This window comes from Hylobates moloch, unplaced genomic scaffold (assembly GCF_009828535.3).
Source record: "Hylobates moloch isolate HMO894 unplaced genomic scaffold, HMol_V3 SCAFFOLD_12, whole genome shotgun sequence".
NCBI classification, from domain to species: domain Eukaryota; kingdom Metazoa; phylum Chordata; class Mammalia; order Primates; family Hylobatidae; genus Hylobates; species Hylobates moloch.
This window is the reverse complement of record NW_026652287.1, coordinates 34,891,635-35,030,290: the sequence shown is the minus strand read 5'-3', so window position 1 is coordinate 35,030,290 and position 138,656 is coordinate 34,891,635. Positions and strand designations below refer to the sequence as shown.

The 138,656-nt window shown below is 52.9% G+C and overlaps 4 protein-coding genes and 1 long non-coding RNA gene across 10 annotated transcripts in view; 2 read left to right on the top strand and 3 right to left on the bottom strand.

The window, feature by feature from the left end:
- Positions 1-6,877, top strand: part of EMC10 (ER membrane protein complex subunit 10) — a 9,954-nt gene extending 3,077 nt beyond the window's left edge. The window contains exons 4-8 of one of the 3 annotated variants that reach the window (XM_032169044.2): positions 585-689; positions 1,053-1,234; positions 1,360-1,453; positions 2,367-2,453; positions 2,665-2,754. In XM_032169044.2, the coding sequence (XP_032024935.2) occupies positions 585-689; positions 1,053-1,234; positions 1,360-1,453; positions 2,367-2,453 (468 nt within the window). In that variant the 3' untranslated portion in view covers positions 2,665-2,754. Of the gene's footprint in view, positions 1-584; positions 690-1,052; positions 1,235-1,359; positions 1,454-2,366; positions 2,454-2,664; positions 4,422-5,776 lie in introns of those variants that run through there. The other 2 variants (XM_032169042.2, XM_032169043.2) reach the window with 2 other exon arrangements.
- Positions 6,878-25,128: 18,251 nt separating this feature from the next.
- On the bottom strand, positions 25,129-29,953 carry JOSD2 (Josephin domain containing 2). Of its 3 annotated transcripts, none has more exons than XM_032169098.2 (5): positions 29,725-29,952; positions 28,898-29,057; positions 26,682-26,807; positions 25,509-25,703; positions 25,129-25,403 (listed from the first exon to the last, which is right to left on the bottom strand). In XM_032169098.2, exons 2-5 carry the CDS (start codon positions 29,041-29,043, stop codon positions 25,304-25,306), a joined length of 567 nt encoding a protein of 188 aa, XP_032024989.1. In that variant the 5' UTR covers positions 29,044-29,057; positions 29,725-29,952; the 3' UTR covers positions 25,129-25,303. The 3 variants fall into 3 exon arrangements, with proteins under 3 accessions (XP_032024989.1, XP_032024988.1, XP_058282017.1); XM_032169097.2 differs by having other exon boundaries at positions 28,898-29,060; positions 29,725-29,951; XM_058426034.1 differs by having other exon boundaries at positions 25,132-25,403; positions 28,898-29,060; positions 29,677-29,953.
- Positions 29,954-30,213: 260 nt separating this feature from the next.
- On the bottom strand, positions 30,214-32,669 carry ASPDH (aspartate dehydrogenase domain containing). The gene is made up of 7 exons (XM_032169048.2): positions 32,528-32,669; positions 31,899-32,043; positions 31,554-31,638; positions 31,288-31,437; positions 30,986-31,206; positions 30,762-30,916; positions 30,214-30,383 (listed from the first exon to the last, which is right to left on the bottom strand). The coding sequence occupies exons 1-7, from the start codon at positions 32,577-32,579 to the stop codon at positions 30,340-30,342; spliced, it is 852 nt and encodes a 283-aa protein (XP_032024939.1). The 5' UTR covers positions 32,580-32,669; the 3' UTR covers positions 30,214-30,339.
- A 2,945-nt stretch (positions 32,670-35,614) lies between these two features.
- LRRC4B (leucine rich repeat containing 4B) lies at positions 35,615-86,367 on the bottom strand. 2 transcript variants are annotated; one of them, XM_032169021.2, is made up of 3 exons: positions 85,876-86,367; positions 66,367-66,698; positions 35,615-38,139 (listed from the first exon to the last, which is right to left on the bottom strand). In XM_032169021.2, exons 2-3 carry the CDS (start codon positions 66,661-66,663, stop codon positions 36,295-36,297), a joined length of 2,142 nt encoding a protein of 713 aa, XP_032024912.1. In that variant the 5' UTR covers positions 66,664-66,698; positions 85,876-86,367; the 3' UTR covers positions 35,615-36,294. The 2 variants fall into 2 exon arrangements, with proteins under 2 accessions (XP_032024912.1, XP_058281995.1); XM_058426012.1 differs by lacking the exon at positions 85,876-86,367 and adding an exon at positions 69,001-69,625.
- Positions 86,368-124,852: 38,485 nt separating this feature from the next.
- LOC131380882 (uncharacterized) lies at positions 124,853-125,561 on the top strand. The gene is made up of 2 exons (XR_009209151.1): positions 124,853-125,220; positions 125,314-125,561. It is a non-coding gene; the product is annotated as an uncharacterized LOC131380882 (long non-coding RNA).
- Positions 125,562-138,656: the final 13,095 nt, after the last annotated feature.

The following is a 138,656-nucleotide window of genomic DNA, read 5'->3' as shown; positions in this document are numbered from 1 at the left end:
GGCTCCAGGCAGCAGGATAGAGAGGGAGAAAGAGGGGCAGAAGGAGCAGCAGCATTTAGAGAAAGCTTGCAAAAGCTGGCACAACCCATTTTACCCATCGGCCAGATGTAGCTGTGAGGGAGGCTGGGGAGTGCAGGCTTGATTCTGGTGGCCACGTGGTGAGGTCTGCCTGAGCAGCCTTCCTGCATGGTGTCCACATGATTATCTTGTCACAGCTGCCCCCAAACAGAATTTATTGTGCGTGTAACTGGTACGTCCAGGCGTAGGGTGGATGCCAGGTGCGGCTGGATCCAGGCACAGGGGAGGCTTCCTCAGGACCCACTCCATCGCTGGGCTGGGCTTTGCCCTCCTTGTGGTGGCTTCTCCCCTAGGTGGGGCGGTCCCAGCTGCTCCTGGCCTCACCCACCAGCCAGGCCACCCCAACAGGAAGAGTCCTGGGCAGACTCAGGTTGGCCAGCCTGGGGAGTGTAGGCCGTGAGGTGGGTGGGGCTGGAGAGGGGCCTTCGCGGAGGCCTGGTAGGCATCACAGCCTGTCCAGGGCTGGCACCATCCTTTTGACCAGCACCCTTTTCTCCCATCCCCAGGATGTGGCAGCCCTGAATGGCCTGTACCGGGTCCGGGTCCCAAGACGACCTGGGGCCCTGGATGGCCTGGAAGCTGGTGGCTATGTCTCCTCCTTTGTCCCTGCGGTGAGTTGGTGTTGAGGACAAGCCCCCTTCTCCCTTGTCCTCCTTACCCCCTACCCTGGTCCTGCTTCCACCATTCGAACCCTTGTGTTTCTGGAGCCCGCAGAGGCCTGGGAGACTCAGATCTGGCCTTGCCCTCCAAGGCCTCCTGGTCTGGAGGGGTCGGTCCAGGTAGCGGGTGCTTTCATGGGGATAGCATTGTGAGGACTCCGGGGTGGGGGGTGGTTGAGCTTGGGCCTGAGGGTGACGGGGAACCATGGGAAGGTTTTGAAAAATGCTCCGGGGGTCCTGTGGTGTGGGGGGGGAGGTTAGGGTGGAGCCCAGGCAGCAGGCTCCCCACCTCCATTGACCCCACTCCCCCTACAGTGCTCCCTGGTGGAGTCGCACCTGTCGGACCAGCTGACCCTGCATGTGGATGTGGCCGGCAACGTGGTGGGCGTGTCGGTGGTGACGCACCCCGGGGGCTGCCGGGGCCATGAGGTGGAGGACGTGGACCTGGAACTGTTCAACACATCGGTGCAGCTGCAGCCGCCCGCCACAGCCCCGGGGTGAGCCTGCTTCTGCTGCCTTCGCGGTGCCCTTGCCACCTGCCCCGGCCCTTCCTGCTGCCCTCAGGGTCTCCAGGTCCCTGGACTCCGGACCTCACCCTTCTCCTTCTCTCCTCTTGCCCCAGCCCTGAGACGGCAGCCTTCATCGAGCGCCTGGAGATGGAACAGGCCCAGAAGGCCAAGAACCCCCAGGAGCAGAAGTCCTTCTTCGCCAAATACGTGAGTGGGGCTCCCCCGCCTCCCCTATTCCCTTCCCGACAGTCCCGGCGCCTGGCCAGGCCCTCCGTGCTCCCACCCAGACTCCCCTATGGTGCTTGGGCCTGCTCCTCGTCCTCCGGGCCTCCTGCATGGGGGCCCCTTGTCCTCTGGGCCTCCTGTGTGTCCTGGTACCTGGGCTGAGGCTTGTTTGCAGGAAGAGGGTACGGAGGTGTGGTCAGGGGAAGTTGGGCCAGCTCTAGGGCGCAGGGTCCTGGGGGAGGTCTCGGCCTGAGCTAGGCTGGAGCCGTGAAGCTGGAGAGGAAGGGAACAGTGGAGGTTTCAAAGGAACCAGGGAGGCTTGGAAAGGAGGGGCGAACAGTTTCTCCAGGGGGTTGTACAGGAAGGAGAGAGGAGTGGGTCCGGGAGGGATGTGGCACAGGGAGGGGCATTGGGGGCAGCAGGGTGCCCGGGAGGCCTCCTGGAGCTGAGGAGGGAGGGGCCTGTGCTGCCAGCAGCAGGTCTGAGTCCCGGGGGCTTGGAGGCTGAGGCGTGGGGTGGGGAGGCTGGGGATGGCCAGGGGAGGTGGCTTCCGCCTAGGCCTCTGGTCCCTTGAGTGTGGAGACTGGTGTTAGGTTGTGGCACAGGAGCCCAGGCAGGCCAAGGCCAGCGAGAGGTCTGTGTGGCCCAAGGCAGGCTAGGAGGATGCTGAGGCTGGGATGGCTGAGCCCTGCCGTGCTGAGCGCCCTGCCTGAGGGCCTCACCCGCCCCGCCTGGATAGTCCAACAGCTGTGCTGCAGGGAACTGAGGCCCAGAGGCTGAGCCCTTGCCTGCTGGGCCCTGCCCTGCTGCCCACTCGAGCGCCCTCCTGCTCCCTGCTGGCCCTAGGGCCCCACGGCTGCCCGCTGGCCCTGACCTGCGCTCCCTCCCTCCCCAGTGGCACATCATCCTGGGGGGGGCCGTGTTGCTCACAGCCCTGCGTCCTGCTGCGCCAGGGCCCGCGCCACCGCCACAGGAGGCCTGAGTGAGGACCGAGACCCCTGCCCCTCCCTGTGCCCCACCGGCCCTCCCTGACCTGTAGTGATGTAGGGGACCTGGGCGCCCTCCCCTTACGCGGCCTCCCCTCATGCCGGACCCCACCTTCCCCACCCTGGGCGGGTGATGCCCACACTCAACCTCCTTCCCCTCTCTCTCTCTTTCTGTGTCTGTCTGTCCATCCTTCTGTCCGGCTGCAGTGGATGTACATCATTCCCGTCGTCCTGTTCCTCATGATGTCAGGAGCGCCGGACACCGGGGGCCAGGGTGGGGGTGGGGGTGGGGGTGGTGGTGGGGGTAGTGGCCGGTGAGGGCCCAGGCTGGTCAGCGTCCCGTCTTGCACACCCAGGGGCCTCCCTTTCTGCTGGAGTCCCCTGTGTCCTCTGCCATCCCAAGAAAGGTTTGCTGGTCCTTCCTTTCCCCCCGTCCCACGAGGCCACCTGGGCCAGCCCCTTGTCTTCCGCCTTCCTGCTGGCAGAGGAGCGGCTGGATTGGGGCCTTTGGCACAGGAGCCAGTATCTCCTGTGCCCGCCTCCCCCATGGCCCCATGCAGCCCCAGGGGCTTCCCCCTTGCCCATGGAATAGAGCCCAAGATCCTGGCCACTATGCCAGTTCTGACCTTGCATCCCCCTACCCCGAGCCCATGCAGTCTGGGAACATGCCGCCTTCTCTCCAGCCTCTGTGCCTTTGTTCCAGGTGGTCTCACCCTCCTGGCCCTGGCTGGGCTAGGTGGTCCTGTCCAGGCTCCTGCAGTGCCTCCCTCACTTTGACACTGGACTAGGATGCAGCCTCCCTTCTGTGTCCCCTTGAGGGTACCCTGGGTCCCCTCATCAGGGGCAGAGGCACGAAAGAGTCAGGGCTGGATGGCCAGGGGCTTCTGGGCCTGACGCCTAGCGCAGCCTCTGGGGTTGTGGTTTGACATTTGTCTGCCTGGTGCAAACAAGGAATCCTTGCCTTCAGGGTGACAGGCCCTCCACAGGCCTCCAGACTTGAAGGAAAAGGTTTAAGATAAAAAAGAAAAGAAAACCAACAGTTAGTGGAGTCAAAGCCCAGACACTGTAAATAGAACCCCCTCCAGCGCCCCCCGCCGCCCAGCATCCTGCTTGGACCGCGGTGCTTCGAGGGCCTGCGGGCCTTTGCTGTGTGCCGCCCTCCCTGTAAGTCTATTTAAAAACATCGACGATACATGGAAATGTGTGAAGGTTTTGAAAAGCTACAGCTTCCAGCAACCAAAAGCAAGTGTTGTTTTGGCAAGACGGTCCTGATGTACAGGCTTGATTGAAATGCACTGCTCACTTGATACGTTATTCAGAAACCCAAGGAGTGGCTGTGTCCATCCTCATGGCTGTGTGAAGCTCAGCTGTGTCGTGTGGCAGTTTATTAAACTGTCCTGCAAATCGACACGCAGCTAGCCTCCTGCATTGTGTGGTTATAAATAGCACCCTAGTGAATGCTCTCGTCCAGTGTCTCCTGGGTGTGGTTTGAATGACCTCGGGATGCATGACTAAAATGGAATTACGATGGCAGGTCGGAAACGCACTTACGAACAAGTGATGGTTCACGTGAGTCGACTGTCAAGACCAGGAGGTGGTGCACCGTGAGGTGTTGTCTTCCCTCCCGTCACTTCTTTTTGTTTTTGAGACAGGGTCTCGCTCTGTCACCCAAGCTGGAGTGCAGTGGCGGTACCTTGACTCACTGCGACCTCCACCTCTCAGGCTCAGCAATTCTCCCACCTCAGCCTCCTGAGTAGCTGGGATTGCAGGCATGCGCCGCCACGCCCGGCTAGTTTTTGTATTCTTTGTAGAGACGGGGTTTCACCATATTGCCCAGGCTGGTCTTGAACTGCTAGACTCGAGTGACCCACCTGCCTCGGCCTCCCAAAGTGCTGGGATTACAGGCGTGAGCCACCGCGCCTGGCCTATTTTTGGTAACTTTAATAAAGAAGATAGTCTTAACATTGCTGACTTCTGTTTCTTTCTTCACTTGCAGGAGGTAGCTTATGCTTTTTCTGTCTTCATTCCATGTGAATCCTGCTTCACTCTTTTCCTAGATGATTCCCGAAATATTTACTAATGCTTTTTTTTTTTTTTTTGAGGCCGAGTCTCGCTCTGTCACCCAGGCTGGAGTGCAATGGCACGATCTCAGCTCACTGCAACCTCCGCTTCCTGGGTTTAAGCGATTCTCCTGCCTCAGCCTCCCAAATAGTGGGGATTGCAGGCGCCCGCCAACACACCTGGCTAATTTTTGTATTTTTAGTAGAGACAGGGTTTCACCATGTCGGCCGGGCTGGTCTTGAACTCCTGACCTCAGGTGATCTACCTGCCTCAGCTTCCCAAAGTGCTGGGATTACAGGCATGAGCCACTGCGCCAGGCCTCCTGATGCTTTTTGGGAAGTGTTCACAACTCGGAGTCCTGGTCCCTGTGTCTGATCTGCAGATGCCTTCTACCCCGGCACTGGGGGCACATCTTAGTTTTCCTGAGTTGAACATTGGGATCTTTATAAGCCTGATTATATCCTTTTCCCTCTAAGACTCGGTTGCTTTCAGGCTGGCAGAGTTACTCTGTGGGGTATTCCAGGAAATGCCTGAGCTCCTTCAGGCTCCCCTAGGGTCCTGTTCTTATTAAACTTTTCTTCCCGGTCTTGCTGGTCCCTGGGGAACCCACTCACTATTTTATTTTATTGACCGGGGTATCCAGGGATGAAGTATGAAACTCAAAAGATAGAGTAGGTTGGCCAGGCATAGTGATTCATGCCTGTAGTCCCAGCTGTTTGGGAGGCTGAGACAGGAGGATCGCTTGAGCCCTGGAGTTCGATGCTTCCTGAGCTGTGATTGAACCACCGCACTCCAGCCTGGGTGGCAGAGGGAGACCCTGTCTCCAGAATAGACAAAAGATGCAGTGGGATCCACGTTGAGAAACCGTATGCTCACCCCGGGCTCCAGCACCCACTTCCCCTCCCTGGAGGCAGCCTGAGTTTTCTGTCCCCTGGTATGCTGCAGATACTCTGCACAGAAACAAGCAGATGCACATGTCAGCAGTTTTGCAAGTGTTGCTCTTTTCCCTCACCACCTTTTGACATAGCTGGGGCAGTTTCCATCTCTGGTGTAAGGTGCCATCTTATTCCATCTCTGGTGTAAGAGTGTTTTGCTGGATTTGAGTTGTTCTAAGCAGCACTGCAGGAATTCCCCTGTTCTGCTGGATCGTTTTGCACGCGTGTGCGTCTGTGGAAGACATGGCCCGGTGGGGCCCCACCTTGCTGGGGGACAGGGATGTGTGTGTAATGGTGATGCATGCTTCCCCTTGTTACTCCAGGTGTCTGCTGCATCCCTTCACCCTGGAGGTTCCAGACAGCCCCTCTTCACCAGCGATTCCCCCCAACTCATCTCCAGCTCAGATCCCACCCCTGATCTCCAGACTCATGGCCCCATCTGCCTCCTGGGCTCCTTCCCCAGGATGTGCCTCAGGGGCCACTAAAGGAGCCAGTGCCTCCCACCTGCCCGGATCGGGTGCTCCTCCAGGGATCTTTGTTCCAGAGAGTGGTGCCACCACCTGCCCAACCTCATGGACGAGAGCACTGCCCTGTCCCAATCACGTTCCCCTATGCACCACCATACCTACCCCTAAAGTTCTTCCTGGCCTCATCCCTTCACCTCTGTCTCCATGGCCTTGGTCCCAGCTCAAGCCTCGTCCTCTGCCACCTGGACCATCAGCCCAGCCTCCTCTTTGGCCTCCTAGCCCCCAGCATCCCCCCTCCGTCCATCCCCCTAATGGAGGGCTTTCTGACACTAGAGCTGACCTCACTACTCCCCTGCTCACAGCCCTCCCCGTGGCCACTCACCTCCCCCAGGATAAAGTCCCAACCCATCCTTCTGTGTCTCTTCCTCTCTGTCTCCACTGTCCTGACCCTAACTCAACCCTCATTCTCTGCCTCCTGGACCCTCATCCCAGCCTTGTGACTTCTGGTCTAAGAAGTGAGAGCACCTGGCAAGGTAAATGCTCTAGGAGGGGTTGCTCCCTCCCATTTCCTGCCACCAGAAAATGTTATCTGCTCCGTGGCATTGAGAAAGTTTCCCTCTTCCCAGCCTAGGGTTTCATGTGGGCATTTAGGTGCTCCCAGTACATAGTTGCATGGCAAGCAATCCTAAAATATACAAGACTACGTTTAGTATTTTGTAAAATTCTTTACTAACCCCAAATTGTCTACTGGCAACTATAGGCTCCTTTTTTTGGTGGATGGGGGGCAGGTGTGTTTGTGGGATGGAGTTTCACTTGTCACCCAGGCTGGAGTGCAGTGGCTCAATTTTGGCTCACTGCAACCTCCACCTCCCAGGTTCAAGCAATTCTCTTGCCTCAGCCTCTTGAGTAGCTGGGATTACAGCCGTGTGCCACCACACCCAGCCAATTTTTGTATTTTTATTATTTTTTTATTTTTTTATTTTTTATTTTTTTTTTCTCTTTTTTTTTTTTTTGAGACGGAGTCTCGCTCTGTCACCCAGGCTGGAGTGCAGTGGCGCAATCTCGGCTCACTGCAAGCTCCGCCTCCCGAGTTCACGCCATTCTCCTGCCTCAGCCTCTCCGAGTAGCTGGGACTACAGGCGCCCGCCACCACGCCCGGCTAATTTTTTGTATTTTTAGTAGAGACGGGGTTTCACCGTGGTCTCGATCTCCTGACCTCGTGATCCGCCCGCCTCGGCCTCCCAAAGTGCTGGGATTACAAGCGTGAGCCACCGCGCCCGGCCCAATTTTTGTATTTTTAGTAGAGACCGGGTTTCACCATGTTGGCCAGGCTGGTCTTGAACTCCTGACCTCAAGTGATCCACCTGCCTCAGTCTCCTAAAGTGTTGGGATTACAGGTGTGAGCCACCACCCCTGGCCTCTGTAGGCTTCTTTAACCCATCAGAGAGACTCGCTGGTAAGGATTAGGGGCTCATTACTGGTGCCTCTTCAGCTGTCAGTCCATCCTCCTTTGTTTGTACCCACCTTCCAGTCAGCAAGGCACAACAATGTTGTTACAAAGGAAACAATTTGGCCCATTTCCTGGAAATGCAATCTCCCAAACAGGTTTGTGTGAACCAAATTCCATTGTCCTTTGTTTCCCATGTGTAGTCCCAGTTGCATTCCCATGGGAGCCAATCCACCCACCCATAGAATGACTTGAAAATGTGTGAAGTTCAGAAGTTTCATACCAAGAAGTTTGCTGAGCATGATGTTTATATATTGATTAGGAGTAAAAATGTTCATTTTACAAAATATTACAACTTCTCCCTCTCCCCTCCTTCCACCCAGTATCCCCTGTTCCTCCCCTAGGCATTCTGGTCACTGTTCCTTTTTGTTGGGATCATTCTCGGTGTCTCATACAGCTGGGTTGCAGCTCCGTTCTTTGCCAGGAGGTGGTGATAGAGGATTCCACGCACTCAGAATGCCTCAGGCTGGCGCCTGTGGCTTCTCTCAGTAGAGGGAAATGTCCTGCAGGGGGCGCTGTTGGTCTTTCAGGCAAGGTCGGGTTCCCTCGAAGTCTCTGTCTTAGCAGTTGCTGGTCTTCAGAAACATTGGGCACCGATTTTCTCATCTCTGAAATGGAATTCAGGTGAGGTCCCCTCAGTGCTGAGGTGCTTCATGTTGTCAGAGGAAGAGTGGGGGAGGGAGCGGAATGGAGCAGAAAGGCATCATCCCCTGCTCACTGAGCTCAGATAGGAGGCCAGGGATCAGATTCAGGAGCCCATTCCTGGCCAACCCCAGGGGCCCCACCCAGTCCTGTCCCTGCTTCTTACGTGCTGTGTGTCTTTAGGCAAGTTGCTTCCTGTCTCTGAGCATCTTCTTTGTTTCCGCCTTCCTGGGCCTAGGGCAGGCCTGATTCCTCCAGGCAGTGTCCAGAGTTCCGGACAGATGGAAAAGAAAGAGAGAATGGGTGTCACAAAGGTCCGTCCACTCCTGGGCCCCAGGCTTGGGGGCCCTGCTCAGGGCTAGCCTGTTTGGGCCTCGGTATGGACTCCTGCCTCCTGGTCAGGACCTGGAAACCTGGGAGCAGGCAAGGCAGGAACAGGAGAGGGAGGCAAAGGCCCACCAGGCAGGGATGCAGAGGCCACCTGGAGACAGAGGAGACGGGGCTCCCGGGAGGGAGGCCAGTGGGAGTGAGAGCTCGGAGGAGAGAGAGGGAGAGAGAGCCAGGAGAGGAGACAGGTCCAGGGAGGAGGGAAAGGAAAGGACAGGGCAGAGACAGAGAAACCAGAGAGAGGGAAGGAAGAGAGACCCAAGGGGGAGAGACAGGGAAGGACGAGGGAGGTGAGAAGAGGAAGAGGCAGATTCAGAGGAGAGATGAGAGAAAAGAGGTGGAAATCAAACAGGAGAAAGGGGGAGGAAAAGGAGGAGAGAGTGCAGGAAAAAAGGAGGAGGAAAGAGCGGTGGCCCACGCCTGTGATCCCAGCACTTTGGGAGGCCGAGGCAGGCAGATCACGAGGTCAGGAGATCGAGACTGTCCTGGCTAACACGGTGAAACCCCGTCTCTACTAAAAATACAAAAGAAAAAAAATTAGCCGGGCGTGGTGGCGGGCGCCTGTAGTCCCAGCTACTCGGGAGGCTGAGGCAGGAGAATGGCGTGAACCCTGGAGGCAGAGCTTGCAGTGAGCCGAGATCACGCCACTGCCCTCTAGCCTGGGCGACAGAGCAAGACTCCGTCTTAAAAAAAAAAAAAAGGATGGCCAGAGCAGGAGGGGAGAGAGGAAGAGGGAGAAAGAAGGAAACAGTGTAGGGGATCAGAAGTGGAAAGAGAAGAAAAAACAGAAGGGGAAAGAAAGATGAGGGGGTGAAAAAAGGGACAGGAAGGAAGAGAGGGAGAGGGTGGGTGCCATGGCTGGTGAGCTCGGAGAAGAGGGAAGCAGAGAAACAGGTGAAGGAGGGAGCGTCTTAGGGAGAAGGGGGTGGGGGAGAAGGGGGTAGGGGAGAGGGGGCCGACTGCCCAGGGAGAGGGAGGGATGGAGGAGCGGGGAGCTCCAGCCAGAGAAGAGGAAAGAGAGAAAGGAGAGAGCCAGGAACTGGGAAGGAAAAGAGAGCTAGGAGGAGACCATGAGATGGAAAGAGAAGAGGGTGTAGAGAGAGGAGAGTGGCTGGGAGGAGAGAAAGGGGATGGAGAGAGGAGGAGGGAGGAGCACAGAGGGAGAGGAGAGGAATCTGCTAGAAGGGAGAGAGAGGAGCCGGACGGACGGGGAGTGCAGAAGTGAGAAAAAGGAGGGTGGCAGCAGAGAGGACAGCGAGAAAAAGAGAACAGGAAGAGGGGAAAAGAGAAGAAATGGGAGAGGGAAGGAGGGTGGGAGAGAAAACGGAACAGAGAGGGGGCAGAGACAGGACCGGACCGAGAGGGAGATGGAGCGGTGCGGAGGGGGAGAGAGAAGGAGGGAGGGAAGGAGGATAGGAGAGGGCTGGAGATAGCGGAAAAGAGAAAAGGAGGGTAGGAGAGGGCTGGAGAGAGGAGGGAAGTTAAGGGAAGGAGAGACATTAGGGAAGAAGGAAAGGAGAAAGGAAAAAATACAAAAAAGGGCAGAGAGAAAAGAACAGGCCGGGCATGGTGCCTTGCACCTGTGGTCCCAGCACTTTGAGAGGCTGAGGCAGGAGGATCACTGGAGCCTGGGAGGTGGAGGCTGCACTGCTGCACTCCAGCGGGTGAGTGAGCGAGAAAAAAAGGAAAGAAGAGGTGCATGAGTGTGGAAGAGCAATATGGAGAGAAAGAAGGGAGAGAGGATTGGAAGTAGTGGGGGACAGAGGACCGTGCCCCTCCAGCTGAGGAGGGGGCGCCCCTAAGACAGCGTCAGCCCAGAGACTGGGGCAGGAAGCAGGAACGTGAAGCAGGTTAGGAGCCAGTGCGAGGCAGGGAGAGGGCCGGGTAGCTGGGCGGCGGGGGTGTCGTGGGCACATCCCAGGCTACTGTGGGGACAGGCTGCCAGACCCGGCGGGTCCAGGTTGGGAACTCGGCCATGCAGCAGAAACGTTCCCCAGCCTCACAGAGACGTTCCCTGCCTCAACGGGGTGCGGCCACCCCGGGGCCATCTCTGTGACCCAGGGAGAGAAAGGACAACGAATGGGACTAGACAAGGATGGGGAGGAATGGAGCAGCTGTGGACGGTGCGGCAGAGAAGGGCCCAGGAGAAAGGAGCGGGGCGGGGCGGGGGGGGGGGGCGGGAGAACAGGAGACAGAACAGGACAGAGACAGCTAGCTGCCCAGGAGGATGGGAGAACAGAAAGAGGGAGGAAACGCTGAACACTGACCTGGGGGAGGGGAGTAAAGAGAAGTGAAGGGGGATTGGAAGGGAACTGGAGAATGAGGGAAGCAACAGGCGGGGTGCGTGTAGGAGGGCGGGAGAGCCAATGACAAGACAGAAAAGGCACAGAAAGCAAAGCAAGACCGGACTCCCCATCCCGTTACACTGTGTCAGATCATCACCCTCCCACCCCGCCCCCAACCCTATAACTGAAAACAAGTAGGAACCTGGATAAAATGTTCTTAATTTTTTTTTGAGACGGGATCTTGCTGTGTTGCCCAGGCTAGAGTGCAGTGGCGCGATCTCGGCTCACTGCAAACTCCGCTTCCCAGGTTTAAGTGATTAGGAGCCTCAGCCTCCCGAGTAGCTGGGATTACAGGGGCCCGCCATCGCGCCTGCTAATTTTTGTATTTTTTAGTAGAGATGGGGTTTCACCATTTTGGCTAGGCTGGTCTCGAACTCTTGACCTCATGATCCGCCCACCTCGGCCTCCCAAAGTGCTGGGATTACAGGCGTTGAGCCACCGTGGCCGGCCCTTAAAAGCATCAAACTACGTACAAGACCGTAAGGAAGCTGTGGGTCAACGCGGAGGTAGTGGGAACCCATCCCGGTGAAGTGGCAGCCTCACGTCCTTTCTCCCAGGGATCTGTTGGTCGGAGACATCTGGACTTCCATGTGGACAGCCTGGGTGACAGGGGGACCCAGGGCCCTCACCTGGGCTACCTGGGGTGGGTGGACCCTCCACTGTGCCAAGGTGCAGCCTGGGCTCAGAGGAAGATGCCCTCCGCCCAGTCCCTGACATCCTTTTCACATCCAACACGCAGAGCAGGGGCGAGAGGCAGCAGGCAAGCAGGGAAGGGAAAAACAATGAGCAAGAGCCAGCGGGACGGTGGGGCGGGTGGCAGAGGCTTCACTGCTGGAAAGTCAGACACAGACTACGAAATGCCTGCGCTCACTGTGTTAATAATAATAATAAAAGGCAAAAAACCAGGCTCATCGATACACTGATATTAACAAGAACAGAGTACTGAGAGAGAGAGAGGTGAGGAGGAAGGCAGAAGAGGGACGGCTGGGTTTCCTGCCGTCCACTTTGTGACCTCCTGCATGATGGCGTGTCCTTCCAAGTCATGGGGTAACGTCCTTGTGGCCCAGATTATGACCTGCAGACAGACAGGAATGTGCAACTGTGGAGAAACGCGAGCTTATGGTCCCAGGACCTGGCAGGACATGAAACGAGTTTCTTAAAGGGTGAAACAGATTGCAGGACCAATCGTCCAAGGCAGGATAAAAATATCCCAGCACGCGGAGGAGCCCTCCCTGCCCAGTGTCTTCCGAGGGGCCTCAGGGCCTCTGCAGCTGCAGCTGTTGGAGTCATCAAGAAGACGGGGATGCGGGAGGGGGACAGGGACCGGGAGGCGAGGGGACGGCGGGAGTCAGGGGTGGGATGGGGAGGGGTGGGGAGAAGGCTGTCAGCGCCAGGCTCAGACAAGCCAGTGGGAGCAGAGACGAGGAGGGGGAAGGGTCAAGGACAGTGACTGGCAGAGAAACTGGAAGGAAGGAGCGGGCATGGAGAGGCGGAGCTGGGAAGGACTTGGGGGACTACAGGCGAGGGGAGAGAGCTTGTGGGGTGAGGGAGAAAACGGAGAGAAAAGAGCAAGGAGAACAAAATACCAAGAAGGTCAGGAAAGAGCGAGTGAAGGTGAGGATGGAAAGGAAACAGGAGAGCCCCATGGAGGGGAGGATGGGAGAAATAGTGTGTGTCAGGGACAGACAGAGGGAGAGAGAGATGGCGAGAGACAGGGAGAGAGAAAGAGACAGCGAGAGAGACAGAGACATTGAGAGAAACAGAGATAGCAAGAAAGAGTGAGAGAGACAGGGAGACAGCAAGAGAGACAGAGAGACAGCAAGAGGGAGACCAAGAGAGAGAAAGAGTGAGCGAGAGAGAGCGAAAGAGAGACAGCCAGAGAGAGACAATGAGACAGAAAGACAGCGAGAGAGACAGTAACAGAAACAGACAAAATGATGGCAAGAGAGAGCGAGAAAGAAGAGACAGCGGGAGAAACAGAGACGATGGCAAGAGAGAGAGAGAGACGGACTGAGAAAATGAGACAGCGAGAGATGGGAGAGACGGAGAGAGAGAGAGAGAGAGAGAGACGCCAAAGAGAAGCCACCAGGAGCGTCTCGAGGGGAAGCCAGGTGGAACTCACTGAAGGCGCAGGGAGAGGAAGGGGAGGCAGGAGGGAGAGGAAAGAGGAGAGGCAAATCCAAGGGACAGAAACTGGAGGCGAAGGAGGTGGAGGAGGGAGGGAGACCAAGGGCACAGGCCCCACCCGCAGTGCTGCCCCTTGTCCTCGGCCCCCTTGTCTCCTTCTGACGCAGTCCAGCGCTGTGGACGGGCACAGTGAGCCTGAGGCCCCATCAGCGCCTCCTCTGGGGGTTGGGTACAGATGATGAGGAAATGACAGGGCGGGGATGAGGGGGAGGACCCAGCGCAGGGGAAGGAGAGAGGGCAGAGGACAGTGAGGGGTGGCAGTCTAGAGGACAAGGGAGAGGATTCCAGAAATGCCGAGAGCCACAAGGTGGACAATCAGGAAAAGGTGGGGCCGGGTGGAAGCGTGTGGAGGACTGGAATATCTCCCAAGGGAGGAGCATTGTGTGCGAAACCTAGAGAGGAGGAGACACTGAGGATCCAGCCAAAGAGAGGACACACAGGGACAGGGACAGCCTGTGTGTATGTGTGTTATGGAGAGAGGGGAGGAGGAGGGGGAAGAGGAGGAGGGAGAGGAAAGAGGAGGAAGAGGGAGGAGGGGTGAGGAGGAGGGAGGAATAGGAAAGAGGAGGAGGAAAGAGGAGGAAGAGGAAAGAGGAGGAAAGAAAGGAGCGAGGAGGAAGAGGAAAGAGGGAGAGGAGGAGGAAGCAGGAGGGAGTAAGAGGAAGGAGGAAGGAGAAGGAAAGATAAGGAAGGAGGAGGAAAGAGGAGGAGGTGAAGGGAGTAAGAGGGAGGAGGAGGAAGAGGAGAAAGGAGGAGAGGGAGGGAGGAGGAGGAAAGAGGGAGAAGGGAGGAGGAGGAAGAGGAGAAAGGGAGGAAGGAGGAGGGGGAGGGGAGATGGAAGAGGAGGAGGAGAAGGAGGGGGAAGATGGGAGGAGGAGAAGAGGAAAGAGGGGGAAGATGGGAGGAGGAGAGGAAAGAGGGGGAAGATGGGAGGAGGAGAGGAAAGGGGGAAGAGGAGGAGGAGGAGAGGGGAGGGGAAGAGGAAAGGGGGAGGAGGAGAGGAGAGAGGAGGAAGGAGAGAAGAGGAAGGAGGTGGAGGGAGGAGGAGGAAAGGGGGAGGAGGAAGGAGATGGAGGGAGGAGGAAGGAGGAGGAGAAAGGAGGAAGAGGAAGGAGAAGGAAAGAGGAGGAGGAAGGAGGTGGAGGAAGGAGGAAGAAGGAAAGAAGAGGAGGGAGAGGAGGAAGGAGGTGGAGGAAGGAGGAGGAGGAAAGAGGAGGGGTAGTTGCAGGAAGAATAATGAGAAGAAGAGATGATCAAGAAGGTGGGAGTGAAGGATGCTTGCTGGCATGTAGTGGGAGGGAAATTAGTGTGTGGAGGAAAGTGTGTGGCAAAGAGAAGTTGGGGCCGGCGCAGTAATCACGCCTGCAATCTCAGCATTTTGGGAGGCCGAGGCAGGTGGATCATTTGAGGTCAGGAGTTCGAGACCAGCCTGGCCAACATAGCAAGACCCCGTTTCTACTAAAAATACAAAAATTAGCGAGGCGTGGTGGCAGGTGCCTGTAATCCCAGTACTTTGGGAGGCTGAGGCAGGAGAATCACTTGCACCGGGGAGGCAGAGGTTGCGGTGAGCCAAGGTCGCTCCATTGCACTCCAGCCTGGGCAACACAGCAAGTCCCCATCTCAAAAAAAAAAAAAAAGGAATTTGGGGGCATGCAGAGACAGGAACAGAGTGGGAGCAGGGGTGGGGAGAGAGATTCAGAGAATGGGAGAGAGGAGAGGGCGAGAAAGACAGAGGAAGGGGGTCACAGAGGAGAGGTAAAAGGAGAAACGGGGAGGGGCAAATCCTCTTTCCTGCCTGAGCCTCAGTTTCCTCATCTGCTCCCTCAGGTGGTGACACCCGCCAAGTGTCTGCAGGGCAGGGAGGCCTGTGGAGGGGAGAGGGAGGTGGAGGAAGGAGGCTCGGGCTTGAATCCGGTGTGGTGACTGGTGGCAGAAGCGTCCCCTCCATGGGCATGGGCTGCCTCAGGCTCAGATTCTAGAGTGTTCCTTCCTAGAGTCCCTCCAGGCCTCCTTCAGCCTCCCCCACCCGACCCCAACCTGGGAAGGAGCGGCCATTGTCGCCCACATATTTTTCCAAGGGAGAAATCAGGCTGCAGCCCACATCCTCCTTCCTCTTCCTCTTTCCTGCAGCCCCGCGCGGTGTAGCTGGCCGCCCCTTCTAGGGCTGTGGCGGCTGAGACTCCTGGGGGAAACCTAAACCCCTTCCATCTGGAAGGTTTGGAGCTTCCACCTCTGAGAAGGAAGAAAAAGGGAGTCGGTGGAGTGGAAGGGGCAGAGGGAAAGGAGGGTCTAAAGAGAGTCGGCACTCAATTGGTGCCCTTCCCCTTTCCTAGGGGAGGGCACAGAGAGCAGGAAGGCAGAGAGGAAGGGAAAGGGGGACTCGAGGGTGAGAAGGGGAGGCCGTGTCTATAAAAAGCCTGGCACACAGTTGGTGCTCAATAACTGCCCATTCCCTTCAGGACCACATGAAAAAGAAGAAGAAACTCCCGCAGAGGAAAAGCAGGAGAGGCAGCCTAAAGAGAGGGACGTGGGGCCAGGCGCGGTGGCTCATGCCTGTAATCCCAGCACTTTGGGAGGCCTAGGCGGGCGGATTGCCTGAGCTCAGGAGTTTGAGACCAGCCTGGGCAACACGGTGAAACCCCGTCTCTACTAAAATACAAAAAATTAGCCAAGCATGTTGGTGGGTACCTGTAATCCCAGCTACTCGGGAGGCTGAGACAGGAGAATCGCTTGAACCCGGGAGGCAGAGGTTGCAGTGAACTCAGATTGCCCCACTGCGCTCCAGCCTGGGTGACAGAGCAAGACTCCATCTCAAAAAAAAAAAAAAAGAGAGAGGCACAGGTGGAAAGTGTGAAGCAGACCAGTAGGTGTTTGTTATTTCTTTCCCCAAGAGACAGGAGAAAGTAAAGGAGGAGTGAGGAGAGGAGGAGGAGGAGGAAGAGGAGGAGGAGGAGGAGGAAGAGGAAGAGGAGGAGGAGGAAGAGGAAGAGAGGAGGAGGAGGAGGAGGAGGAGGAAACTCCAGCAGAGAGAATAGAAGAGACTGTTGTGTGGGAAGGAGACAATATATGTAAAGTGACTAATACACAGTGGGTGCCTAATAAATGCCCATTCTCCTCCCTAGCAGCAAGCACAGAGAAGGCAGCCAGGAGGAAGGGAGCAAGCAGAGAGAAGGAGAAAACGAGAGAAGGGAGAACAGAGCCTGTGAGGCAAGCAGACAGTGTAGATGAAGGGGCAGCATACAACAGGCACTCAACACATGTCTATTTCCTCCCCCAGGAAAGAGCTGGCAGGGCAGAGAGGAGGGGGAAAAGCTGGAGAAGAGAAGGAGGCAGGGAGAAGAGAGGAAATGAGAACAAGTGTGCTGGTGAGGTGGTGGGCACACAGGAGGCACTCAATAAATGCACATTGTCTTCCATGGAGGAGCAAGAGAACAAAACAGAAATGAAGGCACAGACAGGAACGAGAGGAAAAGGTGTTGGCCCAGGAGGCCTCCATGGGGGTGGAGGAGCAGAGGGAGGAGGGATCAGTCTCACTGGCAGAGGAGAGGATACACAGGGAGGGGGCATTGCAGGTAAACCATGGGGCACACAGGAGGCGCTCAATAAACACCTGTACCCTTCCCCAGAAAAGGACCCGGAGAACAGCAAGGGGATAAGCTGGCAGAGCAAGAGGGGCAGCAAGAAAGAAGTAAGAGGAGATGAGGAAGGATGGTAATTGCCTGGCATACAGGAGGTGCCCCATAATTGCTTGTTTTTGTCCCCGAGAAAGAGCCGATGGAACAGAAAGAAATTAGAGATAAGGGAAGAAGGCGAAGTGAAGGGTTAGGGGAGAATAAGAAAACTGTCTGGCACACAATAGGTGCCCAGTAAATGCCCATTTTCTTCCCTGGCAGAGAGCAGAAAGAAGCAGAGACTGGTGGAGTCAGTGGAGACTGAAGGGCAAGAGGAGAGTAGAGAAAGGACATAATTGCTTGCATACCAGAAGTGCTCAATAAATGTAATCCTTGCCTTGGAAGAGGGCAGAGAACTCAGAAACACAAGGAGAGGACAGAAGAGGGACTGGGGAGGAAGAGAGTGAGGAGAGAGGTAGGTAAGGTGTTTAGTACACAGTAAGTGCTCAAAATGTGTCCACTCCCTCTGCCAGGAGAGAGCAGAAAGTCAGAAAGGAGAGGAAACCAATAGAGAGGAAAGGAAGGGGCCAGGCGCTGTGGCTCATGTCTGCAATCCTGGCACTTTGAGAGGCAGAGGTGGGAGGATCGCTTGAACCCAAGAGTTTGAGACCAGCCTGACCAACGTAGAGAGACCCTGTCTCTACAAAAAATACAAAAATGAGGCTGGGTGCGGTGGCTCACTCCTGTAATTCCAGCACTTTGGGAGCCAAGGTGGGTGGATCACCAGAGGTCAGGAGTTGAAGACCACCAGCCTGACCAACATGGTGAAACCCCGTCTCTACTAAAAATACTAAAAAATTATCCGGGTGTGGTGGGGGGTGCCTGTAATCCCAGCTACTTGGGAGGCTGAGGCAGGAAAATCACTTGAACCCAGGAGATGGAGGTTGCAGTGAGCCAAGATCACGCCATTGCACTCCAGCCTGGGCGGCAAGAGCAAAACTCCATCTCAAATAATAATAATAATAATAATAATAATAATAATAATAATAATAATACAAAAATTAGCCAGGCATGGTGGTGCGTGGAGTTCCAGCTACTTGGGAGGCTGGGGTGGGAGGATCGCTTGAGCCCAGGAAGTCGAGGCTGCAGTGAGCCGCGATTGTGTGAGCTGCAACCTGGGTAATGGAGTGAGACCCTGTCCCAGAAAGAAAAAAAGAAAGAAAGGAATGGGGGTGGGGGGAGGAAAGAATGTAGTAAGAGACGGAGCCATGTTCCTCAACTCCTCAGCGCATAGTAGATGCTCAGTAGATGCCCACCTCCTTCCCAGGAGAGACCAAGCAAATTAGAAAGAGGAAGGAACTGGGGCAGAAGGGACAGGAAAGCAAGAAGGATGGAAAGTGCAGACGCGGTTAGGGGAACTGCCTGCCAAGCATCAGGTGCATAATAATTGCCCATTTCTTCCATGTAAGGAGCCAGAGGCACAGGAGGAACAAGTAGAGGGCGCTGAGGACGGCACACCCGAGGTGGGAGGCGGGGTGTGTGAGGAGAGGCGAGGAGGCATTTTGGGTGCATACAGCAGGTACTCCATAAATGCCTGTCCCCTTCCCCAGACAGAGCAGAGAAAGCAGGCTGGGAGTCGGTGGAGACCCCAGGAAGGGAGGCCAGGGGAGAAGGAGAGTCTGAGGGTGGGGGCTGTGGGCCAGGCCCCCAGGAGGTGCACCTTCCCCACCCCAGCAGCCGCTGTGGCCGCCCCTCCTCCCTGGCCCAGCCCACAGGCCTCCCCAGCTGGCCAGCCCCTCCGGAGCCCTGACAAGGGCCCATTGTCCTGGGCCTGGCACCGCCTGGCCTGGCCTGGCCTGGAGGAGGAGGGGAGGCTGCCCAGCCCTGCCTGGCTCTTGTCCCCTGTGTCTGTGTGTATTCGAGTGGGGGCACTGTCTGGTCTCTCTCGCTCACTGTCTCTGAGTCTCTCTCTGTGTCTCCCTGTCTCTCACGTGCTGTGTCTCTGTGACCTGCCGTCTCTCTCATTTCTGAGCTTATGGCCCCCATCTTGTCTCTGTCTCGCTCTGTCTCTTTCTCTCTCTCTCCGTGCCTGGCTCTGGTTCTCTCTCTGCATCCATCTCTGTCTCTGGGAGGGAGGAGCCCCCACCCCCAGCTCCAGAATTCCCGCCCCCTACACCCAGGATCAGGGCTGAGGGCCAAGCTGAGAGGCAGAGGAGTGAGGAAGGAAAGAAGGAGGCGCAGAAGGGAGAGAGGTGAGGACAGAAACAGCTTTATTCAGCAGGGACCGCAGAGGCCCCAGAGGGCTTCGTCCAGGGAGCTGGGGAGAGAGGAGGAGTCAGAGAGAGACAGGAGAGACAGACAGAGACAGAGAGAAATGGGGGGAGAGACAGAGACAGAAATAGGGGGAGAGACAGAGATAGAAGTGGGGGAGAAACAGACAGACAGAAGTGGGGGAGAGAGAGACAGAGAAGTGGGGGAGAGAGAGACAGAGAAGTGGGGGAGAGTCAGAGATAGAAATGGGATGAGAGATAAGAGACAGAGAAGTGGGGGAGAAGCAGAGAAAGAAATGGGGGAGAGGCAGAGATAGAGAGAAGGAGACAGAGAGAAGGAGACACAGAGATACAAAGCCAGGGAGAGACAGAGAGAGATGGGGAGAAAAGGGAGAGTAAGAAAAAGAAACAGGGGGTGCTGAGGGAGACTGAGAAAGTTGGGGGGAGGAGACAGAGACACAGAGAAGAGGTAGGAGGAAGAGGCAGATGAGACAGATGGAGAGACAGAAACAGACAGAGAAGGAGGAGAGAGATGGAGAGAATGATAGGGAGAATGAGAGACAGAGAGTGAGGAGAGGAAGGGAGATGAGGCAGGAGAGAAGGAGATAAAGAGAGCTGGGGAGAGGGACACAGAGAAAGACGGACGGAGAGAGAGACAGAGACAGGGAGAAGGAGAAGGAGAGAGACGGAGAGAGACAGAGGGAGAGAGGGAGATGGAGAGAGAGAGAGGGAGAGAGCGAGGGAGAGAGACGGAGAGAGAGACGGAGAGAGAGAGAGGGAAGACAGAGGGAGAGAGGGAGAGAGAGACAGAGACAGAGGGAGAGAGATGGAGAGAGACAGAGGGAGAGAGAGACAGAAGGAGAGCGAGAGACAGAGGGAGAGACAGAGGGAGACAGGGAGAGAGAAGAAAGGAAGGGGAAGGGGAAAGGGAAAAGGAACGAAGCAAGGAGGAAAGGAGAAGGAAGGAACCAGGAGGAAGAGGGAAGGAGGAAGAACAAGGAGAAGGGGGAAGGAAGAAAGAGACAGGAGGGAACGAAGAGGCAGGAGAAGAGAGAGACAGAGGGAGAGAGAGACGGAGAGAGAGACAGAGACAGAGAGAGAGACAGAGAGAGAGACAGGGAGAGAGAGACAGAGGGAGAGAGAGACAGAGGGAAAGAGACAGAGGGAGAGAGAGACAGAGGGAGACAGAGAGGGAGAGAGAGACAGAGGGAGAAAGAGAGACAGGGAGAGAGAGAGACAGAGGGAGAGAGAGGCAGGGAGAGAGGGAGAGGGAGAGAGAGGGAGAGAGAGAGAGGGATAGAGAGAGACGGAGAGAGACAGAGGGAGAAAGACAGAGAGAGAGAGACAGAGGGAGACAGAGAAAGAGAGACAGAGGGAGAGAGAGACAGAGAGAGAGGGAGACGGAGAGAGAGGGAGAGAGAGACAGAGGGATAGAGACAGAGGGAGAGAGACAGAGGGAGAAAGAGAGAGAGAGACAGAGGGAGACGGAGAAAGAGAGACGGAGAGAGAGAGAGAGGGAGAGAGAGACAGAGAGGGAGAGAGAGACAGAGGGAGACAGCGGGAGAAGACGCGCGGAGCCTTTCGGCAGGAGGTCGAGGAAGGAACAGCCCCTCTCACCTGGCGTCGGTGGCAGCTGAACCCTGGGCCCGACCGTGCGATTTAAGGGGTGCCCTGGGGGTGAGACCGCCCCTCCACCCAACTGCCTTATCTGGCCAGACCCGGCTGTGTGAGCTAAATCGGGCAGCAGCTGTCACCACCAGGGGGTGCGGGACAGCTGTCCCCCTCCCCCCGCACCTGCCCTGCACCTGCCTCGTGACCGCAGCCACTCCCTCTCCCCTTCTGCAGCCTGGGGGTGTGGAGAGGCCACTGGCATCTGCATGGGGCACCCCAGCCCCCTCAGCTCTGGGACGGGCCTGGCTGGGCGCCCTGGGGCAAGTGGCAGCCCTCTGAGTCCTGAGGCGCTCCCCTGGGAAGAGCGGTCCCAGCGGGTGGGGGCACAGGCGCTCTGCACTGTGAGGGGCAGACAGTAAGTGCTTAGTTGATGCGATGACCTGGTCTGCCCTGCCCGCTCTCACCTGCCAGAATGTGGGGGTTGGGGCAGGAGGGAGTGGGAGCAGGAAGACGTCAGCTGGCCCCTCTCCCCCCACCCCCGGCACCCCCAGCTCCTCCTCCCTGGGCTCCTCACTCCGGACCTTATTTGGCCATAGCCCAGGACGCACCTGGGGGCCACAACCCCACCTGCCACTCAGGCCCAAGAATAGCAACACTCAGGCCCTCGCCAGTCTGTCTGGGACCTGTGATGGGACAGGCGACAGGAACAGGGTGGCAGGGAGGGGCCCAGGGGCACCGAGAGAAGGGGAGAGACACAGATAAACAGAGGGGAGAGAGAGCAAGTTGAGGAGAGACTGAGAGAGACCGTGGGAGAGACAGAGAGACAGGGTCAAAGAGACAGAGAGGGGCGGAGAGAAAGGCCCAGCGAGAGAGAGAGAGAGAAGGGAGGCTGAGACAGGCGAAGCGAGAGACAGAGGGAGACAGAGGGAGACAGAGGGAGACACAGAGACAGAGGGGGCTTAGCCAGGGGCCCGGGCCACACACCCAGATGGGGCAGAGAGCGAGACCCACGCCAGCAGAGGCACGGGGAGCCCGGCTGGCGGGCAGGAGGTGCAGGGGTCTGGGTGAGATGGGGCCAGAGCCCGTCCGGGAGTTGGGGTGTCTGCAACCCCCAGCGGCTTCCCCTCCGGTGCTGTCTGGCTTTTAACTTTACGACCTGCCCTTTGACCTTGGGAAAACTTGCAAACCAGAACCTGCCGCACCCTGGTCCATTCGCAGCCAGGGCTTCTGTGAGCGTGTCCTGCGGGGCATCCGCTCCACCTTGCCAGGGGCATCATGGGCAGCTCGTGGGCTGCCTGGATGAACTGCCTGCCTGGGCGCACGGGCCTGTGGCTCCTGGAGGGGACACACCCCAAGCTGGGGACCCCTTGCCTCCCTGTGCCTGAGTCCCCCACTTCTGCAGGTGGCTAACGGGGATCCCCAGGTTCAGCCGGGCCCCTGGGCACTTCCACTCATTCCTGCCTCCTCACCTCCCAGGGCCCACCAGCCTCAGACCCTCCTCTCTGTCACCCTCAGGGGCCTGGCTCAAGCCCTGCCTCGCCCCTCCCAGCCTCCTCCCGGGCCTCCTGACCTCAGGTTCCCCCTCCATTCTGTGCGTGCAGCCCCAGAGGGGTCTCTGCACCCAGAGCTGACCTGCCCTTCCTTTCTTGCAGCTCCCAGGCTGCCCTCGGAGGTCCCGCCTGGTTGGGTTCCTGGCCGAGACCCACCCTCCTCCTTCATCACCTCCTCAGATAACTCCGGCGATAGACAGCCGTAGCGTTCCAGGTCTCATCCGGGATGACTTCCAATTCTGGAGTGCCCTCCCCTGCCCCGCCAGCCTCTGCAGAGCCCTCCTCAGCCTTCCATGGCCAGCTTTGTCTCTGGGCCATTTATGTGACTTGCTTGTCCCGGGGTCCCTTCTCTGTCCTCTGGTCCCTGCAGTGCTCTGTGGGAATCCTGTAAAAGCCCCCACTGCTGGGACAGGAACTCCTGATGTCCCCTTGGGTCTCCCCACAGGGTGGGAGCTGGGAAGGTGGGCCAATTCTTCCCGTCAGCACAGGCGGCCCTCCTCCCCTGTGGGGACCCTCGTGATGACCTGGGGCCCACCAGGGGATCCAGGACACTCTCCCTGTCTCAATCCCACTCGCAGCCTCACTCCCCCTTGGCCAAGTAACACAACATATTCACAGGCTCCAGGGATTAGGACAGGGCATCTTTTAATTTTATTTATTTTAATTAATTAATTAATTAATTTTTGAGATGGAGTTTCACTCTTGTTGCTGAGGCTGGAGTTCAATGGCGCGATCTCAGTTCACTGCAACCTCTGCCTCCGGGTTTAAGCGATTCTCCTGTCTCAGCCTCCCAAGTAGCTGGGATTATAGGTACCTGCCACCATGCCCGGCTAATTTTTTTTTTTTTTTTTTTGAGACGGTGTCTCACTCTGTCACCCCGGCTGGAGTGCAGTGGTGCGATCTCGGCTCACTGCACCTCCACCTCCCAGGTTCAAGCAGTTCTCCTGCCTCAGCCTTCCAAGTAGCTGGGATTACAGGCATGTGCCACCACGGCCAGCTCATTTTTGTTAATTTTAGTAGAGATGAGGTTTTCACCATGTTGGCCAGGATGGTCTCGATCTCTTTACCTCGTGATCCACCCACCTCAGCCTCCCAAAGTGCTGGGATTATAAGTGTGAGTCACTGCACCTGGCCTAATTTTTTTTTTTTTCTTTTTTTTTTTTTTTTTTTTTTTGAGATGGAGCCTCACTCTGTCGCCCAGGCTGGAGTACAGTGGCACGATCTCCACTCATTGCAAGCTCCGCCTTCTGGATTCACGCCATTCTGCCTCAGCCTCCCCAGTAGCTGAGACTACAGGCACCTGCCACCAGCCTGGCTAATTTTTTTGTATTTTTAGTAGAGACGGGGTTTCACCGTGTTAGCCAGGATGGTCTCAATCTCCTGACCTTGTGATCCGTCTACCTCGGCCTCCCAAAGTGCTGGGATTACAGGCGTGAGCCACCGTGCCTGGCTATTATATTTATTTTTATTTATTTTTTTGAGACAGGGTCTCACTCTGTCACCCAGGGTGGAGTACAGTGATTCGATCATGGCTCACTACAGCCTCGACCTCCTGGGCTCAAGTGATCCTCCTGCTTTTGCCTCCCAAAGTGCTGGGATTACAGGCGTGAGCCACCATGCCTGGGCTATTATATTTTGACACAAAGTCTCTCTTACTCACGATCATGGCTAACTGCAGCCTTAATCTCCTGGGCTCAAGCAATCCATCTGCCTCAGCTTCCCAAGTAGCTGTGATTACAGGCACTGGCCACCACGTCCCGCTTATTTATTTATTTATGAGACAGAGTCTTCCTCTGTTGCCAAGGCTGGAGTGCAGTGGTGCAATCTCGGCTCACCAAAACCTCCACCTCCTGGGTTCAAGTGATTCTCCTGCCTCAGCCTCCCGAGTAGCTGGAATTACAGGCATGCGCCACCATGCCCGGCTAATTTTTGTAATTTTAGTAGAGAGGGGGTTTTCACCATGTTGGCCAGGCTGGTCTCGATCTCTTTACCTTGTGATCCACCCACCTCGGCCTCCCAAAGTACTGGGAATATAGACATGAGCCACTGCACCCGGCCTAATTTTTTTTTTTTTTTTGAGACGGAGTCTCACTCTGTCACCCAGGCTGGAGTGCAGTGGCACCATCTCCACTCATTGCAAGCTCTGCCTTCTGGATTCACACCATTCTCCTGCCTCAGCCTCCCCAGTAGCTGAGACTACAGGTGCCCACCACCACGCCCAGCAAATTTTTTGGTATTTTTAGTAGAGACGGGGTTTCACCGTGTTAGCCAGGTTGGTCTCAATCTCCTGACCTCAGGATCCGCCTACCTCGGCCTCCCAAAGTGCTGGGATTACAGGTGTGAGCCACCGTGCCTGGTCTATTATATTTATTTTTATTTATTTTTTTGAGACAGGGTCTCGCTCTGCCAGGGTGTGGACATCTTTGGGGCCACTGTTCTGCCCACCTACCGATCAACGGAATAGAATCGGGAGTCAAGAAGTAAACTCAGACATGGTGGCTCACACCTATAATCCCAGCACTTTGGGAAGCCGAGGCAGGCAGATTGCTTGAGGTCAGGAGTTCAAGACCAGCCTGGACAACAAAGCGAGATCCCATCTCTACAAAAAAATTTAAAAGTAGCCAGGTATGGTGGCACGCACCCGTGGTCCCAGCTACTTGGGAGGCTGAGGTGGGAGGATCGCTTGAGCCCAGGAGTTCAAGGCTACAGTGAGCTGTGATTGACCCACTGCACTCCAGCCTGGGTGACAGAGTGAGACCCTGTCTCAATCAATCAAATAAAGAAGTAAACACCTGCTTTCTCCTTAGCAGTTACCCCCGTGGAACCCAGGAGATCAAACTCTTTTGTTTGCCACTGGTCTCTCTCCAGCACCGGAGGAGCATGAGCCCCAGGGGGCACGGACTTGTGTTTTTTTCTGCTGTGTCTCTGATGAGGAAACTGAGGCCCAGCGGTGAGAAACTGGCATGAGGTGGCAGGGAACCAGGAGGCCTCCTGGACTCTCGGCCCCACCCACCAGGGTGTCTGGCCTGTCAGGTAAGTGGGAGTCACTGAGTGGAAGGGGCCCCAGAAGGGCGGGGCAGTCAGACACAGACCAGGCGGGCAGCAAATCAGCAGATTTATTGAGGCAGCAGCGGCAGTGGGGAGCAGGGGTGTGGGGAGGGGGCCGGGCCTCCCCAGGGTCCATGAAGTGCTGGCCTTTCCCAGGCACGCAGTGTGCACAGCCGGAGGGGGACGCGCAGGGACTGCGCTGTGGGCGCCGATGGTCAGCCATGGTCAGTCTGTCCGTAGCCAGCAGCCCTTCTCCTCCACCTCCTTGGTCACTACCAGCAGCACCTCACACAGGCCCTGGGCCAGCGCAGCCGCCAGGAAGGCCCTGGGTGGGAGAAATCGGGAGACTGAGGCTCGGCCAGCCTGGGCGTTCCCTCTGGGGAGTGGGGTTTCAAGCCCCTGGTCTTGGAATCACCTCTGCGGGGCTCACCTGACTCCGTCCTCATCCCCCAGGGCCTCGGGCGCCCGCAGCTTGGAGTCCAGGTTGTAGTAGACGCCGTCCACCTGGCGCAGGGCCACCCAGTGCCGCCGGCGCAGCGGCAGTGACAGCAGCCCCAGTGACACGGGCGAGGGCAGGTTCAGGATCAGCCCCAGCACCTGGGGCAGGGCCAGCTGGGACAGGGGCCTGTGTGGGCAGGGAGGGGACACTGCCATCAGGGCCTGCTCCGCCCGCCGGTGAAATGTTGCTGAGCATGTGAGGCCCAGGCTGGTGGTGGTGGGGCCTCCTGAGCCCACCCAGAGGTGTTCCTTCATCAGCCACCCTGGCTCCCGACACTCACCCGTTCACCTGCCCACTCAAACCTCCCACCCATGCGGCCACCCAACCAGACCTCCCCCCCACCCACCGTCCACCCAACTCACATCGGCCCTTCACCAACCACCACCACCCTGTCTGTCCAGCCACCCACCCACCAACTTACCCACTCCACACAGCCACCCAGGATCCATGCATGATCCACCCACCCCACTGAGCCTCCCAGCCACCAGCCAACTTCCCAACGACGATTCACACACTCACCTCCCGTCTATGCATTCACTTCCATCCCTCATACACACCCGCCCCACCTCCCCGTCAACCACCATCACCATCCAACTAGCCATCTACTGTTCACCACCCACCACCCACCCACATAACCGGCCACCACCCAGCCAGCCATTCACCCAACAGTGGACTCACCATGCCCCCAATCCTCACTCACTCTTGACCCACTTGCCATTGGTCTACCCCTCATCTACCAGCCACACACCCAGCCACTGGCCAGCCGGCCATCAAAACCTCCCATTCATGCACCCAACTCCCCAGCCTCCTGCCTGCTGCCCATTGCCCAGGAACACCCATCCCTTCACTCCCCCTTACCCAACACATCCAACCGCCTACTCAGCATTCACCCAGTAACCATCATCCACCCAGTAACCATCATCCACCCAGCATCTCAGCCCATCGACCACCTGATCTCCCCCTACCAACCCATCAGCGCCAGGCTTCCCGCATTCATGCCAACCTCCCCCAGCCACATTCCCCTCCCTGCCCCCACAACAGGCTCACACTACAGGGTGCCCTCTGTGCCCGGTCCAGCACATGCTGTGCTGCTCTGGGGCCTACCTCCTCCTGTCCCACCACACGGCGGCCAGGCCCAGCCCCTGCAGAGCGGCCATGATCACATTGACATCATAGTTGCCGGTGCCCAGGAGGCTGCGATGAGGGTTCAGCCGGGAGTCTGGGGACAACCTGGTAGTGGGGGTGGCCAGAGCTGAGTTGGGGACCCCTGGAAAGGCCTCTCCACAAAATGGGGGTCCCAGGGGCCACAAGTTGCCTCAGCCTTTGACTCTCCCCGCTTCAGACCCCACAAGTCATCCACCCCCAAGTCCTGCCTCTCCTGCCCCAACTCTGCCCTGTCCCCAAGTCCTGTCTCTGCTGCCCTGACTCTGCCCTGTCCCCAAGGCCCCAGATGGGCTCTGTCTTCTCCCGAAGCCTCCAGCCTCCCTCCAGTCCATTCCCACACGGCCCTGGCCCTCTCCTGCTCACAGCTCTCCCATGGCTCCCCAACGCCCTGGACAAAGTCCCTGTCCCTCCACCAGTCCCTTCCTCTGACCTTCAAGACCCACCTCAGATGTCACATCCTCTGAGAGGAGCCTCCTGACCTCCAGGCTGGGCCGGGGCCCTGTCTGGGCTCCCCCAGTGAACTGAGCCACCTCAACGATGACAGCTGCCCGCATCGCCCTGATTTAACACTGCTTGCTTCTCCCACGGGGTTGCCTTCACCCCTCCCCTGCTCACAGCCCATTCTGCTGCCTCATTTCCCCCAGGACAGAGTCCCACAGGGCCCTGCGTGGTCTGGCTCTGGTGGCCTCACCTCAGAGCCTCAGCACCCTCCTTCCTGGTCCCCTGTCCCCGGTGCCCACCGCCTCCCACCCCACCCCCACCAACCTTTCCTCCAGCTCTTCCCCTGCCCAGGAAGGCTCTTCCACCTGTCACCACTTGTCTCTGGGCCCTGCCTCTGAACAGCTGCACCTCTGTTCCCTATCTGGACCCTGGGCAGGCAGGGCATGGGAGGAAAAGGCTCGTGTGTGTGTGTGTGTGTGTGTTTCCCTCGCCACCCTCACCTCAGGCTGGCACTTGTGTCTGAGTCATCTCAGGGTCTCCAGCATGGCTTTGGTATGAAAGAGCTGATGGGTCCTTGTTGTGAATGACAGAGGAGATGAATAAATACCATAATAATCAGTCTGAGGGGCTGGGACTCTTAAGATGTCCGAGAGCCGGAGGAGGCTTGGAGCAAGAGGCAGGGGAAGCAGGGCCATCTCCAGGTGTAGAAAGACTCTAGGATTAAGTGGGGACTGAAGGCAGGGACAGACTGGAGGCCATGGGAAGGCTGGGCAGGAGAGGGTCAGGCCTGAGCTGAGGCCAGGGATGTGGGGACAGAGAGGAGGGAGTGAGAGATGATAAAGGAGGGATTTTTTTTTTTTTTTTTTTGAGACAGTCTTGCTCTGTTGCCCGGCTCACTGAAACCTCTGTCTCCCAGCTTCAGGCAATTCTCCCACCTCAGCCTCCAGAGGAGCTGGGACCAACAGACGTGTGCCACCATGCCCAGCTAATTTTTTTTATTTTTTATCTTTTAGTAGAGACGGGGTTTCACCCTGTTGGCCAGGCTGGTCTGGAATTCCTGACCTCAAAGTGATCCACCCGCCTCAGCCTCCCGAAGTGTTGGGATTACAGGTGTGAGCCACTGCGCCCAGCCAAGGAGTGATGTTGGACCTTGTGAATAGTGAAGAGGAATATTCCATGCTGGCAGGGAAGGAAGCCATGCCAGGCAGAAAGAAGTACCTGGAAGCCCAGAGGCCGCACAGAAGGGCGCACGGGAGTGGAGAGTCTGGTTTGAGGGGGGCCGTGAGGGCTGAAGGTGCAGAGGCAGGCTTGGCCTCCGCTATGAGGAGGGCCCTGAGTAGGGCGAGGGCGTGTTTAAGATGGACTGGAGAGCTGTGACAGGGCTCAGATAAGAGACGCCTGAAGCTGGGTGAGCCTGTAATCCCAGCTACTGGAGAGGCTGAGGTGGGAGGATCACTTAAGCTCAGGAGTTCAAGACCAGCCAAACCTTGTCTCTAAAGAAAGAAAGAACCACTGGATTGAGGCCTGGCTGGGGCTGAGGCCACAGGGACAGGCACAGGAGGCAACATCTCCCCAGAGTCCCAGCGTCTATCTTAGGCAAGTGAGCGTGGGGCAGAAGAAAGCCCCAAGGCTCAGCGCCTGCCTGGTGGCGACACCCAGGTGGGTCACTCCGCCGAAGCCCTGCTGCTCCAGGGGCTGGGGTGGGTGACAGTCACCTCTTGCAGATCTCATCGGCAGCCTCCTGGCTAAAGAGCTGCTGCTGCAGAACGTTGTTGAGGGCGTGCACGGCACACAGCTCCAGGCGCTGCCGTTCGTGGTACACAGAGGGTGGGCTCGGCTGTGCTCCCGGGGCCTGGGACATGCCGTCCTCGGCTCCTGCTGGGGGTTGGGAGGGGGAGAAGGTCCTTAGGGGCCCGGGATCTAGAGGTCCAACCTCCCAGCAGGCCTTTGGGGCACCGCCATTGATTGAGCTGGGGCTCGGGGCAGCCCAGGAGGACACTGGGACCCTGACCCCGCTCACTGGCAGTCGCCTGGCAGTACACGTTCCTCCATCCCCTATTCCTATTCCTACGAAAAAGGCTGTCTCTTCTGCTCCCCTAGCAACAGAAAACCACCCCCACCAGGTCTCTAAGTAAAAGGGTCCCTATCATGGTCACCTAGCAACAGAGGAACCCTCCTCCCCGTCCCTAGGTAACCAGGGCGCTCTGTGGTTACCTAGCAACAGAGCCCCCTCTTCACCGCACTAGGTAAAGTCTGTCCTCCGAGCACCTAGCAATAGAGAGTCCTCCTCCCCTGTCTCTAGGTGATAGGGACCCCTCTGGTCTCCTAGCAACAGAAGACTCCCCTTCCCCGGTCATGAAGCAGCGAGGCTCTCTGCTCTTGTCACCTGGCAACGGGGCCCCCTCCCCAGTCACTAAGCAACAGGAGTTCCTTTTCCTATCACCAGGAACCAGGCCCCCTCCCCGGACACCAAGGAATGGAGCCCTTCACCGACCCGCACCCCAACCACGGCGCTCGCCCTTTGCCTGGCAACGCCCCTCACCCCGCCTGCCTCTCCGCTCCACCGAGCCAGGGGCTTCCGCATCCCCTTCCTGGGCGGCGGCTCTGGGCTCCGAGTGCGGGGCGGGCAGCACCGCGCTGACTGGGCAGGCGGGACGGACTACAGCTCCCGGTGATCCCCGCGTGCCGGACTACGACTCCCGTGGGGCCCCGCGGGACTCCTGCACCACACGGAACGCCCGGGCCGCGCGGCCCTGAAGACGGCCGTCGGGCCTAGGAAATGCCGCACTACAACTTCCGTCGGGCCTCGCGGCAAGTCCCGGAAGTGCGCCTCAGAGGCCCTTCTTTCGGGTACGGCCGCGCCCACTACCGCTCAGAGATTCCAGGAAACGTAGTGGGTAGGCTCTCGCGATAGCTTCCCGGCGCCGCGCTCTCGTGGGTGCTCGCCCCCGGCGATGGCGTCATGCGCGGTGCGCAGACGCAGCGTGACGTCACACAAGGGAAACAGGGACCAGAGAAGCCAGGCGGTGCAGGGGGAGGCAGTGGTGATCTTTACTGAGTCAGAAGGGAGACCCTGGGGAAGTGGGACAGGGCAGGGGTGGGATGGTGGTGGTGAGAAGCCAGGCAGATGATCTTGTCTCGGGAAGGAGGAGGCTTCTCAGCAGAGATGGATCCCCGGCCTGGAGGGGAGCTGGCAGCAGGCTGCGGGGAGAGAGGGGAATGAGCGAGTGAGACAAAGGAGAGATAAGACAGACGCCTGGGGGAGGCAGTGGTGGGAGGAGGGGACAGGCCAGGGGGGCGGTAGAGGAAGACCCGGAGAGCGGGACAGAGCCCTGGGAGTGGACAGAGACAGAGTCCGGATCAGAGGCGGGCACAGAGACTCAGAGAGGGGACGCGGACGGAAATGGAGACATCTACAGTGCCAGGACTCAAAGTCGTGGAGAGAGGTTAAGGAAATAAAGGTCAGAAGTAAAGGTCAACAAATACAGAACCAGAACTGCAGAACTAGCGAGAGCCCGGGACCCCCAAGCTCTGCAGAACACAGGAGCCCAGGGCCGGGGGAGAGGGGCCTGGCCGCACCCAGGAGGCTCCGCCAGAAGGCCGTGACGGTGGCGGAGCCGGTGACCGCGCCTGGCTCCGCAGGGTTCTCTCTGTGGGTGTGCACAGCAAAGCTTCGGCCCGTGGGGCCCCGGGGTCCGCTCAGCTCTACATCCACCACGTGCATGTCCGTGAGGCTGAGACAAGCGGGGCAGTCAGTCTGGTGCGCCTGGACTCAGCCCAACACCCTGCTTAGCTCTGCTCACCTGAGATCAGCCACAAGCACCCCAATCACCCCATCGAAGCCCAGGCTGGGGGCAGCCAGGGCAGCTGCCGCCATGGTGTTGGAATTTCGGGGGGCAAAGGGGCAGAGCCCACGGACAGGACCTTCGTAGAGCACAGTGCAAGGCCCAGTGCTGTGGGCTGCAGCCAGGGGTCCCTCGAGCCGGAAGCCATCGGGGTGTGTGGCTATGGTGACACGAAGGCTCTGGAAGCAAGAGCCCGGGTTAGGGGGAGTGGGGTCTTTGCAGGCCTCCCCTGGTTCCTGCAGAGCCCAGCAGGCCCTCACCTGGAGGCCCCCAGCTGCATCCAATCTCCTGATGTCCTCAGTGCCCCACAGGGCCCCTCGGGCCACAAACACGGCGTGGTCCCAGTGCTGTGAGGCCTCCAAGAGCTGCCGCTCTGTGGTCTGGTCACTTAGAGCTGAGGGGGACCCCACCTGGAGTGGATGAAGGAGGGGAGGGTTGAGGTCAGGGAAGGAGATCCACTTCAGGGCGGGGTGAGACCAAGACAGAAGGGGTAGGGCTCTGCGTGAATGGTTGGGGTGGGGCTTACCAGGAGATTGGCATGGCGCAGGATTTGTGCCCCAGATTCATGGATTATTTTGGGATGGGCCACTTCCACAACCAGATCAGGGTGCCTGGGAGAGGGAAAAGAGGGCGGAGGGTCTTGGAGAGGTATTAGGCCTCTTCTCCCCAAGGTTCCCTCTGAGTCTACTGAGGGCTGCCCCTCTTCTCCCTGACTTGGGAGGCGAAATGAGATGAATGGGTTCGTCCCGTTTCACATTTGCTTGAACCAAGGCCCAGAGAGGGTCAGGGAACCCCTGAGATCACACAGTGGCTAAGACGGCGAGGACAGGAGCTTCAGGGAGCTGCACTCTCCCATGGCAATGTCACTGACCTTTCCCCAAGGGCAGCAAGGTTCCGGAGCTGCAGGGAAGGGGGCACGCTCCCTGCCATTCGTCCTGGGTCACGATTCCAGACAAAAACAAGTTCTAGGCCAAGTTCTGGTCCCTGAGCCAAGAGGCGGGAGACAAGGGACTGTCCTGGGGAGAGGGAAAGGAGAGGGTTAGAGATCCAGAGAGAGGGGGACAGAGACTCAGAGAGAGGGGAACAGAGACCCAGAGAGAGAGAGGAGGTGAGGACAGAGACTTGGGGAGACAGAGATGGAGCCGGGGGCAGAGATTCAGAGGGACAGGAGGACACAGGCTTAGAGAGAGAGGAGGTGGGGACACAGACCCAGAGAGACAGGAGGTGGGGACAGACTCAGATTGCGGGGGAGGGAGACAGAGATGGGGGCAGGGGCAGAGACGCAGTGGGGGGGGGCAGAGACGCAGTGGGGTGGACAGAGGCCCAGAGAGAAGGGAGACAGAGATGGAGAGGACAGAGACCTGGGGTGTGGGGGCGGTGGGCAGACCCAGAGACACAGCCAGGGGCAGATAGAGACAGAAAAAATTGTGGAGGGCAGAGAGTCTTGGGGGCTTTAGGAAGGGGCTTGGGGAAGGAGGCCCAGGATGGTCAGGGACTCACCCAGGCGGCCATAGCCCACCACGCCCACCCTCCACGGGCCCCTGTCGGCCATGGCCCTGAGTGCGGTGTCTGCGGCCCGGCTCCCTGGGCTGCTCGCTGCCCCCTGCACAAGTCGTGGGCAGCCGCCGCTCTTTGGACATCTGACCCTTGAGCCTCTGGGCTCAGTCTTCCCCCTTCCCCGCAGGCCCAGCGTGGGGGCGTGGCCTGCGGGAGTGGAGGCAGGAGAACCCTTCCCTGTGCTCTGTCCACTTTCCCGGGTCCAGCACAGTGAGCATGGTGACCGGGGGTTCTGGGGGCCCTGCGTGCCCCCCTTTCCCCTGCAGCACACCCTCTCTCTCCCTGCGGATGTGGCATGTTTCCTCTGCAGTGCCCTGCCCCCTCTCTGGCCGGCCAGGTTGTCATGGAAACTGCATCTTGCTTTGGGTGGGGAGAAGAGATGGTGACAGGGACTCTGGACTCTGTCCCCTCGCGCTCACCTCTCCTCCTTGTCCTCAGGCGGCCAAGGTCTGAGGGAGGCTTCAGCCTGGCAGTGCCCCCAGCCCTCCCAGAGGCAGCGGGAGCCCTGGCTGCGGCTTCTCCTCGATGTGCCCTTGCCTCAGCGGGTCCAACCTCCCCGCAGCCTCCGCTCCCTCCCTCCGCTCTGATTATCCTTCAGTTCACCTTGACTTGCCACCTTTCACTCTGTCCCCCATCGTGCCACCAGCTGCCTCCCATGTGACGTTCTCACTCCCACGTCTGTCCCTCCCGTTCCCCAGCTCGCATCAGCCCAGGAGAAGCCTTCGAGGCCTGGAGAGGCCAAGTGCCCCCAACATGAGCCCCAGCCACTGTGCCTTGAGGGTGCCTGGCATCGGAAATGGCGCAGGCTGCGGTAGCGCGAGCTCCGTGCCCCCAGCCACCACCTGGTACCCGCTGCAGTGTTTCCATGGCAATCAGGATTGGCGCTGGAAGGAGGCTGGAGAGAAAGCGTGAACGGGAGCATGGGGTGGGGGGGGCGGGCACTGGGTGGCGAGAGCCCCAAGTTGACAGGAGGAGAGAGGAGACAGACGCAGGCAGATAGAGAGGGGCCAAGACCCTGATGCGGCACCCAGAGGCTGCCGCTGCTGATAAGGGAGGAATTGGCTTCCAGAGCCAGGAGCCCCGGGTGTGGGAGAGATAAGATGCCTGGGTGTAGACAGAGCCAGGAAGGGGGCAGGGGCCAGGCACCTCATGGAAGTGGGGGTCCTCCCGCCATCTCCACCTTCTGACTCCCCTTGGGGCCTGAATGTCCCCATAGTGCCCATAGCTGCCGTGTACGGGGTACAGGCTGGGCCACTATGAGGGGAGAAGGGGGCTGGGTGCAGGCCTGTGTGTCCTCAGGGCTGTGTCCCTGAAGCCACCTCAGAGTGGGAAAGCACTGGATGGCCCTGCATGGCTCTGTCACTCCCTCTGCCTCCCCCAGCAGCGTGAGATGGCAGCCCTGGCCAGCCCCAGCCCTCCAGGGGCTGCAACTCAGGCGCCTTGACCCCCAAAGAGACATCATCACCCCCTCCCCCAACCCACCCAACAGCTGCCCACTGTGCCGGCAACCCCCCAACCAGGCCCGCTCGGGGTTTGCTCCCTGCCCTCCCAGGGCTCTGTTCCTGCCCTTCTGGGCGGCACTGTGGTGCCCCTGCCGCCCCAGGCCCACCTGATGCGGACCTCCAGCCTCCCACTGAACCGGCCAGAAATACAGATCCTGTGCCCCAGAGGCCGCAGCCCCAGCCTCCCACTTGGCCTCCCTCCCCTTCAGCGCGCCCTCCTCCGGAGCAGCCTTGGGGGGTCTGCAGTGGAGACACGCACTCTGGATTGGGCCCTGTTGTGGGTTGAACTGTCACCCAGAAAGGGAAGCGCAGAAGTCCTGACCTCCAGGGCCTCAGAATGGGACCTTATTTGGGAATTGGGTTTTTGCCAAGGATGGAGCTGAGGTTATACTGGAGGCGGAGGCTCCTGGTCCAGTCTGACCTCTGTCCTTGTAAGAGGGGAGGTTACGCAGGCTGCAGTGGCTCACGCCTATAATCCTAGCACTCTGGGAGGCTGAGGCAGGTGGATCACTTGAGGTCAGAAGTTCGAGACCAGCCTGGCCAACATGGTGAAACCCCGTCTCTACTAAAAATACAAAAATTAGCTGGCTGTGGTGGTAGGCATGTGTAATCTCAGCTACTCAGGGGGCTGAGGGAGGAGATTCGCTTGAACCTGGGAGGCAGAGGCTTCAGTGAGCTGAAATTGTGCCACTGCACTCCAGCCTGGACAACAGAGCAAGACTCTGTCTCAAAAACAAACAAACAAACAAACAAACAAACAAACGGTCAGTCGTGGTGGCTCATGCCTGTAATCCGAGCACTTTGAGAGGCCGAGGTGAGTGGATCACCTGAGGTTAGGAGTTCGAAACCAGCCTGGCTAACGTGGTAAAACCGCATCTCTACTAAAAATACAAAAATTAGCCAGGCGTGGTGGCACATGCCTGTAATCCCAGTTACTCGGGAGGCTGAGGCAGGAGAATCACTTGAAGTTGGGAAGCAGAGGCTGCAGTGAGCCGAGATCACACCATTGCACTCCAGCCTGGGCGATAAGAATGAAACTACATCTCAATTAAAAAATAAATAAAAGAGGGGGAGTTGGACACAGACAGACGCACACAGAGGGAAGAGATGAGAGGCTACAGGGGCAGGCGCTGGAAGACTGGGGTGATGTGATACAGCCACCAGCCAGGACAGCCTGGGGTCACCAGAAGCTGGCGAGGCAGGAAGCTCCCCTGAGGTTCCCCCAGGTTTCAGAGAGAGCGTGGCCCTCCTGGCACCTTGATCACTTCCAGCCTCCAGAACTGTGGGACAATAGATTTCCTTTGCTCTAAGTCTCTGCCTGGGTTTGGGTGCGGTGTGGCGGTGCTAGGGGAGGAGTTTAGGAAGAGAGGGAATCAGACCTTCTCTGGGGTCTCCAAGGTGAAGGCTGAGGGGCCTAAGACCACCCGGAGGTGCCCTGCACCCGCCCTCCCGACCGGGCTGCCAGGCTGGCTCTCCAGCCTCTCCTTCCGCCCCCACCCACATTCACTTTGTTTTCTCTCCTCCGTGTTTTCATGACCAAAAAAAATATTTTTTTACTTTTTCCATGTTTTTTTTTTAAAGTAATTACAGAGCAGGTAGTCGTTGACGCAAACCTCCCTTCAGTATCAAAAGTGTCTGTGGGGCAGGTGGGGCTGGGGCGGGTGGAGGCTGCCACCCCCTGCCGACGACAGGGACCGCCGGCCGGGAGCAGAGCCGGGCGCTGGGAGGGGAGCTCTGGCGACGTGTCCATCTCTTCAGTTTTGAGGGCGGAGGAGTGGGAGGGAGGGACGGGCGTCAAACTGCAAAAACTGAACCGTAAAAGGAGGGTGTTTGGGGCCGAGGGGAAAGGACACCCCTGGAAAAAGCTCCTCTCTCCCCTGGAAGGCGGCGGGCCGGGAACGCTTGGTGGGAGAGCGAGGAGGAAACGCGGAGAACTCAGGCCACTTCTCCTGGGTCCCACGTCCCCTCCCGTCACCGGGGAGTGGCGGGGGTGAGGCGAGGACCCCAGAGACTCCGCTCCTGGAGCCCCACCCTGTCCTTACTGGGGGTCCGAGCCCCAGATGGGGCTGGAAGCCGCCTCTCCCCAATTCCCTGCGTGGTCCCAGAAGGTGGGCTGGGCTGTGGGAGGGAGGGGTCCCGGTCAGGCTGCGCCCGGGCTGGGACCGGGGTGGGGGGCTCCACGCCTCTTGCCCGCCCGGCCCCGCCGCCTCAGATCTGCGTCTCTTGCACGTTCTCCTTGGAGCCGCTCTTGAAGAGCAGAGGTTCGTGGATGGAGTTGAGGCCAGGAGGGCCTTTGCCCCCGCAGCCCCCGCCGCTGGGGTTGCTGCTGTAGTGCGCCTTGAAGGCGGCAGCCACGTAGTGGTGGTGGTTGAGGTGGTCTCGCTCCAGGGCGGGCAGCGCCAGGTGGCTGTCCCCGCCCACACCACCCCCACTGGCCACGGCGGCCGCGGCGGCCACGGACACGGCCGAGGCGGCGGGCAGCTCGTCCTCCACGTTGATGATCTCCACGGTGCGCGTGGGCCCGTGGTGCTTGTGGAGCTGGTGCTGCTTGCGCAGCTTGTAGAAGGCCACGAGCATCACCGCGGCCATGAATGTGATGGCCACGAAGCAGCCGATGATGATTTTGGTGGTCTTCATGACGTCGTCCAGGTCCTTGAGGGCGTTCTCCGTCACATCCGTGATGGGCACCGTGAACGCCTTCTCCGTGGGCCGCGAGGAGCGCGGGGCGGGTGCCGTGGTAGAAGACGAGGCAGGGCCGGCCGCGTCCCCGGGCCGGCCGCCGCCCCAGACACCGTCAGTCGTGGGCCCTGGCGGTTCCTTCTCCGTCCCCCGCGGCTGCAGGGCCTCCTCTCCGGGCTGCGTCTCCAGGGTCTCCACGGTCACCGTGGTGAAGTAGGTGTAGCCGCCACTGCCCCCTCCAACACCACCACTGCCCCCAGGGCCGCCCCCGCCGCCGCCGGTGCCCCCGGCCGCCACGGGGTCCACGGCCGAGACGTTGAGTGTGGCCGAGGCGGTGGTGTTGCCGGCTGAGTTCGTCACCATGCACGTGTACTGGCCCGTGTCCTGCACGGTGACGTTGGTGAAGTTAAGCGTGCCGTCATGCAGGACGGAGATGCGCACGCGGTAGGAGCCGTGGGTCATGAGGGTGCCGTTGGGCGTCAGCCAGTTGACGGAGGTCATGGAGGTGCCCGTGCGGCATTTGAGCTCGGCGGCCATGCCCTCGGTGACGTTGAGGTCCGTGGGCGGCTCCACGATGACGGGCGCGTAGCAGGTGAAATGCGACTGGTCCAGCTCCCCAATGTAGCGCCCCTTGAGGCCGGCGGGCGCATGACAGCGGGCGCAGCACGTCGTGTTGCTGGGCACCGTCTCCTTGAGCCACCAGCTCAGCCAGAGCACGTCGCAGTTGCAATGCCAGGGGTTGTGGTTGAGGTGCACGCGCTCGAGGCGGTGCAGGGGCGTGAAGAGATCGTGGGGCAGCGACATCAGGTTGTTGTGGGACAGGTTGAGCTCCTCCAGCGACTTGAGGTCGTCGAAGGCGTTGCGCTCGATGGTGGCTACCTGGGCGTGCATAAGCCACAGCTTGCGCAGGCTGGTGAGACCCTGGAAGGAGCCAGGGCGGATCAGGTCCAGCCGGTTGCCCGACAGCTCCAGCTCCTCCAGGCGCACCAGGGCAGTCAGGTTGGGGATGTCCTTGAGGTTGCACATGCCCAGGTTGAGGTAGCGCAGGTTGACCAGCCCCTCGAAGGCCGCCTCGGAGATGTACTCCAGCCGCTTGAGCTCGCCCAGGTCCAGGCGCCGCAGCGAGGGCACGCGGTTGAAGGCGTAGGAGGGGATGCTCTCGATGGGGTTGTTGCGCAGCCAGAGCTCTCGCAGCTTGGACAGGTACTCGAAGGCCTGCGTGGGCACCGTGGTCAGCCGGTTGTCAAAAAGCTCCAGCGTGTTGAGGCTGGGCAGCCCGTTGAAGGCGCCCACCTCGATCTTGCGCACCAGGTTCTTGCTCAGCTGCAGAATCTCCAGGTGCCGCAGGTGCTTGAACGTGTCCGTCCGGATCACCTGGTGAGAGGGAGACAGGGATCAGTCACGGAGATACTGACGGGGACCGTGGGGGGATCATCAAGGTCCCAGGCGCAGGTGGGGCCGGGTGGCTGGATCTCCCGTGCTGTGCTGTGACAGTAGGACCATATTGCAACATGGTTTGATGAGTTTCTTATAAAGTTAAAACTGGAGTCAAGGCTGGGTGCGGTGGCTCACGCCTGTAATCTCAGCACTTTGGGAGGCTGAGGCGGGTGGATCACCTGAGGTCAGGAGTTTGAGACCAGCTTGGCCAACATGGTGAAACCCTGTCTCTACTAAAAATACAAAGTTAGCCAGGTGTGGTGGTGCGTGTAATCCCAGTTACTCAGGAGGCTGAAGCACGAGAATCACTTGAACCCAGGAGGTGGAGTTTGCAGTGAGTCGAGATAGTGCCACTGCACTCCTGCCTGGGCAATAGAGCAAGACTCCTTGTAGAAACAAAAAAACTGGATTCAAGAATTTTGGGGGACCAGGCACGGGGGTGGCTCATGCCTGTAATTCCAGCACTTTGGGAGGCTGAGGTGGGCAGATCACTTGAACCCAGGAGATCAAGATCAGACTGGGCATCAGAGCATAGACCCCATCTCTACAAAAATTAAAATAAAATAAAATAAAATAAATTAGCCAGGTGTGGTGGCATGTGCCTGTTGCTGGGAGGCTGAGGTGGGAGGATTGTGTGAGCCTGGAAAGTGATGGCTGCAGTGAGCCCTGATCACGCCACTGCACTCCAGCCTGGGCAATGAAGTAATACGCTGTCAAAAAAAAAAAAAAAAAGAAAAGAAAAGAAAAGAAAAACGAACAAACAAGAAAATGAAAAAAAGGGAAAAAAGATAGTTACTTATAAAGTTAAAACTGGATTCAAGAATTTTGGGGACAGCCAGGCATGGTGGCTCACGCCTGTAATGCCAGCACTTTGGGAAGCCGTAGTGGGTGGATCACCTGAGGTCAGGAGTTCGAGACCAGCCTGGCCTACATGGTGAAACCCCGTCTCTACTAAAAATACAAAAATTAGCCGGGCGTGGCGGCACATGCCTGTAATCCCAGCTACTTGGGAGGCTGAGGCAGGAGAATCGCTTGAACCTGGGAGACAGAGGTTGCAGTGAGCTGAGATCGTGTCACCACACTCCAGCCTGGGTAACAGAGCGAGACTCCATCTCGAAAAAAAAAAAAAAAGAATTTTGGGGGACAGGCACAGTGGCTCATGCCTGTAATCCCAGCACTTTGGGAGGCCAAGGTGAGAGGATCACCTGAGCCCAGAAGCTTGAGGCCAGTCTGGGCAACATTGGGAGACCTTGTCTCTACAAAAAAGAATTTAAAAAGAAATATAAAAACAAGAATTTTGGGATTGAGGAGGAAAAAACTTTTGAAAAAAAAGGTAAAACTGGAGTGGCCATCCAACCCGGCTGTTCCATTCCTGGGTATTTCCTCAACAGAAAAGAAGGCAGATGTCCACGCAACGGCTTCTACGTGGGTGTGCACAGCATTTTTTTCTCAGGACTGCCTAAGCTGGAGACGTCCCAAATGTTCATCAGCAGGTGAATGGACAAACACTGCGAGGTGTGGCCATGTGAAGGATGCTGCAGCTCAGCCACGAAAGGGACCTGGCTACTGTGACCCCCTGGATGAATCTCTCAGCTCAGCCACGAAAGGCACCTGGCTACTGATGACACTCTGGATGAATCTCTCGGGGGTTACGCTGAGCAAAAGACGCCGAACACAAAGGAACTGGCGCGGTGGAGCCGTCCACACCATGCTCTGGGTGTTCTAAGTGGGCGTCTCTGCATATGTGGGTGGGTGAGGTATCTGGGGCAGACAGGGAAGGGCATGAGAGAGCTTTCTGGGGTGACTGAAACGTGCTACATTGGCGTGGTGGTTACATGATGGAAAGCGACTGTTAGGACTCCCCAAACTACACTTAAAATGAGGATATTTTATTCCATGCCAGTGATACATTCTTTTATTTTATTTTCGAGACAGAGTCTTGCTCTGTCACCCAGGCTGGAGTGCAGTTGCACAGTCTCAGCTCACTGTAACCTCCGCCTCTCAGGTTCTAGCGATTCTCCTGCCTCGGTCTCCCAAGTAGCTGGGATTACAAGGGCGTGCCACCACACCTGGCTAATTTTTGTATTTTTAGTAGAGATGGGGTTTCACCATGTTGGCCAGGCTGGTCTTGAACTCCTGACCTCATGATCTACCCGCCTCGGCCCCCCAAAGTGCTGGGATTACAGGCGTGAGCCACCGTGCCCAGCCAATTTTGTATTTTTAGTAGAGACGGGGTTTCACCATGTTGGCCAGACTGTTCTTGAACTCCCAATCTGAAGTGATCTGCCTGCCTTGGCCTCCCAAAGCGCTGGGATGTTACAGGTGTGAACCACCGCGCCCGGCCACTATACATAGTTTTAAAAATGAAAAAAATAAGGCTGGGCATGGCGGCTCACACCAGTAATCCCAGCACTTTGGGAGGCGGAGGTGGGAGGATCACTTGAGCCCAGGAGTTGAAGACAAGCCTGGTCAACAAAGCAAGACCCCCATCTCTACAAACAAATACAAAAATTAGCCCTGTGTGGTGGCATGCACCTGTGGTCCCAGCTACTCAGAAGGCCAAGATGGGAGGATCGCTTGAGCCCAGGAGGCCAAGGCTGCAGTGAACTGTGATCGTGCCACTGCACTCCAGCCTGCGTGACAGAGGGAGATCCTGTCCCCAAAATAAATAAATAAATAATAAAAAATGAAAATACTAATACCAGCAACTAAGACACATTGAACACGTCTTTGGTGCCAGACACTGTTCTAAATGCTTTGTGGGTAATAACTCTTTTAATCCTCCAAACTGCCCTGTGAGATGGGCACTATTACCAGTCCTTATTCAATACCTACAATTCCAAAATTCATAAGGCCCTAACAACCAGATATTTCCAAACTTTGACACCAAATCCCACTTGGCAGCAAAATCCGATCAGAACTCACATGAAGCTATTCATTTATTTATTGTATTTATTTATTTATTTTGAGATAGAGTCTCTCTCTGTCACCCAGGCTGGAGTGCAGAGGCGTGATCTCGGCTCACCGCAACCTCCGCCTCCCAGGTTCAAGTGATTCTCCTGCCTCAGCCTCCCAAGTAGCTGGGATTACAGGCACGCATCACCATGCTTGGCTAATTTTTTGTATTTTTAGTAGAGACAGGGTTTTGCCATGTTGGCCAGGCTGGTCTCGAACTCCTGGCCTCAGGTGATCCACCCGCCTTGGCCTTCCAAAGTGCTGGGATTACCGGTGTGAGCCATCGCGCCCAGCCACATGAAAGTAAAGCTTTTATTGATCCCACTCATGACTATCCAAACATTTCATTCTAGAAATTCCCATGTTTCAAGACCACTAAGATATTATAAAACCTATGCTATCTATTACTACGTTTCTAATATCAGAATGTCAAAACGCATCAGACCTCAAGAGTTTCACACGAAGGATGATGAATTAGGCCCAGGGAGGTGCAGTGACTTGCCCAAGGTCACACAGAAGTGGACAGCTGAGTTGGGATTGGATCCAGGCCCTCTGGTTCCAGAGTCCTGGCTCTTGACCTCTGACCCTGGCTGCCGCCTCTCAGGGCTGAGGCTGGGGTCCACAGGAGGGGCAGTGCTGGGTCAGAGCATGGGAGACAGGATCTCACAGGGTCCTCACTACTGATGACCATGCCGGGTGCACTGAGGCCCAGAAGGCCACACAGCCATTGGATCATATGTGCAAAGCTCAGACAGTGGTGGCGTGTGCCAGGGAGAAGGGGACAGACACTGGGGGAATGTGGTGTTACAGTATTAATGGAGGAAACTGAGGACCTCAGATGCATCCTGTGTCACCACAAAGAAGCTGAAGAATTAGGTATCAGAGTATATGCACCAAAAGAAAAAAGAGAAAAAGAGGCCGGGCATGGTGGCTCACACCTGTAATCCCAGCACTTAGGTAGGCCGAGGCGGGCAGATCAGTTGAGATTGGGAGTTCGAGACCAGCCTGGCCAACATGATAAAACTCCGTCTCTACTAAAAATACAAAAATTAGCTGGGGGTGGTGGTGGGTGCCTGTAATCCCAGTTACTCGGGAGACTGAGGCAAGAGGGAGGCGGAGGTTGCAGTGAGCCGAGATCGCGCCACTACGCTCCGGCCTGGGCGACACAGCGAGATTCCACCTTAAAAAGAAAAAAGAGGCCGGGCATGGTGGCTCATGCCTGTAATCCTAGCACTCTGAGAGGCCAAGGCAGGTGGATCACCTGAGGTCAGGAGTTCGAGACCAGCTTGGCCAACATGGCGAAACCCCATCTCTACTAAAAATACAAAAAATTGGTCAGGCATGGTGGCAGGTGCCTGTAATCCCAGCTACTTGGGAGGCTGAGGCAGGAGAATCTCTTGAACCCGGGAGGCGGAGGTTGCAGTGAGCCAAGATGGCCCAGTTGCACTCCAGCCTGGGTGACAGAGTGAGACTCTTAAAAAAAAAAACATAAAAAAAACTGGAAGGACATACTCCAAGCTTTTCTTAGTAGTGAAGTTTATCTGTTGGGAATTATGGACAATTTTTATTCTTTTGTGATTTTTTTTCCTCAATGAGCAAAAATTACTTCTATAGTAAGCAGGAATAAAAACAAAACCAAACCCAGATATACCTGAGAGGCACCCAGCATTAAGAAATGGTAATATTCGTGGCATAGGCACAGTCATCAAATAATAATAATTTATGTCGGTGCTGTCCAATAGAAATAGAATGTGAACCACATGTATAATGTTTGGTTGTTTTATTTTAAGACAGAGTCTCACTGTGTCACCCAGGCTGGAGTGCAGCGGTGCAGTCTCTGCTCACTGCAGCCTTGACCATCTGGGCTCAAGTGATCTGCTCACCTCAGCCTCCTGAGTAGCTGGGACTACAGGCACGTGCCAGCACACCTGGCTAATTTTATTTTATTTTAATTTTTTGTAGAGATGGGGTCTCCCTATGTTGTCCAAGGTGGTCTCAAACTCTTGGCCTCAAGCGATTCTCCCGTCCCAGCCTCCCAAAGTGCTGGCATTACAGGCGTGAGCCACCACACCCAGCCCACATGTGTAATTTTAAATTTCCTAGAAGCCACATTGAAAAAAAAAAAAAAACCAAACAGGTGAAATCAACTTTACTAATATATTTATTTAGCTCATCACGTCCAAAATACTCTCATTTGAACCTGTCATTAGCTGAAAACTTGCGATTGAGCCATTTTACACTCTTTATGGTGGAGCTTCGAAATCCAAGGAAACTCAACACGTGTTTCACACCCAGGGCGTCCAGGGCGCCTCTCAGTAGCAACGCACGCAGTCCCCGAGCCCAGCCAGCAGCCCCGATGCTGGCGGCTGCCCTGTGAGATGCTGCAGGTTTACTCGGCGCTCAGGGACGCTCTGCGGACACAGTCGCCTTTTGTCCATCCAGCAGCCCTATGAACAAGGACTGTGACGGCCCCGTTTTAGAAGGGAGGAAACAGGAGCCTAAAGAAGTGGCTTGCTCCATGGCAGAGCTGGGCAGGGCTGGCCAGAGCCTGCGCCCCTCCCCGTCTTGCTCGGCCACCTCACACCCACCCATCGCCGTTCCCCGTGGACAGACACGGAAACAGAGGTCACAGATGTGGCGTGAAGAGCTGGGCCCTGTTCAAATCCCGCCCACCCCGTCCTGGTTGTAGGGCCTGTCACTTGAGCTCTCTGTACCTCCTGGCCCACTCTTACCATGAGGAGGATGATGAGAAGCACTTCGGAGGGTGAGGGAGAGGAAATGAAGTCCCAGTGTTCAGGGGCGCTCAGCACATCGTTATTCTCGTTGTTACTGTTATCGTTGGCCTTGAGAAACTTGTGCCATGCCCTTGGGATTACAACCCTGAGCCATCCACTGAAAGGCGGCTCTTAGGGCCAAGAACTGCCCTTTTTTTTTTTTTTTTTTTTTTTGAGAGAGAGTTTTGCTCTTGTTGCCCAGGCTGGAGTGCAATGGTGCAATCTTGGCTCACTGCAACCTCCACCTCCCGGGTTCAAGTGATTCTCCTGCCTCAGCCTCCCAAGTAGCTAGGATTACAGGCATGCACCACCATGCCTGGCTAATTTTTGTACTTTTTTTTTTTTAGTAGAGACGGGGTTTTACCATGTTGGCCAGGCTGGTCTTGAACTCCTGACCTCAGGTGATCTGCCCAACTCGGCCTCCCAAAGTGCTGGGATTACAGGTGTGAGCCACCCTGCCTGGCAAGAACTGTCTTACTGCATCCATTCCCGCAGAAAATCAGGGCTGCCCCCATCCTGGCCCCCTGTCCTCTGATTCCCTGTTCCAGCCTCTCCTCTCCATGCCAACGGCCCCAGCTGCACCTCAGCCCTCTGCCTCTCCCACCAGGCCCTAGAAAGGTCTGTTTAGGCAGGGCGCATGCCTGTAATCCCAGCTATTCAGGAGGCTGAGGCAGGAGAATCGTTTCAACCCAGGAGGCGGAGGTTGTGGTGAGCTGAGATCGCGCCACTGCACTCCAGCCTGGGCAACAAGAGAGAAGCTCAGTCTCAAAAATAAAATAACAGCATAGAATAGAATGAATAGAATAGAATAGAATAGAACAGAACAGAATAGAATAAAGGTCTGTTTATACCCACAGATCCCCTGTCCCTCCCCTGGGCCCTTCACAATCCTCCCGGGACTGCCCGTCAGTCCCAGCACAAGACTCTCCTGTGCCATGCTGTGCTGCCCACCAAGGCGACAATGACAGTGAGAGCCCATAAGACACAGTCTCTGCCCTGGAGCCGCTCATCCGCCTGGCACCACCTTCTCCTTCCCCCACTACTTGTTTCCCCCACCTCCTGTTCTGGCAAGTCCCTGAGCCCAGCAGACACACCCCTGCCTCTGGCCTTTGCACCTGTGTTTCCCTCTGCCAGGAACACCTCTCCTGCTTTTTTCCTGGATACCTCCCCCCATCTGTCTTTCAACACCTAGTTCCAGGATCACTTACACGGGAGGATGTCCTGGTCCCGTCTACCCACCCCAGTCCGGTCAGGGATCCCCGGGGCTGGGTTCCCTGGAGCCCAGAGTCCAGGTGCCTCCAGGGAGGGCAGGGACTGGGTCCCAACCACAGGGCGTCTTGCCCAGTGAAGGACTCCATGGCCTCAGAGTGAAAAGGATAGATGAAGGCTGGGCGCAGTGGCTTACGCCTGTAATCCCAGCACTTTGGGAGGCCGAGGCAGGCAGATTACTTGAGGTCAGGAGTTCCAGACTAGCCTAGGCAATAAGGCGAAACTGTGTCTCTAAAATAAAAAAAATTTTTAAAAAGTAATATATACTCATTTAGGAAAAATGTATGAGAAGAAAATAAAAATTGGCCAAAATACATCTACCTAGAGTTAATTTATGTTAATCATTTGGCACATTCTTCCAATTTTTTCTATGCATATTATGCAGGGATATATTTTTTCATTATCTTTTACTTTTTTTTTTTGAGATAGAGTCTCACTCTGTTGCCCAGGATGGAGTGCAGTGGCACAATCTTGGCTTACTACAACCTCTGCCTCCCGGGTTCATGCAATTCTCCTGCCTCAGCCTCCTGAGTAGCTGGGATTACAGGCACACGCCACTACGCCCGGCTAATTTTTTTTTTTTTTTTTGAGGCAGAGTCTTGCTCTGTTGCCCAGGCTGGAGTGCAGTGGCGCGATCTCGGCTTACTGCAAGCTGAGCTGCCTCCTGGGTTCACGCCATTCTCCTGCCTCAGCTTCCCGAGTAGCTGGGACTACAGGCACCCGCCACCACTCCCGGCTAATTTTTTGCATTTTCAGTAGAGACGCGGTTTCACTGTGTTCGCCAGGATGGTCTCGATTTCCTGACCTCGTGATCTGCCCGCCTCAGCCTCCCAAAGTGCTGGGATTACAGGCGTGAGCCACCGCACCCGGCCGTATTTTTTTTTTTTTTAAGTAGAGATGGGGTTTCATCATGTTGGCCAGGTGGTCTCGAATTCCTGACCTCAAATGATCCACCTGCCTCAGCCTCCCAAAGTGCCGGGATTACAGGTGTGAGTCACTATGTCTGTGCTTGATTTCTTCTTTTCTTCTTTTCTTTTTTTCAGACAGAATTTCACTCTGTCGCCCAGGCTGGAGTGCAGTGGTGTGATCTCAGCTCACTGCAACCTCTGCCTTCTGGGTTCAAGCAATTCTCCTACCTCAGCCTCCCGAGAAGCTGGGATTACAGGTGTGCACCACCACGCCCAGCTAATTTTTGTATTTTTAGTAGAGACAGCATTTCGCCATGTTGGCCAGGTTGGTCTCGAACTCCTGACCTCAAGTGATCCACTCGCCTCGGCCTCCCAAAGTGCTCGGCATCCCAAAGGGATGACGGGCATGAGCCACCGCACCCGGCCGATTTTTTTCTTAATAGGCTTCTGCCTTGTCTAACTTCCCAGAGTGAACATGGCTAGCTTTCAGAACTGAATGAGACCTCTGTGAATGCTGTTTCACAGGCAGGAGGGTGTGAATGTGTTTGCAGGGAGCTGGTGGGTGCTCAGCCTGCAGGACGCAGCCCGAGGATGGGCTGGGGCAGGCCTTGTGGGGCAGGGAGAACGGCGGAGTACAACAGGAATGCCTCTGCAGGCATGGGTCCTGAAGGTCATTTGGGTCCCAAGCCAGCCTGGGGTCTCTGCACCCAGCCGGAGATGCGACTGTGCCTGTGCATGAGGCTGGGGGCTGTGGGCATCTCCTGTCCAGGGCAGGAGAAGCAGGGGCTTGAGAATGTCTCTGGCCTGACTGGGCTGGAGCTCTAAAACTGGCCCCTCTGCCAGGGGACCCCCCAGAGCTTGCATTTCTTCCTCGGAGAGAATATCTGGGGAAGAACCCAACCTGGAGCTTCTCAGAGCCAGTTCTCAGAGCTCGTTCCCTGGGACGCTAAACACCAACAGCAAAAAAACACTCTCTCATATCAATGCATCAGGAGCCTGCACACTCCCTCCCTGAGACTCCAGTGCACCTGGCATGTTGGAGCTCTGTGAAGCCCAGTGGGAGACAGTGGCTTTGTTTTGCTCAACTCCAGTTTTCCCAGACATAATACACGTGGGACCCTTCTCACCAAACGCCGCTTATCACCTCCCTGGGAAATGCTGGTGATCGACAAAGCAGGCGCTCGGTTGCTATTTCTATTAATAATAATAACATCAATAATAATAACAGGAGGAGGAGGCCCCGGTCATCACTGATCGCTAGGCAGAGAATGAGGTGGACTTTAAAAGAAAGCCTGGACCAAGAGGCCGGGTGCAGTGGCTCACGCCTGTAATCCCAGCACTTTGGGAGGCCGAGGCAGGCGGATCACTTGAGGTCAGGAGTTCAAGACCAGCCTGGCCAATGTGGTGACACCCCATCTCTACTAAAAACACAAAACTTAGCTGGGCATGGTGATGCACGCCTGTAATCCCAGCTACTCAGGAGCCTGAGGCAGAATTGCATGAACTTGGGAGGAGGAGGTTGCAGTGAGCTGAGATTGTGCCACTGCACTCCAGCCTGGGCGACAGAGAATTGTCTCAATAATAATCATAAATACAGAAAGAACAAAGGTATTGCTGCTGCATGTGCTGTCAAGAGGCCCCTGGAACTTTCCCCCTCTTTGGGTTACACTGAGATGGCCTGGGGCCCCCTTTATTCCCAGCAAACACTCCATGCCCCACCCTCCCCTCCCTCCCTTCAGGGTCCCTGTTCTCAGTGGGCCCCCCTAGCTCACCTTCCCCGTCCAAAGCGGGGCTGCAGCCTTGCCCATGGGTCGGCCAGCAGGGCCAGGTGGCTTCATGCCTTTTAATGCCTTGCAGCGAACTCCCCCATTTCCCCTCCATCCCCACAGCCCAGCCCCGCCTCATCCTCTCTCCCTGGGCCCGCCGCAGCCTCCTGCCTGGCCTTCAGTCTTTCCCCTCCAGTCCATCTCTGGGGTCCTGCTATGCCAGAGCTGACCCTGCCTCTGCCCTCCTCTAGATGCCTCCGGGGCTCCCCAGTGCCCTCGGGAAGTTCAGCCTGCATTGGAAGCCCTGCCTGGCATCTGCCTTTCTCCCTGCTCCCCTCTGCATGGCCCCTCACTCGCAGCCCTCACTCAGATACAAGTTAGCCAGGATCAGCCCTTGGACCGTCTCGCCGGGCACTCCACCTTTGCACATGCTGTTCCCTCTGCTCAGGACGCCCTTCCCTTTCATCCACCTGGAAGGCTCCTGCTCACCCTCTTGAACCCAGCCCAAAGGTCTCCACTCATCCCCCATAGCTTATTGATTGAATGGAGTTAAGCAGGCCTGCAGCTGCAGAGGTGGAGAGGGGCCGTGGTCTGTGAAAGCGCCTCACAACGTCAGCCTTGCAGAGCTGCTCTGAAGGCTTGAGGTGAGACTCACTCCGCTCAGGGCTTGGCACCTGGAGGCGTGTGCTGGGCACAGGCGATGATGCCCTGCAGGGCACGTGTTGCTAGGCTTTTTTTTTTTTTTTTTTTTTTTTTTAGACAGAGTTTCGCTGTTTTCACCCAGGCTGGAGGGCAGTGGAGCCATCTTGGCTCACTGCAACCTCCATCTCCCGGGTTCAAGCGATTCTCTTGCCTCAGCCTCCCGAGTAGCTGGGATTACAGGCATGTGCCACCATGCATGGCTAATGTTTTGTATTTTTAGTAGAAACGGGTGGGGTCTCTCTATGTTGGTCAGGCTGGTCTTGAACTCCCGACCTCAGGTGATCCACCCGCCTTTGCCTCTCAAAGTGCTGGGATTACAGGCGTAAGCCACTGCATCCAGCCTAGGCTCACTTTTCAGAGAAGGAAGATGGCTCAGCGAGGCCACAGGACCAGGAAGTGGCAGAGCCAGGGTTTGAGCCCTGGGCCTCAGCCCCCTCCGTGCCCGCCTCCTGCCTGCAGCTCCCGGAGCCTCTGCAGCACCCCAGGCTCCTGCTGACTCCCCCGGCAGCTCCAGCTCCGGAGGTGAGCATCACACGCCATTTCAGAGACAGGAGACCAAGGCTCAGTGAAGTCAAGTGACTCAGCAGGGTTGCCGGTCCCGGGGAGTGTGCACCTGGGGCTCCAGCCCACAGTGTCTGTTTTCCAAGTCTCCTTGGTGCCTCTGGACAGAGGACCGTGACAACAGCATGGCCATAGGCGGACAGCCTGAGGCTGCTTGGCGCTCAGCCCGCCGTGACCCAGCTGCAGAGGGAAGGGGGTGTGAAGGGAGATGAAGGGGCACTCCCAAAGGGAGGGGGTGGGGTCCCCCCGCCAATCACTTTAATAATGCAGTTGAGAACTAAGTGGGATGGGGGTGTTGCTGCAAAGGGAAGCCTGGTTTTGTTGAAACATGTGGCATAGGGCTGCTTTAAATAGGGAGTCTCTTTATTTTGAACAGAATTCCAGTCTATTCTTTCTCCTCTTCTCTGCAGAATGCCTGCTGAGCAGCCTCGTGGGGGATGGTTGAGGCTGGGTTTGAATCCTGGCTTTGCTGCTCACCAGCTCGAACTCTCTGGTGGCCTCGGGCAAGTGTCCTAACCTCTCTGAGCCCGCTTTCCTCACAGGTACCATGGGATTATTGTGATGCGTGGACAAGACAGTGAGTGTTGGGATGAGATAATGAGTGTGTGGGGCATGGCAAGCATGCAGTAATATATAGTTTTTCATTGTTAATTCAGTTGATAATGGTCATTAGCACTGGTTCTGGCCAGGCACAGTGGCGACACCTGTAATCCCAGGACTTTGGGGGGCCAAGGCGGGAGGATTGCTTGAGCTCAGGAGTTCGAGACCAGCCTGTCCAACATGGTGAAACCTCGTCTCTACAACAACAACAACAACAACACCCACCAAAATTTACCCTGGCGTGGTGGCACACTCCTGTAGTCCCAGCTACTCGGGAGGCTGAGGCAGGAGAATCACTTGAACCTGGGAGGCGGAGGTTGCAGTGAGGTGAAATTGCACCACTGCACTCCAGCCTGGGTGACAGTGAGACTCTGTCTCAAAAAAATAAAAAAACAAAAAACACTGGTCCTGTCTCTGGGCTTCCAGTTTCTCCCTCAGCATCTTTCCTCTACACTGGCTGTCAAATGACCGGAAATGCAGTTCAGACCTTGCCACAACCCCGCTCCCAGCCTCCCATGGCTATCACCCTCGACAAAGTGTCAGAGGCCCTTCAGAACCTGCCCTGCTGCCCTCTCCTTGACTCTAGCCATAGTAGGGAGAAGAGAGATGCATGGGGTTCCCTCTGCTTGCCACACTCTGTCCAGCCTCTCTGCCTTTGCACAGGCTCTGCCCCTTTTCTATACTGTCCTCCTCCTTGTTCTCTGGAAAATTCCAATTGCCTTCCTTGGAAAAGCCCTTTTTGACCCCTGGTCCCTCATCAGTCACACACACACACTCTCTTATTAGATCCCTATCGCAGTGACTATAATTTGGTTTCACACGTCTGTCTCCTTGTCTAGGCTGTGAATGAGTTTGAGTAGAGACTGTGTTGGGATGACTTCTGCATTCCCAGAGTGCTATGCAAGGCCAAGTTCATGACAGACTTCGGCCAAGATCTGCTGAATAAACAGACTAGAGTGTTTAAGGCTCTTACTGGGGAACACCCTGGTTGTGCTAGTCCCTGTTTCCCTCACGCTTTTGGGCCTGGGTGATAATGCCAACATGTCAAAATCATGTTGCTATCAATATGACAGAACCTGGGAACGGAAAAGCATTGGTGTTCTGCTTCCAATCTATTCTGCTTTTTACCTTCCTGTGCACATCTGAGATCATTAAAGCTACATCACCTTTCTTGTGTTTGTCATCATTTTTACTTTCATGATTTCTGTCCTCATGTTTTAGGTATGTCTTTGGATTTTAAGTCAGTCTGAAGTCCTTGTCTTTTAACTGGAAGTTTAGCTCATTTACATTTACTATAATTACTAATATATTTGGAATTCTTCCTATAATGTTATTTTGTGCCTTTTAATTGTCCTGATTTTTTGTAGCTTATTCTTTCCCCTTTCCTGTCTTCTTTGTATTGATTGAATTTCTTATGATTCCATTTCTTCTCTCTACTGTTTTAGAATTTATATATTTTCTCCTTATTTAGTGGTTACCCTTAAAATTTAACAGGCATATCTAACGACCAAAGTCAGTTAATTCTTCTCTCCTCCTCCCAAATAATACAAAGCTGATCTCATCTCTGACTCTAAAACAGAGACATCCTGGTCAGCTTCCCAATAAGGTAAAAGCCGGGGGGGGGGGGGATCATAATTTGTTAAGTGCCAATTATTGCCAGAGCTGTGCTAAATCCTCTGAGGTATGATCTCATTTAATCTTTGTGAAAATTCTGTCACATGCGGGTTATCAAGCACATACCCCTGCTCCCTTCATATCTGGTGGTTCATAGCTGAGAAAACGAAGGTTCAGAGAAGTAAAGTCACTTGTCCCCAGTCTCACAGGCTCCAAAGTTGCAGAACCAAGACTCAACATCTCCTTCTCCTGAACATAGACGTGGAAGTCTCCACCACACCTACCCACCCTCAACTGAAACAGTTGGGCTGTCTGTGGGCTTCACAATGCTTTTTGAGCTGTGGGGCCCACTCCTTCTTACATTACCGTGTATTGTTTTGCTCATTTGACATAGAGCTGCTATGTGTCAAGTGTCATACTGGGCTCTGGGGATCCAGCTGTGGACAAGACAGACAAAGCCCTGTCTTCCTAGATCCTGGCCTCAGAGAAGAAGAGAGACACTAAACAAAACTATTATGCAAACAATCATTTAACCAGCAAAGGTGCACACAGATCCTGGAGGTTGCCCTGGTTGCAGGGGGAGGCAGGCCTGGGGCCCCTCCAAGGCCTGATTTGAAACACCGTAGACCAGATCACCTCTGAAGTTGTGTCATCACCCTCATGGCCCCCACACAGAGTAGGATGGGCAAGGTGGGGATTGGTTCTGGAAGCAGGGAAATCCCCCTGCCCCCTCACCCTAACATCTTTGGCCTGACGAAGATGTTGACATTTTGTCCTACAGTAGAGGACCTAGGCCTGGGGCCACCTCTGACAGCCACGTAGCTGCCCCCACTTCCAAGTTTCCTGGATCTTCAGCCCCCATCTGCTGAGCCCACCTCCACCTACGCCGGGCTCTGGGCCAGATCTCAACGACGCAGATGTGAATCTGGCAAAGGACGTGGCCCCATCAATGACTGCCTTCTAACCCGATGGGGACTTTCCTTTTATCCTGCAACTTGGCCTGTGTAGGATGTAGGGGACTTTCCACTTTGGTTGCGGTAGGTAAATATTACTAAAGCTGAAAAAAATCCCACTGAGATCTGTTGGGGTTTTTAAGAAAACAAATTGTCAAGAAATTCCTTATTAAAAATGTAACTGTGGTAAGAAAACAATTAAGTGAACTGTTCATCTTAACATTATCAATTGTATTTATTTATATTTATTTATTTATTTGAGACGGAGTCTTGCTCTGTCACCAGGCTGGAGTGCAGCAATCTCGGCTCACTGCAACCTCTGCCTCCCAGGTTCAAGTGATTCTCCTGCCTTAGCCTCCCAAGTAGCTAGGATTACAGGCACACACCACCACACCCAGCTAATTGTTTGTATTTTTGGTAGAGACAGGGTTTCACTGTGTTAGCCAGGATGGTCTCGATCTCCTGACCTCATGATCTGTCCGCCTTGGCCTCCCAAAGTGCTGGGATTACAGGCGTGACCCACCACGCCCGGGCTATTTATTTATTTATTTTAAAGACAGGATCTTGCTCTATTGCTCAGGCTGGAGTGCAGTGGCGTGATCTCGGCTCACTGCAGCCTCCACCTTCTGGGTTCAAGTGATTCTCCCACCTTAGCCTCCTGAGTAGCTGGGATTACAGGTGCAAACAACCACACCAGGCTAATTTTTGTATTTTAGTAGAGACAGAGTTTCACCAAGTTGGCCAGGCTGGTCTCCAACTCCTGACCTCAGGTGATCTGCCTGCCTCTGCCTCCCAAAGGGCTGGGATTACAGACGTGAACCACTGCACTCGGCCTGTTTTTATGTTTTGAATATAATGAGTCAATCACAAAGGTTTAGCAAGCTTACTGTTGTCTCTGTGTGTGTGTGTGTGTGTGTTAATTTTTTTTACATTCAGATTTTAAAAACCGTTATTTGTCACATCAACTGTCTTTTTTTTTTTTTTTTTTTGTATTTTTAGTAGAGATGGGGTTTCACCGTGGTCTCGATCTCCTGACCTCGTGATCCGCCCTCCTCGGCCTCCCAGAGTGCTGGGATTACAAGCGTGAGCCACCGCGCCCGGCCCACACATCAACTGTCTTTATGATGACTTCTCATATTTCTTCCTGGTCCCTGAGACAAGGAACTTGTGCCTCCCTCTCCAACAGGGACTTCCCTGACTGCCATGCCTGGCAGCACTGCAGGGGCCATTGTGGGCCCTTGATGCTCACACTGACTTGGCTCAGGCCTAGACGTCCCTGTCTCCCTCCTCCCATTCATCCTCCTGGGAATGGCCTCCTGAGCCTTTCTGGGGCGAGGGCCTGGCCTGGGTGGAAAGTCTGGCTGGATGGCTACCCGCCCCCCACCCTCCCCACCACCAGGAACCCAGAGAGGCATCTGAACCTGGGTGTGAACAAGGGGATGAGATCTATATCAGAGGCATGTGCAAGGCCAAGCAAGGCAGCAGGACTTTGCCTAAGGCCCCTGCGGGTGGAGTGGGAGAGCGGGGTTAAGCTGAGGCACAGGCCATGGTTCTACACCTCTTCCTGGGCAGCCTTCCCTGGCCTCCCCTCACTCCCAGCCTCTCCTGCCCTATGCTCAGCTCAGCAGCCCCCCGCCAGCTCATGCACGCTGCCACTGGACTTGTTCACCTTCTACTTTTTTTTTTTTTTTTTTTGAGATGGAGTCTCGCTCTGTCACCCAGGCTGGAGTGCAGTGGCATGATCTCGGCTCACTGCAACCTCCGCCTCCCAGGTTCAAGCGATTCTCCTGCCTCATCCTCCCGAGTATCTGGGATTACAGTAACATGTCACCACACCTGGCTAATTTTTGTATTTTTAGTAGAGATGGGGTTTCACTATGTTGGTCAGGCTGGTCTCAAGCTCCTGATCTCAAGTGATCCACCCGCCTCAGTCTCCCAAAGTGCTGGGATTACAGGCGTGAGCCACTGTGCCTGGATGAGACTTGCTCACTTTCTGAACCACCTCTTTCTGCACGCAATGTCGAGAGGGCAGGGATCTCTGTATATCCTGCTCTCTGGGCCTTGGGTGGTGCCTGGCATACACTAGGTGCTTAATAAATGAATCAGGGCTGCACTGAATGCTGCAGATGGATTAGCCGGGGCTGTTCAGACACAGGAGGAACAGTCCATGCAGGGAGAAGGATGCATGGGTCTCAGCTCCTAGTCTTGCCTCAGGGTGGTGATGAGACCATGACGTCTTTGTGAGGATTAAACTGTCTTGATATCTGTAAGCCATGGGGAAGAGCACCTGGCACAGGGCAAGCATATCTGTGTCTGTGACTATTTATTTATTTATTTATTTATTTATTTATTTATTTTTGAGACGGAGTCTTGCTCTGTCCCCCAGGCTGGAGTGCAGCGGCGTGATCTCAGCTCACTGCAAGCTCCGCCTCCCGGGTTCACGCCATTCTCCTGCCTCAGCCTCCCGAGTAGCTGGGACTACAGGCGCCCGCCTACACGCCCGGCTAATTTTTTGTATTTTTAGTAGAGATGGGGTTTCACCGTGTTAGCCAGGATGGTCTCGATCTCCTGACCTTGTGATCCGCCCGCCTGGGCCTCCCAAAGTGCTGGGATTACAGGCTTGAGCCACCGCGCCCGGCTGTCTGTGACTATTTAAAGGCAGGGCAAGTTTCTGGAAGGGTGGGAAAGAAGGGGCTGGGGTAGCTTCTGGTGCCCAGTAGAGGGTGCCCCTGAGCTTGGTGTAGCTGAGAGCGCCAGGAATACTCATCCTGATCTGAGATGGGGACAGGGTGGCTTGCAGAAAGGCGTCCCCTAGGAGGAGTTGGTGTGGCGACTCCAGCTGGGTGTGGTGGCAGGGGTGTGCGGGTACAGGCTACAGCTGGAAGGCTAGGAAGAAGCTGGGGCTTCTGGATAAGCAAGGACAAGGCCGGAGCCAGGCTGGGCTGTGGGGATGCAGACTGGGACTCAGTGGCCGTTCTGAAACTGAGTCACCAGGGCGCAGCGCCAGGGATAGCTACGAATTAGGAAGTGTTAGGAATCGCATTGAAAAAACCAACTTCTGCAGCCAGCCTGCCTGTCTGAGTCCCAGCTCCGTTACTAACCATGGGACCAGGACTGTGTGCAAGTGTCTTACTCTCCTATGCCTCAGTTTCCTCATCTGTAACATGAGAAGAATAGGACCTACTCAGGGGGCTGTCGTGAGGCTGAAATTCACTGACCCTGAAAAGGGCTTGGAGCAACGCTGGAGGCCCAGCTGACATTCTCCCGCCCACCCTCGCTGAGCTGTAGAAATAATTGGTCTATTTTCTAGACGAGAAGGCAGGTTCAGAGAGGTGACTCAAGGCCTTAGCGTCATTCGTGGAGGGGAGAACGCGGGTCTTGTGCCTCTCAGGCGTCTCAGGCTGCTCAACAGAGATGTGGGACTGATACTCCCACCCGGCCCGGCCCGGGCCTGTCCCGAGGCTCAGGGGCCGTGTGGCTTTGCAGGACGCCAAGCAATTCTACGCGTTTGTCAATTTAACTTTAACAGGTGTGAGCCACCGCGCCCGGCTGACTGTTCTTTTCTGTAAGTGTGCTGTGAGTCATCATGAGAAAAAGTTAAGAAGAAACTGACAAAGTATGGGAAACCCTATTTGAAAAGGGTATAAACTGAGGCTCGGAGTGGTGACAAGGATTATGTGGGCCCCGAGATGGCGCTGCCGAGGGAATGAAGAGGATGACAGCTGGAATGAGAGCCAGAGAGGCCGCAGTTAGACACGAAGTCTCAGCAGCCTGGGAACGGACGGCAGAGGGCGCACTGCTCCCTCCTATCCAGAGCACCTCCTGGCTGCTGCTGGTCGCAGGCCCGCGGCTGGGGAATGTCCCAGTTGACCTCAAGAGAGGTCAGCTCCTAGATTCCCCCCTACAGATCCTTCCTTCCGCCATTTTCTTTCTTTCTTTCTTTTTTTCTTTTTCTTTTTTTTTTTTTTTGAGATGGAGTCTCTCTCTGTTGCCCAGGCTGGAGTGCAGTGGCACAATCTCAGCTCACTGCAACCTCTGCCTCCCAGGTTCAAGTGATTCTCCTGCCTCAGCCTCCTGAGTAGCTAGTACTACAGGCATGCACTACCACTCCCAGATAATTTCTGTATTTTTGGTAGAGATGGGATTTCGCCATGTTGGCCAGGCTGGTCTCCAATTTCTGACCTCAGGTGATCCAACCGCCTCGGCCTCCCGAAGTGGTGGGATTACAGGCGTGAGCCACCGCGCCTGGCCCTCCCACCATTTTCTTCCTTAAAGGGCTCTAACTGGGAAAAGTCTGTCCAATCGAAAGCTCCATGTTGCATGCCCCTGGAGGGATCAGCCGCCTGGAAAATGCGAACTAGTGGGTAATTTAAAAGCCATTCTTGGTATTTGCCTTGATAATGCACTATGGCCGGGGTTTTTATTTGGTTAGTTTGGGTTTTTTTTTTTTTGAGACAGAGTCTCGCTCTGCCACCTAAGCTGGAGTGCAGGAGTGCAGTGGCACAATCACGGCTCACTGCAGCCTCTGCCTCCTGGCCTCATGCAGTCTTCCCACCTCAGCCTCCCAAGTATCTGGGACTACAGGTGCGTGCCACCACACCTGGCTAATTTTTGTATTTTTAGTAGAGATGGGGTCTGGCTATGTTGCCCAGGCTGGTTTCAAACTCCTGAGCTCAAGTGATCCACCTGCCTTGGCCTCCCAAAGTGTTGGGATTATAGGCATGAACCACCGCGCCCGGCCTTTCTCTTTGCTTTGTTGCCAGGCTGGAGTGCAGTGACACTATCTTGGCTAACTGCCACCTCTGCCTCCCAGGTTCAAGCTGTTCTCCTGCCTCAGCCTCCCAAGTAGCTGGAATTACAGGTGCCCACCACCACGCCTGGCTAATTTTTGTATTTTTAGTAGAGATGGAGTTTCACCATGTTGGCCAGGCTGGTCTCGAACTCCTGACCTTGTGATCCACCTGACTCGGCCTCCCAAAGTGCTGGGATTACAGGCGTGAGCCACCGCGCCCGGCCAGGTTTTGTTTTTTGTTTTTGCAACAGAATTACCATCCTGTAACTGTCCCACTTTGGCTGTCTGGGCCTGGCTTCTGCACGCTGATTCTCAGGGTGGGACAGACATATATACCTTCTGAGGCACAGGGCAAGCCCATGGGGGCTACAGCTTGCTGGGCAACCTTGGATAAGTCACTCAGAGCCTGTGCCTCCATTTCCATGTCCATAAGATGGGAGAAGTCATGCTGCCCTCACAGGAATAAATGAGGTTGGATGAGCACTCCCTGACCCCTGCTCCAGGTAAATGCTTTGAAATTTTCGTTTCTTTTTTGTCATTTAGGAAAAGATGAGCAAATTCCAGTATAGCCTTCTTTTTTTTCTTTCCAGCTTGCATAGGATTTTATACTTGGTATTTTTAAAGCTTAATTTGTTCTGATTATAAAAGTTATTGGCTGGGTGCAGTGGCTCACATGTGTAATCCCAGCACTTTGGGAGGCCGAGGCGGGTGGATCACAAGGTCAGGAGTTCGAGACCAGCCTGGCCAGCATGGTGAAACCCTGTCTCTACTAAAAATACAAAAATTAGCAGGGCGTGGTGGCAGGTGCCTGTAGTCCCAGCTACTCGGGAGGCTGAGGCAGGAGAATCGCTTGAACCCGAGAGGTGGAAGTTGCAGTGAACCGAGATCGCGCCACTGCACTCCAGCCTGGGGGACAGTGCGAGACTCCGTCTCAAAAAAAAGAAAAAGTTATTAAATGCTCTCATTGAAGACAATCTAGAGAATAAAGAAACATAAAGAAGAAATTAAATATCCCTGTAATACTAATGCAAAGAGAAAAGACCCTGTTGACCTTCCTGGGTGTTTCTGGGTCTTTTAAAATATATCACTTAAGTTTTGAAAGTGAATTGGAGATCCTCTTCACATTCTTTGAAAGCTTGGTATTAACGTTTTGAGCATTTCCCCATGTTGTCCACTATTATTTGAAACTATGTTTTAAATAGCTGCATAATATTCCATTGTAACGGGCACAGTGATTCATTGAACCCAGGGGTCCCCAACCCCTAGGCCACAGACCGGTACTGGCGGGTGGCCTGTTAGGAACCAGGCTGCACAGAAGGAGGTGAGCAGCGGGCGAGCGAGCATTACTGTCTGAACTCTGCCTCCTGTCAGATCACTGGTGGCATTAGATTCTCTTTTATTTACATTACAAAAAAATTTTTTTTGAGACAGAGTCTTGCTCTGTTGCCTAGGCTGGAGTGCAGTGGCGCGACCTCAGCACACTACAACCTCCGCCTCCCAGGTTCAAGTGATTCTCCTGCCTCAGCCTCCAGAGTATATGGGATTACAGACACCTGCCACCACACTTGGCTAATTTTTGCATTTTCAGTAGAGATGGGTTTTGCCATGTTGGCCAGGCTGGTCTCGAACTCCTGACCTCAGGTGATCCACCCACCTCAGCCTCCCAAAGTGCTGGGGTTACAGGCGTGAGGCACCACGCTCGGCCAGCATTAGATTCTCACAGGAGCGTGAACCCTACTGTGAACTGTGCAGGTGAGGGATTTAGTCTGCTTGCTCCTTATGAGAATCTAATGCCTGATGATCCATCACTGTCTCCCATCACCCCCAGATGGGACCATCTAGTTGCAGGAAAACAAGCTCAGGGCTCCCATTGATTCTACATTATACTGAGTAGTATAATTATTTTATTATATATTACGATGTAATAATAATAATAGAAATAAAGTGCACCGGCCGGGCGCGGTGGCTCACGCCTGTAATCCCAGCACTTTGGGAGGCCGAGGCGGGCGGATCATGAGGTCAGGAGATCGAGACCATCCTGGCTAACATGGTGAAACCCCATCTCTACTAAAAATACAAAAAAATTAGCCGGGCATGCTGGCGGGCGCCTATAGTCCCAGCTAATCGGGAGGCTGAGGCAGAAGAATGGCGTGAACCCGGGAGGCGGAGCTTGCAGTGAGCCGAGATCGCGCTACTGCACTCCAGCCTGGGCGAAAATGAGAGGCTCCGTCTCAAAAAAGGAAAGAAAAATTAGCTGTGCGTGGTGGCGTGTGCCTGTAATCCCAGCTACTCAGGAGGCTGAGGCAGGAGAATTGCTTGAACCTGGGAGGCGGAGGTTGCAGTGAGCCAAGATTGCACCACTGCACTCCAGCCTGGTGACAGAGTGAAGCAAGACTCCATCTTAAAAAAGAAAAAGAAAAAGAAATGCACCGTAAATGTAATGCCAAAACCATCTCCTCGACACCCCAGTCCATGGAAAAATTATTTTCCATGAAACCAGTCCCTGGTGCCAAAAGGGTTGGGGACCGCTGACGTAATCAGTCCCTTGTCAGCAGGAGTTGAGGCAACTTCTAAACGTTGGTAGTCGGGCCATGCTTAAACACAACTCTTTGAAGCCCCTCTAATAATTTCCTTAGGCTGGATTGGTTTGTTCCTTAAGCTGGAACCACACTTGCCATACAACCTCATAGTCGGCCCCAGGAGGGACCCAGGGCCGCCTGGTAAAAGCCTTGGGTGGATTCAGTGGTACTTTGTTAAATTAAGTACATGAATATCCTATGGCCCGGCAATTCCCTCTGGGTATATATTCCACAGAAATGATCACGCAGCTCCCAGAGGGGTCCTGAGGGAGGGTTTGCGGTGGGGCAGCTAGAAGCCTCCGGGACGCCCAGTCTCATCAGGAAGCAGTGGGGGTCGTGGCAGATGGACGGGGGTGGGTGCGCATCAATTCTGTAGCAGCGACAGCAGCAGAGTGGACACACACAGCAATGTGAACCACTTTCAGAAACACAGGCCAAGTGAACACAGTGAGACAAAGACAGCGATCTTAACGCGGCTTCATCCTCATAAATTAAGAATACGTGTACACAAAGCAACAATAGCCACTTTGCAAGAACACACACAAGCAAAAAATCCACAGTAAACACCGTAGGAGGACTTTCTGTGGGGAGAGGGTAAGGTGGGGATACGAGGATAAAAGGGAGGGAAGGAGGAAGGAGCCAGTCCGGTGAGGACCACGTGCCTGACTGAGGAGCGAGGAGTGGACAGCCCGGGCCCAGCCGAGGTGGTGCAGCATCCCCCCAGGCCCCGAGGAGATGGAGGAGCAGATCTGCACCCAGTCTTCTCTCAGGGGGCCAGGGCATGTGAGCTGCGGGGAAGCAGTCTCCAGGCCTCTGCCTTAAAAGGCATTTCCGGACGCTCCAGGCTTGCAGGCCCCACCAATCTCAAAAAACAGTGGTGGGGCCAGGGGAGGGCTTCAGAGGATTGCTGATTTTTTTTTGAGACCGAGTCTCGCTGTGTCACTCAGGCGGGAGTGCATTGGTACGATCTCGGCTCACTGCAGACTCCACCTCCCGGGTTCAAGCTATTCTCCTTCCTCAGCCTCCCAAGTAGCTGGGACTACAGGCACACGCCACTATGACTGGCTAATTTTGGTATTTTTAGTAGAGATGGGGTTTCACCATGTTGGCTAGGCTGGTCTCGAACTCCTGACCTCAGGTGATCTGCCTGCCTCAGCCTCCCAAAGTACTGGGATTACAGGCATAGCCACCGCGCCTGGCCATGATATTTTAAAAAACACATCCTCTGTCTTACTATGGGGACCACCTACTGTCCCTGTCATGTGGCAGAAGAACATTTTAACTCTCTCACCAAAGATGAACGGCAACGTTCTAGCCTCCCAGAGAGAGGCCAGCGTCGTCACCCTATGGACTTAGAGTCCCCCAAAGTCCCTGTGAGGTTCTTGCTGCCCACACTGAGCCCAGGCCAGGGGCAGGCGAGAACAGGTGACAGGAGTCTCCGAGCCACCCCCTAGAGCTCACGGGAGGGCGTCGCAGGGATTCGCATCGGCTCCCACCGACAGATTGCTGCAGGTCTCTGCCAAGGATCCGGGCAGGAGCTCGGGAGCTGGCCTCTCATTCAGAGGCAAACAGCTGCTGGGCACCTCCTGTGTGCCAGGCTCGGCCCTAGGTGCTGGGGATCCGGCAGGGAACATTGCAAAGTCTCTGCCTTCATGCAGGTGGCGGCGCGGCGGGGGACAGATGACAACCAAGGCTGCAGGCCACACGGGAGGCTCTCGAATCCCCAGAATTCAGCCTGTCGCTACCAATGCTTCAGTGCCAGGCCCTGGTGTGTGTGTGTGTGTGTGTGTGTGTGTGTGTGTGTGTGTGTGTAAGGGAGAAGTATACTCAAATGAGGAAGCCACATAGAACTCACAGGGCGGTTCTTCTCTCATCATCCCTCAGACCCGGAAACTCCGCTTCTAGGAATTTATCCCAAGGGCAGAGTCCAGAACATTAGAAAGAATGAGCCAACGGATGTCCCCCTGGTGTTGTTCATACCAACTCAGAAATTGGAAATAAGGAGGCCGGGCGCAGTGGCTCACGCCTGTAATCTCAGCACTTTGGGAGGCCGAGGTGGGCGGATCCCTTGAGGCCAGGAGTTCGAGACCAGCCGGGTCAATATCGTGAAACCCCGTCTCTACTAGAAAGTACAAAAATTAGTCAGGTGTTGTGGCAGGCACCTGTAGTCTCAGCTACTTGGGAGGCTAAGGCAGGAGCATCTCCTGAACCCAGGAGGCAGAGGTTGCAGTGAGCCAAGATTGTACCACTGCACTCCAGCCTGGGTGACAGAGTAAGACTCCATCTCAAAAAAAAAAAAAAAAAAAAAAAAGAAGGGCCTGGTTCTGGTTAAATAACGGGATGCTGGCCGGATGTGGTGGCTTGTGCCTGTAATCCCAGAACTTTGGGAGGCCAAGGCAGGCAGATCATCTGAGGTCAGGAGTTCGAGACCAGCCTGCCCAACATGGTGAAACCCTGTTTCTACTAAAAATACAAAAAATTAGCTGGGCGTGGTGGTGTGTGCCTGTAATCCGAGCTACTTAGGAGGCTGAGGCAGTGGAATCGCTTGAACACGGGAGGCAGAGGTTGCAGTGAGCTGAGATTGCACCATTGCACTCCAGCTTGGGCAACAAGAGCAAAACTCAAAAAAAAGGGTGGAGGTGGTCACCTGTAATCCAGATTTGGAGGTTGAGGCAGGGGATCAGAGGTTGGCTAACACGGTGAAACCCCATCTCTACTAAAAATACAAAAAAAAATTAGCCGGGTGTGGTGGCGGGCGCCTGTAGTCCCAGCCACATGGGAGGCTGAGGCAGGAGAATGGCGTGAACCCGGGAGGCGGAGCTTGCAGTGAGCCGAGATCATGCCACTGCACTCCAGCCTGGGTGACAGAGCGAGACTCTGTCTCAAAAAAAATAAAAATAAAAATAAAAATAAAAATAAAAAAATAAAAAAGCAAAAACTCCATTTACAAATCAGCAGCAATTGTGCAATGCACTGTGCATGGGTGGGGAGGGTCTCCGAATTCAAAGACACCAAAGCGAAGGACAGCTACCCGTGGCTGTGGGATTATGGTTGGCTTCTGTCCTCCTGTTTTTACTTAGGTATATTATCTAGTTTTTCTCAGTTAATTTGTATTCATTCTGTAATAAGTAATTAAAAATACACTTATGGCTGGGTTAGGTGGTTTATACCTGTAATCCCAGCACTTTGGGAGGCCAAGGTGGGCGAATTGCTTGGGCTCAGGAGTTCAGGACCAGCCTGGGAAACATAGTGAGACCCTGTCTTCATAAAAAAGAAAAAAAGAAAAGTCAGGCTTGGTGGCTCACGCCTGTAATCCCGGCACTTTGGGTGTCCGAGGCGGGTGGATAATCTGAGGTCGGGAGTTCGAGACCAGCCTGATCAACATGGAGAAACCCTGTCTCTACTAAAAATACAAAATTAGCCGGGCATGGTGGCAAATGCCTGTAATCCCAGCTACTCAAGAAGGCTGAGGCAGGAGAATTGCTTGAACCCAGGAGGCAGAGGTTGCGGTGAGCCGAGATTGCGCCATTGCACTCCAGCCTGGGCAATGAGTGAAACTCTGCCTCAAAAGAAAAAAAAAAAATTAGCTGGGTGTGATGGTATCCCCCAGTAGTCCCAGCTACTCTGGAGGCTGAGGCAGGAGGAGGATCACTTGAACCAGGGAAGTTAAGGCTGCAGGGAGCCGTGATAGTCCCACTGCACTCCAGCCTGAGTGACAGAGTGAGACCCTGTCTCTAAAAATGAAACCATTTACACAGACACAGGAAAGAACCAGGAAGGTATTAAAACAAAATGTAAACAGTAGTTATTTATATCTGGTGATGGAACTAGGGTGATTTTTTCACTTTTTTATTTGGATAACTAAAAAGTTGTTACCTTTTTATTTATTTTTTTAAGACAGGGTCTCTCTGTTGCCCGGGATGGAGTGTAGTGGTGAAATCTCAGCTCGCTGCAACCTCTGCCTCCTGGGCTCAAGCAAGCCTCCCAGCTCAGCCTCCTGAGTAGCCGGGACCACGGACTCATGCCACCATACCTGGCTAATTTTTGTTTTTTTTTAGTGGAGATGGGGATTTGCCGTGTGGCTCAGGCTGGTCTTGAACTCCTGGGCTTAAGCAGTCCACCTGCCTCAGTCTCCCAAAGTGATGGGATTACAGGCATGAGTCACCGCGCCAGGCTAAAAGTTATTACTTTTTAAAGAGCCTCTGGGCTGGGCGTGGTGGCTCACGCCTGTAATCCCAGCACTTTGGGAGGCCGAGGCGGGTGGATCACCTGAGGTCAGGAGTTCGAGACCAGCCTGGCCAACATGGTGAAACCTCGTCTCTACTAAAAATATAAAAATTAGCTGAGCGTGGCGGCAGGCACCTGTAATCCCAGCTACTGAAGGGACTGAGGCGGGAGAATCGCTTGAACCCGGGAGGTGGAGGTTACAATGAGCCAACGTTGCGCCACTGCACTCCAGCCTGGGAGACAGAGTGAGACTCTGTCTCAAAAATAAATAAATAAATACAAAAGTAAAGAGCCTCTGATTACCCTCGATGTGGTCCATGCCTCTTGCTGTCTGGGATGTGTCCACTGAGGGAGGTCAAGCCCACTGACAAACGCTCACAAGCAACCACTCTCGTGGACCGGACCAACACACCCTCCATCCCTGTCTCTGGGCGGGGTGGGGCGGGGGGCGGTGCAAGAACCCCTGGGTGGGGAGGATGAGAAATAGAGGCGTCTGGATCCCTATTGATGCTTTTCACCCTTTGGCAATGTCCACCTTAGTGTGTGCTTTACCAGGTGCATGATATATGGAGGGAGCGGGCCTGTGCGTGACTTATCATAAATGAATATACGTCTGCTGGTGGCGCTCAGCACATGTTTATGGGACTGAATTGTTCACTGAGCACCCCCGCCGCCCCACAAAGAGAAATGGGTCCAGGTTCTAGGACGGGGATGTTGCTACGACCTGGGGCTGCTGGTGAGTGGCGCGGGTGCCTCCCTGTCCCACGCTCTCCCTGGCCATTTCTGCAAAGCGTGTTTCCCTGGCGTGCCGTTCCAGCCACTGGCTCCTTTTTCTCCTCATTTCTTCCCCACTAGAATGTGAGCTGCCGGGGCTAGGGCTGCACTTTGCCTGGCTCGGTCACCACCCAGGACAGGGCTTGGCGCAGAGCCGGTGCTGCCGGTGTCTGTTGAACGTCACGTGTCTAAGTGGGGGAAGGATGGAGTGCAGGGAAGCCGGGGGCAGGTGCATGGGGACCGCACAGTGTGGAATGTCACCTGCTCAAGGGAGACGTGGACGGATCGGTGGAGACTGCAGCTAGGGAGATGCAGGGCAGACTCAAAGCAAACTGGCAGACATGGGAGCCTGTGGGAGGTGGGTGTGGACAGAGGGACAAGGCCCTGCAGGAGCAGGGCGTGGTGATGTGACAACGCCCCTGACGTTTCTGGACCCCTTCGCTGGCCCTTGCCCCACAGCCACCAGGAAGGGACTGCTCCCCTGAGAGGTCCCCTTTCTTCCCTGAATCTGGCTCTCAGGACGGTCAGATGGGAGCAGCCTAGTCCTCCCACCCCTTCCCAGGGACAGACCAGGCAGAAGAGCAGCCGCACTTCTTAGGGGAGCTGTTACATCTGGAAGGTTAGATCTGGAGGGGCTGGGACCTCTGGCATCGGCACCCTCTTCCCTCCCAGCTTTACAGGCTGGGGAAGGAGGAGGCTTGCTTGGAGGCAGGAGTTGGACCAAATCAGCCTGGGGTAATGATCCCTGGGAATCACTGGCAATGCCTGGAGATATTTTTGGAACTGGGGGTGGGGTGCTACTGGCATCTAGTGGCCGGAAATGCTGCTAAACATCCTACAGCACACAGGACAGAGCCCCCCACCCTGCTCGCCAAAGGATGATCCGACCCCAAATGTCAATAGGGCAGAGGTTGAGAAGCCCTGCTTTCTAATAGCACAGCTCTGTCTCCCCAAGCCATCGCTTACGGCCTGTCCTAATCAGAGTCATCATTAATCGAGTGGCAGCTGCCCCATCCTGAGCACCAGCCACAGGCCACCATGGCACCAAGCACCAGAGCGTTCTCAGCCTCTCTGCTCTCCAATTCTCACACCAGCTCCAGGAAATGGGGACGCAAACCCTGCACTGCCGGGCACATGACTATGGAAACGCCTCCTGTCCTCTGACCACTCGCCAGGTGCCAGCACACAGGCTAATGCCCCAATAAGTACCAGACCCATCAGCCCTCACAGCAACGCCTCAACACAGGGGCTTGCATTGTCCTCGCTTTTCAGATGAAGAAACTGAGGCTCAGAATCATGCCGTCACCTTCCCAAGGCCACGAGAGGGTGTGGTGGTGCAGATGCCACAGAGGTCCCTGTGGAAGGGTTGCTCTCTACACCCCAGGGACTCCACGGCTCGGCCTAGGCCGACCCGCCTGTCCTGTGCTGGGGGCTGGGCAGGTGGCCTGCACTTGGGCCCCAACACAGTGGCTCAGAGACAGGGAGCACTGTGCTCCCAAAGCCCAGAGGGTCTCCACTCCACCTTGGGAGCCCGGCTCCAGCTGACAGGATGCAGACGCGCAGGCCACATCCACAGGTGCCGGAGACGGGGAAGCCCCGGTGTGGGGAGGCCCAGAGGGGATGGGCTGCATCTGCACGCCTCCCCAGTGCCCCGCTCCATGGTCCCTCTCTGCCCGCTGGCCCCGCATACCTGGATGCTGTTCTCTTGCAGGTTCAGGTACCGCGTGTTGACCGGGATGCTGGCTGGGACCTCGGCCAGGTCTCTCCGTGTGCAGATCACCCGGCTGGCCTGGTTGCTGCAGGAGCAGGCCACGGGGCAGGAGGTGGCCGGCGGGGAGCCCCCTCCGGCGGCAGATGTCACGGCCACTCCACCTCCACCAGCCCCCAGGGGTGGGGAGAAAAGCCAGAGGAAGAGCAATGCCCCGTGGGGCCAGGACATCCTACCGGGCGGCAGCGGGGGGCACGGGGAGCCGCGGGCACGCGCCATCCTCAATGTTCATGCTCTGCGTGGACGCTGGGGGGCTGTGGGCGCGGGAGAGAGAGGGGAGAGGCTCGGTGAGGGACAGGAGCCCATGTGGCCCGGGTGCTCGCCAACACCCAGGCAGCCCCATTACCGCCTCCCTGCCCCATGCCCAGAACAAAGGGACAGGGAGGGAGACAGCCGCCGATGGACCCACCCAGCAGGCTGGGGCAGGCAGAGGGAAGCTTGGCCTGCCCGGCCCTGCACTAGCTCATCCTCTCCATGCTGGCAAGATTCTACGCCCATTCTGCAGCAGGGAAAACTGAGGCTGGGGGAGAGGAAGTGCCTGCCCAAGGTCACTCAGCCAGTAAGTGCAGAAGTTGTCCAGATTCAAAACCCAGTTCTTTGCATGATTTCAAAAAGGTAGACACATCAGAGGAGTGAGACAGACAGACAGACAAAGCGAGGGGGCAGAAAGGGGGAAGAGCAAGCGAGGTGGCGAGGATCTCGCTCCCATCCCAACACCCGCCCGGTCCCCTTGCCACCTGCGTGATCGCCTGGGAGGCGGGTCCCAGCCTCCTCTCCCCTCCACTCCCTCTCCCTCTCCCCCTCCCAGGGATGTTAGCGAAGAGATGCATTTCCCCCACCCCCTGTGTCCTCAGCTAAACCGAAAGACCCTCCGCTGCACACCCTCCTGTCACTGCCCACCCTGTCCAGGCCCTGTGGGGGCCTCACAGCAGCTTCAGAGACTTGAGTCAGACTCATGGGAGAATCTGAGGGAGAGAGAAGTAAGGTGGCAGACAAGGCAACTGTGGAGGTGACAGGTGTGGGCAGGTGAAGGGAGGGCTGGGAGGCAGCAGGGTGAAGAGAGAGGAGACTGCAGCTTGTGTGTGATGGTGGCTGGGGACCTGGCGGGGGGCGGCACAGGCTGAGAGGCCACCAGCTGCACCCCCTCCTTTACCCCGAGACTGTGGGTGCTCCAGGCAGAGACAGCCCCGATGGGACTCGTGCCAGCTGCTGCCGCAGGACCGAGCTCGGTTCTCAGGGAGGGGATGGGGAAGGGAAGGGGGTCCAGGGACTCTGCCTGGGTTCTGGGAGGAAAGTGGACAGTGGGGACTCGGGTCCTCTGAGAAGTCACGCTGTACCTCCCCAATCTGTCCTGCCCCGCCATTTCCATAGAACCAGAGAGGGAAAGGGGATGGGCGAGTCACAGCAACAGCAACGATACCAGTAACAATAGTCTCTCTGGAACACTGGGTAAGCCCTTGCAATGCAGCAAACTGTATCCCGGTCGTCTCGTGTAAACCTCATAATGACCATAGGAGAAAGCTATTAGGATGCCCAATTTACAGATGGGGACACTGAGGCACTACGAGGGAAAACGGCCTGTCCAAGGGCACAGAGCAGGCTGGCAGGGCGCAGAGGGGGTACTTCGGCCCTGGGTCTACCCTCTGGCTCCCAGCTCTTCTTTGCACGCAGCATCTCTGAGTACACACAAATACACCCACACCAGCAGGCCCTGCCCCAACACAGGCCAACCCCAAGCCGTTCCCAAGAGACCAGGAGGCGAGCAGGTCACACAAACATGCACACCGACCCACTCACGCTCAGCGGTGACGGGGCACGCCCTCTCACGGTGGACTCTCAGGACCCCCGACACAGGCTCACCCCCAAGCACACGGCTGTGCACACACACAGTCACTCCCTCCTCCTGCAGTTTCCAAGACCATTTTAACCCAGATAAAAATGTGTGTGCATACGTCTGTGTATCTGAGTGCGTGTGTGAGAGCGAGGGCTAGACAGAGACACAGAGAGACAGAGACAGAAGCAGAGGCAGAGAGACAGAGGGCAGGGGTAAGAGGGGGCTGGGGAGAGAAAGAGAGAGAGAGAGGAGGGAGAGGTTGATTCTGTGTCCACCCGGGCTCATTTTTCTCCTGGAGGGCTGGGGCCGTGTGTCTGTATCTGACTATGTGAGTGTGGTGAGGGTCTTCATTTTCCTGAATGTGAACAGGGAGGCCGATGCCCAGTCCTTATCCTGGGTCTGGGTCTCCCACCTCTTAAGACCCTGGCGATGATCCAGCCCACACCCTCTTAGCCAAAGGGCTGGCCCAAAGAGCAGGGCCTGGACTTGAGGCCGGGGGACCCCGCAGGGCCTGGGGGAGCCCACGGCACCCACCCCGGCCTCCAGGCCTGCCGCTGCTGTGTCTACCTCCGCATCTGTCCCCAGCTCTCCCGCTGCCAGCCCGCATCCCCCCACCCCCATCACGGCTTCTGCAGCGACTCGGCCTCCCTCCCCTTCCCCCCCTCGCCCTCCGCCATCTCCCATCCTCTTCTCCCCCCAACCTCACGGTGGGGGACACTCACCCTGGTGGCTTGGCTTCCGCTGGGCCTCTCCCTGCGCCCAGGCCCCCCCCTCCACATGCCTCCGGCCAGCCGGGGTCTCTGCCTCCCCAGTTCTCCAGGGCTTCCCGTCGAGATCGTGCTGGGGGGGGCGCAGGGGCTTCTTGGGTCTCCCTGCGCCCCCCCCACTGGCCTGTCGCCCTTCCCAGCCCTGGGGGGAGGCTGTCCTTTGGCCACTGCAGCAGTTCTCTCCTCCCCTCCCCGCTTGCCTCCTCCGGTCTCCTTCCACCCCCTCTCCCACCTCTACCTCGACTCTCCCCCCACTGCAGCCTCCTTTCTCTCCACCCACCGACCCCAGCCCCCTTCTCCTCTCTCTCTGCCCCTCTCGGTCCTCCCCCTCCGCCTCTGGTCCCCGTCCACCTCCTCTGGCCTCACCCCCCTCCTGAGTCTCCCCCCTCACAATCTTGCCTCCCTCGGGACCCCCAGGCCCCTTCTCTCCTTCTCCTCCATCTATTCCTCCCTCTTGCTCTATCCCTGTCACCCTCTCATCGGCCCTGAGCCCGTCTCAGTCAGGTCGTCTGTCTGTCCGTCTGTCTTGGTCCCTTTCTCCCGGGCTCTGTCTGTCTCTCTCTTTCTCCGCGATTACAATTTCTAGTCACACGGCAGTGCAGAGCCAAGCTGTGCCTCAGCTCCCTCCCTCCCCACCCCTCCCTCCTTCTTTCTCTCCTTCTGAACGGGGAGGGCGCCTCTCCTCCCTCCTCCTCAGCCTCCCTTCCCTGCACCACCAGGGGGGAGGCCTCCCCCTCCCCCCGCTAATCAAAGGCTTCGTTATCTAATTAACCCATTGGTTCTGGGCAGCCGAGGAGGCAGCCGAGGAAGGTGGGGGAAGCGGGGGAGGAAGGTTGCCGGCTGGGCTGCCCAAGAAAGGGGGGTGGGTGGGCTGTGCCAAGCCAGAGCCTCGTGGCACACAGACAGCCTCGTTGGCTGCATGACCTGGCTGGGCCACCGCTGAACCCCCGACCCCCACTGCCAGCCAAAACCCCCCAGCATCACACCCCCCACCGGGTCTAGGCACACAATTTTGCCCAGGGTTTTCCTGCAGATGCCCCTGTACCCCAGGAAATCCTTCAAATCCCCACCACGCCACACAGCCTTTACTCCAACCCTGATATACCACACCTGATATACCAGCACTGGAACCTGCGCCCTGCACCATCATCCCTGTCCCGTGGCTGAGGGCCAGCCCCTCTTCATGCCACAAAGACCCCCACCCCTAGAGGCACCCCTCTCCCTTGGACCTTAGCCAGATCCTGACATCTGCCTCTTGACACACTTCTGCAAAATCTGCAGGGCAGCCACGTTCATTCATTCAACTTATCCACCCATCCATCCGTCCATCCATCCATCTATCCATCTGTCCATCCATCCATCCATCCATCCATCCATCCATCCATCCATCCAGCCATCCGTCCATCCATCCATCCATCCATCCATCCATCCATCCATCCATCCATCCACCCATCCATCCTTCCATCCATCCACCCATCCATCCTTCCATCTGTCTGTCCAACAAATGTCTAACCAGTCCCTGCTATGTGCCAGACACTGGCCCAGGACACCCACAGGCCACAAAAGTCACCTCTCGAGAGTGGGGCACATTGGTGAGTGCCGACAGGCCTGGGTTTGAGTCCTGACTCTGCTGCCACTTCCCGTGTAACCTCGGGCCGGTGGCTTCATTCTCCCAAGCTGCAGTTCCCTCCACTGTGAAACAGGGATAATGAGAGTGTCTGCCTCCTAGGGCCGCTGTGGGGATTAAATCGCTAAATCCTCGGTAAAGGGTTCTGTCTTCACAACATATGCGGAATCAGACCCGGGAATCAGAGGATCTTTCTCCCCACGCCCAGGCTCCTTCTCTGACCTGGCTCCCATCTCCCTCTTGAACGATTACAGTGTCCTCCCCTCCAGCCTCCCCATTTCTACCTTCACCCCCACTCCCTGTGCGTTCCCCACGGGCAGCGAGAGGGATCCTGTCAACACCCCATGGACCCTGCCCCGCCCCTGCTCCACAGCCTTCCACAGCTCCCGTTCCACTCAGAGCAGAGGTGAGGACTTCACCGCGGTTTTCAGGCCCCCACTCTCCACCCCAGCTCCTCCTCTGACCTCATCGCTTCCCTCCTCCCCCTGCTCACTCGCTGTTTCCAGAACAGGCCGTGCACACCCCGGCCCCAGGGCCTTTGCACCTGCTCTTCCCTCTGCCTGGAACGCTTTTCGCCGGTTGTCTACAGGACTCTTGCCCTGCTCTCTATCAGGTCTGTGCTCCAATGCTACTTTCTCAGTGAGGCCGTCCTGACCGCCCCGCATCAAACAGCACCCCCATCCCTCTCCAGAACCTTCTCTTTTCGTTTTTCTCCATGACATTTATCAGCATCTGAGCTTTTATATGGGTCCGTGCGCTTGAACGCAAGTTTCCCAAGGACAGTCAGTTTGTGACTATTTGGTTCCCAGGACCCACAACAGTGCTGGGCACATGGCAGTTGCTCGCCACACACTGGTGCAGGGATGGATGGGTATGTTATCGTCACTGTGAGTCTATCTCCCCCCACGCTCACACACAGATACCCCCATTCTCCGTTCTGCACACCGAGCCAGGCCGCACTGCAATAGCTGCACAATGCAGCCTCCCAGCCCTGGACACCCTCGGTCCCCAGGTCCCCTTCCATCCCAGGAGGCCTGCTGGCAGAGGCAGCACTTTTTTTTTTTTTTTTTTTTTGAGACAGAGTCTCACCCTGTTGCCCAGGCTGGAGTGAAGTGGCATGATCTCAGCTCACTGCAACCTCTACCTCCTGGGTTCAAGCAATTCTCCTGCCCCAGCCTCCTGAGTAGCTGAGACTACAGGCGCCCACCACCACCCCGGCTAATTTTTGTATTTTAAGTTAGAATCAGGGTTTCACTGTGTGGGCCAGGCTGGTCTTGAACCCCTGACCTCCAGTGATCCACCTGCCTTGGCCTCCCAAAGTGCTGGGATGACAGGTGTGGGCCACCGTACCTGGCCGAGGAAGCACATCTCACATCAGCTGGACACCAATGTCCCGGGTCACCCTCCATGCCCTGGGTCACCCTCCATGCCCCAGCACCACCTGGATGGCTAAGTCCTAGATACTACACCTCAGGTTCCAAACAGGAGGTCCCCAGCGCAGCTCTGTGCACCCAGAGGAAAGCTGCCACTCTGTCCAAACCTCAGATACCACCTGCGTGAGCTACACTCCTGGACACAGCTGCATACTGAGAGGGCACCTGGCACCAGCTGTCCCCAGATAGAGCCCTCTGACCTGGATAACAGGAATGCCGGCTAACCTCATCTCTTCCGCACACACATCTGACTTGTGTGAACTCACTGAATGACACCACCAAAGGTGGTCACGTCCAACACACATCTGGCACTGACTGGGCACCATTCTGGGAGCTTTACTTGCATTAGCCACTGCAGTTCGCATCAACCCTCTGAGAAAAGACTGCTATTACACCCAGTTCCCAGCTAGCAAAGCTGAGACACACAGAGGTACTGTTAGTTGCCTAATGCGAAACACATGGCTAGGAAGTGGCCCCTCCTAGGTCAGCCTCGCCGGAGTCCAGGGGCCCCAAAGACCCCCAAGTTTGGCCTGACAACAGCAACAATTCCCATGGAGGTTGCCTCTGTGTGTGGGGCAGGGTGCAGGCAAGGCCACAGGCATGCTGAACAGCCATCCGTCCTCAGCCCCTGCAGTCACCCACACGGCACAGGATATGACACGCCTGGCACCCCACCACGGCTTCACGCCCGGCTGGCAGAGGCTCCATGGACTGCCCTCTGCCCCCACGCACCCCTAATAGTGATGGGAAGTACTGATTTCATGTGGGTGCCATGCTATCCGCTCCTCAAGCTGCTGGCTTCTCCCCACGGCCCTGGGAGGAAGGGATGGTTCTTGCGCCCATTGTACAGATTCAGAGGTGAGCGCCACTTGCCAAAGGTTACACAGCCCTCCAGCAGCACAGCCGGCATTGGAACCCCAGGCCCGCAACTTAGCCAAGTCACCACGGTTGCTTCTCCTACCCCAGCTGCCCCGAGAGAGGACCCATCACAAGGGTACACCTGTTCTCCTCCCTCACCTGGTGCAAGGAACAAGCCAGAGGCAGACACAGAAGGACCCCAAAGAGAAGAAGTACGAGGGGCAGAGAGTGGCAGAGTCACAGGGAGACAGATACAGGCATACAAAGGGGCCTGAAAGGGCAGGAGGACAGGAGGCCCCGAGATGGAGCTGAGATCCAGGGGAAGGCAGAGGCTGGGAGGGCCCAGGCACTCGAGGCATGAAGCTGAGTCCTCACCGGCTTCGCCATCCTCCCCAGCCCCAGCTCTGAGAGATCTCGGGCACTGTGCCTGGGAGGATTCAGGCAGATGGCAGATCGGAAACTCGGGGACCCAGGGGAGGTGGGGTGAGGAGAAATGGGAGGCAGGGAACGTTCCTGTCAGGCGCACTCATTTTTTGGGGTGGGGGTGGAGGGCAAATTCAGACGGCCAGAGGGAAGATGGGAAATTGACTACCATTTGCAGCAAGAGGCCTGGAGGTTAGAGCTAGAGAAGAACTTCCCCACTGTGAGGGACTGGGGCAGAAGTGGAGCCTGGAACCCAGAGGGTGGAGAGGAATCGAAGCCGGGGAGGGATGAGCCTTTCTGTCCCTGGAAGCCTGTCCTATGGGAGAGACTTGGGTTCAGGGGGAGGGGACAGGCAGCGCTGGCGTTCTGAGCCAATCCATGTCCTGAATGCTTTCAAAATAAAAGCAGCCCCATAGCCCCAAGAATTGTCAGGCTTCTATGTTTGGAGGTAGAAGAACCTTAGGGAAAGGGCAGTCCAGGCCCCCCAGGAGCTGCTGATGAGGAAGCGGGACTAGGGGCTTGGCTCAGCTCACGAGTTTCCCGGGCCACTGGCCACTGGGCAGCAGGACCAACAGGCAGCCAGTGCAGTGGGGGTGCAGTCGGGGTGGAAGTGAGGTGCAGCGGGTGGGGGTGAGGTGGTGACTCGCTTGGAGAGAGGCTGTCCTTTCCCGTGCAGCCACGCCGGCCTCCCCCAGGCTCCTCCCACCCACCAGGCGCCTCCCACCCAGGCTCTTCCCATCCACACCATGCCCATTCCCCTGAGGGGACTTTGCCCCTGCTGTGCCCTCGGCCAGCCGGGGGTGTTCTTCCTGGGGTCGGCGGGGGGGGGGGGGGGGCTCTGCGTTCCCACGACACCTCCAGGAGGTCTTCTTGGAGCTCCCCCCACCATCTCTATCCCTTGCACTTCCTTTCCTTCACAGCTCGTGTCACGGCCACCCAGCACCTGATGCTCGGTGATTTGTTCCTGCGTTCATTGCCTGCCTTCCTGCTAAGAGGGGAGCTCCTGAGGGCTTTGCCGGGGCGTTCACGGCTGCATCCTCAGGGCCTGCCACAGCGATAGCCCCTCCGAGCCTCAGTATTTGCTGCAGGAATGAGCGAGCCAGCGCCCCCACCGGCAGTTCCTCTGCTGGCACCCGAGGCAAGGAGGCCTGTGTCTCTAGGGAGGCAAGTGTGGGGGTGGGGGAGCCGTCCGAGGGCTAAGTGAGAGGGTGGGCACAGGGTGGGCCCTGGAACGTCCAGGAGGGAAGCCGGGAGGCGGGAATGTCGAGCTGTTACAGAGGCCGTGGCAATGGGCCGGGGGCAGGGGGGGCCCTCCTTCCTCCCACATCGGGCTATGACAACAGAGGGGCAGGCTCAGCTCTGGTGGGTGAACCACCTCTGAGTGGACTGGAGCGGGGCAGCTGGAGGCCAGGGAGGAGCTGCGCCAGGGGTCCGGGGGTAGAGGATGAGGCCGCGGCTGGAGCCACGGGAATGGAGAGAAGGGAAAGAGTGAACAGATAAAGCAAATTTGTAAAAGTGGCAGAAGCTGGAGGCGGTGTAGGAGGTGAGGGAGAGGGCGGAGCCAGGCTCTTCTTATAGATCTGGGGTCAAATTCCAAAAGCCGGAAGAGGATGTGGGGTGGGAAGCAGTTACGGGGAGAAGGGAATGCAAAGGTCCCTGCCACAGGCCCCCCAGCCCCAGTCTCCACTCACAGGCTCTGATCACACCCACAGGGCAGCAGGGGAGCTGGGGACACACCGCCCACCCGGCTCCCGTCCAGTCCTTGGCTGTGCCACCTTGGGCCAGCTGCAGCCTCTCTGATGATGCTGCATGGGGCTGTGGCAAGGGGGCCCAAGTAGGGCCTGGCACACAGCAAGTGACCAACAAGTGACATATAGGACTCCGAGCCTGGCCGGAAGCCGGGAAAAGGAGAAACGTCGGCTCCGACCCCCTGGTGCTGCCAATTTGCTGCTAGGAACAGTACCCTGCGGTCACTCAGTTTCCTCATCGGAGAAATGGGAATTAACAGCAGGTTTCAGAAGACAGAGGGCTGGGAGGGCTGGGTGGGGGGTGGTGAGGACCCAGGAAGGGCTGAGGTGAGCTATTTACCAGCCAGTGGAGGACTACAGTTGACCCTTGAAGGACAGGGGTTTGAACCATGTGGTTCGCTTATATGTGGACTTTCTCCTGCCTCTGCCACTCCCGAGACAGCAAGACAACCGCTCCCTCCTCCTGCTCACAGCCCACTCAACGTGAAGACAATCAGGGGAGCCCGTTACGATGATACACTCCAGTTAGTGGCTAGTAAATGTATTTTCTCTTCCTTAGCATTTTCTCAATAACATTTTCTTTTCTCTAGCTCACTTTATTGTCAGAATTCAGGATAGAATACATTTAACATGAATGTGTTAACTGTTTATGTTATTGGTAGAGTGTCCAATCAACAGGACACTATTAGTAGTTAAGTTTTAGGGGAGTCAAAAGTTAAAGGCAGATTTTCAACTTCACACGGGGCTGGCACCCCTAGCCCCCAAGTTGGTCAGGGGTCAACCGTATACATACACACACACACACACACACACACACACACATATACATACATACACACACACATATACACACACATACATACATACACACACATCACACACACATACATACACACATACATACATACACACACATCACACACAGATATATATACACGCACATACATATACATATATACACACATATACATACACACACATCACACACACATACATATATATACACACACACATACATACACACACACATACATATATATGCACACACATACATACACACACACATCACACACATTTCTGCTGGAGTGCAGTGGCCTGATCTCGGCTCACTGCAGCCTCCACCTCCCAGGCCCAGGTGATCCTCCCACTTCAGCCTCCTGAGTAGCCGACTACAGGTGTGGACCATTACACCTGGCTAATTTTTTTGTATTTTTGTAGAGATAGGCTTTTGCCATGTTGCCCAGGCCGGCCTCAAACTCTCGGGCTCAAACAATCCTCCTGCCTCAGCCTCCCAAAGTGCTGGATTATAAGCGTAAGCCACGGCACCGGCTGTATTTCAATATTTCAGTGCATCACCATCAAATAGACTCTCTGCAATGATGCAAATGTTCTCTCCGTGCCGTCCAGCACTAGCGGCCACCGGCCACATGAGGCTATGGAGCACATGACATATGTCGAGAATGAACAGGGACTGAATTCTTCATTCGACTTGATGTGACTGTTGGTGCTCACGTGTGGCAGTGGCTGTGGCAGCTGCTGTGTTGGACAGCATGGATCTAACCACTGATCCTGCTTGGAACTGCTTCTGCCTGAGTCCCTGAAGTGCCGCTCCATCTGCTCCTTGGCCCTGCCCAGCCACCTCACAGGACTCTTATAGGACTCATGGAGAAGCCAGGGAGATCATAGCCGGAGAAACGGAACGTTACGGAGAGTGTGAGGCCCGAGCACCTGGCCAGCGCTGCCTTGGTTACCTGTGCCAGGCCTGCGCTGCGGGAGCTGCCTGCAAGAGTTTATTCAGTCCCCGCGAGGGGCCCATGGCGAGAGCTGCTGCTGCCCATTTTACAGAAGGGCACACAGAGGCACGGTGAGGTCACTGCTATACACATGGATAGCCAGATTTGGGTAGGCTCTGAGATAAAAACTGAACTTAAAAAAAAAAAAAAAGAAAAGAAAAAGAAAAGAGGGCCGGGCGCAGTGGCTCACGCCTGTAATCCCAGCACTTTGTGAGGCCAAGGTGGGCGGATTACCTGAGGTCAGGAGTTTGAGACCAGCCGGACCAACATGGTGAAATTCCACCTCCACTAAAAATACAAAATTAGCCGTGCCTGGTGGCGGGCACCCGTAATCCCAGCTACTGGGGAGGCTGAGAAAGGGGAATTACTTGAACCTAGGAGGCAGAGGTTGCAGTGAGCTGAGATGGCGCCACTGCACTCCAACCTGGGCAACAGAGCGAGACTCCGTCTGAAAAAAAGGAAAGAAAAAAAACTGAACTTCCAGGTCCCTGGACTGTGATTCTGTGCTGGGATGGGGCGGCTGAACACCCCTGAACTGAATTCACCCCAGAAGAGAGCTGGACCCTGGCCTGGCATTGGTGGTTTTTACAACAGTATTTGTTGCCAAGGCTCGGGCAGTGGGGCGTGAGAGTGAGTTTGCAGGTGGGGAGGGGCGTGGCCCCAGCCAGCTCCACTCATAGGGGTCCTGCCTAGGAAGGACGCTGATCCGATTTGTTTTCTCTCACAGGGTTGTGCATAGTTATTTTATTTACAACAAAAGGGTGCTACTAAAAGTCATAAAAAGCTGAAAACTATGTGAACTGGAACAACACTTCTCAGACATGAATGTGTGTCCAGCTGCCTGGGAATCTTGTTAAGAGGCAGATTCTGGCCGGGCGCAGTGGCTCACGCCTGTAATCCCAGCACTGTGGGAGGCTGAGGCGGGCGGATCACTTGAGGTGAGGAGTTTTGAGACCAGCCTGACCAACATGGTGAAACCCTGTCTCTAATAAAAATACAAAAATTAGCTGGGCGTGGAGGCACCTGCCTGTAGTTCCAGCTACTTGGGAGGCTGAGGCAGGAGAATCGCTTGAACCCGGGAGGCGGAGGTTGCAGTGAGCCGAGATCACACCACTGCACTCCAGCCTCGATGACAGAGTGAGACTCTGTCTCAAAATAACAATAATAATAACAAAAAAACCACAGATTCTGCATCACCATATCTAGGGTGAGGCTGTCATTCTGTTTCCCAGGGGATGCAGGTCTCCCAGCAAGGGGTTGAAGAGTCTCTAAGTGCCCATCTCACTCCTATATTCCATTTCGTGATGAGGAATGAAGCCCCCTCCTCTCCTTTCTGGAGCTCTGTATAGGGGTGTCGCTCAAGGCGGGCCTTGGAATCAACTAGACCTGGGTTTGAACCTCAGCTGCCACAGTTACTAGCCATGTTGGCTTGCAAAGGGAACTTCACCCCTCAGGGCCTCGGTCTGCTCACCTGTAGGTGGGGAAGGTCTGATATCTGTGATGAGTTTAGGGAAATGCCTGGAGCATAAAAGGAAAGTGCTCAGTGAACTTATTCCAGGATCCAGAAGATCCTCCTTCTCCTTGTCTACCTCATCACACCATCCTGTGAAGAGGAAGGATGGAGGGGTGGAAAGAGTGTTGGTGTTGAGGAAAACTCTGGCTGGCCACTTTCTCCCTGTGTCCCCCACCCCAAGCTCTGCCTTGCGGTCTGTGAAGATAATGACACCTATTAATAGCTTGTTGGGGTTCCTGGTGACCATGTACAATGCTTGACACTTAAGTGACAGCTACATTAAAAGTTATCATTTATTCTCGGCCGGGTGCAGTGGCTCATGCCTGTAATCCCAGCACTTTGGGAGGCCGAGATCACTTTAGGTCAGGATCACTTTAGGTCAGGAGTTTGAGACCAGGCCGGCCAACACAGTGAAACCCCCGTCTCTACTAATAATACAAAAAATTAGCCGGTCGCGGTGGCGTGTGCCTGTAATCCCAGCTACTCAAGAGGTTGAGACAGGAGAATTGCTTGAACCTGGGAGGTGGAGGTTGCAGTGAGCCAAGATAGCACCACTGCACTCCAGCCTGGGTGACAGAGCAAGATTCCGTCTTAAAAAAACAGAAAAAGTTATTTATTCTTACGGGTCAGAAGAATAAACAGTTTTCCCATTCCATGACTCAGCCCCTTCCCCACCCAACCCCGCCACTTCTCCGCCATTGTAAATCCAGCATTTCTGGCTGGATCAAAACCACTCTTCGTCAAGGAGTGGGGGGCCCATGGGATCACATTTGGGGTCTTTGCCCTTCCCGCAACAAGATCCTACAACCCGAACGTCAGTGAGGGCTGATTCTCTACTGTGAGAATCAGCACGGGGAGTCCTTTCCCTTCTGGTGCTTTAGAGGCATAAACAAGATTGAGAACCTGACAGCCCCTGAGTTACAGGAGCTTCAATGCCTTCAAAAGTCTAATCCTGTTGGCCGTGGTGGCTCATGCCTGTAATCCCAGCACTTTGGGAGGCCAAGGCAAGAGGATCACATGAGCTTAGGAGTTCCAGACCAGCCTGGGCAACATAGTGAGAACCCCCTCTCTATAAAAAATACAAAAATTAGCTGGGTGTGGTGGTGCACGCCTGTAATCCCTGCTACTTAGGAGGCTGAGGCGGGAGGATCGCTTGAGCCCAGGAAGTCAAGGCTGCAGTGAGCTGTGGTTGTGCCACTGCACTTCAGTATGGGTAACAGAGCAAGACCCTGTTCTCCCCCAACCCCAAAAGTCTAACCTTCTACGAGTGTATTGTTATTAACAACCTAATTATTGTGATTATTAACAATTTTATGGCCGAGTGCAGTGGCTCCCACCTGTAATCCCAGCACTTTGGGAGACTGAGGCAGGTGGGTCACTTGAGGCCAGGAATTTGAGACGAGCCTAGCCAGCACAGTGAAACGGTGTCTCTACCATAAAAGACAAAAAAAAAAAAAAAATTATCCAGGTGTGGTGGTGCGTGCTTGTTGTCCCAGCTACTCAGGAGGCTGAGGCAGGAGAATTGCTTGAACCCAGGAGGCAGAGGTTGCAGTGAGCCGAGATCACGCCACTGCACTCCAGCCTGGGCGACAGAGTGAGACCCTGTCTCAAAAAAAAAAAAAAAAAATCGAATTTCCACTTGGAGGGCCCAATGACCAGTGCATTCTCCTCTCTTGGCCTCAGTTTCCCCCTCTGTAAAGCAATAGTCTCATGGAGGGAAGCGACCTGCAGGGCGGCCCACACCAGGGTTTGGAGTCCCGGCTCTGCTATTTCTAGGTGTATTATTTTGGGCAAGGGACCGAACCTCTCTGGGCCTCAGTTTCCCCATCTGTCAAACCAGAGATGATGACCGTGCCTCCTTGCAGGGTTGCCCCAGGAATACATGGAAAAAATCCATATAAGGGGCTGAGCACTGAGCCTGGCTCATGGAATGCTCTCAATCAGTTAGCTACAACCATGATCATCTCCAGCTCTGGAGACAGGGTTCGAGGCAAGGGGAGGGCCAATCTCCTCTGTGTTTACCACCTGGGGCTGGCCTCTCAGTGGAGCTGTGGCTGCACAGCCTTCTGACCTTTGTTGTAGTGTTTGAACAAGAGCTCTGGGGCCTAAGCTCAACTCCCTGGGCTGGCGCAGCATCTGGGGGGCACAGTGAGCCTGGGAGTGCCTGGGGCTGCTGCCCCCTCCCACCCTGCCTCACTCTCTTCCTCCTCTCCATCTAGGATTTTTTTTTTTTTTTTTTTTTTGGCGATGGAGTTTTGCTCTTGTCATCTAGGCTGGAGTACAACGGCATGATCTCGGCTCACTGCAACCTCTGCCTCCTGGGTTCAAGCGATTCTCCTGCCTCAGCCCCCTGAGTAGCTGGGATTACAGACTCACACCACCACACCTGGCTAATTTTGTATTTTTGGTAGAGACAGGGTTTCACCATGTTGGCCAGGCTGGTCTCAAACCCCCGACCTCAGGTGATCCACCCGCCTCAGCCTCCCCAAGTGTTGAGGTTACAGGTGTGAGCCACTGTGCCTGGCCTGTCTCTGTCTAGGTCTCTCAACCTCCCACCAGGATCCCAGATACTACCAGACACCCCCCGTTCTCACTCTCAGCAGCCCTCCTGGGGAACCAGCAGTCCCCTGGGCTCCTGCCTGCCTCCTGCGGCGAGCCCCCACCAGCCCCTCTCGTGGGTCTCCAAGGCAGCCCCCCCACCTCTGCCTGCCATGACAACAGTTGCGCGTGGGTTTCCAGGCAACAAGGGGCAACCTGCCACTCTTCTTACTCTCCTGCCACTCCCTGTCTGGTGGAGCCAGCCCAGCCTCAGGAACTGGGACTGGAAGGAAAAGGAGGTTCTCCCCAATGGGGACAGAGGGTCTCCAGACTCAGAGTTAATGAGGTTTCCTGTACCCCGCCAGAGAGGACACAAAGACGTGCCCCCTTCACCCAGCAAGGGTGATGGTGGAGGGGCTGCTGCTGGGCTTGAGCGCTGCCAGGCACAAAGGGGAGCCCTGTCCTTTGCACCCCTATCTGGAGGTGAGGCCCTCCCTCCTGAAACAGGGTCCGCACACCAGGTCCTCTAAGGCAGCCCCTGCTCTCCACCTTCTCTGGGGCCAAATGTGCAGCCTGGTGTACAGAGAAGCCTACCCCCTGCCTACGGGCTGTGATGCCACACGCTGGGGACAAGAGTGTGGGGTCTGTGGCCCACCGCAGCCATCAGCCAGCTGAGAAGGACAGGCTGCAACATGGTGGCTTCACGCAACGCTGACTCTCCCACACTGTGAGGGCCTGGTAGTTTCACAGCAGACCCTGGCCATGGAGAATGGGCGTGTGCTCTGCGCCCTGGCAGTCTTAAGAACCACTTTTCCCAGAGAAGGACAAGAGTCTTCCTGCTCTTGGCAAGGGAAGGAGGCCATTTAAGTGGAAACAGGGCCCAGTCAAAGTGAGGCTTGGAGTTAGGGCAAACTGATGGGGAGATGAAGGAGGAGGGGCAGAGAGAGGACCCGGCAAGGGAAACCAAGGGAAGGAGAGTGGAGAGGGTGACCGGGCACAAAGAGACGGAGCAGAGAGGAAGAGGAGCCAAGAGCAGAGGTTGCAAACTCCTCTGTCTACAGAGCCCAGCAGGGAAGATGATCACGATGCTGGTTAGGGGGGAGAGTGGGGCGTGGTGGCCCTGAGCACCTGAGCACAACCCACAGTTATCCAGGGGGGAGACGATTCCAAAAGCTGACAGTCTAGATTTTTATGCGAAATCTCTAATTTAAAAAATGTTGGCAACAAATTAAACATGTTGAAAGCACTGGGGGAAAATAACCCTCTTGGGCCGCCCGGAGGACCCCAGTGTAAGTGAGTCCTCAGGGATGTGGGGAGAGGGAGCCACAGGGAAGGAGCAGGGGAGGCGGGGAGGCAGACAGGCTGGCAGGAACAGCAGCAGAGGTGAGGGCGAGTGACACAGAGGGACAAAGGAGAGAGGCACAGAGAGCGGCATCGAGCAGAGACAGAAATAGGCAGGTTTCACAGCAGATGGGGTGGGAGAGGGAAAGACCGATGAATGAGTCCACAGACTAGAGGGATGGGCCAGGCCAGCAAGACACTGGGGGCTGGGAGGGCGAAGGGTCAGTCCCAGGGAAGATGAGGGGAGATGGAGAGGCGAGATGGCTTGACAGAGACAGGAGGTCCAGGTGACACCTTGAGACAGATGCCCGGCCAGAGAGAGTGGGGTGGGAAGGGGTGGGATGTAGGGAGAGGATGGAGAGAGAGAGCCGGTGTGAGCTACACAGCAGGTGTCCTAGCAGGTGAGACGGTGATTGAGGGGGTGGGGCTGGCAAGAAAGCAGGGCCGGGGTTCCGGAAGGGACTGAGGACTCAGTGGCCACCACCCCCCAATCCCCAACCCACAGCACCTCTGCCTTAAGATCAGCCTCTCTGCCTGGGCCCCGAGGGTGTGTGTGCGGGCACATGTGTGCACGGGCTCTGCTTGTGAGAGGTGCCAGCGCCCTCTGATACCTGATGTCTTAATTCTGCTGACCTCTCGGACGGTGAGGAGGTCCTTGAGGAGCCCCGTGGTGAGAGGAACACTCTCCGGGCTGTCTCTGAGTGGGATTAAGGGTGACTGCTGGAGCCCGATGGGGCTGGCCCTCCCTGCAGTGCACACACGTGCCCCCCACGCTGGCACTAGGTTTGGTGTGCGCGCGGCTCTGTGACTGTCTTAGCGGCACCTGGGGCTGCCTCTGTAGCTCTGGGGCCACCTCCTTGCCTTTTGCCTTGTGTCTGTCCCTGAGCGTGAGGCCATGAGGCCACAGGACCACAAGGCAAGGGCCTCCTGTCTTTGTCTCTCCCTCCAGGTCTGTGTACGAAGGACTGTGTGTGTCTCTGTGTGACACACGACTACAGGTCTGGGGACTGCTCCCTGTCTCTCCTGACCACTGGCTGACTGAGTGTGGGGGCTGCGTCTGCAACTGGGCCTCTCCGGTTCCACGTCGGGGTCTCTGGCTGCCAGTGAATGACTGTGTGCTCGTGTGTGTGTGTGTGTGTGTGTGTGTGTGTGTGTGTGTGTACCTGCCAGGGGAATCAATCTTTGCCTCCACGTGCCCCGTGTCTTCCTCACACGCTCCCACTCTGTCGCTGACTTGGGGTCCCTCTGACAAGTCAGAAGCGGCCTCTAATCCCCCAGAGCTCTGGTGGCCAGTGTCCCCCGCTCCCTGCTGGCCCCGGCAGGCACCCCGTGGGTCTGTCCCACCCTCCCCGAGTCTGTGGCTCCCCGCGTCTCTGCCTCACCCGCGTGTCTGCTCTCTGGGTGGGAGTGGCATGTGTCCCCAGCTCCCTGACTCTTTCTTTCGGAAATTAAGTGAGTAACTCCGTGACTCCGTGCTGATGCCCTAATTGCCTGTATGTCTGTTTCGGAGGCTGGGTCCCTTCTCTCCCTCTGTGCCTCCCTCCCTGGCTTCCACCCTTCCCTTCCTTGTATCTCTCTCCCCGCCTTTCGGCGGCTTCACTCTCTGTCCCTCCTTTCTCTGTGCGCTTTTGGACAATCCGGTGGCCAGGAGGAGAGGAGCCCCAGGGAGGAGGAGGAGGAGGAGGAAGGTGGGAAGGGGAAGTGGAGGCTGCGGAAAGGCAGGTTAGAAGGCGAAGGCTGCGGAAGATGCTACAGGAAGAGGGACGTGCGGTCCTGGCCGCGGTCCGGGGGTGGGGGGCGGGAGTTTTCAGGCTCCTGGACCAGGAGGGAAGCCGGCTCCGGCTACTCCCAGCTGCCTGGAGCCCGAGTTCCTGTCTGGCGGCTGCGCGGCCGGGACTTGGGATGTGAGGCGCATAGCAATGGGGCGCTGCGGAGGCGCCACTGCAGCTCCCAGCTGGAGAGGGGGGCGGGGAGGGGGCCGAGGGGCAGCCCCGAGGCTCCCTTTCCCCTCCCCCTTCCCAGCTGGGCTCTCCCCAGGGGAATTCCCCACCCCGAGAGAAAGTCACCAGAGGCTGCGGGGAGGGGGCAGGGAGGAGGGGAGGGCGCCTAGGAGGAGAGCAGAGGTGAGGAGGTCTGGGGAAGGAGATGGGGGTGCAGAGAGGAGGCGAAGGGGTGGAGGGATGGGCAAGAGGCCATCCTGGGCTCTGGAGACTGGGAGTCCTGGAGAGAGACTGGCTGGGCCCCTGGCAGGACAGGACCCCAGGGAGGCAGGGGCATAGAGATGGGGGGAACCCTGAGAGCCCGGGATTGATGGTGAGTTGGAAGGAGAGGTTCCCAAAAGGAGAGAGCTAGGATTGCGGGGGGTCTGAGATTGGGGAGTACTATGGGGTGAGGAGACAACGATGGAGGGGGTCTCTGGGTGAAGAAAGGTCATAGAAGGAGGTTTCAGAGTGATGGGCTAAGGAGAAGGCGACTGGGGGTGCTGGGGAGAAAGGGGAGAGGCTGGGGTGCAAGGCCCAAAGAGGGGCGGGGAGGGAGTGGGAGGAGGGAGCTGGAGGAGAGGGCGGCTGAAGTGAGGGTCTCCTGGACAGAGGGTCTGGAGAGGCATATCTGGGGGATTGTCAGGGATGGGGGTTAGAGAATCCTGAGGAACAGGTGCCGTGTCTTAGAAGGTCCTAGAAGAGCAGGTGTGAGGGTCGGAAGCCTGGGGAGGAGGCAGCAAATGGGGGGCGGGGGTCTCCAGGAGGAGAGGTTTCCAGGAGGGGAGGGCGGAGGGAGGTGGGAGAGGCAGTGGTCCTGGAGAGACACGTGCCCAAGGATAGAAGGCCCCAAAGCCTAGTGGGGTCAGGGAACGGGGGTCTTGGAGAGAGGGAGGGGCAGGGGTCCGAGCCGCCCACCGGGAGAGGCGGGGTGACCCCAGAGGCAGAAGGGCTGAAGACTGGGGAGGGGGTTGTCTCACTCCCCAATCACCCCCTCCGTCTTTCCCATTTTCACTTCCCAAACTCCCCGGTTCTCCCCGGTTGCCACGGCAACCGCTCTTGCCAGGCGCGGTCACCAAGGAAACCCCGTGCCCGCCTCTCCCCCCTCCCCATCACTGGCGTGCCCCCCCCACCCCAAGCAGCAGCGGTGTGGAGGGTGGGAGGGGCCATGGGGAGAGGAAGAACCCGGACTCCCGCCCCAGAAAGGGGGGCCCGGACCTACGCCCCGAGAGACCTACGCCCGGAGAGCCCCCCACCCTAAGCCTACTTCCTCAGCCCCACAGCTGGATACGCAGCGACCGCCGGACGCACCCCCCACACCCTGTCCCCAGGCAGCGGCGACAACCCTCCCCCCCCCACAGCACAGAACTCGCCCGGCCCGGAGAACCCCCACCCAGTCGCCTCCCCCACCGGCTTGTGCCTCCCATTAGGCCCCGCCCCCTGTCCTCTGCCATCCCCCCCATTCCGGAGGAGGCCTAAGACCACTGTCCCCCAATTAGAGAATGGCCCCCCACCCACCCCCCGCGGTTCCGCCTCCGGCCCCCGCCCCCGACCCGTGCCCCTTGGCAGCTACTCACAGCGAGGAGAGGGGTTCCTTCCGGGGGGCAGCATGCCCGGCCGGTGGGGGGAGGACCCCCCCAATGAGGCTCAGGAATTTGGGGTGCAAGGCCCGCTGCGGGGAGGCGCGGGGGGCGGGGCTGCGGCCGGGCCTGGAGCCTCTCGCGCTCTCCCCCCTCCCCGGCTCCTGGGTGGGGAGGGGGCTTCCGCAGCGGCGGCGGTGGGGCTGGGGGGGCCGCTCTGCCTCCTCGCCTCGCGCCCGCCTGCCGTCCGGCCCGGCGCCCTCGCCCGCCGCCCGCCTTCCTTCTTGCCTTCCTTTCTTTCCTTCTTTCTCTCCTGGCTTCCTTCCTTCCAGCCTTCCTTCCTTCCTTCCTCCCTCCTCGGGCCCGCCGGCGCCGCTCTCCCCCCACCCCACCCCCCCCCAGGCCCCGGCCCCGGCCCCGGCCCCCGCCTCGGACGGTGCGGCAGCGACCGAGAGCAGCCGAGAGCGGCGGAGACGGGAGCGGAATACTGATGATGGTGGGAGCCGGCGGGCGGAGGGAGGGAGCAGGGAGGGAGGCCCGGGAGGAGAGGAGGGGGGAGAGAGGGAGGGGAGGGAGGGCAGCGTGGAGAGGGAGGAAGGAAGGAGGGGGGAAGAACCAGAGAGGATGGGAGAGGGAGGGAAGAAAGGAGAGGGAGACGGGAGGGAAGGGGAAAGGGGGAGGAAAGAAGAGGGAAGGGGAGGAAAGAAGGAAGGAAGTGGGAAGGGGGTGGAAGAAAGAAGAGGGGGAGAAAAAGGGGAGGGAGCAGGGGAGAGAGGAGGGACAGGGGAGAGGGTGTGGGAGGGGAGGGGAGGGGGTAACTCCTACAATAAGGTCCTGGATGAAGGGGAGGGGAGGGCGGGGGAGCAGGGGGAGTGGGTAGAGGAAGAGGAAAGGAGGGAGAGGAGGAGTGGAGGGAGAGATGGGTAGAGAGATGGGCAGGAGAGGCCCAGGGGCAGGGAAGTGAGGGGAAAGAGGAGGTAGGGAAGGCCTAACTTTTGAGGGCTGTAGGGGACAGAGGGGCCTGGAGGGCAGCGGGGTCTGTGGGGAGAAGAATGGGGGGGTGCGGCGTGTGTTGTCAGGAAGAGCAGGGGAAGCTGGCAGGACCCGGAAGAGGCAGGAGGATGTAAGTCGGACAGAGATGAGAGGATGGAAGAGGGAGGGAAGGACCCGTCGGGGGGAGGGGGGAGGAGAGAGATCTCGAGGAGCGGGGGGAGGAGAGAAGCTGGGGAGCTGGAGCTTTGAGGGCCCAAGACTGGGTGGCAAGAGCCCGGGGAGTAGACAGAGTAGGGGAGGGGACAGAGGGCCTTTCTTGAACCCCACTGTATGCCTGCTTCGTCAGCCCCTCCACCTCATGAAGAGAAGAACCTTCAAACCCATTTTCCAGAAGAGACCATTGCGGCTCTTGGAGGAGCCAGGATGGGGTTTGAATGCAGTCCTGGGCTGGGGGTACCCTGAGGGAGATAGAGAATAGGTCAGTTCCTAGCTTTCGTCCCTGGTCCGGCCCTGGCAGGTGGAGGCGCCTGGGAGGGGCAGAGGGCACAGCCTGCAGCCTCCCTACTCACTCTCCTCTCACCTCCCCCAGGTGTTGGCAGCGGGTGCTGGGGACGCATTTAGAGCTGTGAAGCTGAGCTGCATCTTGGATGCAGGGAGGGGGAGGGTGGATGCAGAGGCCTCTGGGAGGTCATTGTGACCCTCCCCTCTACCTCCCCGGTCCACTACCCCAAAAGCTTGGGCCCCAAGGAAGGGGGACATCGGGAATCAGGGGCAGAGAAACCCAGAAGGAGAGGTGGCCCCTGTCCAGGACACTGAAGATCCTTCCAGATGTTAAAATTAGCACAGAAGTTTCACCCCTTCCTTGTTATCCCCCAAAACGCTGACTAATAACTGAGGACTCAGGAGAGAGAGAAGAAAGATGAAGGTTCCTTCTTTCAGTGCCCGGGGACCCGGGACAGACTCTCCCTCTTCCCCTTCTCCTCGGAGAGCCCCAGGGAGGGAAAGTGTGGCCGTAACCCCGCAGGCAGAGCCTGGGATGAGTCGGGGTTGGAAGCTGGAAGGAAAGTGGGCCAGACACATCTATAATGAGCCAGGGTTCCCGAGAGAAGCCAGGTCACAGATGGGTTCGGAAGAGGCGGTTTTGGGTGGCCGCTGGTGGGTGCTGAGCCCTGAGAGCTGCCGAGAGGGGAAACTGAGAAGGGGCCGGGCAAGGGCCAGGGAGTGGCAGGTGGCTGTGGCCCTTTGGGTTTCACCCGCCCCTGGGCACTGCTCAAGTCTCGTTTTTGAGACTGGACCAGTGAATGTGTATGTGCACCAGGGTCCAGCACAGAGTAGGCCAGGACCAATGGTGACACCAGCAAAATAGAATCACATGGTGGCAGCCTGTGGTTCCTGCTGGTCCCCCACAGGCCAGATGCTGTGCCCAGCACCTCACAAGCATGGCATCAATCCTGCAACCACGAGGTACCAACTCCTAGGGACGGTGGTACCTGGTGGGCACAGGTGAGAGCAGGCCCCTGATGAGCCCCGAGTTAACCCTTTCATTACAAGAGGGTCTCGGCCGGGCATGGTGGCTCGCACCTGTAATCCCAGCACTTTGGGAGGCCGAGGCGAGCAGATCACTTGAGGTCGGGAGTTTGAGACCAGCCTGGCCAACATGGTGAAACCCCGTCTCCACCAAAAATACAAAAATTAGCCAGGCATGATGGTGCGCGCCTGTAATCCCAGCTACTCAGGAGGCTAAGGCATGAGAATCACTTGAACCCGGGAGGTGGAGGTTGCAGTGAGCCGATATCACATTATTGCACTGCAGCCTGGGTGACAGAGCGAAACTCAGTCTCAGAAAACAAACAAACAAACCAAGAGGGTCTCAGGTGAGAGGCCAAGCTGTGTCAGGTGGGGCGGTTAGAGAAGCAGGGAAGTATTCCAATATTTTAACAACCAGCGAACCCTCTCGGTCCATGCAGCCTAGGTCTTAGCCCTTCCTGGAGGGTATGACTGCCCCTGTTTTACTGAAGGAGAAATGATTTGCCATCAACCCCCAGAGCTCATCAATGGCCTTCAGCACCGGGCGCCGTTCAGCCCAGCTTTTTTTTGTATTTTGGTAGAGATGGGGTTTCACCATGTTGCCCAGGGTGTCTCGAACTCCTGTGCTCAGGCAATCCACCCGCATCAGCCTCCCAAAGTGCTATGATTACAACCATGAGCCACCACGCTCAGCCGCATTAGTGGCTTTATAACACAGGTTTGGCCAGGCATAGTGGCTCAGACCCTTAATCCCAGCAATTTGGGAGGCCGAGGTGGGAGGATCACTTGAGCCCAAGAGTTTGAGAGCAGTCTGGATAATATGGCAAAACCCATAAAAAATACAAAAAATTAGCTAGTATAGTGGCATGTGCCTGTAGTCCCAGCTACTCAAGAGGCTGAGACGGGAGGATCGATTGAACCTGGGAGTTGCTGGTTCCAGTGAGCTGAGACTTCACCACTGCACTCCAGCCTGGGGGACAGAGTGAGATCCTGTGTTAAACAACAACAACAACACAACAACAAAAAAACTCAGAAGTTTGAGTGAGCTGTATTCCCTTTTGCTATGTGAAGACACAGCAAGAAGGCACCATCAATGAGGAACAGCCCTTCCCCACACACTGAATCTTCTGGCGCCTTGATCTTGGAATTCCCAGCCTTCAGAACCGTGAGAGAAAATTCCCATTGTTTATAAATTACCCAATCTAGGCCGGGCGTGGTTGTTCGCACCTGTAATCCCAGCAGTTTGGGAGGCCAAGGTAGGCGGATCAGTTGAGGTCAGGAGTTCAAGACCGGCCTGGCTAATATGGTGAAACCCTGTCCATCTCTACTGAAAATACAAAAATTGGCTGGGCATGGTGGCGGGTGCCTGTAATCCTAGCTACTCAGGAGGCTGAGGCAGGAGAACTGCTTGAGCCCAGGAGGTGTGGAGGTTGCAGTGAGCCAAGATTGTGCCACTGCACTCCAGCCTGAGTGACAGAGCAAAACTCTGTCTCAAAATAAATAAATAAATTTAAAAAATTACCCAATCTAAGGTATTTTTCTGTAGCAGCCCCAATGGACGAAGACACTGTGCCTCTAATCCAAACCCCAACCCTCACTGTTAGGAGAGATGAGTGGCCACTGAAACAGAAGCAAAGAGCTGGGTGCTCCATCCTCACAGCAGGGTAACATCCCTATTGCCCGCTTGTCTGGTTTCCAGAAAGTCTGTATTTGTCCTGAGTCAGTGTGACAGGCTACATTTCCTGAAGACGGCTGTAATCATCGCCCGGTCCCTCAGGCTCTTCTTACGACGAGACTGACACTTTCCCCTGTCTCATCCCATCAAAGTGCTGGTTGGCAGTGAGGTATACCCTTGATAAATAAAAGCCCTTGAAACTGGGAGGGCTTTTGTGACTTTTTCAACCAATGGCCTGTGGCCGCCAAAAAGATGTAGCTTCTGCTTTATTTGCTAAAATATTAACTCCAGCCTTTGGCAGCTCTGTGAGCTGACTGACTGCCCTGAAGTAGTTATACTGTGAGGTGGCTCAGACTAACCTGATATAGTTGGGTATTTTTTTATTTTTTTTTATTTTTTGAGGCAGGGTCTCACTCCGTCACCCAGGCTGGAGTGCAGTGAGGCAATCATGGCCTACCACAGCCTTGACCCAAGGGGTTCAAGTGATCCTCCCACCTAAGTCTCCCAAGTAGCTGGGACTATAGGTATGTGCCACCACACATGCCTAATTTTTAAGCTTTTTGTAGAGATGGGGTCTCACTATGTTGCCCGGGCTGGTCTCAAATTCCTGGGCTCAAGCTGTCCTCCTGCCTTGGCCACTCCAAGTGCTGGCATTACAGGCATGAGCCACACCTGGCCAAGTTTAGATACTTGTCCCTTCCAAATCTCATTTAGAAATGTGATCCCCAATGGTGGAGGTGGGGCCTGGGGGGAGGTGTCTGGGTCCCAGAGGCAGACCCCCTCATGAATGTCTTGGTGCCATTCCTGCAGTGATGAATGAGTTCTTGCTCTGTTAGTTCACTGAGATCTAGTTGTTAAAAAGGGCCTGGCGCCTCCCTCCTCACTGTCTTTTTTGCTCCTTCTCTCACCATGTGACATACCAGTTTTCCCTCCCCTTTCACCCTCTTCTGTGATTGAAAGCTTCCTGGCCGGGTGCAGTGGTTCACGCCTGTAATCCCAGCACTTTGGGAGGCTGAGGTGGGAGGATCGCCTGAGGTCAGGAGCTGGAGACCAGCCTGGCCAACATGGCAAAATCCCATCTCTACTAAAAACACAAACATTAGCCAGCCATGGTGGTATGCACTGGTAGTTCCAGCTACTCAGGAGGCTGAGGCAGGAGAATTGCTTGAATCCAGGAGATGGAGGTTGCAGTGAGCCAAGATCGCACCACTGCACTCCAGCCTGGATGACAGAGCAAGACTCCGTCTTGGGAAAAAACAAAAACAAAAACAGAGCATCACTTACGAAGTTTTCTTGCTAAGAGCATTTAAAGTAAATCTAATTAAGCCCCAAGACCTATGGTTCCCAAACTAGATGCCAAGACACCCTGGGGGGACTACAGCAAATTCATAGCAGGCCACAGCAGTGCTATGCTGGCAAACGTTTGCCAACCGGTTCTCAACATTCAGTAGAGAAAATATGTACTTTTTTTGCTTCCGTTTGGAAAGCCAGCACTCGCTGGCTCCAGCACACAACTGGTTACAGGATCTTTAAATTTTTCGAGTGAAACACACTGATGGTTGACATCTCTTAGACACCACCATGACCTCATGGCTTGGGACAGTCCACAGTTTCAACATTAGATTATGCTACATTTGGGGAATGATATTATCTCTGTAAAGCTGAGTTTTTGGCAGTTCCGTGATTAAAAGCAAGCACTACACGTTTGTGGAACAGGAAAGGAGGGTGGTGGTGTACAATCTAATTCCAAAGTGTGGTAGGTTATACAGTGCCCAACAGGTGCGTATACCCTACACAAGTAATCAGTGCCATTTAAGACTGAAATAAAGGCCGGGCACTGTGGCTCATGCGTATAATCCCAGCACTTTGGGAGGCCAAGGGGGGCAGATCATTTGAGACCAGGAATTCGAGGCAAGCCCGGCCAACATGGCAAAACCTGTTGGTGAAACCCCGTCTCTACTAAAAATACAAAAAGTAGCCAGGAGTGGTGGCGCACACCTGCAGCCTCAGCTACTCTGGTGCCTGAAGCAGGAGGATCACTTGGACCCCAGAGGTGGAGGTTACAGTGAGCTGAGATTGCACCGCTGCACTCCAGGCTGGGTGACAAAGCAAGACTCTGTATCAATTAAAAAAAAAAAAAAAGGATGAAATAAAATATTTTTTCTTTCAATTTGTGTGCATTACTTTTTCAACTGGTGCTAAGTTGCTAGAACATAATACTTCTCAAGTTGTATGAACATAACTACTTAATAACAGAACCACCAAGTATTTCTTTCTGGGTCAGGGACACTGTGAGAAAATGACTGAGGTGCTGTGAACTGAGAATGTGGGGGAACCTCTGCGCGAGCTCTCATGTCCATCTACAGGAATTAGGAGAGGGAAACAAGCTGGAAGACACTGTGAAGGAACAATCGGGCAAATCCGGAATGTGGGGCATTCTAGGAGACAACCAGCCTGGTCCCTCCAAAAAGTCACCGTGATGGGGCAGAGAAACTGGCTGGAGTGGCTGCTCTAAATTAAAGTAGATTAAGGAGATATAACCACCACATGAAATGCCTGAGCCTTGCTTGGATCCTGGTTTGCAATATTTCTTTTTTCTTTTTATTTTTGAGATGGGGTCTCACTTTTTTTGCTTAAGCTGGAGTGCAGTGGCGCAATCATAGCTCACTGCAGCCTCCAACTCCTGGGCTTAAGTGAGCCTCCTGCTGCAGCCTTCTGAGTAGTGGGGATTACAGGCAGGTGCCACCACACCTGGCTACTTTTTTTTTTTTTTTTTTGAGATGGAGTCTCACTCTGTCACCCAGGCTGGAGTGCAGTGGCATGATCCCAGCTCACTGCAACCTCCACCTTCCAGGCTCAATCCATTCTGCCTCAGCCTCCCAAGTAGCTGAAACTGCAGGCGCACACCACTATGCCTGGGTAATTTTTTTTCTTTTGTATTTTTAGTAGAGATGAGGTTTCACCACGTTGGTCAGGCTGGTCCCAAACTCCTGACCTCAAGTGATCTGCCCGCCTCGGCCTCCCAAAGTGCTGTGATTACCAGTGGCAGCTACTGCACCTGGCTAATTTTTAAACTTTTTTTTTTTTTTTAGAGATGGAGTCTTGCTTTGTTGCCCAGGCTGGTCTTCAACTCCTGGCCTCACGTGATCCTCCTGCCTTGGCCTCTCAAAGCACTAGGATTATAGATGTGGGCCACTGTGCCCAGCCCATAGTATGTTTTAAAAGTCCTAAAAGACAGTCTCTCTGGACGAGTGGGATAATGTGAATTTGGACTCAATCTTAGAAGCACTAGGGAATTAAGTTTACTCTTCTTGGGTGTGATATGATATATAATATTGTAGTTATGTAGGAGAATGTTCTATTCTTTTCTTTCTTTTTTTTGTTTTTTTGTTTTTGAGACAACGTCTCACTCTGTTGCCCAGGCGGGCGTGCAGTGGCACCGTCTTGGCTTGGTGTAACCTCTGCCTCCCAGGTTCAAGCCATCTTCTCTTTTCAGCCTCCTGGGTAGCTGGGACTACAGGTGTGCACCACCATGGCTAATTTTTGTATTTTTTGTAGAGTTTCCTCATGTTTCTCTTCATTGCTCACACTGGTCTTGAACTCCTGGCCACAAGCGATCTGCCTGTCTCAGCCTCCCAAAGTGCTGAGATTACAGGCATGAGCCACCACGCCTGGCCTAGAATGTTCTTATTTAGGAGATTCGTACGGAAGCATTTGCGTCTGCAACCTCTTCTCAAATCATTCAGCATCTCGAATATTAACAACGATGGAATGAAAGTGGTGGGCATATGGATGCTCAATGCTTTTTTCAACTTTCCGGATATATGACATTTTTCATAAAAAATTTGGGGGAGATTCATCTGAGAGAAGTCACATTTAGGGCAGGTTGTTGCTTGCAATTAACCACTCCCCTCCTGCATAAACGCTTCTCCCTGTCTGCACCAGCATTTAAAATTTCCCCAGTATCTCCCGTCTTAAAGGGGAACCACCCCATCATGCCCTCCTCTGACACATCTCCCTGCAGTGACCACCCCCTTCTCTTGTTCTTCTCAGCAAAACTTCACAAAAGCTACCTCTCCTTCTTCATCTCATAGTCCCTCTGCAAACACCAGCTGGGCTGCTGCCTCCCACCCCCGACCAAGCTGTCCTTGTCCAAGGCCACGAATGGCCTCCGCACTGCACATTCAATGGCCACTTCTCTAACCCCATCCCACTCTTCCACTTGGCAGCACTGGCCACAGAACCTCCTGGAAACCAACAAGCCTTTTCATGGCTTCAGTGACTTCAAACCCTCCTCACTTTCCTCCTCTTTCACCTGGCTGAGACTTCTAGGACTCGTCTGCCAGTTCCCCTCCTTTGCTTGCTCCCTAAATGTGGAAGGAAAGCCACTGGATCCCAGCCCTCTTTGTTCTCTGTTCTCTACCCCTAGGTGACTCAGTTCTGTAGCTTTAAACCCAGACAGCCGGGCTGGGCGTAGTGGCTCAGGCCTGTAATTCCAGCACTTTAGGAGGCAGAGGCGGGCAGATCACTTGAGGCCAGGAGTTCGAGACCAGCCTGACCAACATGGTGAAACCCTTTCTCTACTAAAAATACAAAAACTAGCCGGGTGTGGTGGTGGGCACCTGTAATCTCAGCTACTTGGGAGGCTGAGGTGGATGGATCACTTGAACCCAGGAGGTGGAGGTTGCAGTGAGCCAACATCGCACCACTGCACTCCAGCCTGGGTGACAGAGTGAGACCCTGTCTCAAAAAACAAAACAGGCCGGGTACGGTGGCTCACACCTGTAATCCCAGCACTTTGGGAGGCCGAGGTAGGTGGATCACGAGGTCAGGAGATCAAGACCATGCTGGCTAACGTAGTGAAACCCTGTCTCTACTAAAAATACTTTAAAATATTAGCCAGGCATAGTGGCAGGCGCCTGTAATCCCAGCTACTCTGGAGGCTGAGGCAGGAGAATGGCGTGAACCTGGGAGGTGGAGCTTGCAGGGAGCTGAGATCGCACCACTGCACTTCAGCCTGGGCAACAGAGCAAGACTCTGTCTCCAAAAAACAAAAAACAAACAAACAAACAAAAAAAACAAGAAAACCAAAACAAACCAACCAAACAAACAAAAAATCCAGGCAGCTGATGACGCCCCAATATGGGTGTCCAACTCCGAACTCTGCGCCAAGGTCCTCCTGCAGGTATACAAATGGCTCCTTGACGTCTGTTCTTAAATGTAACAGCCAAAGTCGGGCTCCTGACTCCCGGCCCCTGCCCACACACACTTGCTTTGCTTCCAGTCTTCCTTATCTCAGTAAACTGTGCCATCCTCCACTCAGCTGTTGACTTAAAGATGTAGAAATTGTTCTTGATGGCACTCTTTTCTCACTCCCTCTGTCCAATCCATCATCCAGTGACTCTACCTTTAAAATACATTTCCATGCATCCCTTCTTTTCATCCCTTCTGGCACCGCGGTAGCAAAAGCCACCATCCTCTCTCCCGTGGCCGACTGAAGGCCTCCTCCCTGGTCTTACTGCTTTTTTTAATTGTTGTTGTTTTTGTTTTTTTGAGATGGAGTCTCACTCTGTCGCTCAGGCTGGAATGCAGTGTTGTGATCTCAGCTCACTGCAACCTCCATCTCCTGGGTTCAAGCTATTCTCCTGCCTCAGCCTCCCGAGTAGCTGGGATTACAGGCACCCGCCACCATGCCCGGCTAACTTTTGTATTTTTAGTAGAGGCAGAGTTTCACCATATTGGTCAGGCTGGTCTTGAACTCCTGACCTCAAGCGATCCACCCATCTTGGCCTCCCAAAGTGCTGGGATTACAGGCGTGAGCCACCATGCCCAGCCTAGCCTTATTGCCTTTGCTCTTGCCTCCCTACAATCCATTCTCCACACAGCAGCCAGGGTGAAACTTGTGGAAAAACGAAATCAGGGCCGGGTGTGGTGGCTCACACCTGTAATCCCAGCACTTTGGGAGGCTGAGGCAGGTGGATCACGAGGTCAGGAGATCGAGACCATCCTGGCTAACACAGTGAAACCCCGTCTCTACTAAAAATACAAAAAAAAAACAAAGTAGCTGGCCCTGGTGGTGGCGGGCACCTGTAGTCTCAGCTACTCGGGAGGCCGAGGCAGGAGAATGGCATGAACCCGGAAGGTGGAGCTTGCAGTGAGCCAAGATTGCACCACTGCACTCCAGCCTGGGCAGTAGAGCAAGACTCCATCTCAAAAAAAAAATAAGAAAAGAAAAACGAAATCAGATCCCATTAACCTCCAATTTGAAACACTCAGAGGACTTCTCACTGCATTTGGAATTCATCCCTCCTTCCCATGACTGCTGAAGTCCTGGGCGGTGTGGGCCCTGATGCTGCTCCACCCTCACCTCCCACCTCTCCCCACTCCAGCTTCTCCAGGACAGTGTGCTCATTCCCACCACAGGGCCTTGGCACCTGCTCCTCTCTGCCGGAACGCTCTTCTCCCACATCATCACATGCTGGCTTCCGATTTTCAGGTTTCAGTTCAAATATCACCTTCTCAGAGGGACCTTCCTTGTCCTGCTGATTTAGAGACACTCTCCTACCTGTTCCTGGTAACTCTTCGCAACACAACTGTGTTCTATTTTCTTCACAGCTCTCATTGGTAACTGAAAATTTCCTCTTTTCTTTTGCTTCCTTCCTTCCTTCCTCCTTCCTTCTTTCCTTCATTCCTTTCTCTCTCTCTTTCTCTCTCTTTTCTTTTTCCTTCCTTCCTTTCTTTCTTTCTTTCTTTCTTTCTTTCTTTCTTTCTTTCTTTCTTTCTTTCTTTCTTTCTCTTTCTTTCTTCTTTCTTTTCTTTTCTTTTCTTTTCTTTCTTTCAGACAGTCTCCCTCTGTTGCCCAGGCTGAAGTGTGGTGGCACGATCTCGGCTCACTGCAACCTCTGCCTCCCAGCTTCAAGCAATTCTTGTGCCTCAGCCTCCTGAGTAGCTGGGATTATAGGCATGTACCACCACGCCAGGATAATTTTTGTATTTTTAGTAGAGAAGGGGTTTTGTCATGTTGGCCAGGCTGGTCTCGAACTCTTGACCTCAAGTGATCTGCCCTCCTCGGCCTCCCAGAATGCTGTGATTACAGGCGTGAGCCACCGCGCCCAGCCTGAAATTTTCTTCGCTTGTTTCCTTACTACTCACTGTCTTCCCTCACTTGAAGGCAAACTCCATGAGAACAAAGACCTGGTCTATTTTCAGTGATGACTACATTCCCAGTGTCTGGAAAATGCCAGGAGAACTGAGAATTTTCATGGAATTTGTGGAATATTACGTACAATCCATGCAGGCTTCTCTGCACTTTAAATATCTTTCTTGAAACAGAATCATTCTTCCCCTTAACAAAACATTAATTGTTCTTGTTGGACTGCTGTGCATGAGATAAGTGCTTGGATTACCTCTGACCCCACCAACAATCCTGCGAGGAAGGTGCTATTAATATCCTCCTCTCCACTTTGCAGAGAAGACTCCAGTGCAAAGCGCTGAGGTGCTTACACAAGACCACTGCACAGGAACGAAGCGTCAGAGTGTGGAATCGAGACCTGTTCTACTGCACTCCAGAGCACATGTTCTTTCTACTCTGCCATAATGTTTGGGACAAAATTGAATCATGAGATTTTTTTTTTCCATTACAAATGTAACACATCGGGAGCTCCTGCGTACGGCTGGGATGAGTCACTGGAACCAGACGTGCCCTCCTGCGAAAAACAACTATGAAACTGGACAAAATACAGGAGGGCCACTGTTTTCAGGTGTTGAACAGTGGAAAGAGGACTGCGATCCTTGAGAGGAGACGATGGTGAAGGTGAGCCCATGCATTGGCCCAGATTCCTAACTGGGAGCCCTGTCCCTACCACAGCACAGAGATATGGGGCTAAAACAATGCAGTTGTTTTTTTGTGTTTTCTCTTCTCTTCTTTTTTTTTTTTTTTTTTTTTGAGACTGAGCCTCGCTGTTGCCCAGGCTGGAGTGCAATGGCGTGATCTCGGCTCAATGCAACCTCCACCTCCTGGGTTCAAGCGGTTCTCCTACCTCAGCCTCCCGAGTAGCTGGGATTACAGCACGTGCCATCACGCCTGGGTAATTTTTGTATTTTTAGTAGAGACGGGGCTTTGCTGTGTTGCCAAAACTGGTCTTGAACTCCTGGCCTCAAGGGATCTGCCTGTCTCAGCTTCCCAAAGTGTTGGGATTACAGGCGTGAGCCACCGTGCCTGGCCCAGAGTGGTCTTACTGAGCTGAGGAGGCAGAGAGAGGGCTCTGGGGGGCTGCTGACAAGGCTGGAATTTGCAGGATAGGGCAGTGGGGAAGAGGGAGCTGCATGAGGTGGGCCCCCAGAAGCCTGTGTGGAGTTCACCATAGGTCCTTGGCTAAGGACTGGACAGTGTCTGCAGAGGACAAGACTCCATGAGTCCCAGGCGGGGGTAGCTGCTACAAAGATGAGAGATAAACAGAAATAAAAGCCATCATGCAGTGCTAGGAGATGCTGAGTCTCCAGCCCAGCCAGAGTGGGAGGGCCTCGCTAAGCTCCCGGGCACTCAGTAAGGCCCACACCCTATAGTAAGGGCCATGCCCCAGGACTAAGAAGAGAGAAGTGAAATGGACCTATCCTAACAGTGAGTCAAAACCAAGCCTGGGCTGGGCGTGGTGGCTCACAACTATAATCCCAGCTCTTTGGGAGGCCGAGGTGGGTTGATTGCTTGAGGCTAGGAGTTCAAGACCAGCCTGGGCAACATGGTAAAACCCCGTCTCTACAAAAAATATAACAATTAGCTGGGTGTGGTGGCAAGGGCCTGTGGTCTCAGCTACTCAGGAGGCTGAGGTGAGAAGATTGCTTGAGCTCAGGAAGCAGAGGTTGCAGTGAGCCGAGATCGCACCACTGCACTCCAGCCTGGGCAACAGAGTAAGACTGTCTCAGAAAACAAAACAAAAACAGAAACAAAAAAAACCAAACCTCAAAATCCCAAGCTTGATGGGATCCAAAATATCTTCCAGTAACTGCCTTTCAGAACAAGACTCCACACTTTTCTTTCATTCTGTTTTTTTCTTTTTTTTTTTCTTTTTTTTTTTTTTTGAGACAGAGTCTTGTTCTGTGGTTCAGGCTGGAGTGCAATGGCATGATCTCGGCTCACTGCAACCTCCGGGTTCAAGCAATTCCCTGCCTCAGCCTCCTGAGTAGTTGGGATTATAGGTGCATACCACCATGCTCAGCTAATGTTTGTATTTTTAGTAGAGACGGGGTTTTGCCATGTTGGTCAGGCTGGTCTTGAACTCCTGACCTCAGGTGATCTGCCCGCCACGGCCTCCCAAAGTGCTGGGATTACAGGAGTGAGCCACCGCACCCGGCCTAAAACTCAACGCTTTTCAAAGGAAGACAGCGTCATTCAGGGTCCCTACTATGCGCCAACCATAATATTCAATATTCAGTTAGAAAACATGAAACCTGAAAAGAAACAGAAAAATGTGTCCTAAACTAAAGCAAAAAAAAAAAAAAAAAGAAGAAGAAGAAGAAGCCGATAGAAACAGCCCTCAAGGTAACTCAGATGTTGGAATTGAGAGCCAAGAACTTTACAGCAGCGATTACAAATATGTTCAGCGACTTAAAGGAAAAGATGCACGGTGAGTGAGAGATGGAAAATCTCAGCAGAGATACAGAAACTATGAAAAGAATCAGAGGTCAAGCAATCTATCACCTATGCCTTCCAAAGTGCTGGGATTACAGGCATGAGCCACCATGCCCAGAGACCAGCCTGGCAAACGGGCAAAACCCCGTCTCTACTAAAAATACAAAAATTACCCGGGTGTGGTGGTGCATGCCTGTAGTCCCAGCTACTCGGGAGGCTGAGGCAGGAGAATTACTTGAACCCAGGAGGTTGAGGTTGCAGTGAGCTGAGATCATGCCCCTGCCCTCCAGCCTAGGCAACACAGCCAAGACCCTGTCTCAAAAACAAAAACAAAAACAAACAAACAAAAAGAATCAGAGGTATGGCCAGGTGTGGTGGCTCACGCCTATAATCCCAGCACTTTGGAAGGCCAAGGCGGGCAGATCACTTGAGGTAAAGAGTTTGAGACCAGCTTGGCTAACATGGTGAAACCCTATCTCTACAAAAATACAAAAATTAGCTGGGTGTGGTGGCACGTGCCTGTGGTCCCAGCTACTCGAGAGGCTGAGGCCGGAGAATTGCTGGAACCTGGAAGGTGGAGGTTGCAGTGAGTCAAGATCATGCCACTACACTCCAGTCTGGGCGACAGAGACAGAATCTGTCAAAAAAAAAAAAAAAAAAGTTAGAGAAAAGTTCTACATGTTACACAAACTCTTTCAGAAGATAGAAGAGGAAGAAACACTTCCAAAATCATTTCACAAGGCGGCATAATCCTGATATCAAAAGCTGACATTACAAGAAAAGAAAATTACAGACCAATATCCCTTATGAACACAGATGGAAAAGCCCTTAATAAAATACTGGAAAATCAAAATAGTAATATATGAAAAGGTTAATACATCATAAGCAAGTGGGACTTAGACCAGGAAAGCAAGATTTGTTTAACATTCAAAAAGCAGTGAATATACTTTAGCACATAACACAATAAAGGAAAAAGTCATATTATCTCAATAGATGCAGAAAAAAACTTTAAAACTGTCTTTATTCAAGACAACAGCATATGTGTAAAAAAAGCCCTTAGGAACTTACAAAACAACTTCTAGAACAAACATGTGAATTTAAGTATTTTGAAAAATAAAAGGTCAATGTAAAAATTTTTAAATTATATTTTTATATACTGGTGCAAAAAGAAAATTTAAGATTTCACTCAAAATAGCAGAAAACATACAAAATGCATAGGAATAACTTTAGCAAAAGATGTGCAAGACTTCCTCTTTTTTTTTCTTTTGAGGCGGAGTCTCACTCTGTCGCCCAAGCTAGAATACAGTGGCACAATCTTGTCTCACTACAACATCCGCCTCCCCCGTTCAAGCGATTCTCCTGCCTCAGCCTCCCAAGTAGCCGGGATTGCAGGCACCTGCCACCACCATGCCCAGCTAATTTTTGTATTTTTAGTAGAGACAGGGTTTCACCATGTTGGCCAGGCTGGTCTTGAACTCCTGACATCAGGTGATCTGCCCGCCTCGGCCTTCCAAAGTGCTGGGATTACTGGGATCTTGAATAGTAAAAAACAATCTTGAAAAAGAAAAACAAAGTTGGAGGATTCAAACTATCTGATTTCAGACTTACCATCAAGCTGCAGTAACCCAGACAGTGTGGTATTGGCATAAGAACAGACAATTAAGAGCAAAACAGAGGCCGGCACAGCAGCTCATGCCTGTAATCCCAACACTTTGGGAGGCCAAGGCAGGAGGATCCCTTGAGCCCAGAAGTTTGAGACAAGACTAGGCAACCTAGCGAGACCCTGTCTCTACAAAAAATTAGCCAGGTGTGGTGGTGTGTGCCTGTAGTCCTAGCTACTTGGGAGGCTGAGGTGGGGGGACTGCTTGAGCCTGAGAGGTTGAGGCTGCTGTCAGCCATGATTACATCATTGCACTCCAGCCTGGGCCACAGAGGAGACCCTGTTCCCAGGGCCCACAAAAAAGAATAGAACAGAATAGAGAATCCTCATATAGACCCATATTTATTATCAAATGACTTTCAACAGAGAAGTCAGAGCAATTCATGATGAATGAGGGGTCCATTACCTCATTGTCAGGATATGGTGACCTGGTGAGTCTCAGTTCTTTGATACTTTTTTTGAGAGGCCTGAAGGTCGTTTCCCGAGGAAGGAACTCAGATAAAACAAATGTAAGGGCCAAGCTTTAAGACCAGAACGGTCAATTTCTCTGTTTATCCGAAAAGCCATTTATGGGACTAGTGGGTGGGTTTCAAAGGGACAAACAAATTGTGGTCTAATAATAGAAGAGAATACCATAAAAGCAATTAAAGCAACAAACTACTGACATAAACAACAACCTGGATGAATACCGCAGTATTATAAAGAAAATGAAGGCTGGGCTCGGTGGCTTATACCTGTAATCCCAGCACTTTGGGGGGCCAAGGTGGGCAGATCACCTGAGGTCAGGAGTTCGAGACCAGCCTGGCCAAAATGGCGAAACCCTGTCTCTACTAAAAATACAAAAATTAGCCAGGCATGACGGTGTACGCCTGTAGTCCCGGCCACTCAGGAGGCTGAGGCAAGAGGATTGCTTGAACCTAGGAGGCAGAGACTGCAGTGAGCTGAGATCTCACCACTGCACGCCAGCCTGGGCAACAGAGTGAGACTCCATCTCAAAAAAATAAAAAAGAAAATGAAAAGACAAGTAACAGACTGTGAAAAATATTCATATTACATGTTCCCCCTTGGTATTCATGGGGGAATGTTTCCAGGACCCTCTTGGATAACGAAATCTGTGGATGCTCAAGTCCCTTATATAAAATGGTGTAGTATTTGCATAACCCATCTACATCCTCCTGTATTTCAGACCGTCTCTACTTTATTTGTAATACCTAATACATTATAAATACACCGTAGATAGTTGTTACACTGTATTGCTTTTAAAATGTCTTATTTTTAATTGTATTACTATTATTTTAAACATTTTCTTTTCTTTTCTTTTCTTTTTTTTTTTTTTTTGAGACAGGGTCTTGCTCTGCCATCCAGGCTGGAGTGTAGTGGCGTGAGCTCAGCTCACTGCAACCTCTGCCTCCCACACTCAAGTGATTCTCCTGCCTCAGCCTCCTGAGTAGCTGGGATCACAGGTGCCTGCCACCACAACTGGCTAATTTTTCTTTTTTTTTTTTTCGAGACGGAGTTTTGCTCTTGTTGCCCAGGCTGGAGTGCAATGGCGCGATCTCGGCTCACCACAACCTCTGCCTCCTGGGTTCAAGCGATTCTCCTACCTCAGCCTCCTGAGTAGCTGGGATTACAGGCATGTGCCACCACGCCCGGCTAATTTTTTGTATTTTTAGTAGAGATGGGGTTTCTCCATGTTGGTGAGGCTGGTCTCGAACTCCCGACCTCAAGTGATCCCCCCGCCTTGGCCTCCCAAAGTGAGGAAAGTGCTGGGATTACAGGCGTGATTCACCTCACTCGGTCCATTTTTGTATTTTTTTGTAGGGACGGGTTTTCACCATGTTGTCCAGGCTATTTCCAGACATTTTCAATATACCGTTGGTTGAATCTGTGGAACCCATGGATACAGAGGGCTGACTGTATTTGACAAAGGAATCAAATGCAAAAAATATAAAGAGCTTCTACAGATCGACAACAGAAAATACAAGCAACCTGATAAATGAGCAAAAGATTTAAACAAGGGTGGGTGCCTGGCCAACTCGGTGAAACTCCATCTTTACTAAAAACACAAAAATTAGCTGGGTGTGGTGGCACGTGCTTGTATCCCAGGTACTCGAGAGGCCAAGATCACCCCATTGCACTCCAGCCTGGGTGACAAGAGCAAAATCTTGTCTAAAAAAAAAAAAAAAAAAAGATTTAAACAGAAACTATGCAAAAAAATAATAGCACTTTTTATTTTTTTGAAACAGGGTCTTGCTCCATTGCCCAGGCTAGAGTGCAGTGGCATGATCATGGCTCACTGCAGCCTTGACCTCCCAGGCTCAAGCCATCCTCCCATCTCAGCCTCCCAAGTAGCTGGGACTATAGGCACATACCACCACACCCAGCTAATTTTTTGTAGAGACAGGGTCTCACCATGTTGCCCGGACTGGTCTCAAACTCCTGGGCTCAAGCGATCCTCCGCCTCAGCCTCCCAAAGTTCTGAGATTATAGGTGTAAGCCACCATGCCTGGCCCACTTTTTCAAAGTAAAGTAATGCATGGGTATATTAGTTTTCTATAGCTGCTATGGCAACCCCAGGCTCCATAAGCAGATGAGCAGAGAAGCAGGTGAACAGAAGAGCAGAAAAGCAGCACGACAGAGGAGGAGAGAAGAGAAGGAGCATCTGAACGTTGAGAGGAGTTTGGCCGGGGATGGTTGGAGAGGACATTGGCTGAGGGACAGCTGAACTCCAGGGGAAGATCATCTTCCCACTCCATCCCCTTTCCAGCTCCACATCCATCCCACTGACAGCCACCTCCACCACTCAATAAAACCCTTGCATTCACCAACCTTCAAGTCTGTGTGTGACCTGATTCTGTGACCGGACACCTGACAAGAACCCAGGTACCAAGAGGGCACTGAGCTGGTTAACACTTAAGCCATCTGCAGGTGGCAGAGGTAAAAGGGCACTGTAGCATGCCCACTGGGGCTTTGGGGGTCACAGGCACCCACCCTTAGAAGCGACCATGGGGCCGGAGCCCAAAAAGCGCTTGCCCCCAATCCTGCACCTGCCCATTTGCATAAGGGGTTTGAGTGCGCGGTAGCCAAACAGTCAAGCCACACTCCTGTTACATGTCCTGCGAGGGTGGGGGTATGGGGGTGGTCAGGGAATGCTTCCGTTTCCCTTGCATGGTCATGCTGCTTTCCCTGACTCTGATCTTCCCCCCTCCTTCTTAGAGAGTCCCTGTGATTCCACTGGGGCCACTGCGACAATTCAGGATAACTTCCCCATTTCAAGAGTCTTAACTTAGTCACATCTGCAAAGTACCTTCTGCCATGAAAGATAATACATTGATAGGTCCCAGGGATCAGGACTTGAGCATTTTTATTCCGTCTGCTGCAATGATCATGAAAGAACAGGTGCAAAACAGAGAAAGGCAGAAAAAGTTCCATACCCTCACCTTCCAAATACAATCCCCCCTTGAGAGTCTATGGAGTCCTTAACACCTGGATTCATACTTCGTAAAATGTCTGCACTCTGCTTTTGTTCACTGAACATTACCTCATCAGCATTTTCATGCTCATACATGTGTTCTTTAAAATGTCATTTTAAATGGCTGTGTAATATTCTGTTGAGTGGATACAGCATGGTTAATTTAACCATTCCTTTCTAGTTGGATACTCTGGTAATTTTATTTTTCAAAAACCAGGCCTGGCATGGTGGCTCATGCCTCTAATCCCAGAACTCTGGGAGGCTGAGGTGGGTGGAGCTCTTGAGCTCAGGAGTTTGAGGCCAGCCTGGCTAACATGGTAAAACCTCGTCTCCACTAAAAATACAAAAATTAGCCAGGTTTGGTGGTGCGTGCCTATAGTCCCAGCTACTTGGGAAGCTGAGGTAGGAGAATCGCTTAAACCCAGGAGGTGGAGGCAGCAGTGAGTCGAGATGGCACCAGTGCACTCCAGCCTGGGCGACAGAGCAAGACTCCATTCAAAAAAGAAATAAAAATAAAAAATAAAAATAAAGGCTGGGCACAGCGGCTCACACCTGTAATCCCAGCACTTTGGGAGGCTCAGATGGGCGGATCACTGGAGGTCAGGAGTTCGAGACCAGCCTGGCCAACATGGCGAAACCCCGTCTCTACTAAAAATACAAAAATTAGCTGAGCCCACGTGGTGGTGTGCGCCTGTAATCCCAGCTACTCAGGAGGCTGAGGCAGGAGAATCGCTTGAAACTGGGAGGGAGAGGTTGCAGTGAGCCGAGATCACGCCACTGCACTCCATCCTGGGCGACAAGAGCAAGACTCCGTCTCAAAAAATAAATAATAAATAAAAATAAATAAGTAAAAACTATTATAAATAATATCACGACGGGCCTCTGTTTGTAAGCCTCTGACTTTCAGGTAAATTCCCAGGCATGGGATATTTTCAGGGTATGGACATTGTTCCTGTATTTGACACCTTCCACCAAATTGCTTTCCAAAATGGTGGTAGCAGTTTACCTTCTGACAACTGAGTATCAGCGTGAATGTCTGTTTGGCCGCACTCTCTCTAGCATTCGGTAGAACCTTAAAATATTTGTGGCTCATTTGATGGGCAGAGGAAGGAATCACTGAGCTGTTTTAATGCTATGCCTTTGGGCTTTATAAAAGGAACTAGATGAAACAGTTAATGTGAAAATTGCTTTAGCTTCTGCTGAAAAGTTTTGTTAATGACCCAGCAATTCAATTCATAGGAACTTATATTCAGGAAGTCATCAGAGAGGCAGACAAAAATATACACACAGAGATGTATCTCATAGAATCATTTATTATAGCCAAATCTGAAAAAATCTTAAGTGTTAAAAATTAATGGAGTACGTGTGAGCTGGGGATGCTGCTTTACCTGTAGCCTGTTTTCATTTCACTTCTACCTTATTTTTTTATTTTATTTATTTTTATTTTATTTTTTTATTTTTAGAGACAGAGCCTCGCTCTGTTGCCCAGGCTAGAGTGCAGTGGCACAATCTCAGCTCATTGCAACCTTTGCCTCCCAGGTTCCAGCGATTCTCCTGCCTCAGCCTCCCGAGTAGCCGGGACTACAGGCCTGTACCACCACGCCCGGCTAATTTGTGTATTTTTAGTAGAGATGGGGTTTCACCATGTTGGCCAGACTGGTCTCGAACTCCTGACCTCAGATGATTCACCAGACTCAGCCTCCCAAAGTGTTGGGATTACAGGCTTGAGCTTCTGTGCCCGGCCTTGTCTTCTTCTTTCTTCTTTCTTCTTTCTTCTTTCTTCTTTCTTCTTTCTTCTTTCTTCTTTCTTCTTTCTTCTTCTTCTTCTTCTTCTTCTTCTTCTTCTTCTTCTTCTTCTTCTTCTTCTTCTTCTTCTTCTTCTTCTTTCTTCTTCTTTCTTCTTCTTCTTTCTTCTTTCTTCTTCTTCTTCTTTTCTTCTTTTCTTCTTCTTCTTTCTTCTTCTTCTTCTATTATTATTATTATTATTATTTTGAGACAGAGTCTCACTCTGTCACCCAGGCTGGAGTGCAGTGGCACAATCTCAGCTCACTGGAATTTCCACCTCCTGGGTTTAAGAGATCCTCCCACCTCAGCCTCCTGAGTAGCTGGGACTACAGGCGCCTGCCACCACGCCCAACTAATTTTTGTATTTTTTTGTAGAGATGTATTTTGTCATGTTGCCCTGGCTGGTCTCAAACTCTTGGGCTCAAGCCTCCTGGGCTCAAGTGATCCACCCGCCTTGGCCTCCCAAAGTGCTGGGATTACAGGCATAAGCCACCATTTCTGGCCACTCCTGCCTTATTGACTAATAATTTTATTATTATTGTTATTGTTATCAAGACAGAGTCACCCAGGCTGGAGTGCAGCGGTGCAATCTTAGCTCACTACGACCTCCACCTCCTTGGTTCAAGTGATTCTCTTGCCTTAGTCTCCCAAGTAGCTGGGATTACAGGTGCCCGCCACCATACCCAGCTAATTTTTGTATTTTTGGTGGAGATGGGGTTTCACCATATTCCCCAGGCTGGTCTTGAACTCCTGGGCTCAAATGATCTGCCCTCCTCAGCCTCCCAAAATGCTGGGATTACAGGTGTAGGCCACCACGTCCAGCCACTCCTGACTTATTGACTAATAATTTTATTATTTTTATTTTTTTGAGACAGAGTGACCTGTAATTTTAGCACTTGGGAAGGCCAGGGTGGGAGGATAGCTTGAGCCCAGGAATTTTAGACCAGCCTGGGAAATATAGGGAGACCCCCCGTCTCTGCAAAGAATCAGAAAAATTAGCCAGGCGTGGTGATACGTGCCTGCTGAGGAGGCTGAGGTGGAGGATCTCTTATACCGGGGAGGTTGAGGCTGCCATGAGCTGTGATCGCACCACTGCACTCCAGCCCGGGTAACAGAGCAAGACCCTGTCTCAAAAAAAAAAAAAAAAAAAAAAAAATCACCGAGAGTGGCAGGCTCTTCCACCTGGTACTTTCCCTCTACTTTGTGCTGCGTTTGGGCTGACAGTAGCCTTAAGGGAGAGGAAATCAATATATATTCCCCCCATAGGACTGGCAAAACCTAAGTTAACTGGTGTAGTAAGCATTGATGAGACGGGCTGGGCCAGTGGCTCACTCCTGTAGTCCCAGCACTTTGGGAGGCCAAGGCAGGCAGGTCACTTGAGGTCAGGAGTTCCAGAACAGCCTGGCCAACATGGTGAAATCCCGTCTCTACTAAAAATACAAAAATTAGCTGGGCATAGTGGCAAGCGCTTGTAATCCCAGCTACTTGGGAGGCTGAGGCAGGAGAACCGCTTGAATCCAGGAGGCAGAGGTTGTGGCGAGCTGAGATTGCACCGCTGCACTCCAGCCTGGGCAACAGAGAGAGGCTCAGCTTCAAAAAAAAAAAAAGCATTGATGAGAATGTAGGGAAACAGGTCCTCTGTCCCATTACCAGCAGAAAGAAAATCAGACTGGGCGCAGTGGCTCACGCCTGTAATCCCAGAACTTTGGGAGGCTGAGGCGGGTGGATCACCTGAGGTCAGGAGTTGGAGACCAGCCTGGTCAACATGGCGAAACCCCGTCTCTACTAAAAATACCAAATTAGCTGGGTGTGATGGCGGGCACCTGTAATCCCAGCAACTCGGGAGACTGAAGCATAAGGAGCAGTTAAACCCCAGAGGCGGAGGCTGCAGTGAGCCAAGATCACGCCTTTGCACTCCAGCCTGGGTGACAGAGCGATACCCTGTCACAAACGCACACACAAAAAGTGAAAATCAGTATGTCTACCAATGGTTCCACACCCTCGCCATGGCCTTGTCGTGTGTGTAGGGTGCCTCCTTGCCCTTTAACTCTGCACAGTTAACTTGACTTGACTTGCTTTGGCCAATGGCATGTGGGTGGACACACCAGCATCTGAGTCTAGGCTTTCAGAAGCCTTGCATCTGCTTCTAGTCCGCTTGTGCCCCAACCGTCACCACGAGACGCTCTCCCTGGCAGCCGACCTTCCCTCAGCCTGCGCCCCAGAATGAGATGCTTGGAGCAGACCTGAGCCAGCCAGACCCACAGCTTCAAGCAGAGCAGCCCTAGAAAAGTCTGGCTAGGCCGGGAGCGGTGGCTCACGCTTGTAATCCCAGCACTTTGGGAGGCCGAGGCGGGCGGATCACGAGGTCAGGAGATCGAGACCACGGTGAAACCCCGTCTCTACTAAAAATACAAAAAATTAGCCGGGCGTGGTGGTGGGCGCCTGTAGTCCCAGCTACTCGGAGAGGCTGAGGCAGGAGAATGGCGTGAACCCGGGAGGCGGAGCTTGCGGTGAGCCGAGATCGCACCACTGCACTCCAGCCTGGGCGACAGAGTGAGACTCCGTCTCAAAAAAATAAAATAAAAATAAAAAAAATAAAGAAAAGTCTGGCTAGGCTGGGTGCAGAGGCTCATGCCTGTAATCCCAGCACTTTGGGAGGCCGAGGCAGGTGGATCACTTGAGGTCAGGAGTTCAAAACCAGCCTGGCCAACATATAGTGAAACCCTATCTCTACTAAAAATACAAAAATTAGCCAGGCATGGTGGAGCATGCCTGTAATCTCAGCTACTTGGGAAGCTGAGGCAGGAGAATCACTTGAACCCGGGAGGCGGAGGTTGCAGTGAGCCGAGGTTGTGCCATTGCGCTCCAGCCTGGGCGACAGAGAGAGACTGTCTCAAAACCAAACCAAACCAAACAAAAAACAAATAAACAAAAAAACAGAAAAGCCTGGCTAGATCAAGAACACATGAAGTTGCTGAGTTTTTGGTATTTGTTATGTAGAAATACTTGACAGTTCCAGGAATTGTTTATTAAAATTAAAATGAATACATTCATATAACTTGATGGTTCTAACCCTCCTTATTAGACATGTCTCCAGGGAAACTCGTGTAAAGATGTTCATAGCAACATTGTTTATAGGAGCCAAGAAACCAAGAATAACCCAGATGTCCAGCAAGAGGAGAGCGGACAAAGAAACGCCGAGTTCTATGGAATACTACTGCAGCTTTTAAAAGGAGGAGGACAAGCTCTTTAAATAAATCTGGATAGATTTCCAAGACATATTGTTGAGTTAAAAAAGCAAGCTGCAGAACAATATGTACAGTAGGATCCCATTTATGTTAAAAGACACTCAGATGCTTGCTCAAAACAATACTACTCATTTACTATACAATAGTATGCATATACTATATTACCACACACGCACACACATGCACACGCATGCATGCACACACACACACACACACATGCAGCACGCACTCACTTTTAGACAAAGATCCAGAAGGATCTACCATAAACCAATAATAATGGTTACTTCCAGGGAAGAGATCCAGATGAGAGAGAGGTGACCAAAGAGAATTTTAGCTTTGTCTGTAAGCTTTTTTTAAGAAGCAAGGAAAGTCTATCTGTATATTATCTGTACAATTTAAAAGTAATTTTCCTTTTTTTCTTTTCTTTTCTTTTTTTTTTTTTTTTTTGAGATAGGGTCTTGCTCTGTCATGCAGACTGGAGTGCTGTGGCACGATCATGGCTCACTGCAGCTTCAAACTCCTGGGCTCAAGTGATCCTCCCATCTCAGACTCCCCAGTAGCTGGGACTACAGATGCGTGCCACCATGCCCAGCTAATTTTTGCTTTTTTGTTTTTTTTTTTTTTTTTTTTTTTTTTTTGAGACGGAGTCTCGCTCTATCGCCCAGGCTGGAGTGCAGTGGCGCAATCTCGGCTCACTGCAAGCTCCGCCTCCCGGGTTCATGCCATTCTCCTGCCTCAGCCTCTCCGAGTAGCTGGGACTACAGGCGCCCGCCACCACGCCCGGCTAATTTTTTGTATTTTTAGTAGAGACGGGGTTTCACCGTGGTCTCGATCTCCCGACCTCGTGATCCGCCCGCCTCGGCCTCCCAAAGTGCTGGGATTACAAGCGTGAGCCACCACGCCCGGCCTGCTTTTTTGTTTTTTTTCTGTAGAGATGGGGTCTTGCTATGTGGTCCAGGTCGGTCTTAAACTCCTGGGCTCAAGTGATCCTCCCACCTTGGACTCCCAAAGTGCTGGGATTACAGGTGTGAGCTGCTGTGCCCGGCCTAAAAATAATTTTCTGAAAGGAAGAAATATATATGAATATATACATCCGTACATACTATGAATATAAACATAGGGCCTTATTTTAAATGTCCTTTGTGGCAGACAGGCCTGAATTCAAATCCTGCTACTGCCACCAGCTGTGTCACTAGACAAGTCCATTCTTTCACTTGGAACCTCTGTTTCCTCATATGTAAAACGGGGATACTCATTTATATTTAACAGGATTGTCATCAAAGTAAATTATAATGTTTGTAAAGTTCCAAGAGCAGGCCAGGCATGGTGGCTCACGCCTGTAATCCCAGCACTTTGGGAGGCTGAGATGAGTGGATCACCTGAGGTCAGGAGTTCGAGACCAGCCTGGGCAACATGACAAAACCCTGTCTCTACTAAAAATACAAAAATTAGCTGGGTGTGGTTGTGGGTGCCTGTAATCCCAGCTACTCAGGAGGCTGAGGCAGGAGAATTCGTTGAACCTAGGAGATGGAGGTTGCAGTGAGGCAAGATCACACCACAGCACTCCAGGCTAAGTCACGGAGTAAGATTCAAAAAAAAAAAAAAAAAAAGTTCCAAGAGCAGTGTCTGACAACCAGTGTATGTTCAACTAAATACGAATTCCCTTCCCTTCCACTTCCCAGTCCCTGCTAACCCTAACCTTGTTCCTAAGCCATGAGTCACGCTGTGGTGACTATTTCGTAGGTGCCTCCTTAGCACTTACATTCCCTAGGGTAGGCGGAATAATTACTCCCCAAAGATGTCCTCATCCCCAGAACCCGTGAATATGTTTGATTACATAGCAAAGAGGAAGTAAGGCAGCTGGCGGAATTAAGGTTGCTAATCAGCTGACGTTAAGATAGGGAAAGTAGGCCAGGTGCGGTGGCTCACGTCTGTAATCCCAGCACTTTGGGAGGCTGAGGCGGGCAGATCACAAGGTCAGGAGATCAAGACCATCCTGGCTAACATGGTGAAACCCCGTCTCTACTAAAAATACAAAAAATTAGCCGTACGTGGTGGCACACGCCTGTAGTCCCAGCTACTCGGGGACTGAGGCAGGAGAATCGCTTGAACCCGGGAGGCAGAGGTTGCAGTGAGCCGAGATATGCCGCTGCACTCCAGCCTGGGTGACAGAGCAAGATTCCATCTAAAAAAAAAAAAAAAAGTTAGAGAAAGTATCCTGGCGTACACAGGCATGCCCTATGCAGTAAGAACCCTTCCAAGGGGAAGAGGGAGCCCAGAAGGAAAGAATCAGAAAAACATGTGGGACAATGGAAGCGGGGTTAGAAAAATGCTACACTGCTGACTTTGAAAATGGAAGGCGCTATCAGCCAAGGCAGCCTTTAGAAGCTGGAAAGGACAATTAAACAGATTTGCCCCTAGAACCTCCAGAAGAAATGCAGTCCTGCTGCCATCTTGATTTTAGCCCAGTGAGACTCATGTTGGACTTCTGAACTACAGAACTGTTAAGATAATGAATTTGCACTAGATGGCGGGGCTCGTTGGCTCATGCCTGTAATTCCAGCACTTTGGGAGGCTGAGGTGGGCGGATCTCCTGAGGTCAGGAGTTCAAGACCAGCCTGGCCAACATGGTGAAACCCCATCTCTATTAAAAATAGAAAAATTAGCCAGGCATGGTGGTGGGTGCCTGTAATCCCAGCTACTTGGGAGGTTGAGGCAGGAGAATTGCTTGAACCCGGGAGGCGGAGGTTGCAGTGAGCTGAGATTGCGCCATTTTACTCCAGCCTGGGCGTGAAGAGCGAGACTCTGTCTCAAAAAAAATAAAAATAAAAATAAAATAAAATTGCATTGCTATGGTGGCAACAAAAAACAATGCAATTGTGTGTGTGTGTGTGTGTGTGTGTATGAGAGAGAGTGACAGGGTCTCAACTCCGTCACCCAGGCTGGGGTGCAGTGGTGCCATCTCAGCTCACTGAAACCTCCGCCTCGCTGGCTCAAGCAATCCTCCCACCTCAGCCTCCCGAGTAACTAGGACCACAGACGTACACACTAATACGCCCAGCTAATTTTTGCATTTTTTGTTGAGATGGGGTTTTGCCATGTTGCCCAAGCTGGTCTGAAACTCTTGGGCTTAAATATCCACCCACCTCAGCCTCCCAAAGTGCTGGGATTACAGGGGTGAGTCACCACACCCAGCCCAGGGCACCCTTTGATTCCTACAAAGGCATCTCTATTTTTGGTTGCAGAACCATCCTTCTCTCCAAATAGCCCATGTGTCCTTCCTGGACATATCTTTTTGGATACACTGGGTCCTCTAGGATTCAGAGGACCCAGGCTTGGTTAATCAGAGAATTTACAATCTCTGGCCACACTGACTGGTTCAAGGATGGTCATGTGAGCAAAACTGGGCCAAAGCACAGAATTAAGCCAAAGTTGCTAAGGGGGTTGGATGTGAGCCTGATGATACTGATGGTCATATTTCCAGCATGAGGGAACAGCTTATGTGAAGCGAAGCCAGTCAGAGGGAATGAGGACTCAGAGATGCAGAGGCACATTCCCCACGACATCGTTTGAGTGCTTGGATCTAGTCCTGCCTGAAGTTCTAGGCTGGCCATGACTTTTCAGCTACATGAGGCAATACATTCAATAAATCCCCCACAATTTTTTTTTTTTTGAGACAGAGTCTCACTCTATCACCCAGGTTGGAGTGCAGTGGCGTGATCTGAGCTCACTGCAACCTCTGCCTCTGAGGTTCAAGCGATTCTCCTGCCTCAGCCTCCAGAGTAGCTGGAACTGCAAGCACGCACCACCACTCCTGGCTATTTTTTTTGTATTTTTAGTAGAGACAGGGTCTCACTATGTTGGCCAGGTTGGTCTTGAACTTCTGACCTCCAGTGATCTGCCGACCTCAGCCTCCCAAATTGCTGGGATTACAGGTGTGAGCCACCATGCCCGGCCATGAACCTCCTTTTTAAAATTCAGCCAATTTGAATTGGGGTCTGTCCTTTGCAAGTGGACTAATCCTTTGAGAATCTGATGACAGCTATAAATTTTTTTCCCTTGAGAAAAACGCATGTGGACCAACCTTTATATACAATTTCAGGGAAACTTTTGACCCCTGAAGTCAGGCCCCAGGTTATGAAGTCCTGCTGTGTTCCAAGCTGTATCACCAGCAAGGCATCAAAAAGGAGAGAAGAGACAGAGTATCTTCAGCCCAGGATGCCCAGTCCCTCTCTCCAATCCTGAAGAGGAGTTTTGATATAGGTCATAAACCACTGGATCAAGGAATGAAAGGTGGGAGTTTTCTGCGGGAGGCATAAAAAGGCTTTTTGCGATCACTTCACTCAGCCTCTTTGAGAGAATCTCTCAGCCCTACTTTTGGAATCTACTGATTCCAATCTCCTTTTGGAATCTACTGATTCCAATCTCCTTTTGGAATCTAACAGCCTCTCTTGGATCTCTTTCCTGGATTATGATTATATTTCTCTCTTTCCCCTCTTTCCACACTTGGAAGAACCCAAGATCAGAGTGACACAGTAAGTGCCCAAGATACACAGCAAACATATGAAGCGGGTTTTGAATTCTGGCCTCGTTAGCTCTTTTACACATAGAAGGTGTTTCTTTTTCTTTCTTTTCTTTTCTTTTTTCTTTTTCTTTCTTTTTTTTTTTTTTTGAGGTTAACAGTGGAGGTTTAATAGGTGAAAGAAAGAGAAAAGCTCTCTCTCCTGCAGAGAGGGAGGGGCTGCCAAGTGGGTCATCTGGTTCCGTGGTGAAATGAACTGGGTTTTGTAGGTGAGCTTGGGGAGGTGGAGTGTGATTTACATAGAGGATGAGAGATTGGTGGGACCAGGTGTGCCATTTGCATAGCGTGCCAAGGAGCTGGCTGCTCCCACTCTAAACTTTTATTATGCAGATGGGCTCTCTAGCTGGCCAGCACCATGTTGCCTGCTCTTTTTTTTTTTTTTTTTTTTTGAGACGGAGTCTCGCTTTGTCGCCAGACTGGAGTGCAGTGGCCCCATCTCGGCTCACTGCAACCTCTGCCTCCCAGGTTCAAGATTCCCTTGCCTCAGCCTCCCGAGTAGCTGGGATTACAGGTATGCACCACCACACCCAGCTAATTTTTTGTATTTTAGTAGAGACGGGCTTTCACCATGATGGCCAGGATGGTCTAGATCCACCACACCCAGCACATGAGATTTTTGTTTATTATTATTATTATTATTATTATTATTATTATTATTATTATTATTTTGAGACGGAGTTTGGCTCTTGTTGCCCAAGCTGGAGCGCAATGGCACAATCTCGGCTCACTGCAACCTCTGCCTCCTGGGTTCAATTGATTCTCCTGCTTCAGCCTCCTGAGTAGCTGGAATTAACAGGCATGCCCCACCACGCCCAGCTAATTTTGTATTTTTAGTAGAGATGGGGTTTCTCCATGTTAGTCAGGCTAGTCTCGAACTCCCGACTTCAGGTCATCTGCCCGCCTCTGCCTCCCAAAGTGCTGGGATTACAGGCATGAGCCACCGCGCCGGGTCAAGTTATCTTTTTATTATTAACTTATAACAACCTACCTATGGTAATGACCATATTTATTCTGTATGATGTCAAACATTTGAAATGTGTTACTGCGTTTATATCTCATTTTATTGCTCCTTGCTTTATTGTACTTTGCAGATTTTTTTTTCTACAAATTGAAGGTCTGCTGTGTTCAGCCTGTCTATCAGCACCATTTTAACAACAGCGTGTGCTCCCTTAACGTCTCTGTGTCACATTTTGGTAATTCTCCCAATATTTCGAACTTTTTTATTATCATTCTGTTATGGTGATCTGTGATCAATGATTTTTTTTTTTTTTTTTTTTTTTTTTTTTTTGAGATGCAGTCTCACTCTGTCGCCTAGGCTGGAGTACCGCGGTGCGATCTTGGCTCACTGCTGCTCAGCCACCCAGGTCCAAGCGATTCTCCCGCCTCAGCCTCTTGAGTAGCTGGGATTACAGGCGTGCACCACCATGCTCAGCTAATTTTTGTATTTTTAGTAGAGACGGGGTTTCACCATGTTGGTCAGGCTTATCTCGAACTCCTGACCTCGTGACCTGCCTGCCTTGGCCTCCCAAAGTGCCGGGATTACAGGCGTGAGCCACTGTGCCTGGGTGATCAGTGATCTTTGATGTGGCTATTGTAATTGTTTTGGGATGCCATGAACCACATCCATATCAGATGGTGAACTTCATCTATAAATGTTATGTGTGTTGTGACTTTTATACCAACTGGCCTTTCCCTTGTCTTTCTCCCTCTCCTTGGGCCTCCTCATTTCCTGAGACACAACAGTATTAAAATTAGGCCAATTGATAACTCTACAGTGGCCTCCAAGCATTTAAGTGAAAGGAAGAGTCACATGTCTTTCACTTTAAATCAAAAGCTAAAAATGATTAAGTTCAGTGAGAAAGGCACGTTAGAAGCTTAGACAGGCCAAAGGCAAGGCCTCTTGCCTTTAGCCAAGGTGGAAATGGGAAGGAAAATTTCTTAAAGGATATGAAAAGTGTTACTCCAGTGAATGGCTGAATCATAAGAAAGCCAAACAGCCTTATTGCTGATATGAAGCAAGTTTTCGTGGTCTGGATAGAAGATCAAACCAGCCACAGTTTTTCCCTAAGCTAAAGCCTAATCCAGAGCAAGGCCTTAACTCTCTTCAATTCTATGAAGGCTAAGAGAGGTAAGGCCACAGAAGAAAAGCTGGAAGCTAGCAAAGGTTGGTTCATGAGGTTTAAGGAAAGAAGCTATCTCTATAATATAGAAGTGCAAGGTGAGGCCAGGCGCGGTGGCTCATGCCTGTAATCCCAGGACTTTGGGAGGCCAAGGTGGGTCGATCACGAGGTCAGGAGTTTGAGACCAGCCTGGCCAACATGGTGAAACACTGTCTCTACTAAGAATACAAAAATTAGCTGGGCGTGGTGGCATGCACCTGTAATCCCAGCTACTTGGGAGGCTGAGGCAGGAGAATTACTTGAACCCAGGAGGTGGAAATTGCAGTGAACTGAGATCACACTACTGCACTCCAGCCTGGGTGATGGAGTGAGACTCTGTCTTGGAAAAAAAAAAAAAAAGAAGTGCAAGGTGAAGCACCAAGTGCTGATGGAGAAGCTGCAGCAAGTTATCCAGAAGGCCTAGCTAAGATAATTGATGAAGGCAGCTATACTAAACAACAGATTTTCAATGTAAATGAAACAGCCTACAGCTTTCTATGAAAAGAACATGTCATCTAGGGCTTTTATAGCTAGAGAGGAAGATTCAATATTTGGCTTCAAAGTTCCAAAGGACAGGCTGACTCTCTTTTTAGGGGTTCATGCAGTTGATGACTTTAATCGAAGCCAGTGCTCATTTGCCATTCTGAAAATTCTAAGGCCCTTAGGAATTTTGCAGAATCTACTAGGCCTGTGCTCAAGGAATAGAACAACAAAGCCTGAATACAACACATCTGTTTACTTCATGGTTTACTGAATATTTTAAACCCATTGTTGAGATCTGCTCAGAAAAAAATATTTCTTTCCAAATATTACTGCTCATTAACAATATATCTGGTCAGCCAAGAGCTCTGACGGAGAGATACAAGAAGATTAGCGTCAACTGGGCGCGGTGGCTCACACCTGCCATCTCAGCACTTTGGGAGGCTGAGGTGGGTGGATCACGAGGTCAGGAGTTCAAGACCAGCCTGGCCAACATGGTGAAACCATCTCTACTAAAGATACAACAAATTAGCTGGGCATGGTGGCATGCACCTGTTATCCCAGCTACTCAGGAGGCTGAGGCAGGAGAATCGCTTGAGCCTGGGAGGTGGAGGTTGCAGTGAGCTGAGATCCTGCCATTGCACTCCAGCCTGGGTGACAGGGTGAGACTCCATCTCAAAAAAAAAAAAAAAACAAAGAAAAGAAAATTAGTGTAATTTTCATGCCTGCTAACACAACATCCATTTTATAGCCCATAGATCAAGAAGTAATTTTAATTTTCAGGTTTTATTATTTCAGAAATACACTTCATGAGTGCATGGCTGCCATAGATAGTGATTCCTCTGATGGATCTGGTCAAAGTCCATTGGAAACCTTCTGGAAAGGATTCACCATTCTAGATGCCATTAAGAACATTTGTGATTCATGGGAGGAGGTCCAAAATCAACATCAACAGGAGTTTGGAAGAAGTTGATTCCAGCTGTCATGATGACTTTGAGAGAAGTTCAAGACCTCAGTGGAAGAAGTCACAGCAGATGTGGTGGAAATAGCAAGGGAACTGGAATTTGAAGTAGAGCCTGAAGATTCTACTACTGTACTACTGAATTGACTGAATTGTGGCAATCTCATAATAAAATTTGAACACATGAGGAGTTGCTCCTTATGGACGAGGAAAGAAAGTGGTTTCTTTTTTTTTTCCTCTGAGATGGAGTCTTGCTCTGTCACCCAGGCTGGAGTGCAGTGGTGTGATCTTGGCTCACTGCAACTTCTGCCTCCCAGGTTCAAGCGATTCTCTTGCCTCAGCCTCCTCACTAGCTGGGATTACAGGCACACACCACCCTGCTAATTTTTATATTTTTAGTAGAGAAGGGGTTTCACCATGTTGGTCAGGCAGGTCTCGAACTCCTGACCTCATGATCTGCCCGCCTCGGTCTCCCAAAGTGCTGGGGTTACAGACATGAGCCACCGTGCCAGCCAAGAAAGTGGTTTCTTGAGATGGAGTTTACTCCTGGTAAAGATGCTGTGAACATTGTTGAAATGACAAACAAAAGATTTAGAATATTACATAAACTTAGTTGATAAAGCAATGGCAGGGTTTGAGAGGACTGACTCCAATTTTAAAACAAATTCTACTGTGGGTAAAATGCTATCAAACAGCATGCACACATATGTACGTATGTATAGAACAACTGGAACATGTTGACATCATTCTTGAAATATATTTTCACTGGCTGGGCGTGGTGACTCATGCCTGTAATTCTAGGACTTTGGGAGGCCAAGGCTGGTGCATCACTTGAGCTCAGGAGTTCAAGACGAGCCTGGCCAACATGGTGAAACCCTGTCTCTACTAAAAATACAAAAATTAGCCAGGTGTGGTGGTGCGTGCCTGTGGTCCCAGCTACTCAGGAGGCTGAGGCAGGAGAATTGCTTGAACCTGGGAGGCAGAGGTTGCAGTCAGCTGGAATCATGCCATTGCACTCCAGCCTGGGTGACAGAGTGAGACTCCATCTCTCTCTCTCTCTCTCTCATATAGATAATATACACAATATATATAATATATATTATATATTATATATTGAATCTTTGAATTAGATTCTCTCCTCAATTTTGGAAAATTTGAAAAATCTGCCATTATTTTCTTAAATTTCCTTTCTGCCATATGCTCTTTCTCCCCTCCTTTGGGACTCAGAATAAATAATATATATAATATATATTATATTATATATATAATATAATATATATAATATATATTATATTATATATTATATATTATATATTATATATTATATATTATATAATATATAATATATAATATATAATATATAATATATAATATATAATATATAATACATATTATATATTATATATTATATATACTGTATATATATATACACATATTTTACTGGATATTAAATTGACAGTTATTTTCTATCAGCACATTGATCTTATTCTAGATTCCATTGTTACTGTTGTAACAATGTCAGTTGTTATACAAATTATTTATTTTTTAAAAAGCCAGTCCAATTTAGCAGTAGGGGGTTGTATAACCACTTGCAGTGAATTTCTTTTTTAAGACAAGGTCTCACTCTATTGCCAAGGCTAGGTGCAGTGGTGCAGTCTAGCCTTGGCTCACTGCAGCCGCGACCTCTCGGGCTCAGATGATTCTCCTGCCTCAGCCTCCTAAGTGAGTAGCTGGGACTACAGGCTGTGCCACCATGCCTGGCTAAGTTTTTAAAAATTTTTTAGTAGAGACAGTCTTGCTATGTTGCCTAGGCTGGTCTCAGACTCCTGGCCTCAAGCAATCCTCCTGCCACAGAGGCTTCCCAGAGTGCTGGGATAACAGATGTGAGGCACCACACCTGGCCCTCCAACTATGGATCTTTTAAAGGACATCTGTCTTTTCTCTCTAGCTGCTGATGAGGTCTCTTTGCCTTTAGTGTTCTGCAAACATACTGTCGCGGGTGCGACTGCTGGGGCTGGCGTCGCGGGCATTAAAGGAATTTACCGAGACAGTCATAGGTAGAGAAAAACAGATTTATTAGAGAAAGTATGAAGATACGTTGCAAGGTTGCAATGGGCTGCACAGCCGAGAAGCGGCTATTTGCAAAGAGGCAGGGGCTAGAGGGATGAGTTTATGCTGCTGAGGTTACATGCGGAGTGAGGTATTTGGGAACAGAATGTTGTGCCAGCCTGTTGTCTGTGATTAGCCATCTCTCAGAACAATTGTTTTCCCCAACCTGGGACCCCTTCCTTTTTGCTTACTTATTTTGTCAGGACTCCACACATATTAATACAATGATGTTTCTAAGTGTAGATTTCTTTATACTTACGATTCATTAGGCTTCTTGAATCTTTGAATTAGATTCTCTCCTCAATTTTGGAAAATTTGAAAAATCTGCCATTTTTTCTTAAATATTCTTTCTGCCATATACTCTTTCTCCCCTCTTTTGGGACTCAGAATAAATATAGATAAGACTCTCACACTCTATACTCCATGCCACTTAACCTCTTTTACATGTTTCCTGCTTTGTCTCTTATGGTGAATCGTGGATAACTTCTATTGATCTATGTTCCAATTTACTATGTCTCTACACAGCTGTTGCTTTTAGTTTTAATCCTCTTTTAGAGTTTTTGTCATTTTCAAAGCACCTAGATAATTTTTTATAGTTTCTTGGTCCCTTGCCATTGCAAAACAATGGCAATCTTATATTTTATATGAACAAACCACACTGTTTTATGTCCCTCTGATAGTTCTAACATCACAAGGATTAGTGGGTCTGTTTACAGTGTCTCTTATTTCTGCTAGTTCTTGCTCCTGGTACTTTGTGTTCTTGGTTATACCTGTGTGCTGCTCACGTTCCTTGGGAAAAAAAATATGTTTACAGGAATAATTTGAGGCCTTTAATGAAGATTATTTTCACCAGAGAGAATTATCTGTGTGTTGTCATCAAGAGTTTAAAAATACTTCCAGTTGGGGACTTTAAGTCCACAACTTGAGGTCTTTTGGACCACCCATGGAATAGGCTGCCAAGTAACAAACCAGGGCCAATTTACTTCTAGTTCCCCCTTACCCTGAGGGCATAGCCATTGCTTTCTCAGCTCAATGTGGACTCCCCACCTTGGTGGGTCCTAGCTTTTTTTTGTATTCCTTCCATCTAAGAAGCCATCCAAATAAAAGTTTAAATTTGCCAGGGTTATAAAATTCCCTTAGGGTAGAAGTACTCTGATTACTTCTCTGAGTTCCCAATTTTCCATCAGTTACAGCCTGATAAATCCTGTGAGCCTTCAGTGGTTTTTTTTTAAGTTACAGAAATTCTTCTAGAGACAGGGTCTTGCTATATTACCCATGCTGGAATGCAGTGGCTATTCATGAGCATATTCATTGTGCACTACAGCCTCGAACTCCTGGCCTCGAGGGGTCCTCCTGCCTCAGCCTCCTAGGTAGCTGGGACTACAAGCACAGGCCACTGTGCCAGGGCAATGCTTTCAAGATTTAAAAAAATGCATCCAGCATTTTTCGTTGCTTTTAGTGGGAATGTTGGTCTGAATAACCTAGCCTGCCATTATCAGCAACCTCAATTACTCTGTCCTCTCATCTTTGCTTAATTTCTCTTCTTAGCATTTAACACTACTTGACATTATATATTTATTTGTCCACCAATTAGGCTGAAAGCTGCGTGGGTGCATGTACTTTGTTTGCTGCTGTCGTCTCCCTGGCACCCAGAATAATGCCTGGCACATAGTGAATACTCAATAGTTGTTGAATGAATGAATGAAAAAAGAATGATTTTGCTTGCTGCTTTGTGCCATGGCTACTGTGGGCCAAAGAAAGAGGACCGGGGGATTCAGAAACATGTTCACAAATCTAGAACCAGTGTCGAGATCTTTCAAATCACAATTCCAAATCAAGCTCACAACTTAACCAAACTGGCAGAAAGAACCTCAAGCATTCTTGGCTTTCAGTACTTCCCAGGTTTAGGTACTGAGCTGAGTGGCAGGTCTCAGCTACCCACGGGTTTGTGGGTTCCTGTCACTCTCTCTGGGTCTTTGCTCAGTTCGCCCATCTTTGCTTTTGTCTGTTGTCCTCACCCCTTATCAAGTCTCAGACAGCTCTGACCCTCTCATTTCCTTTCTTTGCCCTTTCTCTCTATTCATCTCTGTGACTCGGTCTCTGTGTCCTTATCTTTCTCTGGTGGGTCTTGATCATGTTCTTCCCGTCACTCTCCTCCCCTGTAAGATACAATTCTAACGGTTTCTGACTCTGCCCGCATCCCTAATCTCTAGCTGCAGGATGTCTGACAAGCCATCTTCCATCTACCCCCCCGTCTTGCCTCATGCCTTTTCTTTCTCTATCACCCCCTTTTTATGTTACCATCCCTTCTGTCTTACATGACGCTCTCTGCCTTTATATCTTCACCTCTCTCTGTCTCATTGAATGGACTCTGTTATGCTCATCCTGGTAGCGTCACCACAACTGCCCTCCACTCAGAGTCTGTGCATTCTGTTGCCCTTCCCTCTGGCTCTGTCTCCTCCCACTCTGAATCCTCCATCTCTGTCCCTTGCTCAGCTTTTATCTCCTCTATTTCTCTCAGAGCCTCTTTCTCTGACTTCTACCTTCTATCTCCGTCTCTGTCCCCTCAACTTCTGTTCCACTTCTCTCTTTGATATTTTCTTTTCTTTTCTTTCTTTTTAAGACAGAATCTCACTCTGCTGCCCAGACGAGGCTGGAGTGCAGTGGCGCGAACACCACTCACTGCAGCCTCCAACTCTCAGGCTCTAGTGATCCTCCCACCTTAGCCTCCCAGGTAGCTAGGACCACAGATGTGTGCCACTATCACCATGCCTGGCTAATTTTAAACATTTTTTGTAGGGACGCAGTCTCCTTTTGTTGCCCAGGTTGGAGGGTAGTGGCATCAACGTAGCTCACTGCAGCCTTGACCTCCCTGGCTCAAGTGATCCTCCTGCCTCAGCCTCCCAAATAGCTGAGATCACAGGTGCACAACACCATGCCCATCTAACTTTTATATGTTTTTTTTGTAGAGACAGGGTTTCGCCACGTTGGCCAGGCTGGTCTTGAACTCCTGACCTCAAGGGATATGCCCACCTCCGCCTCCCAAAGTGCTGGGATTACAGGTATGAGCCACTGTGCCTGGCCTGTCTTTGCTATTTGCCACCAGCTCTCTGTCCCCTCTGTGCACTCCTAATCTAGTATTGCTTCCTGAATCTCTGATATTTACACCATTATCTCTGCCCCATCCATCTGAGTTTGTTCTCTTTGCCTCACTCACTGTTGCCTCCAACTTTGTCTCTGGCACCAGCTCCATTTTTGTCACTTGTCCCTGTATCACTTCTGTTATCTCTGCCATCTCTCTATCACTGCCCACTATATCTTTATAGCCTCTGAGTCTCTGTCTTCTCTGTCTCTATGGCTGTCCCCTTCTCTGTGTTGGCCACATCCCCTTGTCTCTTTCTCCCCTATCACTGTCCCTTAGTCTCTGTCCCTTCCGTCACAGTACTCCCTGTTTCTATTACCATCCTCTTGGTCTCTCTCCCATCTTCCTCCTTTCTCTTCTTCCCTTCTCCTTCCACTTCTCCTTCCCCTTCTGCTTCCCCTTCCCCCTTCTTCTCTCTCTCTCTCTCTCTCCGTTACTCTTTCTTTCGTTTTTTGTTTTGTTTTGTTTTGTTTTTGTTGTTGTTTTATATATTTTTTTGACGCAGTCTCACCCTGTCGCCCAGGCTGGAGTGCACTGACACAATCTCGGTAAATTGCAACCTTTGCTTTCCGGATTCAAGCGATTCTCCTGCCTCAGCCTCTCGAGTAGGTGGAACTCTCCAGTAGCAGGGACTACAGGCGCCTGCCACCAGGCCCGCCTAATTTTTGTATTTTTAGTAGAGATGGGGTTTCACCGTGTTGGCCAGGATGGTCTCGAACTTCTGGCTTCAAGTGATCCTCCCCCCCTGACTTCCCAAAGTGTTGGGATTACAGTCGTGAGCCACCGCGCCTGGTCCCCTTTCCCGTCTTTCTTAGACCTCTTGACCTCTCTCCTGGCCCGTGGGGTCTTTGTCACTGTCCTGTCTCCAGTTCGCTCCCCCTGATTCACTGTCTTCTCTCTCTGGTCCTCTCCCCTTTGCCTCGGACTGTATCCTCTTCGTCGCTGTTGATCCCACTTCTGCACTGTCCTCGCGGCTGTCTTCTCCCAATCCTGTCGCCATCCCCATCCCCTGCCTCAGTCCCCTGTGCCGTTGGGCGCTCCACCTGTGACCGTGGAGTCTTTTTCTGTCCCCTGCGTCTGTGTCACATCCTCTCTCGTCGCTCCTGGTCGGAGGCCCTGCCTCCCTCGCCTCAGGGCCCTTCCCCGTCTCCTTCTCTTCCTGTCATCCCTGGCTCCTTCCCAGCGTCTTTCCTTCCTTCTCCGAATCGTCCTCTGCTCCTCTGGGTTTGCGTCTGCTGGGGGCTCTGCCCCTGGGAGCTGTTTCCTCCACTCAGTCTCTGGATGTTTTCTAGGGGGTCACATCCTCTTCTAGGCCTGTCCTGGGGCAGAGGGGCCACCCTGAGGTCCATCAGTCAGTCTGACCATCTCCTTAGAACCTCGAGCCTCTCGCCTCGCCTCGCCTGACGCCCTTTCCCGCCCTTTATCTCCCTTCAGAATTAAAAAAAAAAGACAGTCGGAAGCATCAGCGCATGCGTCCTAACCGTCAGTCTGGAACAGGTGCGCGCGGCCGGCCCGCGGGCTGGCGGGAGCTCACGCGAACTAACGCGCGAGCTCGCATGCTGCGGCGGCCAGCTGGCGACTAGTGACGTCGCGGAGGCTTGTCCCTGCCTTATTGGCTGCCTTCGACCAGCGCGCGCTTGCTGGAGTAGACGGCTAGCCTTGCCAAGCGCCAGGGGGCGCTCAGCGCTAGAGCTCCGCGACCCTGGGAACTCTATAGAGAGACTCGTGTCATCTTGGCAACCCTGTCCTACCTAATTGGATACCTGCTCCAGTTCGTTGGATCCATTAATCTGATTGGATGCCTGGCGAGTCAAGGCTTGTATATAATTGGATGCCTGGAAATGTGGATCTTTCCTACGTTTCGCATTTCTCTCTCTTAGACGGATTTCTTCCGCAAGCACTGGGGATGTGGAGATTGAAAGTAACTTGAGTCTCCGTGGGGGAGTGATGGGTGTTGGACACGGTATGGGAACCTGGCCCGAGTCAGCGGACCCAATTGGCTGCTCTCTCTCAGATACAGGTCCCTTTCCTCCCGCCAAGGGGCGCCATGGAACGCAGGGCCCTCTCTTTCCCTGGGGACTGGGTGACGTCAGGGGTAGGCCTCTCGTGATTGGGTACATCGCTCCCCAGAAGGTCAAATGGAAGAATTGAGAGCACTTTCCCACCAGCTTTGGTGGCTCCGTCTGGTTGTCCTGGTGCACAAGCTGGCGATGCTATGTGTTTGAAGCTAACCTGGGCAAAATTAAAAAAAATTTTTTTTCATTGTTCCGTATATAACAACAAAACATAAAGGGAGGCTTGGACAGGAAGAAACTGAGTTTCCAATGTAAGTGTTTTTAAATTACTGCAGTATATCTTTTGAGACGGAGTCTTGCTCTGTTGCCTAGGGTGGAGTGCAGTCTTATGATCTCGTCTCACTGCAACCTCTGCCTCCTGCGTTGAAGAGTCTCCTCTCTCACCCTGAGGTTACAGGCGCACACTACGACACTTGGCTAATCTTTGTATTTTTAGCTTCTTTTTGAGATGGAGTCTTGCTCTGTCGCTGAGGTTCAAGGGCAGTGGCGCGATCTTGGCTGACTGCAACCTCTGCCTTCCGGGTTCAAGTGATTCATCTGCTCAGCCTCCCGAGTAGCTGGGACTACAGGCACGCGCCACCACGCCTAGCTAATTCTTTGTATTTTTAGTAGAGAAAGGGTTTCACTGTGTTAGGATGGTCTCTATCTCCTGACCTTGTGATCTGCCCGCCTCGGCCTCCGAAAGTGGTGGGATTACAGGTTTGAGCCACCGCTACCCGGCCTTTTTAAAAATTAATTAATTAATTAATTAATTAATTTTATTTTGAGGCGGAGTCTTACTCTGTTGCCCAGGCTGGAGTGCAGTGGCGCGATTTTGGCTCACTGCAACCCCCGCCTCCTGGGTTCAAGCAACTCCTTTACCTCAGCGACCCGAGTAGCTGGGATTACATGCGTGTGCCACCATGTCTGGCTATTTTGTGTATTTTTTTTTTTTTTTTTTTGAGACGGAGTCTCGCTCTGTCACCCAGGCTGGAGTGCAGTGGCACAATCTCGGCTCATTGCAAGCTCCGCCTCCCGGGTTCACGCCATTCTCCTGCCTCAGCTTCTCCGAGTAGCTGGGACCACAGGCGCCCGCCACCACGCCCGGCTAATTTTTTGTATTTTTAGTAGAGACGGGGTTTCACCGTGGTCTCGATCTCCTGACCTCGTGATCCACCCGCCTCGGCCTCCCAAAGTGCTGGGATTACAAGCGTGAGCCACCGCGCCCGGCCTGTGTATTTTTAATAGAGACGAGGTTTCCCCATTTTGGCCAGGCTGGTCTTCAACTCCTGACCTCAGGTGATCCGCCCGCCTCCGCTTTCCAAACTGCTGGGCTTACAGGCGTGAACCACTGCGCCAGCCTCTTTATCCCTTCTATACTGCATACCCCAAGTTGCAAACTGTTATTAGAGTGAATACCCAGGGGAAACTTGGATCCTTATAATAGACACCTGATATTTTTGCCTGAGTGACATCTGTTATCTCTGATTTTCTTCTTCATTAATAATTTTTTTGGAGCAGTCTTAGGTTTACAGGAAAAAATCAAATGAAAAGTACGGAGAATTTCTATATCCTCCTTCATCCCTTCATTGCCCCTCATCTCCCCTGTTAACATCTTGTGTTACTGTGCTCCGTTTGTTACAATTAATAAGCCAATATTGATACATTATTATTAGCTGAAATCTGTAGTTTACATTAAGGTCCACTCCTTGTGTGATACCTTGTACATTCTATTTTTTTTAATAAAGCTTTTTTTTGTTTTTGTTTTTCTTTTTTTTTTTGAGACGGAGTCTTGCTCTGTCGCCCAGGCTGGAGTGCAGTGGCGTGATCTCGGCCCACTGCAAGCTCCACCTCCCGGGTTCACACCATTCTCCTGCCTCAGCCTCCTGAGTAGCTGGGACTACAGGCGCCCGCAATCACGCCCGGCTAATTTTTTGTATTTTTAGTAGAGATGGGGTTTCACCATGTTAGCCAGGATGGTCTCGATCTCCTGACCTCATGATCCACCCGCCTCAGCCTCCCAAAGTGCTGGCATTACAGGCGTGAGCCACCGCGCCTGGCCTTTTTTTTTTTTTTCAGTTTTAAAATCACAGCAAAATTGAGAGGAAAGTCCCTAGTTTACATTAAGTTTCTCTCTTAGTGTTTTATTGTCTATGGGTTTGAACAAATTTATAATGACATGTGTCCACCATTATAGTATTATGCAGAGTAGTTTCACTGTCCTAAAACTTGTCTGGGCTGTGCTGATTCATCCTTCCGTCCTCCCAAACCCCTAAAAACCAGTGATTTTTTTTAACTGTCTCTATAGTGTTTCCTTTTCCAGAATGTCGTATAGTTGGAACCATACCATATGTAGCCATTTCATATTGGCTTCTTTCACTTAACAATATGCATTTTAGGTTCCTCCATATCTTTTCATGGCTTATTATAACTGAATAATATTCCATTGTATGGATGTACTGCAGTTTGTTCATCTACTGAAGGACATCTTGGTTGCTTCCAAGTTTTGGCAATTATGTACAGAGCTGCTATGAATATTTGTCTTCAGGTTTTTGTGTGGATGTAAGTTTTGAGCTCATTTGGGTAAATACCAAGGAACATGAGTGCTACAATGTACAGTAAGAGTGTTTAGTTTTGTAAGGAAGTGCCAAATTGTCTTCTAAAGTGACTGCACCATTTTGCATTACTGCCAGAGATGAATAAGAGTTCCTGATGTTCCTCATCCTCATCAGCACTTGGTGTTATTCGTGTTTTGGATTTTCACCATTCTAATAGGTGGTTGTCGTATCTCATTGTTGCTTTAATTTGCAATTTCCTAACGACATTTGATGTTGAGCCCCCTTTATTTTTGGAGACGGAGTCTTGCTCTGTCACCGAGGCTGAAGTGCAATGGCATGATCTCGGCTCACCGCAACTTCTGCCTCCTGGGTTCAAGTGATTCTCCTGTCTCAGCCTCCCGAGTAGCTGGGATTACAGGCATGTGCCACCACGCCTGGCTAATTTTGTATTTTTAGTAGACACGGGGTTTCTCCATGTTGATCAGGCTGGTCTCGAATGCCTGACCTCAGGTGATCTGCCCACCTTGGCCTCCCAAAGTGCTGGGATTACAGGTGTGAGCCACTGCGCCCAGCCCAAGTACCTTTTATTTATTTATTTGTTTGTTTGTTTATTTATTTTAAGAAACAGGGTCTCTGTTGCCCAGGCTGGAGTATAGCAGTGCAATCATAGCTCACTGCCGCCTCCAACTCTTAGATCCTCCTTCTCAGCCTCCCCAGTAGCTGAGACTACAGTTGTGTGCCATCACACCTGGCTATTTATTTATTTATTTATTTATCTATTTATCTATTTAGAAACAGGGTCTCGCTCTGTCATCCAGGCTGGAATGCAGTGGCACGATCTCTGCTCACTGCAACCTCTGCCTCCTAGACTCAAGTGATCCTCCGACCTCACCCTTCCAAGTAGCTGAGACCACAGGTGTGCACAACCACACCTGGCTAATTTTTTGTATTTTCCATAGAGATGGGGTTTCACCACATTGCCTGGGCTGGTCTTCACCTCCTGAGCTCATGGGAATTACCAGCTGTGGCCTCCCAAAGTGCTGGGATTGCAGGTGTGAGCCACCGCATCTGACCTTTTTATTTTTATATTTTGTAGAGATGGAGTCTCAGTGTGTTGCCTAGGTTGGTCTGAAACTCTTGGCCTCAAATGATCCTCCTGCCCCAGCCTCCCAAAGTGTTGGGATTACAGGCAGGAGCCACCACACCTGGCCAACTATCTTTTTATTTACTTATTTGTCATCTGCATATCTTCTTTGTTGAAGTGTCTGTTCAGATCTGTTGCCTATTTTTAAATTGGGTTGTTTGTTTTCTTATTGTTGAGTTTTAGTTCTTTGTATACTTTGGATACCAGCTTTCTTTTTTCTTTTTCTTTCTTTCTTTCTTTTTTTTTTTCAGACAAAGTCTTGCTCTGTTGCCCAGGCTGGGGTGCAATGGCACAATCTCGGCTCACTGCCACCTCCGCCTCCCAGGTTCAAGTGATTCTCTTGCCTCAGCCTCCCAAGTAGCTGGGATTACAGGCGCCCACCACCATGCCTGGCTAATTTTTGTATTTTTAGTAGAGACAGGGTTTTGCCACGTTGGCCAGGCTGGTCTCAAACTCCCAACCTCAGGTGATCTGCCCTCCTCGGCCTCCCAAAATGCTGGGATTACAGATGTGAGCCACCACACCTGGCCTGGATACCAGGTTTTTGTCTGATAGGTGTTTTGAAAAGATTTTCTCACAATCTATAGCTTCTCTTTTTATTCTCTTAAACATCTGATTTTCCTATCACTCCTCCCCATGCAAAATGTGCATTTTTTGACTGGATCTTGCCAGGGATCTCAGAGTGAGCACAAGAGTCAGACCTGGCCAATCTGAGTGCTTCATGACCTTGGTTATCATGTGCAGTAGTTTGGATGTATGTCCCATCCAATTTTTTTTTTTTTTTTTGAGACAGAGTTTTGCTTTGTCACCCAGGCTGGAGTGCAGTTGCACAATCTTGGCTCAGTGCAACCTCCACCTCCTGGGTTCAAGTGACCCTTCTGCCTCTGCCTCCTGAGTAGCTGGGATTACAGGCACATGCCACGCCCGGCTAATTTTTGTATTTTTAGGAGAGACGGGGTTTCCCCGTGTTGGCCAGGCTGCCTTCTAAATTTCATTGTTGAAATTTGATCCCCAATGTTGGAGATGGGGTCCTAATGAGAGGTGTTTGGGTCACAAGGGTGGACCCCTCACAAATAGATTAATGACCCCCTGGGAGTGTGGGTGTGTGAGTTCTTCCTCCATTAGTTCCCATGAGAGCTGGTTGTTAAAGAGAGGCTGACACCTGCCTCTCTTGCGTCCTCTATTGTCACGTGATCCCTGCTTTCTTTCTCCTTCCACCAAGAGTGGAAGCAGCTTGAGACTTTCTCTGTATGCCCAATCTTCCAGCCAGCAGAATCATAAGCCAAATACACCTTTTCCTCTTTATAAATTACCCAGACTCGTGGATCACTTTAGGTCAGGAGTTCGAGACCAGCCTGGCTAACACGGTGAAACCTGTCTCTACTAAAAATACAAAAACTTAGCCAGGTGTGGTGGCGGGCACCTGTCATACCAGCTACGCTGGAGGCAGGAGAATCACTTGTACCTGGGAAGCGGACATTGTAGTGAGCCAAGATTGTGCCACTGCACTCCAGCCTGGGTGACAGAGCAAGATCCTGTCTCAAAAAAAATAAGTAAAATAAAAATTACCCAGCGTCAGGTTTTCCTTTATAGCAAGACAACATGGACTAAGACACATGCTTGCTATAGAAATGGACATGTGACCCAAGTTGGGCCAATGAGAGCTAACCTTGAGACTTTGGTATCACCATTCAGGAAGGCAGTACCCCTTTTCTGCTAGCTTAGCCTGGGCGACAGAGCGAGACTCCGTCTCAAAAAAAAAAAAAAAATGATAAGCTAGGTTGTTAAAATGATAGTATGGAAGCTTCGAGCTGCTGTGGGCCCTGTTTGTCACCATGAGGGAAGAGATTCTGCCTGAGAGGGAAGTCAAGATACAGAAAAGTAAAGCCCATATGGGAAATGAGCTGTATTGCTAAAGATTCATTTTGGTGCCTGGATCCAGTTATGCCTGAAGCTAGTTATATAGCTCGGTTCTATAAGTCAACAAATTCCCTTTGTCAAAAGCAAAAAAAGCCAGAGTACTTTCCAGAGAGCAAGGCTTATTATAATAAAAATTAAAGCAGCATACTCTTGCAATGAAAAACAAATAGGCCAAAAGAACAAGATGGAAAAATCAGGAAAATTTCACACATATACGGTAACTTGGTTTATGACAAAAGCAACATTTCAGTGCAGTGAGAAGCAAAAGATGATCTTTTTGAATAAATAGGGCTGAGCCAGTTGATAGCCATATGACCTCTACCTCACACCATACACAAAAATTGATTCCAGATGTGTTGTAGATCTAAATGTTAAAGCTTAAACAATAAAACTTCTAGAAGAAAATATCATAGAGTATCTTCAGAACCTTCAGGGTAAGAAAATATTTCTTTTATTTACTTGTTTGTGTTAATAGAGATAGGGTCTCGCTATGTTGCCCAGGCTGGTCTCGAACTCCTAGGCTCATGTGATCCTCCCTCCTCAGCCTCCCAAAGTGCTAGGATTACAGGCATGAGCCATTTTGCCTGGCCAGAAAATATTTCTTAAACCAGAAACAAAGAAGCCTTAACTATAAAGGAAAATGTTGATAAATTGGACTATATTAAAATAGAAACTGATCTTCATCAAAAAATACCATTAAGAGAATGAAAAGACAAGCCAGAGAGTGGGAGAAGAATATGTATTCTAACAAAAGACTCACGTGAAAAATAAAGAAAGAACTCCTACTAATCTGTTTTTTAAAAAAGGCAGAAAAACCAGTCAAAAAATGGACAAATGGTGCGAATTGACATTTCACAAAGTAGCATATTCATATGGCCAATAAATATTTGAAACAGTGTTAAATTTCTTTTTTTTTCCTTTTTTTTTTTTGAGACAGAGTCTCGCTCTGTTGCCCAGGCTGGAGTGCAGTGGTGTGATCTTGGCTCACTGCAAGCTCTGCTTTCCAGGTTGATGCCATTCTCCTGCCTCAGCCTCCTGAGTAGCTGGGACTACAGACGCCCGCCACCACGCCCGGCTAATTTTTTGTATTTGTAGTAGAGACGGGGTTTCACCGTGGTCTCGATCTCCTGACCTCGTGATCCACCCGCCTCGGCCCCCCAAAGTGCTTGGATTACAAGCATGAGCCACCGCGCCTGGCCCAAAACAGTGTTAAATTTCTTTAGGCATTGGGCTAAAGGTAAATTAAAACCATAATAAAACACGGCTACACTCCCACCAGAATTGCTAAAATTGAAAGGACTAACAATACCAAATGTTGACGAGTAACTGAAATTCTCACAGACTGCTGGCGGGTGTATACATGGAGAAAATTAGTTTGAAAACCTGGTCGGCAGGGTCTATTAAGGATGAACATGAAGCTGAGAATGGTGGCTCATGCCTGTAATTCCAACACTTTGGGAGGTGGCAGATCACTTGAGGTCAAGACCAGCCTGGCCACCCCCATCTCAAAAAAAAAAAAAAGATGAACATGCACACACCATGCATACACCCTGGGACCCAGCAATTACACTTCTAGGTATATACCCAACAGAAATAAGAAATGCCTACATATGTTCACCAAAATTCAATGTATATAACAGTATTATAAGTGATCATGCCAAATCAGAAGGCACCTAAATGTCAATCAACGGTAGAATGGATACATAGATTATTATGTATTCCCATAACACACTTTTTTTTTTTCGAGACACCCAGGCTGGAGTGCAGTGGTGTGATCTCAGCTCACTGCAATTTCTGCCTCCCAAGCTCAAGCCATCCTCCCACCTCAGCTTCCCAAGTAGCTGAGACGACAGGCACACACCACCACACCCCACTAATTTTTGGATTTTTTTTTTGTAGAGACGGGGTCTTGCTATGTTGCTCAGGCTGGTCTTGAACTCCTGTGCTCAAGCTATCTGCTTGCCTCACCCTCCTAAAGTGCTAGGATTATAGGCGTGAGCCACCGTGCCTGGCTCATAACACACTCTTATACAGCAATAACAATGAACAACCTCCAACAATCAGCAGCTACATGGACAAATCTCATAGACGTATGATGAATAAAAGAATTCAGTCCAGGCGCAATGGCTCACGCCTGTAATTCCAACACTTTGGGGGGCCGAGGCAGGCAGATCATGAGGTCAAGAAATAGAAACCAGCCTGGCCAACATGGTGAAACCCCGTCTCTACTAAAAATACAAAAAATTAGCTGGGTGTGGTAGTGCGCACCTGCAATCCCAGCTACTCGGGAGGCTGAGGCAGGAGAATCGTTTGAACCTGGGAGGTGAAGGTTGCAGTGACCTGAGATCATGCCACTGCACTCCAGCCTGGTGACAGAGCGACTCTCCATCTCAAACAAACAAACAAAAAAAAAAGAATTCCAACACACAAGTCTATGCTTGTAGGATTCCAAGCAGATTAAAATAAAAAACAAGGCAAACTGACTTATGGTGTCAGAAATCAGGGTAGTAGTTACCTTTGAGGTGAAGAAGTGATGGACAAGGGGCCGGGTGCGGCACTTTGGGAGGCTGAGGCGGGCAGATCATGAGGTCAGGAGATCAAGACCATCCTGGCTAACATGGTGAAACCCCATCTCTACTAAAAATACAAAAAAATTAGCCAGGCATGGTGGCAGGCGCCTGTAGTCCCGGCTACTCGGGAGGCTGAGTCAGGAGAATGGCGTGAACCCAGGAGGCGGAGCTTGCAGTGAGCCCAGATCGCGCCACTGCACTCCAGCCTGGGCAACAAGAGTGAGACTCTGTCTCAAAAAAAAAAAAAAAAAAAAAAGAAGAAGTGACTGACAAGGAGCATGAGGGGTTTGGAGAGCTGGTAATGTTCTAGTTCCTGACCCAGGGCTGGTTGCCCATGGTTACATAGGTGTGCTCAGTCTGTCATGTGATCCATACTTACTGGATACTTGTGAGTTTCTTTGTGAGTATGTTGTACTTAAATAATTTTTTTTTTTTTGAAACTGGGTCTCTGTTGTCCAGACTGGACTGCAGTGGCTCAGCCATGGCTCACTGCAGCCTTGACCTCCCGGGCTCAAGCGATCCTCCCACCTTAGCCTCTTGAGTAGCTGGGGCTACAGGTGCACACCATGGCACTTGGCTATTTATATATATATATATTTTTAAAGAGATGGAGTCTTGCTATGTTGCCAAGGCTGGGTCTCGAACTCCTAGGCTCTAGTGATCCTTGCATCTCAGTCTCTCAAAGTGCTGGGATTACAGGGATGGGCCACCGAGCTCGGCAATAATTTTTTAAAAGGCCAGTTTTTTGTCTCTTGAAAGTGGAGGAGTCTTGGCAGGTCCAGCAAATGGCATATACTATTTTGTTTCTCTTCCCTTTCCTTTCAAGTGAGAATTGTGATTGTTTTCCTGTTTTTCCTCCACTGTTATACACAGGGGTGGATTGCTGAGGGGGCTACAATTTCATTTAACTTAATTTTTTTTTTAGATGGAGTCTCGCTCTGTCACTAGGCTGGAGTGCAGTGGCACAATCTCAGCTGACTGCAACCTCCGCCTCCCAGGTTCAAGTGATTCTTCTGCCTCAGCCTCCTGAGTAGCTGGGATTATAGGTGTGTGCCACCATGCCGGGCTAATTTTTGTACTTTTAGTAGAGACAGGGTTTCACCATGTTGGCCAGGCTGGTCTTGAACTCCTGACCTCAGGTGATCCACTTGCCTTGGCCTCCCAAGGTGCTGGGATTACAGGTGTGAGCCACCGTGCCCAGCCTTAATATTAATTTTCAGGATCAAGAGAGACTCCATGTGCCCTTGATGAAAGGAATAGCCAATATCCAGAAATCTTGGTCTGAGGATTGGATGTGGCTTTGGGATCCCTCCCTTTGCAGAAGGAGTGAATGCTTCTGCAGTTGCACTAGAGATAGTTATATTATGTTAGGTGGGAGTATTAGTTTTAGCCAACTTTATCAAGATATAATTTGTGTACAAGAAAATGTATCAATATTTCAAAAACATATTTGCAACCCACTTTCATAGCAGCATTATTTACAATACCCAAAAGGTGAAGGAGGCAACCCAGCTGTTCATCAACAAATAAATGGATCGACAAAATGTGGTATGTACACATAATGGATTTTTTCTTTTGAGATGGAGTCTCGCTCTGTCGCCCAGGCTAGAGTGCAGTGGCGTGATTTTGGCTCACTGCAACCTCCGCCTCCAGGGTTTAAGTGATTCCCCTGCCTCAGCCTCCCGAGTAGCTGGGACTACAGGCGCCTGCCACCACGCCCAGTTAATTTTTTGTAGTTTAGTAGAGATGGGGTTTCACCATGTTGGCCGGGATGGTCTCGATCTCCTGACCTCATGATCCACCTGCCTCTTCCTCCCAAAGTGCTGGGATTACAGGTGTGAGCCACCATGCCTGGCCCATAATGGAAAATTATTTAACCTTAAAAAGGAAGGAAATGCTAACACATGCTACAACATGGGTGAAGCCTGAGGACATTCATGCTAAGTGAAACCATCCCATCACAAAAAGACAGATGCTGTATGATTCCACTTACATGAGGTACCTAGAGTAGTCAAATTCATAGGGAATTTCCCAGAGAGTGGAACGTGCTTCCCAGGGGCTGGGAAGAGAAGGGAGTGGGAGTTGCTTGATGGGAACAGTTTCAATTCTACAAGAGGAAAGAGTGGAGATGAGTAGGGGTGATGATTGCACAACAATGCAACTGTACACTTAAAATTGGCTAAGTCCTGGGGAAGTGGCTCATGCCTGTAATCTCAGCTACTCTGGAAGCTGAGGCAGGAGAATCGCTTGAACCGGGGAAGCGGAGGTTGCAGTGAGCCAAGATCATGCCATTGCACTCCAGCCTGGGTGTTGCAGCGAGACTCCGTCTCAAAAAAAAAAAAAAATTTGGCTAAGATGGTAAAGTTTGTGTTATGTGTATTTTGCAACAATGTACAAGAATTTAAATGAACCAATTTTAAGCGCAATGAATTTTGACAAATGTATTCAGTTGTGTGATCACTTCCATCATCCGGAAAGGTTCCCTGTGTCCACTAGTAATCAATCTCTCCATAACCACTGCCACTGCCCCCAGTCAACCACTAATCCATTTTCTGCCCCTGCGTATTAGCCTTTTCTTTTCTCTTTTCTTTTCTCTTCTCTTCTCTTCTTTTACTCTCTCACCCAGGCTGGAGTTCAGTGGCGTGATCTCGGCTCACTGCAACCTCCGCCTCCTGGGTTCAAGCCATTCTCCTGCCTCAGCCTCCCAAGTAGCTGAGATTACAGGCACTCGCTACCACACCCGGTTAATTTTTGTATTTTTAGTAGAGATGGGGTTTCACCATGTTGGCCAGGTTGGTCTTGAACTTCTGACCTCGTGATCCACCTGCCTCGGCCTCCCAAAGTGCTGGGATTACAGGGTGAGCCACCGTGCCTGGCCTCTTTCTTTCTTTCTTTCTTTCTTTCTTTCTTTCTTTCTTTCTTTCTTTCTTTCTTTCTTTCTTTCTTTCTTTCTTCTTTCTTTCTTCTTTCTTTCTTTCTTTCTTTCTCTTTCTCTCTCTCTCTTTTTCTTTCTCTCTCTCTCTTTTCCTTCTTTCTTTTTCTTTCTGTCTTTCTTCCTTTCTTTCTTTTCTTTCTTTCTTTCTTTCCTTTCTTTTTTTTTTTTTTGAGTTGGAGTCTCACTCTGTTGCCCAGGCCAGAGTGCAGTGGTGTGATCAGCTCACTGCAACCTCTGCCTCCCGATTCTCCTACCTCAGCCTCCCAAGTAACTGGGATTACAGGTGCCAGGCTGGTTTTGAACTCCTGATCTCAAGTAATCCGCCCGCCTCGGCCTCCCAAAGTACTAGGATTACAGGCGTGAGCCATCATGCCCGGCCCATATTAGTGTTTTCTTTCTACAATTTCACAAAACTGGAATCCTACAGTATATACCCTTGTATCTGACTTGTATCACATGGCATCATGTTTTTGAGATGCAGGGCAGCGATGCCATCACAGCTCACTGCAGCCTCAAACTCCTGGGCTCAAGTGATCCTCCTGCCTCAGCCGCCAGAGTAGCTGGGACTACAGGTGAGCACCATCATGCCTGGATAATTTTTAAATTATTATTACTATTACTATTATTTGTAGAGACAGGGTCTTGCTATGCTACCCAGGCTGGTCTCGAACTCCTGAGCTCAAGCAATACTCCCACCTCGACCTCCAAAGTAGCTGGAACTACAAGTGAACATCACCATGCCCGGCCAATTTTTTTTTTTTTTTTTTTTTTTTTAAGAGAATCTCACTATGTTACCTGGTCTCAAACTCCTGGGCTTGAGCGATCCTCCTGCCTCAGCCTCCCAAAGCGCTGGGATTTACAGGCATGAGCCACTGTGCCTGGTGGTTACTACCACATTGACTTCAGACTTCTGGCCTCCGGAGCTGTGAGAGAATAAATTTCTGTTGTTTTCAGCTAGGTTATTGTAACTTGTTACATCAGCCCTAGCAAACTGACACAGTGATTAGACTAATTTTTGCAGTGGCAGTTTTTGAAATGTTGTGTCCCGGAATGTAGATGTGAATTAGTGTGAAGTAGCGGAGGGTAGAATGTAGTAGACACCTACTACTTTGAGGGACTGTCCCTTGCCCATTGCCGTGTGATTCATTTGGAACTGTCAGTCAAGGGACCCCTACACACTGGCTTCCAGGAGATGAATTCATCCCTCCAGCAAAAAGGGATGAGGTCCTGAGCGGCTTTGGACCAATCCCAGGCAAGATGGGCAGGGGAGGAGGAGGAGGAGTCAGCAAAGGCAGGAGGCGGGCCCAAGAGTCGGCTCCAAACTGGACCCAATGATTGGCCCGGGGTGTCTCCGAGGTCTGAGCTGGACCAATCAGAATCCTGTTCCTGAATGACACAGCAGCTGAGAGCCAGCTGATTCTCACATTGTTTCCTCTGAAGTTATCTGCTCTGAAGGCAATTACAACAAGTCCTGTTAATTTCTTGCAATGGCAGCAGATCCTGTTAATTTCCTACCCAACAATAGTTCCCCTCCCCGTGCTTCCTCTAGGCAAAGCCCACACCCCACCATGGGGACTGGAAATGACAGATGTTCACTACCCAGACCGGTTTGCAACTTGGGGTAGCCACACAGCTGGGTTCTGGCAAGAGAGAAATAAGGAGAATTATTCTGGGGAGGAAAAAGGGAACACAGAAGGGGAGGCCCCGGTCTACACTGCCTGATTTAGATGCCAGTGTGTGAGAACATGATGCTGCTATAGACAGTTTGCACTCAGGAGGGGAACGAACACCAATCTCAGAGATGCCAACCAGAGCCTAATGTTGTTGAGTAGCTGAACCAACCCTGGGACTGTCTTTGAAAAATCTGATATGCAAACATGCAAAAAACCTTTCTCTTTCAGTTGGGAAGGTTTTTGTTTGTTTGTTTGTTTGTTTTTTCAGCCAAAGGTATCATAACAGATACAGCATTATACACCTGGAGCTCCAAGTGGCCATCTTACTGCCACTGCAAACACCTACCTGAGAGAGAAGTCAATAGCCAGGCGCGGTGGCTCATGCCTGTAATCCCAGCGCTTTGGGAGGCCAAGGCGGGCAGATCACAGGAGGTCAGGAGTTCGAGACCAGCCTGGCCAACATGGTGAAACCCCGTCTCTACTAAAAATACAAAAAATTAGCC

Bases quoted from the DNA above. Each gene is read 5' to 3' on its own strand.
- JOSD2 (XM_058426034.1), bottom strand. From the start codon at position 29,043: ATGTCCCAGGCCCCGGGAGCACAGCCGAGCCCACCCTCTGTGTACCAC. The intron at 26,808-28,897 runs GTGACTGTCACC...CCCCACTACCAG, and splicing joins GCCGATGAGATCTGCAAGAG to GTTGTCCCCAGACTCCCGGC. The intron at 25,404-25,508 runs GTGAGCCCCGCA...TCTCCCACCCAG, and splicing joins GGGGATGAGGACGGAGTCAG to GGCCTTCCTGGCGGCTGCGC.
- LRRC4B (XM_032169021.2), bottom strand. From the start codon at position 66,663: ATGGCGCGTGCCCGCGGCTCCCCGTGCCCCCCGCTGCCGCCCGGTAGG. The intron at 38,140-66,366 runs GTATGCGGGGCC...CCCTCTCACCAG, and splicing joins TGCAAGAGAACAGCATCCAG to GTGATCCGGACGGACACGTT.
- ASPDH (XM_032169048.2), bottom strand. From the start codon at position 32,579: ATGGCCGACAGGGGCCCGTGGAGGGTGGGCGTGGTGGGCTATGGCCGC. The intron at 32,044-32,527 runs GTGAGTCCCTGA...CCCTCTCCCCAG, and splicing joins GGTGGGCTATGGCCGCCTGG to GACAGTCCCTTGTCTCCCGC. The intron at 31,438-31,553 runs GTAAGCCCCACC...CATCCACTCCAG, and splicing joins TGCGCCATGCCAATCTCCTG to GTGGGGTCCCCCTCAGCTCT.